Here is a 144,179-nt window from a genome sequence, read left to right as displayed (position 1 = left end):
CGATCGGGTCGCCCCTCAGTCTTCTCTGCTCCGCCGAAAACAACCCAAGTCAATCCAACCTCTCTTCATATCTCAAATGTTTCATCCCAGGCGATATCCTGGTGAATCTCCTCTGCACCCCCTCCAGTGCAATCACATCCTTCCTATAAAGTGGCGACCGGAACTTCACGCAGCACTCCAGCTGTGACCTCACCACGGTTCTATACAACTCCAGGATAAACCCTCTACCTTTGTATTATCAGCCTTCATTGATAAAGGCAAGTGTCCCTTATGCCTTCGTCACCCCCCGATGAACATGCCCCTCCGCCTTTAGAGATCTCTGGGCACAGACGCCAAGGTCCCTTTGTCCCTCAGTATTTCCTAGTGCCATGCCATTCACTGAATACTTCCTTGTCACATTACTCCTTCCAATGTTTATCACCTCACACTTTTCATGGTTAAATTCAATCTGCCACTTATTCTGCCTGGTTGGTTTCAGTTTTGGAGTTTCACATTAATGCAACACTCTGCTTCTGGGTACAGGTGCCAGTATCCATTCCCAAGCAGTGAACAATGAATGTCATACATTGAGGCTCAGCAGTGGCACCCAACATAAATGGGTAGCAGGATTTCCTGATTAAATGTGCGGTTAATCATGAAAATCGCTAAAAACTGGCGTAACCTTTCTGCTTTGGATGCTGTCGCCAATTTACGCTGGGATAGGGGGGTTATTCCGCTCTGTTTAGAGGGATGTGTGGCTCTGATTGTGAAAGTGTTAGATTGGCCGATTCGACCGTGCAGTCAACCTGTAAATAAATAGAAAACATTTTATTTGTGAAGAGATATATTTGTTTTCTTATCCAACCCATCTTATTCAAGGCTTCGAGCTGTAAATTGAGCCACAATACATGTTGGTAATTTTATACCATGTCTTTCAAGAGTATCAGCCTTGAAATTACTCTGGACTATATAAACTTGATTTAATTAGAAGTTGTTGTTTGGGTAAAATACGCTCCCTCTGTATGGTAGACATTCAAGTATTATTTTAATATTTACCAACATGCCTGACATTTTCTCTTCTGTTTTGCTTATGCTGTGAGCGATCACATTTAAATGTTCAAATGATCAAAATGAAAAGGCACATTCAGGAGTTTCTTTAAAAAAAAAATAGAACTTCGAGCTGCCTAGCTTTTGGAAAAGGTGTTTAATGAAGTAAATCAATTACGCTAATCCTTTATCTGCAAATTAATGATCGCCTGATGAATCATTGTGGCCAATCCTGGGCATCGCACTTTCCAAGCATTTCAATATTTTAGAAACTGGTAGAGCAGATTACCTGTAAAAGTATGGGGGATATCAAAATTCAGTTGCCCGGATTGATTAGAAATTGGACATGTTTAACGCTGGGAGAAAGCTGAATGGGGTGAACCAATAGGCATGTTCAAACGCAGCAGAGTTTTGATGGAGGAAGTGAGCACAACCTGTTCCCAGCATCAGATGGGTCATGAACTAAGTGACACACATTTAATGTAATTCGCAGAAGAACGAGAGGCGGGGTGAGCTTTGCATGGCTGTGGAAGCATATTTCAATAATGGATAACGCCTGCCAAGAATAATAGAATCAGGGATTAGTTACAGCACTGATAGCACCCATTCAGCCATCACTGCTGGTTTTACTCCCTCACGGTACACCACAGCTCAGCACAGCTTCTCGCTTTCAGTCCGCATGCAATAACCTTTTGAAAGCCATAATTTAACATGCCTCATTCAGTGTACTTCCGATTTTTTGTGTGTGTGTAAAGAAGACTTTTTTTTCCCCTTCTGTTTCTGTTGGCCCCTTTTACCATCGCTATTAATTGGTGTCCTCTGGATCTCGCCAACATCAGTCAGGAGCAGCGTTTTGTCCCCGTCTACGCTGTCCAGATTCCTGGTGGCTCTCTGCACTTCTATCAGCTCTCCTCTCAATCTGCACTTCTCGCTGGAGAACTCGTCCAGTTTCTCCAACCTGTCCACGAAACTGAAGGCGCTGTCCCTGCAGATATTTTTTTTTTCTCAACCCTGTGTAAAGCTTTCATATCCTTTCTGAAGTATTGTGACCATAATTCAGCACTCGAATCTAGCCTAGCAACAGTTAAACATTTTTGCACATCTGACCCTTCACTCTTTGATCTTGCACCTCCTTTAGGATTGAATTTTATGCTACCTTTTGTCGTTTTTCCTAAGAGAATATATATTGATAAATATATGCATGTAGATATATATATATGTGTGTGTGCATATGTAAATGTGTGTATATTTATATATATATATATGCATATATATATGTATAGATATATATGTGGATATATATGTATATCAACAATACGTGGTATTATTTATAATTGTATCATTTATAATTAATTATATTATGTAAACGTACACAAACGCACACAGACACACTTATGTATATAATATCACTTCACATTTGCAACAGATATTATGTTCCCAATGATCTTCCGCTCTGCCGTTCTATTCTATACGAAAATAAGATATATGAGCAGAGGTAGGATAGGGTTTTACGTCCCTCATGCCTGTTCCGCCGGTCGGTAAGATCATGGTAAATCTGATGTGGCCTTATTGTGACTTTCATTCCTGTCCCCAGAACGCTTAGCGGCGGCCTCAATCAAATCTCTGTCCAAAACAGCCTTGAATATATTCAATGGCCGAGCCTCCACCGCTTGGATGGGGATGAGAATTCAAAATCTTTCATCACCCGCAGAGAGAATAAACCACTGCTGATCTCCGTCTGAAATGCAAAACCCTTTCGGAAGTGCGCTCCCTAGGTTTGGATTCCCAAGCGACAGCTCCCACTTATTGAATGAATTGTTTATTCCTCCCGTAAAATAATTCCAAAGGAAATTCAAGGAACTTGTTAAAAACAAGACATGGACAAAATTGTGAATAACAGCCAACGCGTAATTTTCACCTCGACTCGGTTTAATTGCAGCAATTCTGGGACGTCGTGAGCACTCCTCCACACAAGGAGCCAAAATGCCATCACTTTGCTTCAAATATTGTTTGTTAACACACGCTGGGAAGAAAAAAAATGCTTGTGTTTAATTTCGCCACAATTAAGAACGTTTGACGTTATTTTCACGAAAGATTTGAAAGGCTGTGTTTCGATTTCTACACATAACCTAAATATGGACAAGGTAAGGAAAGTACTGGAGCTCAAAGAGTTGGACATTCCCCTACTTTCTTTAAACAAAGACGCATCTCACAGAAATAATGTGTTACAATGACGCGTGGCCGATGCACAATGCTACTTAATATTGTACCTCGATTTTTTAAAGACATTTTATCAATTGCCTTTCAGTGTTAAGAGGAATAAACACCATTTTTTAAAAAATCAAACCAATACTGTCAGCAACAATGGATATCATGTCCCCTTTAACACCATCCTTTAGTATTTCTTATAGTCTCAATGGAGAAACGAACTGAAGGGCAATAAAACAGGGATTTGAAAAGGAGTCACGTGGCCGCCTTATGAGAGAAGGTGTTATTCCAGATGTTTTGTCATCTGGCAACTTGCTTACACTCAGTTAAGGATTTGTTGTGCGGATTTCCAGACTGTTGAATGGCTCAACATTTATCCAGGGAGAAACCAGTGTTACTATTACAAGTGACGAGGATTGTTTTCTTTAATCAGGCTTTGCACTTGAATTTGTGTAGTAATCGTCTGTGCTATTTCATCATTACTTACCGTGCAACCATTCTGCTGGAGAGCTGATAAGCCGCCTTTGTTGCCCATAAAGCCATTGCCTCTACCGACCAGAATAGAGTTTTTGAAAGACAAGCTACAAAATCAAATGATATTTCTTCCTATATCTTTTCATCGGATAAGGGCGCTACTGGCAAGTGTCGATCCCCATACCTCAATTGCCTTTGAAAGCAGGTACCGGTCAGCCACATTGCTCTGGTGTTGACGTGACATGAGGCAGATTACTTTTCTCACCAAAGTGCTATGAGAAATTCATGGTTACCATTACTAACATGCCAATTCATGTTGATTTTGCATCACTTATGTTTAACGCATATAAACTGCTATGTGAACCCTTCCTGCCAGAGCATAAACTGCTACTCCAGTGTTATCACAATAAGCCCTCATTGACCCTTAGTGTTCAATTGCCATGAAAGTATAATAATTTTCGTAAGATTGTTTCTGGTTTACCGTAAAATAGGTTAGTGGGGTAAGTATAGTTGGGTCTGTCTGTGTGTGACATTTAGATCGATGAAGGGAAATTTGGATTTCAAAGGGATGCTTACAGCTAGCCAAATAAACAAGGCTAAGGGATGTGTTTATTTTTCCCAATGGTTAATGGCAAAATTGTGGGTTCGTAGTTAGTTGGATTTGGGGATTTGGTGTTAGTGGGATTTAGGGGTTCCATGGGATTTGTGGAAATTTAGGGTTCAGTGTTAGGGTTTTGAGCCCAAAGTGTTAGCGAGATTTCTGGCTTCACTGTTATTTGGATTTATGGTTTCAGTGTTACTGGGATTTAGTGCTTCAGCGCTAGGGGGAGTTGGGGCTTCACTGTCTGGGTTTTGATGCCAAAGTGTTAATTCAGATTTGTGGGTTCAGTGTTAGTGGGAGTTGGGGGTGGTGGCTTCCGTTTTAGAGCTTTAAGGCCTAAGTGTTAGTGGGATTCGTGGGTTCGGTAAAAGTGTGGTTTGAGGATTCAGTGTTAGTAGGATTTAGGTGTCCAGTGGAATTTGTGGGTGTTGGGGATTCAGTGTCAGGGTTTTGGGGCCTAAGTGTTAGTTCAGCTTGTGGGTTCACTGAAAGTGTGGTTTGGGGTTCATTGTTAGTGCAATTTGTATCCATGGAATTCAGGGGTTCAGTGGGATTTGTGGAGATTGGGGGTTTAATGTTAGGGTTCTGAGGCCGACATGTTAGAGGGATTGTATTCCTTGTTATTTGGATTTGTAAGTTCAGTGTTAGTGGGATTTAGGGGTTCAGTGCTAGTGGGAGTTGTGGGTTCAGTGTCTAGGCTTTGAGGCCTAAGTGTTAATTGAATTTGTGGGTTCAGTGAAAGTGTGGTTTGGGGGTTCATTTTTAATGGGATTTGTTGCTTCAGGGCTAGTGGGACTCAAAGATTCAGTGGGAATTGTGGGAATTGGGAGTTCAGTGTTACGGTTTTGAGGCCTATGTGTTCATGGGATTTGTGGGTTCAGTAAAAGTGTGGTTTGGGGGTTCATCCTTTGTGGGATTTGTGGGTCAGTGTTAGTAGGATTTGGGGTTTAGTGGGATTTGTGGCTGTTGGGGTTTCAGTGTTACGGTTTTGAGGCCTATATGTTAGAGAGACTTATGGGTTCAGTGAAAGTGTAGATTGGGGCCTAAGTGTTGGTGGGATTTATGAGGTCAGAAAAAGTGGAGGTTGTGTGTTCAGTGTAAGTGGGATTTATGAGTTCTGTTTTCGTGGGAGTTAGTGGTTCAGTGTTAATGTTTTGAAGCCTATGTGTTAGAGGGATTTCTGTGTTCACTGCTATTTGGATTTGTGGGTTCAGTGTTAATGGGAGTTGGGGCTTCAATTTTAGGGTTTTGAGGCCCAAGTGTTAGTGGGATTTGTGTGTTCAGTGAAAGTGTGGTTTGGGTGTTCATTGTTAGTGGGATTTGTGTGTTCAGTGAAAGTGTGGTTGGGTTTTCAATGTTAGTGGGATTTGTGGGTTCGGTGTTAGTGGGATTTAGGGGTTCAGTGGGATTTTTGGGAATTGGGGTTTCAGTGTTAGAGTTTTGAGGCCTAAATGTTAGAGGAATTTCTGAATTCACTGTTATTTGAAATTGGGTATTCTGTGTTAGTGGGAGTTAGAGATTCAGTGTCAGGGTTTTGAGGCCTATGTGTTAGTGGGATTTGTGGGTTCAGTGAAAGTGTGGTTTGGGAGTTCAGTGCTATTGGGATTTGTGGGTTCAGTGTTAGTGGGAGTTGGGAGTTCAATTATAGGGTTTTGAGGCCTATACATTATAGGGATGTGTGGGTTCAGTGAAAGCGTGGATTGGGGTTTCCTTGTTAGTGGGATTTGTGGGTTCAGTGTTAGTGGGATTTGTGGGTTCAATGAAAGTGTGGTTTGGGGGTTCAGTGTAATAGTGGTTTTGACTTTCCTCATCTGATGATCCCATCCAGGGAGCTTGCAACATCTGGACATTGAGTGGGTCTTTGATAGCCACAAACAGTCAAAGTAAAACATTGTGTATCTTAACAATCATGCCCATCTATTACATACTTAAATGTTTCTTGACAATATTGTCCCTGAAGGCCCATTTCCCAAACAAAGAGAGGTATGTCCATCCTTCCGGCAGTCACATTAATCTCTGGATGCATCCAAATGCTTGTTGATGAAAAACTGGTAGGGGGGATGTACATTCTACATCCCTCATATCACCAATCCATTCCATGTCACATTGTTAGACTCGAATGTTGTTAGCTGGACTGGCTGCTCTGGTGCTGTTAAATGTAAAGTACTCTTACAACCCTTTGTGTGATCAGACGTGGGGTTCCTGTTCCCAATTTTTTGCTTGATGGGCCCATGTAGTGGCTTGATCCATAATCCAGCTGTCGGCCTTTCTTCTCCATTCCCTAGTTCCTCCTTGGGGAAGTAGTAGGTACTGCCCAGGGTGAAGGCAGGAGTCTTTGATGACTTTGACTGTTGGTGCTCCCTATGCTAGTGCTGACACACCCGTAGCTAGGATCACGTCCCTGTGGAAAAATTAACATTGGCTCCCATTGTCCGAGAAACCTCTTGGTGATTCATCATATATCTTTACCCGTGTGGAAAGCCTCCATTTATTTCCCATTTTCATATCTACAAGTGCGAACGTATCACCTGTCATAATTACCTCATATGGTCCATGCAACTTGGGGCAAACCCAATTCACTCAGAGCTCAACCTGACTATCACCTTATTCCACATTTCGGGGGTCCATTGTTGATCTTTGGATTTGCCTGTTTCCATATCCTTAGTCACCTGTCAGTCCCTAACTTCCATTTTTAAAACATGTAATTGCTTACTTAATTCCCTGACATAGTCCTGAATTCTTCCTTTCAATGGCCCTACACCTCCTGCTCCTACTATAATGCCTTCCATTAATTGCATGGCCCTTCCTGTTATCAATTCGAAGAGGTGATCCTGGTCACCCTATTTGGTGTAGCCCTAAGGTGCATCAGAATACTGGGAAATATATTGGTCCCGCCGTTCCGTGTCTCCTGAATTGCTTAGGCTATAGATTTTTTTAAAGTTCAGTTCATCCGTTCCACCATCCCTGAACTCAGGAGGTAGTAAGGGACATGGAATTCATGTTAAATCTGCATAAGATTACACATTTCTTTAATGACTCCCTCTGTGGCACGAGTTGTCTGATGTGAATCCATCTGGGTAGGCACCCCCACTCCTTCCAGTTTAATATCTCCTGCTGCTGTCTCATGTTGGACCTCAATTCTTTAAGCTGTCTACTAACTCTGCAATGCAGTTTTTTATCCTATCTTTCATCTGCTCACTATCTTCACTTCCAGTTGCAGTTCTTTCTGCGAGACGCTTAACTCTGCCTGTCATCAAAGTGTTAATCCTGTGGTCTTACTCTTCGTAGCTCACAGGCACAGTTATAAATTCAATAATACATCTATTTAGCAGTTTCCCAGCTTTCCCTTTACCTTTATCTATCTTGTGGTACATTGTTTAGTACTATTACTCACTACTCTTCAATTGCTTCAACTACAAATACTGAAGAGTTTTACCTCTAAGGGTTTTTTTTTTCCCTGACTACGATCATCCTAAGATTCTCTTGAGAACAGTTTCTCTACTATCTTGCTCATTAAAAATGTTTCCTTATTCTTTGGGCCATATTAACTACGCCATGTCAACAGATATCTCTGTTTCTAGATCTTTGCTTTTCTTCCCCTGTGCAGTTCCAATGTCTCAGTTCATGGCCAGACTATCAAATTCAGTTCCCTTAAAACAGTTTGTACATTATGGTGTCCTCTTTCCCTGTCTCTTGCTTCTACCATTAATGCTTTCCTCATACCATTTTACACATGTAATAGCTCCCATCTTATCTTGTTCACATTGTCTAGAGAGACTTTAAAGTCCAATAAAGTATTCTCATAACAGTTTTAAAACATAAAACAAGCATCGACGTGTTTTGCTCCCTTATCTTGTTCTCAAACAACATCTTATTGTCTCAAAGGTAACCAATAATTTATGTCTGAGTTTTTTTTAGCATTAACCCAGATTTATTAACTTGGCCAAACATTGGATTTCTGCAAAACTTTGTTAATGTCTTACAAATACAAAAGCTTTCAGTATTTGAATTAGTGCCAAATGTTCTCAAAGGCCTTTTAAAATGAAAATTACCTTTTGGAAGCTTTATCAGGAACCAAAGCTCAAAATGTTAAACTTTGTAGGAACTATAATTTACAATATATCCAAATTAAAACAAACCAATTTTCATGTGTATTGATTTGTATCCAGCTTAGAATTCCAATATGTTTATGGACACATTCTTTATCTTTAGATAGCATCCTAGCTATTCGAATGTAACCTGTTAAATTACACTACACTTTACATTTCCAGATTGTTCCAAGTTCAAATTACAGTGCTTTTGGAATGCATATTTCCTTTAATATTTAATTCATCTCTTCAAAAGAAACCCCTTAGAATCATTTTGAATTTCAGAAATTATTTTTTTCCCCTGTAGAAGTTTAGAATACCAACTCGTATGTATCAATCCCAATCAGTTTGGAATCTGGTGATGAGGGTTACTCTCTACTAATCTGCAAGGGGGTGGAACAAGCGTTGGTTCATCTCAAACTAAGGCAAGCGCTGTTTTATTTTTACACTGCCTTCAAATTGTGATTTTTTTGCCAGAAAACTCAACTCAAACCTTATACGCAAAACGTTGGAATGTTTGAGTATACATTTCCTTTAATCTAATATGCAGCTTTCGACTCTAAAGTGCTCAACTACACACACAAAAGACAATTCAGGGGAGAAAGCACATTAAAGCTTACATACAAATGCTTCCTTGCACACAAACAAACACATAGATAAAGGTGTGTATTTATACCCCTATAATATTAAACCTAACTCTAAACGAAGCTTCAAGTAGCAGTGGAGGTGGAGGTGGGGGTGGGGGGTGGAGATAAAGGAAACTTGGAGGCTCCACCTATAGTGACAGTCAAACTCTCTGAAACTCACATTTTCTCTGCTGCTGCCTGTCACTGCTCACTAACCCCCTAGGGGTACCCCTTTCCTCCCTCTCTCTTCAGCACAAACAGCTCTTGAAACTTGGATCAATTCCTTTCTTTTAAGGTACGAAATTCAGCAGGGGACCTGTCCGCTCCCCTGCCGCTGCAGCCGGCGCAACTCGACCGAGATATTTCAGTATTAGTTTAGTTTGTTGCAGATACCGACTCAGAATGAGTAATGTAGCTTGGTTAGTCTGAGCTCTCCGCCACTCCTTGGAATGTAACGGTGGCTCGCTCTGCTGCCAACCTTGTTTCATTTTGCTGATCAGCTTTCTATGTAGCCGTGGCAATCCATCAATTTTCCGATCTTAAATCTGAGTTTTAAGTGCTAAGATGGAAGTATTCATGATCAATCTGTATGTTGAGGTAAACGATGCAATGATAAGGTGGGAATGGAATAATCGAACGTTTAAATTGAGAGAGAAAAAAAACGCCATTATCTTGAAGCAAGCAGATGTCTGGCACCACTTGGATCATAATCACCACAAAATGCCATCTGCAGAATGATTTAGTGCGGGTCTGCTGTGGCACTGGCCAGATAACATCATGAACCTCAGGAGGTACAACAGAACCGTTGTCAAAATGAATGTTGCAGGAGGGGAAGCGGTGAGAGAACAGTCAGCCAGGTGGTATACTTTACTGAGTCCTCAAGCTTTATTATTTCCTGAACCTGTGTCTGTATGGTTAACCCGTCCATTGCAAAGTCATCTGAAAATTTAAAGGCCAGTGTCCAGTTACTCACAATGTTCTGAAGTGTAGAACAGTGTCCCCAGCAATGCTCCCCTTGGCCTACGCGGCAGAATGTCCCCGTGTAAGCGAAGCAGAGGGGCGCATAGAAACATAGAAACTAGGAGCAGGAGTAGGCCATTCGGCCCTTCGAGCCTGCTCCGCCATTCATTAAGATCATGACTGATCATCCAACTCAATAGCCTGCTCCCGCTTCCTCCCCATACCCTTTGATCCCTTTCACCCCAAGAGTTATATCCAACTCCTCCTTGGAAGCATATAATGTTTTGGCCTCAAGTACTTTCTGTGGTAAAGAATTCCACAGGCTCACCACTCTCTGGGTGAAGATATTTCTCCTCATCTCAGTCCTAAATGGTCTACCCCATATCCTCAGACAGTGACCCCTGGTTCTGGATTCCCCCCACCATCGGGAACATCCTTCCTGCATCTACCCTGTCTAGTGCTGTCAGAATTTTATAGGTTTCTATCAGATCCCTCCTCATTCTTCTGAACTCCGGTGAATATAATCCTAATCGATTCAATCTCTCGTATGTAATCCCGCCCCCTTAATTGAATGGAGCATGCGCCGCTCTGCAATTAATATATTTTTTTTTCAATGTCACCGCAGTCAATCGACCCTCCATTGCCATGAACACGTGAAACAAAGAAAAATATGGTGCAGTGGTCTTATGGAATAATTATTAGTAGAAATAATTTAGGGGAAGAAAATTGAGGAAAGGCGTAGCAGAAATCAAACCAGTGAAGAATTGTCTATTGGATGTTTGTTTCATAGAGAATTAAATGAATCGATTTTGGAGTGAAGGGCTTGTAGAGGCTCTGCTTACTGGATGGAATTATTTCTACCTGACTCAGGAACAGAGAAATCATCTGTGTTACACATGCTCAAAATAAAATCAGGAAGCTTTTTAAGATAATCAGCAATACCAACAATGGAGGGGAGGGCACCAGATGTATTTCAGGCAATCGGTTAGTTTCCGGGATAGAAATACATTTTTTTGTCCAACATGCTGCTCGGAACAGGTTCCACGAGGATTTTCAGATTGGAATCGGATAAAGCTTAGGAATGGAAACACGGTCAGAATGACCCCCGAAGCAGCCAATGAGAGGGAATCAGTGACGAGCGGTGCGGGACAGCCATTGGGTGAGAAACACCTCGCTCTGTGCTGCGAGGAACGGAGATTTCTCAGGGACTATGTGGGAGTCGAATTCGTGAGCTGGAACTGAATTTCACCCAATTTGCTGCCCAACCATTGCGTGCTGCTTGCGCCAGAGGGTTTTGAGTCGATTGAGCGAAGCCCACGGTGATGTGTTGTGGATATTTTATAAAATTTCACACGTCTGATGAAAGTGCAGTGACAAGGGTTAGCTGTTGACAAACGCATAAGCTGTTTAATACTGTTGGGCTCCCTCAAATGCACGCTACCGACTGATATATGGAAAGTACAAGCAGTGGGACAAACGCAGCTGATTTACCGCTAAAGGTAAGTTGCATTTTTAAAACTATATTTTAGATCGTATTTTTGGAAGAGTGCATTCAGACTTCGAGCTATTGGACAACCTTAAAGCTGTTAAAATTGCAAACACATCGTGACACATTCGCCGCGTCTTGCTGCAATATGCCTCACCACTAATACAGTGGGTTGAAAATAGGAAGCTACGAGGACCATCTTGCAGCTTAAGCTATGCATTGGTTGGTAACAGTTGCAGGAGTTGTTGGCTGACTTCAGAAATACTGACAGGTCCCTCGTCTGGCTGGACTCTAGATCTCTCGCTTTTTCAGAGATAAGCATTGACATATTCAAACATTAGCTGTGGGACACAATCTCTCCACAACGTGACTGCAGTTACTCGTCAAAAAAAATGATCTCTTCGAAATACTATACCATGTTACATTTTTTTCAAGTACAGCTAACGTTATATGTGATGCAGGATTTGTCACGTAAACATCCCAGCCTAAGACCATGCCCGCATTAGGATGTGTTGTGCACCCGATTGTGAAATATGTTGGCATGTGATGACCTCGCTTGCTATTTGGTACAAATTGGTACACTTTCGATCTTTGTGTAGTTTTAGATTTTTTTTTACTGTTTATGAGAGTTATTTCTTTTAAATTAGATATATGTTACGATTCGTTAATGGAAATTCAGAAACATCTTTGCTGATAGTTTGGATTTTTCAACAAAAACAAAAATACCTGGAAAATCTCAGCAGGTCTGGCAGCATCTATGGAAGGGAGCACAGTTAACGTTTCGACACTTCTGTTGAAGAGTCATGCGGACTCTAAACGTTACCTGTGCTCCCTTCCATCGATGCTGCCAGACCTGCTGAGTTTTTCCAAGTATTTTTGATTTTGTTTTCGATTTCCAGCATCCACAGTTTTTTAATTTTACTATCGTTTGCATTCTTCCTTCCCCTTGCATTCTCACACGACATTGATTCAGTATGCTCCGACTGGTACCTAAAACGTCGCTAATCCTAAATGTAGGTGGGCAATGCCAGGGAGTGCAAGGGATCATACAGATTTGTTGGCGAGTTTCCGGCTCTGGCCAATAATTGCGTACGGTACCAATTATCCGATTAAAGTAAATAGCCCGTGTCTGTGTGAAGGGGTAGTCCCTATAACAGAGAATGTATTCAGTTTCAGCCTCCCCTTGTCCCTCCGTTCTTCCACATTGTTCATCTCCATCGGGAAAATAAAGCTTAAGGCTTTCTACAAGGCTTTCTCATCATATTGTGTCTCTTAACAATTGATCATGAAAAAAAAAGGATCATCATTCAAATTTAGGCCTTCAACGGACACTGCTCTTCCAGAGCCTCCATTCCCATTGGGAACAGTCCCTTAAGAACACTTGGTAACTTCATATCCTGCAGACTGCACCACTTGGCATAACAAGGGCACAAAATACGTGTTCGCTGCCAGAGTCAAATTAATAAATTCTACACCTTAAAGCGATGTTGGTTTTCAACAGACCGACAAGCATTTTAAAATGAAAAAAAAAATGTTTTGCAACACTTAAACCCATAATTAGGCACTTGGGATTTGTATTATGTTCGTCCTGTTTACGAAACAGAAATAGATGCATTATAGGGGCATCGCTGTGTTGAATCGGATCCAGATCACACAGAGTAGATACATTAAAACGAATAAGAAAATGTCCAAGGGACGGTCACATGGGTGGTTAATAAGAAAGATTAAAGGAAGTATCAAACTTAAAGAAAATAAGATATAATCGTGCAAAGCTAGGTGGACGGCCAGAAGATTGGTTAAGATAAATGGAGGAATAAAGAATGGGTAACTGATTAATAAGGAGGTTGAAGCTGGAGTATGAGAGAAATGTAGCCAGAACTATGTAAACAAATAATAGTAAGAACTGCTAAAAAGTATTTATTAAAAGGCAGCGAGGTAACAAAGTGAGCGTTAGTCCTCTAGAAATTGAGGCTGGCGAGTTGATTATGGAAAACAAGGGAATGGCAGAGGAACTCTGCAGGTATGAAGTTGCACCTGTCTTCACTATAGTGGATACAAGTAACACTCCAGAAACAGCTATAAATCAGGAAACGGAATGGAGGGTGTAACTCAGGAAAATTACAATCACTAGAGGAGTGGTACTTAGTGAATTGTTGGAGCTGCGGGCTGACAAGTGTCTGGGTCCTTTTGGGCTTTATCCTAGGGTCTTACAAGAAGTAGCTAGTGAGATAATAGATGCATTGTTTTTGATTTTCAAAAGCTCCCAGGATTCTAGAAAAGCAACGTTAGATTTGAAGATAGCAAATGTAGTGCCATTGTTCAAAAAGGGAGAGGGACTGAAAGGGGGTAACTACAGTCCAGTTAGCTTAATGTCTGTCATAGGGAAAATGTTAGAAGCTATTATTAAATAAGCTATGACAGAGCACTTGGACAGGTTCAAGATAATCAGGCAGAGCCAACATTGTTTTGTGAAAGGTAAATCATGTTTAACTGACTTATTCTTTGAGGAAGTAACATGTGCTGTGGATAAAGGGGGACTGGTAGATGTGCTGTACTTACATTTCCAGAATGCATTTGATAAAGTGCCACATCAAAGATTTTGCAGAAAATGAAAGCTCATGGTTTAGTGGGTAACATATAAGGATAGGTAGAAAATTGCTTGGCTTACAGGAAGAAGAAAGAATAAATGGGCCTATTTCAGGTAGGCATGATATAGCATGTTGTGCAACATGGAGATCAGTGCTGGGAACTTAACTGTTTGCAATTTATATAAATGGCTTGGATGAAGTGATGGGTAGGATGGTTGCCAAATATGTTGATGGCAGAAAGATAGGTGGGAAAGAAAGTTATGAAGGAGGCTTCAACCATATTGATAGGTTAAGTGAGGGAGCAAAGATCTGGCAAATGGAGTACAATTGTTGGAAAATGTGACATCGTCCATTTTGGTAGGTTGAATACAACTAAGCATATTATGAAAATGGTGAGAGTTTGCAGAGCTCTGGAGTGCAGAGGGATCTGGGTGCCTTGGTGCATTTATCACAAAAGGCTAATATACAGGTTAAAAAAAAGGTAATTAGGAGGTCTAATAGAATGTTAGCAGTTATTGTGAGAGGAATTCAATAAAAAGGTAGGGAGATGATGCTTCAGTTGCACAGAACACCATCAGTGGAATACTGTGTACAGTATTATTCACTTTATATAAGGAAAAATCTAAAGACATTGGAAGCGGTTCAGAGCAGCTTTACCAGGTTAATATTTCAGGTTGGCATGGAAAGGATGGATTGTCTTATGAAGACAGTCTGGACAGGCCAGGCTTGTATCGGCTAGAATCTGGACAAGTAAGAGGCGACTTCATGAAAAAGGAACAATCTAGACCTCAGGATCACTGTTTAAAATAGGTAGTCGTTCATTTAAAACAGAGATGAGGTGATATTTTTTTTCTCTCTCAGGGAGTCTTGATTCTTTGGAACCGTCTTCCTGAAAAAGGAGTTGGAAGCAGAGTCTTGAAATACTTTAAAGGCTGTTTTGGATAGGTGCTTGGCAAGCAAGAGGGTGATAGGTTATTTGGGGCAGGCAGGATGCAAGTTTGAGGTTAATATCCCACCAGCCATGATCTTATTCATGGAAGAATGGACAAGAACGGCCAAATGACCTGTTCCTGCTTCCTGTCTGTATGTTCAGAAGAATATTGTAAATTGCAAAAACAAAAAAGGAATCATATGATCAACCTTTGCAAACTAAATATTTGAGAATCAGCTGAAATTCTGCCATATTCTTGGCACCAAATGCCAGTAAATATGTCAAAGCCTTCCACAGGATGGCGTGGTTACCTGCGAATATCTTATCAAGAATGTGGCACTTCAGTTACCCGGAGACAAAAGTGCGCAAGTGGAGTGCCTTTAAGCTGGACTTCCATAAGAAGATAAGAACTAGGAGCAGGAATAGGCCATTCAGCCCCTCGATCCTGCCCCTCCATTCATCATGATCATGGTTGATCTCATTTCGGCCTCAACTCCAATTTCCCGCCCTCTTCCCATAACCTTTCAACCCGTTACGAATTAAAAATCTGTCTATCTCCTCGTTAAAATTATTCAGCGTCCCGACATCCACTGCACTCTGAGCTAGTGAATTCCACAGATTCATCATCCTTTAAGAAAAGTAATTCCTCCTCATCTCTGATTTTAATCTCCCACCCCTTAGCCTAACACTATGGCCTCTCATTCTAGAATGCCCCACAAGGGGAAACATCTGCTCCACATCTACTTTTTCTATCCCCTTTAGCATCTTATATACCTCAATTAAATCCCCCTCATCCTTCTAAATTCAAGCGAATTCAGGCTTAAACTGCTCAATCTCTCCTCATAAGTCAAGCCCTACATCTCTGCAATCAATGTAGAGCACCTCCTTGGAACTGCCTCCAGTGCAACTACATCCAACTCGAGTATGGGGACCAAAACGGTGCACAGTACTCCAGGTGCTGTCTCACCAATGCCTTGTGCAGTTGCAACTGCACTTCCCTGTTTTTATACTCTATTCCTTTTGCAATAAAGGCAAACATTCCATTCGCCTTCCTCATTACCTGCTGTACCTGCATACTAGCTTTCAGTGATTCAGGCACGAGGATACCCAGATCCCTCTGCACTGAAGCATCCTGAAGTTTCTCTCCATTTAAATAATAAGTCCCCTTTTTTGTTCTTCCAAACCTCACATGTTAAACTCCATCTGCCACTTTTTGGTCCATTCACCTAACCTGCCCATATCCATTTGAAAATGTCATATTTCTTCATTGCAGCTTACTGTCCCACATATTTTCGTATCATCTGTATGGTGCTGAACATAATTATTATTGTATTTAATGAAATATACAACAACAACTGTTCCCGTTTTAACATATCTGCAAAAAAGATGATAGCAAATGATCGATAATTTGTTTATATCACTTGAAAATTACGAAAAAGGATACGAGGTATTGTATTATTTAATCCTGTGCTATTGTCGCCAATCCCATATATGTAATTCCCACATGAACAAGTACATGATCTATTGAAGTAAATGTTAATCTCTCTGTTTAAGTTAGAAAATGTAGCTGTATTTCAAATTGACATGTGAATGTGGTCTTTACCTTTCAGTCAGTCAGTTTGTCCCTCTATCTTCCTACCTCGCCTTCTGGCAATCCATCTGCCTATCTCTCTTTCTGCCAGTCTGTCACTCTATCTATCTATCTATCTATCTATCTATCTATCTATCTATCCATCCTTCCATCTATCTCTCTATAACTCTATATCTCCCTCTACCGCGCCCACCCCCTCGCTCTCCAACTATCTCACTACCTAACCCTCTGTCTGTATGTCTATCTGTCTATCTATCTTTCTATCTATCTATCTATCTATCTGTCTGTCTGTCTATCTATCCACCTATCTATCTATCTATCTATCTATCTATCTATCTATCTATCTATCCTTCCATCTGTCTATCTATCTATCTATCTATCTATCTATATATATATATATATGTGTATCTATCTGTCTATCTGCCTGTCTGTCTATCTATCTATCTATATATATATGTATCTATCTGTATATCTGCCTGTCTATCTGTCTATCCATCTATATATCTATCTCTCTATCTCTTTATCTCTCTCTCCATCTATCTCTCTATCTCTCTATTTATCTCTCTATCTCTATATAACTCTCTACCTTCCCCTCTCTCTATCTATCTATCTATCTCTCAATCTAACCCTCTGTCTATCTGTCTATCTATCTAACAATCAGTCTATCTATCTATATATCTACTTATCTATCTATCTATCTATCTATCTATCTATCTATCTACCTATCCCTCTATCTATCTATCTTTATCTACCTACCTACCCACCAAACGCATTAGAAATTAAATGAGGTCTACAATCAAAGACAATATACTGATTCTTCACTAATTAAAATAGTAGAATTAAGGCCAGGGCAGTCATTACCCCTTCCCTCTCCCATTTCCCTGCCTGGGTCTCCCATTGGGACCTCTCGCTGTCCCCTCTCCTTGTCGCCGGCCTGTCCCCCTTCCTGAGCCAGGGACCCATTCTTCGCCCCATCTTCCTTTCTTGTGCAGGCGGACAGCATTGTGCTGCGCGAAAACCCAGAGGCATGCTGAGATTTTCCGCTGCCTGAGCTTGCCGGCCAACAGGGTAAGTCTGTATTCCCCCAAAAAATAAATTCATAAATAGAGAAAGGAAATATGGGGCCTGACATATAGGAAACACTATTCACCATATGTCTCTACTGGGCCCGCTCACTGAGAAGGTGCTTAACTCAGATTTGCTAATTGTACTTTGCTTCCTCTGATAAGCAACAATGCAAAGCAGTGGACTTGCATTTTCACACGTACAGAATCATTTCATAGTTTTGCCATTGTGAGAGTTGAGCTCTTCATCTTGGGATTACAAACCCAGTACCATAACCACTTGGCTATTTAGGCCAAGCTGTCATTTCATGGAAGATGGTCTTTAGCTATGAATTGAACAGTTGAGAGCATAGTTGATGAAAGGGGGAGTGATCTATCTGAATACTTATCCGGAATAGAGAATTGTGAAATGCGGCGTTACATATACACACGTGTCTCTGATGACCATATTAGTCTCAGTTTAGACAATTTTTCTGTCAACTAGGGGAATACATTTAAAATAAGTCAGTTATGCAACTGATAAAATATAACAAGGGAAACAAACTTTCTACGATTGTCCCAAAACATTTTATGTTTCAATTATTGAAAAGATAGGGAAGCACCTTAGGTTTGAAGGTGACAAAAGCTATTTGACTGTCGGAAATGCAAACGACGGGAATATCGATTATTTACATGCCTCATGCACATGAATATACTGGTGATATAAATAGAATTCATGTTCTGAGAAAATGTTCCTAAACTTGCCTGCCGGCAGTGAGAAAGGTTTCTTAGTGGCAGAGTGACTTATTTTAACACCGTACCCTCATTGGTAGTCAATGCTCCTGACATGTGCACTCTATTGTCTGTTCTTGAGGCTCCAAGTCGCAGTATCCATCGTCTGCAAATCACTCCTGAATGCAGATAAGAAAAGCATTTAATTCAGTACAAGCTGAAATCACTTCATTGGCTCACCCCTACTCTCTCACTTATTCCTGGCATCGGTGAGTAATGGTCTCTTGTACACAAAGGTCATTAATCCCCGGGTAGTTTACCGCTTTAACAAACTGCGTGAAATGTTCTTTTTTAAATGCCGAAGCGGCGCTTGGTGCGAGTTTCCTCTTAATCCGCACATTTGGCCTCCTTAGTGCAATTGTACATACCGTGATTAGAAGAGGACTGGTTACTGGAGAGGCGCTGACGGAAGCAAACTCAGAACATAACACGAGCCAAATCCATGTTCTATAAGATTTGACCCACTTTTAAATCTCCAGCTGTTGAAAAGAAACATGAAAGGATTAGTTAGCCAACATGAGCAACTCCAAGCCACGTAATTTCAAACAAATTTACCTACAACTGTCTTAGTTTAAGACAGTTTATTGCTGACAGACAGCATTTTATTGCTGAGTCGGTGCCTCTTGATCGCAGTATCGACAATGTACATATATACAACTGTCTTTCTGCCTAAGATATATATATATAATATATATGTATATAATATTTTACATATATGTCACTTTTATATATTCTATATATATATATTATATACATACATACACACTGTCTTTTTCAACGTATTGATAAGGCAGATAGAATTAAAATATTATTGTGTTCGGGACCATGTTGTGACCAAGGCTCTAATGAGGTCATAAGCTGAGAGGTCCTGCAGGAACTTTGGCTGAGTGATGGTGAGCAGGTTATTGCTGAGTCGGTGCCTCTTGATCGCAGTGTTGACAACACACTCCATCAATTCGCGGATTATGAAGAGTTGGCTGAGGGGGGAGGGAGGTGGGATGTTGGGGGGGGGCGGTGGTGGGCTGGTGGTGGGGGGGTGGTCGGGTTGGTGGTGGTGTGGGGGGTGGGGAGTGTGGTGGAGGGGTAATTGGCCGGGTTGGATTTGCCATGCTTTTTGTGGACAGAACGTATCTGGGCAATTTTCCATATTACCAGATAGATGCTAGGGGTTGTAGCTGAGCTGGAACCGCTTAGCGAAGGGCACAGCTAATTATGTAGCATCAGTCTTCCGTACTATTGCCAGAACATTGTCGTGACTCATCGCCAACACCTTATCCAGTGTCTTCAGCCATTTCTTGATATCAAGCGAAGTGAAAGGGGTGAGTTGAATACTGACATCTGTGATGACAGGGACCTCGGGGGAGGGCGAGTCCGAGTACATCCGACACTTCTGGTTGAAGATGGCTGGGAATACCATAAAACCATAAGAACATAAGACATAGGAGCAGAAGTTAGGCCATTCGGCCCATTGAGACTGCTCCGCCATTCAATCATGGCTGATATGTTTCTCAACCCATTTCTCCCACCTTCTCCCCGTAACCTTTGTTCCCCTTACCAATCAAGAACTTATCTATCTCGGTCTTAAATACACTCAATGACCTGGCCTCCACAGTCTTCTGTGGCAATGAATTCCATAGATTCACCACTCTCTGGCTAAAGAAGTTTCTCCTCATCTCTGTTCTAAAAGGTCTTCCCTTTACTCTGAGTCGGTGCCCTCTGGCCCTAGTCTCTCCTACTAATGGAAACATCTTCCCCACGTCCACTCTATCCAGGCATGTCAGCATTCTGTAAGTTTCAATCAGATCCCCCCTCATCCTTCTAAACTCCATCGAGTATAGACCTAGAGTCCTCAAAAGTTCCTCATATGTTAAGCCTTTCATTGCTGGGGTCGTTCTTGTGAACCTCCTCTGGACGTTCTCCAGTGCCAAGTCATCCTTCCTGAGATACGGAGCCCAAAATTGTTCACAATATTCTAAATGTAGTCTGACCAGAGCCTTACAAAGCCTCAGCAGCACATCCCTGCTTTTATATTCTAGTCCTCTCGAAATAAATGCCAACATTGCATTTGCCTTCCTAACTACCAGCTCAAGCTGCATGTTAACCGTAAGAGAATCCTGGACTAGGATTCCCAAGTTCCTTTGCACACCATATTTCTGAATTCTATCCCCATTTAGAAAATAGTTTGTGCCTCTATTCTTCCTACCAAAGTGCATGACCTCACACTTCCCCACATTGTATTCCTTCTGCCAATACTTTGCCCATTCTCCTAACCTGTCCAAATCCTTCTGCAGCCTCTCTGCTTCCTCAATACTACCTGTCCCTTCACCTATCATTGTATCATCTGCAAACTAAGCCAGAATGACCTCAGTTCCTTCATCTAGATCATTACTGTATAAAGTTAAAAGTTGTGGTCCCAAGACTAACTCCTGCGAAACTCCATTGATCACTGGCCGCAATCCTAAGAAGGATCCCCGCTCTCTGCCTCCTGCCAGACAGCCAATCTTCTATCCATGCTAGTACCTTGCCTCTAACACCATGCGCTCTTATCTTACTGAACAGCCTCCCGTGTGGCACCTTGTCAAATGCCTTCTGGAAGTCCAAGTAGATAAATCCATTGGCTCTCCTTTGTCTAACCTACTCGTTAGCTCCTCAAAGTATTCTAGCAGATTTGTCAGCCATGACCTCCCCTTGATGAAACCATGCTGACGTTGCCCATTTTTACCATGTACCTCCAAGTATTCTTGGCACCTCATTTTTTATGTTTATTTAGTGATACACCTTGCATTACCTCCTATTCCCTTCACTGAACCAAGGTCGATGGAAAGGCTTGATGTTAATGGCAGAGTGCTATACATGCCGAGATCACCTTTTTTTTTGCAGATTGTGGTTGAAAACAATTTTGTTGACGGGGATGGTCCTCAGTTCCTCGTGTATATTCGGTTTTGATTAGCTGTAATTGCTCAAAATCTATCACATCCAGCATGATGACACAGACAGACAGAACGATTGAGGGTTCCTCATTGCGAAGGTGGGACTTTGCCTCTCCTGGGTCTTTGAGGTATTCACCCCTACCAGTATTGTCATGGGCAGATGCATCTGTGACTGGCAGATTGGTGAGGAAGATCCCAAGCATGTTTTCCACTCTTGTTGTTTCTCTCAACACATGTTAACCATTTAGCAGTTATACCATTTCGGACTCAGCCTGCTGGTTCAGTAGTGGAGATGCACTGATATCACCCACCCTGTGTATATTCTGTGCACTTTCCACCCACAGTACTTCTTCCAATTGTTCTTCAACATGTACTGCTCGTTTGGCTGAGGGGATGCTGTGTCCCTAATCAGCAGGAGATTGCCCCGTTCATATTTGACCTGATGACCTGAAACTTCATAGGGTATTGAATGAATGTTGAGCAATCCTCCGGCATCGCCCTCACTACTCTGTACCATTGTGGTGCAACTTCTGGTTGGCTTGTCTTTCGGTGTGAGAGGACCATGGTGGTGCCTGGGATATTGCCTGTGACGTAGGACTAGGTCAGTGTGACTATGCCAGCCTGTTGCTTCACCAGGCTGTGCAACAGGACTCCCAATTTTGGCACAAGCCCCCAGATGCTTGTGCGGAGGGCTGTAAGGGCACCATGTGCCATTGTTGTTCCCAGTGCCTTGTCGATGCCGGTTGTCAGTCCGGTTTCATTCTTTTCAGACTTCGGAGCAGTTTGGTGCAACTGAGTGGCTTGCTGGACATTTCACACAGAATCACAGTGCAGAAGAGGTCTTTTGGCCAATCGGGTCTGCAGCGATACGTGAGAAACACCCGACTTACATACCTAATCCCATTGACCAGCACTTGGCCCGTAGCCTTGACTGTTATGACGTGCCAAGTGCTCATCCAGGTACTTTTTGAAGGATGTGAGGCAACCCGCCTCCACCAGCCTCTCAGGCAGCGCATTCCAGACCCTCACCACCCTCTGGGTAAAATTTTATTTCCTCACATCCCCCCTATACCTCCTACCCCTCACCATGAATTTATGCCCCCTTGTGATTTACAGAAGAGAAAAAACAACATAACCTTTCATCAATATGTTTACAGCAGAGAATGTTGACGACACAGATTCAGGTTCATTATTTGCATATTCAAAGTCACGCCAGTCAGAAGCAGCTAGAAATCTGACCAGAAGATAATAATGAGCCTTTGCAAGGCAATCAACTTTTAACTTTGGCACGAAGGAGTGTGAAAATGGAGCCAAAGTGCACGCAAATCCAATGGGTGCTTATTATGTCCTGCTTTCAGCCAAATGCACTGAGACTTGGCGATAGTGCGGGACACAGAGAGTAGTGGATTTAATAGTGTTGCAGCAGTGGAACAGCTTGTTGCTTCAAAGTGGTATCTGAAGAGTATCATAAAAAAAGTGAGTTGAATAATAAATGCAACCATTTCTTGTTGGTCTCTGAGCTGGATGCCTTACAGTGTCGTCCATATCTGGCTTCCATAGGGAACAGCTGCTCCCTATCTAGCCTGTCCATGCCCCTCATAATCTTGTACACCTCGATCAGGTCGCCCCTCAGCCTTCTCTGCTCCAACGAAAACAACCCAAGTCTATCCAACCTCTCTTCATAACTTAAATGTTTCATCCCAGGCAACATCCTGGTGAATCTCCTCTGCACCTCCTCCAGCGCAATCACATCCTTCCTACAATGTGGCGACCAGAACTGCACACAGTACTCCAGCTGTGGCCTCACCAAGGTTCTATACAACTCCAACCTGTCCTGTCTACATCAGGGGGCAGTTCAGAGTCAACCACATTGCTGTGCACCTGGCTTCATATGTAGGCCCTACCAGGTAAGGCTGGCACATTTCCTTCCTTGAACGTGCTGGCTGAAGCACGTGTTTATTATTTAAAAACACGACAATGGCTTCTTGATCACCACTAGACTAGAACTGGATGGCTGATTTATGCATCGATATCAAATTCCATCAGCTCGGATGACGAGGTCGTTAATGTGATCGCCACACCAACACTTGTCCCAATTCCTGACATTGTGAGGCACCCTGTAAATTTGGCCTGGGCTAGTCACGAGAGAAGGTGGGAAACTTTTCTCAAAGAGGCCAACTGGCCCTGTCAATGAGGCATTGCCGAGACGATTCGCCGAGGAGCCCTGCTGCTGTGTTGTGTGGTGCTATTGCTCTGTGAGAAACGCATTTTTCCCGCGGGAAACATAACGTGGCGGTCGAGAAGGCTTATTTCTATCTTGGTTGAATGGCAACGTCATCCAAGCATTTTCCTGTGTCTCCCATTCAGAAATGTAAGCCTTCATGCAAATTGCAATTCCAAATTTAGCTCGGCTCAGGTGCATGCCTGTGTCATTGCCCCCACGATGATTTAACGCGCAAGTTGCGTGCCAAATTTTACATCCCCGTCATTAGTACATTCTCGCTCTCAGGTTTCACGAATGGTAGATGACTCAACTTTCTGTGCACCCTGAAGGATGGATGACGCTTGCTGGGTCCAAAGTACCCTTAGGAGCCATATATAGACAATAATGTAAGGTATCCAGCTGAGAGACCAATAAGTTGCATTTATTATTCATCTCATTTTTTTTAAAATGATACTCTTCAGATACCACTTCGAGGCAATAATCTGTTCCCAGTGGCGCAACACTATTAAATCCATCACTTTCTGTGTCCTGCCATCTCCAAGTCTCAATGCATTCGGCTGAAAGCAGGACATAATAAGCTCCCCTTGGATTTGCGAGTCGCTGCTGCTCCATTTTCACACTCCTTTGTCCCAAATTTAAAAGTTGAACACCTTGCAAATGCTCATTATTATCTCCTGGTCAGATTTCTAGCTGCTTCTGACTGGCGTGAATTTACATATGCAAGTAATGAACTTGGGATAACTAAATGATCGTGTGTCATCAACATTCACTGCTGTAAACATATTGATGAAAGGTTATGTTTTTTGTTATTTCTCTTCTTTAAATTACATCCAGCAGCTTAAAATGTACTGTTTCTTTAAATTTGATTGCAAAACCTGTAACATCAGCATCTGAATTTATGATCATGTAGCATAGCAAACAATGTATAAAGTCACATGTTGACAAATTTATAGGAACTCTGCTTCTGACATGTCTTCTCTCTCTCTTAAAAATGGCAGGGAATCATCACTACTTATCTTTTGTTTTTAAATGTGGTTGCATTTCTTTTTATTTCTTAAATCTTCTGATATAATGGGCTAACCTTTCAACTTAATGTGGTTCTTAGGAATTCAGCGGTTTCCCTTGCAGACAGTTACAATTCCACTCCAGCTTTGAAGGTTCTCACGGTGCCGACCCTGGAAACTCCCCCACATTGCAGCTTCGACTTTGCTGATGCCTAATGCAGAGGAAACAGGCCGGGGATCACAAGCGGATATACAGGCTTGCTGACCTGTTATCACCTCTGATCGCAATACATACAATAGCACTTCCACAGATTTAATAACAGTCTGTCATGTCACTGCAGGGAGAATGCATGGAACGCAGGTAGGCTTTACCTCACTCTGTAGTTTTAAATAACTCCTCTCAGTTGGACCAGGTAGCTCAAGGTACACTCCTAATCGTTGGCTTGATAGCACCATGCAGATTGTTGGATAATAAAAACCAACCAAACCAAATAATATGATTCAATTCAAGTCTCCACCTCTTACTGGCATCGCTGCCTCCTCGTGAAAGGAGGGGGTTGTATTCATTTAGACCATTTGTTCACATAAAGACATCATAAATGTACTAGGAGTAGGTACTGGAGTAGGCCATTCGGCCCCTCAGCCTTCCATTCATTTAGCTCATGGCTTCTCTGCCCCAGGCCTCAACTCCTCTTTCGTAGCAACTCCCCATAACCTTCAACTCCCCGACATTTCAAAAACCTATCTTCCCCCCTCTTCAAATACTTTCGGTGATCTTGCCTCTACATCTCTCTGGGGCAGAGAATTCCAAACATTCACTACCCACTGAGAGAGGAAATTCCTTTGCATCTCAGGTTTAAGTGAGTGCCCCCCTATTGTGTAACCATCCCCTAGTTCGAGATCCCATCACTAATGGAAATATCTTCTCGACATCTACCTTGTCAAGCCCCCTCAGAATCTTGTACGTTTCAATAAGATCACCCCTCATTTTTCTAAACTCTAATTAATACAGGCCTAACCTGTTTCAGCGTTCTTAAAATAAAAGCCTGCAGACTGCCCCTCTTTCAAAGGATAATAAAAAGCATCTTGCAGGGTTCATGCAAATGTGTGCTCCAACTCTGAAAATGGCATTAGGTTGCAACAGGCCAGTTGACCTTTCGAAAGGAGAGAGACGATTTGCATTGCAACAGTACAATCTGCAATTTCCTGGGTTTAAGCTTACATCCTGCCAATTACAAAATAGAAATCCATGTACTGTAAGTGTGCCCACAGATTGAAAAGCCAGTTTGTGTATTTGTGTATATATATATATATATATATATATATAAACATAATCAAAGAGGAATTTTGGTCTTCAGGTTAATTCAGCCTGTGCCTCTTCACACCTCCACAGTGCTCCACGCAGCATGGCACAATTGATGCTATATTGCCCTGACTTCGAGGATGTTTATTCAAGTAATTCCACAAAATGCTGCTTCTGCTTCCCTCGATGCTTACTTTCCAAAATTTATCTTTAACTCTAAACGTTTACAGTACGCAAGGAGTTGGTTCACGCCTCCATCTCTCTCTCTCTCTCCCTCTTTCACAGAATCACAGTGCAGAAGAGGCCCTTCGGCCCATCGAGTCTGCATCAACACATGAGAAACACCTGACCTACCTACCTCATCTCATTTACCAGCACTTGACCAGAGGTCTTGAATGCTATGACGTGCCAAGTGCTCATTCAGGAAAGTTTTAAAGGATGTGAGGCAACCCGCCTCCACCACCCTCCCAGGCAGTGCATTCCAGACCGTCAACACCCTCTGGAGTAAAAAGTATTTCCTCACATTCCCCCCTAAACTTCCTGCCCCTCACCTTGAACTCAAGTCCTCTTGTGACTGTCTCTTCGACTAAAGGGAACAGCTGCTCCCTATCCACCCTGTCCATGCCCCTCATAATCTTGTACACCTCGATCAGGTCACCCCTCAGTCTTCTCTGCTCCAACGAAAACAACCCAAGTCTCCCCAAACTCTCTTCATAACTTTAATATTTCATCCCAGGCAACATCCTGGTGAATCTCCTCTACACCCCCTCCCTCTCACTCTCTTTTTTCTCTCTCTCTCTAATTCTCTCTCACTTTCTGTCTCACTGCTGATCATTTTCGGCTACACTAAATAATATCACAATATTGTGCTTTCTCTCTATGGCCATCAGCCTTCCCATATTCGCAATCTTTATACTCCTAAACATCTCAATACACACTGCCTGTGACTGTTGTTGGCGCTTAATTCAGCTTCTGTATCTCTACTTGTGATTTAGAGACAGGCAGTCACCATTTCCAGCATGTGCACAACTGGGCTAAGAAGCAGATTAGTGGTGCTGAAAAGTTGACTTTTAACCTTGCGTGAAGTGTGAATGTGTGAACCAGAGGTCGACATGGGGGAGCGTTTCTGATTGGCAGCCTGAATCGAATTCAGAGAATTACGAAGTCATTCACTTGGGATGCAAAATTTGAGTGGTGGAATATATACATAAAATTGAACAATGTTGAACTTAGAGCAGGCGCAGAGATATCTTTGGGTTCATCCACAAAATGGTGTAGGAAAGAACAGATGGGTCAGGGTGCATAGAATTAAGCCGAATTCAGACCGCGGTTCTTTTTTCCTTTAAATAGATCAATAAAGAGAGTTAGGCACGCAAATAGGTTACAGTAAACGTTTTGCTAATCACTGTTTGAGAATGAGCTGGATTATCTGTGATAATTGAAGCCCAATGTTTATGTAGTGACATCAAGTGTGAGGAGTAATTTATTGAAATATCACCAGGGATGAAGAACATCAATTAAGTTGAGATGCAAGGGAATCTGAAAATGCTCTACTTCCAGGAGATTAGGGCCAATTTGATTGTGTGCTGCATCTTTAAGTCTGGAAATATTGGAATAAATCAGCGGAAGCTGTTTGCAGGTTATGATGGATTGGTTAACAGAGGATGCCAAACAGCGCGAGATATGAATATAACTTTCCATAAGGAATTGCAAATAGATATGAAAATGAAATAACTCAAGGGGCATGAGGAAGAAAATGTGTTGGTGTCACTTTCAAAATACAGCCAAAAGCGAATGATATAGACTCCCTCCCTCCGGCACTGATCCCTTCCACCACTCTACAATTAATCACAAAAATAGATCCTTCTGATATCATGATATGATGTTTGAGAGGTTTGCTAAATAGAGATAGATAGATATATAGATAGATAGATTGATTGATGGGTAGATAGATAGATGGATAGATAGATAGATAGATGCGTAGATAGATAGATAGATAGAAAGATAGATAGATGGATAGACAGACAGACAGAAAGATAGATAGACCGAGAGACGGAGAGAGAGAGAAAGAAATGCGATAGTTTACTTCCTATTTAAACAGCCTGAATCTGAACAGTTGGTAATGACATCAAACCTCCCTTGAAAGGATGCAACTGCTGCGAATCGAATGGCACCAGCTTGGAGTAGAATTGTGGCTTATCACAACAATCAGGCAAAAGGTAACAGTGACTGAAGCAAGTTAGCTCTAAGTCCCTCATGTAGTGTTCCGGAGAGTCTTCCAAGTCCGGACACTTGCCAAATATGTTACTTCTGAGTGGGAAATATTCCATAACTTATGTCATCATTCATTCAAATAATGCCGGGGATTCATTTCCAGAGATCACAACTACAGAAAAGCCCTCACTTTATTCTGATTTTATTGACCTGACAATCAATTATATCTAGTTTCCACCCTCACCTTTTTTGGGCTGCGTGGTTTGCAAAATTCGTGGACGGATGAGTCAAGCGCCATCTGACAGAAAGGGATGGGTGCTTCAGGAGAGTGAAGATAGTTGGATAGATAAACATCGACATGGAGAGAGATTTAGCATTAATAGGGTACTAGCACCTCCGAGGTTAAAAAGCAAACAAGAGAGAGAGGCAGACAGAGAGAGAGAGGACAGTGCATGTGTGATCGGGGTAAGGGGTGGGTGGGGGATTGCTGGCGCTTAAACCCATTATTGTTCATTATCACCGAGGGACGCACAACACATCTTAGGTTCATTGCGTTGTGTGTTTACTTTATATTTTGGTAGAAGCTACTGCTAATAAATAAGATTTGTATGGGCTTCATACAAGAATGCTTCCAGGGATGACAAACTTCAGCTGTGAGGGTAGATTGGAGAGGTTGTGATTATTCTCCTTGGAGAGGAGAAGGCTGAGAGGAGGTTGGATAGAGATGTCCAGCACCATGAGGGGGCGCTGGACCGAGTAGATCGTGGGTAGCTGTTCCCGCCCGTAAAAGGATCAAGATGGGAGAGGGCACAGGTTAGGAGTGTTTTGCAAATGAAGTAAATGTCACATGAGGGAAAACACCTTCACGCAATGAGTGGTTGGGGGTCTGGTGGGGGCAGGTTCAATCGAACCGTTCAGAAGGGCATTAGATGCTTATATGAATAGAAACAATGGGCAGGGGTACGGGGAAAAGGCTGGGCAAAGGCCCTGGGTCAACATGTTTACTTGAAGAGCCGGTGCAGAAACGATGGGCCGAATGATCTCCTCCTGTTCCGTTAAAAAAAATTTCTGATTCTGTCTTGCTTATTACTGTGTAAATGTAGTTTCCCTTTCTGACTGCTGACACATTGCAAAATAAAAAGTTACTCAATAAATAAAATATAACGTATCTCAGGGAGCAAACGTATTGCAGCATCATTAACACAATCATTCTTTTCTTCATTTCACAATATATGGAAATGCGTACAAGGGGGGCGATGAATCAGCTGTCTGGATCTAAAAGGAATATGATCTGCGCTGGCATTTCTATCCGGACTTGCTTCCTCTTTCAAATAGTATTCAATTTTCTTTAAAATGGAATCAAGATTGCTGCAATGTGGTTAATTACTTTAGCGAGGTAAAGGGATATGCAACCTGATTTCCCATTATATCATATCCTCCATGCCTCATTCACATATGCTTATTCGTGAAAAAGAGCACATACAGATTCAGAGGCAATGCCTGTTAACTGTACCTTTCCATGATATCTTTGTATTCGTTGTCGCTCAGTGACAGCGAGGACAATTTTAAACCGTGATCCCATTGGTGGTGACGGCACTCATGACGGCTGACGTCTATTCTCAGTACTCAGGAGGCGCCGACTCAACAAATGCCAACAAATCACTCAGGCGAATACAACAAGTGACTAATTCCGGACAGAGTGTGTGAAACGGGCGCGAAGATGATTATTTTCTCGTTTCTTCCCGGGATTAGTGAGTATGGATTTCTGTTTAAAAATCTGAGAGAGGGAACGATGTTTATTTCCAAAGAGGCTGTTAACGCTCTGTTCGGTAAAAGCTCTGAACTGATCAATTGCAGACACCGGGTTTAGTCCCGTGTCGCCTTCAAAGTGCATATTCCACTATTTAGTTGAAGCCACATGCCCCATCATTACGCCTTTTTAGCAGGTTGTTGAAGAGATTGATAATGTCTTGGATATTGAGAAGCCTCAAAGGGTTAAATGCTGGGAATATTTAGCGTAAACGAATCTTATATTCCATCAAGAGAAATATTCAAGATACATGGGATTTTGATGATTCTGCGCGCTATTGTGAAGGCAAACACGCAACAGCTACTCTTTTGGGGAGCTTTGGATACAAGGGAGTAGCATAAAAATCGCAGTTAGACCAATCAAATTCGGAAATTTAGCCAGAGAGAGAGGGAGAGCAAGGAGAGAGGAAACCTGTCTCACAAATGACAATCGATGCTACATGAATCAATTATATTTATGTTAGTTCGATTGATTGAAGTAGGAAACGATAGGACCTTAGCGTCACGTCTGCCCTTGGGATCCGTTTCTCAGGAATCAGTAGGAGGAGATTAGAATTATCATAAACCATGAGATACAAGTCACATGTATGTAAACCCGCTCGTGTACTGAATAAAGAATACGAACATGATTCTTTGAGGATTGAATTGACCGGGTAGATAAAGAAGGGGGGGGGTGGGGGGGCGGAACAATCATTAGGTTGCATGGTATTTGGATTTCCAAAAAAACATTCGATAGGAGGTAGATCAAGGCATGTTAAGAGCTTCTGGTTTCGAGGGAAAGATATTAACACGGAGGAAGGATTAGGTAAATAAAATGCCAAACAGAGAGTATGGAAATGAGCCATTTGCAGGTTGGTCAGCTGCAACTATTTGGGCGCCATTGGGGCAAGTCTTGCGGTCTCAATCTTTGCAAATTGCGTGAACGACACGGAATGAATGGAATCTCCCCAGATTTCCCGATGACACAGAATATGGTGGAAATATGTTGCGGGAAGGACAAAAGAGAGTGTTGGCAAAGGAATATAGATAAAGATAGGGATATCACTTATAAAGTGGGAAAAACGCACTTTGGTACGAAGCATAAAGTAAGAGCACGATATTATTTAAACAGAAAGAGAAAAATAAGCGAATGCTGCGGCCGAGAAGAGTCTGACTGTCCCTGTGCATGAATCACAAAACAACCAGGCAGCTACTGCACTTTGTAAGGTTAAACTTTGGCTCTCCTTACACTGAGAATGAGGTATAAATTTTGGGAAGTCTGTTTATAATGTGCACGCAATCCATGCCAAAACACCTAGGGTACTGTGTTACAACTTGGGTGTCCATATTGAGGGAGGAATCTATTTGGAAACAGTTCTGGGAAGGTTCTCTAGGCTGATGCCTGGGCTTAAACGGTTATCCTGTCTTACAAGGTTGACAAAGTAGCGCCCATAACGATTGTATCTTACCAGGAGGAGAGTTGTTCTGATTGAAACATGTCAAAGATTAAGCGGGCTTCACAGGATGAGTGCTGAGAGGGTATATCCCGACATGAGGCAGTCTAGATTACCCCCAACTGTGCCAGCATATGTGGCCTCCTATTTGAAACACAGCTGACGGGGAATCGCTTCTGTCGAAGATCATTAGCCTTCGGGTTAATCTACTGCAGTGGCCTGGATCACTGAGGATATACAATGTTGATCTAGTCACGTCTAAGATCTAAAAGGGGATTAATTGTGATGGAGAAAGAATGAAACGTGGAGTCGAGGCCACAAACACGTGGGCCATGGGAATAATTGACTGAAGGAGACCAAATAGCGTTCTCCTGCTCCGATTTCTTATGTCCTATTCCTCTTATGCGCGTCTATGTAGCTAAGACAGTGTTTGGATTTGATTACAAATTAGCAAATATTTCACTGGAAGGTGGCACACGTTCGAGAGGAATAAAACAGCCAAGTTTTTTTTTATTTCCTTTTTTTTCTCAGCCTGAGAAATGAAACCTGTCTCTAAACTAGAAAATGCTGGAAAGAAAACTCAGCAAGTCTGACAGCATCTGCGGAGAGAAAGAGGGAGAAACCAAAGCTAACGCCTTGGGTCCTTATGACTCTTCCTCAGAGTACTTCACACCCACTCTAAAGAAGAGTCAGAAGGACTCGAAAGGTTAAATTTATTTTTTATTCTCTCTCTCCACAGATGATGTCAGACCTGCTGAGAATTCCAGCATTTTCTTTTTTTGTTTCAGATTTCCAGCTTCCTCAGTACTTTGCTTTTATCTTAATGAAACCTCTCTGTTGATTAATGCAACAGATTTGATAATCTTGCCTATTATTACTTCAGGAGATAAAATTGAATATTAATCAGATCTGGGTTGTTAGTATAATGAAATAAATTAAAAGCGCAGGTAGAGGTAAATTAGTTCAGCCCTTGGAAAATCGCAGAACAATGGGAGGAATTCATATGTTGAGTTTTCAACCATTCAGCAGGGAGCTCAGAAAGTGCATCACTAAAGGAAGCGTAGAAGGTGCTTATGACACACTACCCTCAGCTAGAGTGGGGCATTAATTGGCCAGGAATTTCAAGGCTGAAATCGGTTGGTAATCAGTGAACATATTGATGGATATGGGGCAAAGGTGGGAAAGTTGAATTTTCATGCAAATGAGGCACAGTGCGATTTAATCACACTTGCTCCTCGCCCTGATTTTCCGAACCTAATTCATGACGTGGCTAATCCAGGCTACAAGAATTGGTGATTTGTCTGCAGTTCTTTGAAATATTGCTGAAATTTTCCACTTTATGTTTTTTTTTGCAGTTATTGCGTATATGTTGGCCGAACAGGGAATATGCGGTGAGCTTTTATTATTTGCATTTGCAAAATTAATATCCACTTGACTAACCTGCATATAATTGTACGACTTGAAAGCTTGAGGGCACATATAACGCATTGTCTGAGAACTTACTGACATTCCGTACTTTACTTTAATTGCGAACGCTCCCGAAAGGTGTTCCTTATTTTCCGGCGGCATTCACTTGTTCCAATTTTTCACTGGCCTCTATTAACACTCCTTGTACTTGGCTTCTAGCCTTTACCACTGTTTGATACATAACTGCTTAGAAAGCAGCAGTTCGACGCTGACTTATGCTTTTGGGAAGCTACCCATTACCATAGTTAGGGCCTTAACAGCGATTAAAGGTTGCTCATTAAGTCAACTGATAAACATTTTTAAAAAGTTGCTTCTTTGTTCCAATAACCCCTGACAGGGTAACAATGTGGTTAGTTTTAATAATGAGAGTGTATTTTTATTCGCTCATGGGATACATTTATTATGTAATAAATAAGGGTATGCACCAAAGTACCCTAACCATGAGGGCTACGGACAAAGTGCGGGAAATTGGGATTGGACTGGGTGTCTCGAATTTCGGCAGGCACAGACAGGATGGGCCGAGTGGCCGTTTTCAGTGCAGTAAACATTCTGTAATCCGTGGTCCAATTTTAACAGCAAAGCTTGATTTCGGAGAGCGACGGGCTAAGGGTGGAAATATATTGAAGGATTAATCTGGATGTGAGCCTCAAATTAACTGACTGGGGTGCCCAGACGTTGGGTTTCTTTGGAGTGCGAGCATTTATTAAATATCCCTAGTCGCTTTAATTCAGAGAACATTTAAGAACCAGTCACCTTCCAGGTTTTTATGGTTGTGGGTCTGGAGTCACATGTAACTAGGTAAAGGTTGGCAGAAAGGATTCCAAGAGGTGGGTTTTTACGACAGTCGTGGTCATCATCAAACTTTTAATTATAGATTTTTATTGAATACAAATTCCACCGCCCGACATGCAGGACTTGAGCCCAGGCCCCAGAGAATTAAGCTGCAACCCTGGATAACCAGCCCAGCGACAATCTCGCTACGGCACCGCCTCCCATGTGGTTAAGATGGATAACAATAGCAACAGGAGCGTCGATTTTTCTTTTGAAAACTAAACAATTCCATCAACAAATTGTTCTATTTGTGTTTGATCTGTTCTTCAGCTGATTTACCGAAACCGACTTTGTCTGTGAATCCAGCCTTCAGAGTCTTCCCAAGAGGGGAAAGAATAATCTTGACTTGCGGCTGCCAGTGTCCCGTCACGAGAGTTCATTACTACAGAAACAAGCAGCCGAACCCTGTTTCCCACCCAGATGCTAAAAACGGATTGTGCCCGCCCTCTTACATTTTGGATGCGCAGCTGAGTGGCGAGGCGAATTACACTTGCTCATGTTTACATAACGATAACGTAAAATGGAAAACTTCCGAAAAGAGCGAACCCATTCAGATCTCCATCCGAGGTATGTAACCAACCACACAACCGGCAGTTAGATCACTGGGATTGAGGTTGATGGCCACGGCTATTGAGGTTTCGATTTACAATGTCTATCATAGGGGAAAATCTCTTCGCCTATAGTGTTTAAAGAGAAATGCAAACCCACGTGGTTTAAATTTACTTGAGATTTTCCAGCGCCCTATGAAATGCATACCCGCTAAACACGTTGACCTGAAATTGATTGTGCAAGTCAGGTCATGTTGAATCTATCGTTTTAATATAAAATGCACTAAGGTGGCTTATCTCGGTTTCTGAATGAGGAAATATTGTGCAGTCCCATGGGCATTGGGCACAAAGTTTAAACCGTTCTGCGGGGAGGCGTTAGCTTCCCCTCTCCCGCCCCCCCAAACACCCCACCCACCCCCGTTCCACCTCCAAACTGAAGAAAGTCCCCAAGCGTCTGGTCACTCCGGTCAGTTAACTGGAGGCTCGCGTCCAGATCAATCCTTCAATATATTTCCACCCTGAGTCGCCATTCTCCCAATTCAAGTTTTTGCAGTAACCGAAGGATCATGGATCACACCTCAATTTTTCTCTCTCTCTCTCTCCCTCTTTCACAGAGTCACAGAACCAGGAAGCGCAGAAAAGGCCCTTCGGCCTATCGAGGCTGCACCGACACGTGAGAAACACCTGACTTTCCTACCTAATCCCATTTACCAGCATTTGGCCCATAGCCGTGAATATTATGACATGCCTGGTGCTCGTCCAGTTACTTTTTAAAGGATGTGAGGCAACCCGCCTCCAACATATTCCCAGGCAGCACATTCCAGACCTTCACCACCCTCTGGGTAAAAAGACATTCCTCGCATCCCCCCTAAACCTCCTGCCCCTCATTTTGAAATTGTGTCCCCTAAAGACTGACCCTTCTAATAAGGGGAACAGCTGCTTCCTATCCATCCTGTCCACGCTCCTCATAATCATGTACACCTCTTTCAGGTCACCCCTCAGTCTTCTCTGCTCCAACGAAAAGAACCCAACTCTATCCAACCTCTCTTCATAACCTAAATGTTTCATCCCAGGCAACATCCTGGGGAATCTCCTCTGCACCCCCTCCAGCGCAATCACATCCTTCCTATAATGTGGCGACCAGAACTGCACCCAGTACTCCAGCTGTGGCCTCACAAAGGTTCTATGCAACTCCAACATGACCACCCTACCTTTGTAATCTATGCCTCGATTGATAAAGGCAAGTGTCCCATGTGTCTTTTTCCCCACCCCACTAACATGCCCCTCCATCTTCAGAGATCTATGGAGACGCATGCCAAGATCCCTTTGTTCCTCAGAACTTCCTAGTGTAATGCCGTTCATTGAATCCTTCCTTGTCAAATTACTCCTTCCAAAGGGTATCACCTCACACTTTTCATGGTTAAATACCATCGGCCACTTATCTGCCCATTTGATCATCCCATCTACATCTTCCTGTTGCCCAAGACACTCAACATCACTATTAACCAACAGGCTAACGATAAGTGGTTAAGATGCACCACAACTTGGTGAAAGGAGTAATGTTCAAGTAGTGCCTTGAAGGAGGGGAACGAGTTAGAGAGGGAATGGGGGTAAATACCGGAGCTTGAGGCATAGGTAACTAATTAAAGGTACAGTCAAGACAATTGGGGCAATTCTGCTCGGGAAAGCGCAAAAGACCAGATTGTGACCAGCGCCGATAACTTGGAGAATCATGGGGCTGGGGGTAATTGCAAGCAAGAATGAGAACTGAAAAGTCAATATGGTTCTCGATGATTAGCAATTTCATAATAGTGATTACAGCAAGGACAATTGATCTTACCGTGCATTGAGACCCAACTATATTCACGCACCATTAAATATTCCAATCATGTCAGAACAGCATGTTGCACTGGAAGTTTCTATATGTGACTCAATCAGTCAGTTGAGTTTCTCTGCCTCTGCTATCGGTTTACACAGCGAGTTCCTGACCCCAAGAACCCGCAGTTTTTCTTGAAATCGAAAGCGGGGTTTCTCCACATGGCTCGAATCCTACCGACTACGCCAACCTGTTGTCACTTTGACAACCTGACCACAGGGGCCTCAGATACAGGTCACGAACGTTTATTCCAGCAATTGCAAGGGAAGAACCATCTCAATACAGCTTGAGATCACACTCTGCTATATTACAAGTGTTCAACATATTTATACATTATTGGTCACGTACAAGAACAGTTTCCAGATTCCCATCTCGTCACTATATCGGTTTACATTAAACAGGCATCTCTGGTAACAGGTACATGCATCGCATGTCCCTATCGTCACCCAGGCAGAGACCTTCTCTCCTACCTAAACTAGGACCATCCGTCCTTTCCCTATCTGACTCCAGTGTGGCTCTTGAGGCCTTTCTGTTGGTAACAGGCCCTAAACCTGAGCAAAGTTCATCTGGTAATCTTTAAGTGTTAATATACTTGATAGCACTGGCTGCCTGGAGATTTAACGTAATTAATTCCTTTTCAATAAATTTTCCCTTACCATAAATTCTTACTTACTTTTTTCCCCTAACAAACTCTCTGCTCTAATATTCCTAACAACCCCGTTAAACCCAATTCCCCTAGTTACTGGCTGAAGTAAGTAGGTCCGTCCCATCCATTAGATCCAGGCTGCTCACAATTTTGTACATTTCAATATAATCTCCCCTAAGCCTCCTCTCTTGCAAGGAGAATGACTCCAGCCTATACAATCTTTCTTCATTGTTGCAATTGTCCAGGTCTGGAAATATTCTCGTTATATTTCCTCTGTACCATGTCTAATGGAATTGCATCTTTTCTGTAAAGAGGTTACCAGAAGTGCACACAATACTCAAGTCACAACTAATGAACGCTTCATAGCCCCAGTACCTTGAAGACATGCTCGCTGATATAAATTTATTTTTTTAAATATAATTTAGTTACAACCCAGTCGACATGTCCAAATTTATTTGTTGTCGTCAACTGGGACATTGTTTCTGATTATTCGTTTTACTTACCTTTCGTTTTGCATGGACTGCAGAGAGTAAGCAGTCAGCTTGATTCGCCACAAACTGTCATTTGACTCATTTCCATTATGCTCACTGGACTGGCAGAATTCCTTTTGTCCCCTTCCATTCCCTTTGCATATCATCCAACGGACTCTATATGCCCGCAAAACAGGACACATGCTCCTGATAGTTGGCCGCATCAATTCAATTCTGAGGACTGTCTTGGACTGAGGTTCACCAAGGAGCTTTGCCTATTAGTGGATGCATTTGAATCGCCTCCTCACAAACTTAAGCTCTCCTCCATTTTCTGCATGCCATGATGCCCCTTCAGGAATTCACCCCCAAATCAGCCCAGGCACAACAATCTTCGACTCCACAGTGCTCCTTGCAAACTGCTTGTTCTCCCAACACGTGAGAAATGGGCTGATGCTGTATCAAACTCATTCAGACTCCAGTGGAGATTTTAAAGCAGTGGGGATGAAGTTTTCCTTCCAATATTCTAAGTTCTATTCCGATGTGAAAAGTACATCTGGGATCTGGTTCTCGCCCGACGGGTCTCTGACCTTCCCTTCTCATGGTCTCTCCACAGATCGTTAACCTTTACGCCTTGGTAATGCTCGATAATGTTGGAGTTCATCAAGGGCGCTATTTTTGCTTAGTTCCATGTGGCTGCCTACACAACAGGTTCTGTGGTGCTCAGTTACAAAAGGCATTAAAATTGTTGTCCCGTCCTAGCAGTGAAATGAAATTTCATTAAATTTTCACAGAAATTAATTTACCCCAACTCCAACAGTACAATTCACCGTGACTCTACAGCATGCCATTTCGCTGTCCCAAACAATTTTGTGCCTTTTTTTTGTGTGCAAATGGTGTTGTCAAAAGCATCTAATTAAAACTGGGCTTCTATGAACAGTTAAAGAGGCATCTGCTATTGTCTATGCTTTCGCACTCTAAGGTAGACATTCTGATTGAGCCCCATTTTTGGTTCATTTCTAAATAACGTGGCTTCTTGCCTTCACTTGCTTTATCAGGAATGTCCAAGGATCAAGCCTGATAATTTGCATCACGGAATTAAGAGAAGACAAAGTGTTTTGTCTGGTGTATGGACTGTGTGTTATTAAAAAAAAACAGTAAAACCAGCCCAGAACATTTGCAGTCAATATTGTCTTCTCCTTCATTCAGGGTATGTGGGCTTCGCTGTCTCGGCACAGCCTTTATTACCCCGCCCTAGTTGCCCTTGAGAAGGTGCTGCTGAGCTGCCTTCTTCAGCCGTTGCAGTCCATGAGGTGTGGGTACACCCACAGAGCTATTAAGGAGGGAGTTCCAGGATTTTTTCAATCTGGTGTAGGTAAATCCACAGCGCTATTAAGGAGGGAGTTCCAGGATTTTGTCCATGTGTGTAGATACACCCGCAGTGCTGTTAGGGAGGGAGTTACTGGATTGTGTCCCTATGAATTAGGTACACCCACAGTGCTATTAGGGAGTGAGTTCCAGGACTGTTTCCCTGTGGTGTAGGTACACCCACAGTGCTGTTAGCGAGGGAGTTCCAGGATTTTGTCCCTGTGGTGTAGGTACACCCACAGTGCTGTTAGGGAGCGAGTTCTAGGCTTTTGTCTCTGTTGTGTAGGTACACCCATAGTGCTGTTAGGGAGGGAGTTCCAGAATTTTGTCCCTGTGGTGTAGGTACACCCACAGTGCTGTTAGGGAGGGAGTTACAGCATGTTGTCCATATGGTGTAGGTACACCCACAGTGCTGTTAGCGAGGGAGTTACAGGATTTTGCACCAGTGGTGTAGGTACACCCACAGTGCTGTTAGGGTGGGAGTTCCAGGATTTTGTCCCTGTGGTGTAGTTGCACCCACAGTCTGTTAGGGAGGGAGTTCCAGGATTCTGTCCCTGTGGTGTAGGTACACCCACAGTGCTGTTAGGGAGGGAGTTCCAGGATTTTGTCCCTGTGGTGTAGATACACCCACAGTGCTGTTAGGGTGGGAGTTCCAGGATTTTGTCCCTGTGGTGTAGTTGCACCCGCAGTCTGTTAGGGAGGGAGTTCCAGGATTCTGTCCCTGTGGTGTAGGTACACCCACAGTGCTGTTAGGGAGGGAGTTCCGGGATTTTGTCCCTGTGGTGTAGGTACACCCACAGTGCTGATAGGGAGGGAGTTACAGCATTTTGTCCATATGCTGTAGGTACACCCATAGTGCTGCTAGGGAGGGAGTTACAGGATTTTGTACCTGTGGTGCAGGTAGACCCACAGTGCTGTTAGGGAGGGAGTACCTGGATTTTGTTCCTGTGGTGTAGGTATACCCACAGTGCTGTTATGGACGGAGTTCCTGGATTTTGTCCGTGTGGTGTAGGTACACCCACAGTGCTGCTAGGTAGGGAGTTCCAGGTTTTTGTCTCTGTTGTGTATGTACATCCACGGTGATATTAGGGAGGGAGTTCCAGGATTTTTTCCCAGTGACAGTGAAGGAACCGCCGATATATTTCCCAGTCAGGATGGTGAGTGACTTGGAGGTGAACCTCCAGGTGACGGTTTTCACATCTATCTGCTGCCCTTGTCCTTCTAGATGGCTGTGGTCGGGGGTTTGGCCTTTATCATGTTGGCGGTAAGACCGCCAGGTCAGACAGCAAAGAGGAAAATCGTGGACGAAATTTTAAACACTGGGCGTCAGATCCCCTGTAACTGATTTGATTCCGTTGTTCGGAAAAAATGTCCAATGGATTCTGTTAGAGTGTATGGTTTTACATTGTCTAAGGGGCTTTAGCACACAATCAGCTTGGAAGACTTTCCAAAGCTATTGATGTATTTAATTACATTAACACGCACATGGTTGTGTATTTAATCTTACACATGTTCAACGTTTTATTGCTCTCCAGGGCCGGGGACCACTTTCCCTCTAATTGCAGTCCTGGGGTGTGCAGCCGAAATAATCCTGTCAATCTTTGTGGCAGTGACGGCGTGCTTGTTCGCCAGAAGAAGTAAGTGTTCGTCAAGAAAAAAAAAATAACTACCATTTTTCATGAAAAGAGGAGGAAAAGTTGGCGGAAACCTGCAAACAGCCCTAAACTCAACGGCAGCATTAAGATTGTCAGCAACTATGGATGAATACATGTTGAGAAATGAGGCCTTGTCCGAATTGAAAGGTCACTTTAATGCAGAGGATGTGATAAAGCAACTGGAACATCACCCTCATTACTGAAGGACATCAGTGACCCTCTCGATCACACGCCCCTTCCCTTTCGTCTCACCCCATCGAATCTCACCACTCCCTGTGTACTTACGGTTTGCTCTCACCTGCCCTCTCTGGCTTTGTCTTCAGAAACGGCCACCGCTTCAACTCCTGGCAAACCCGCGTAGCGGGTAATTTGCGACAGGGCTCATAAACCACACGTCCAGGCTTGTGGCACGGCCTCAGACTCCACCATGGCAGCTGCTGGAGTTTGATTAAACCTATTAATAATTTTAGAATTTTAAGTCAGTGTCAGTACTGCTATCCAGGAATCTACAATCGATTACAATTATATATATATATATTTTAAAATGGTCCAGTAATGCTCTTTAGGGAAGCAAATCGGCCATCGTTGCCTGGTCTCGTCTACATGTGGCTCCTGCACACAGCAATATTGCTAACGCTTGAATGTCCTCTGAAATCACTTAGACATTCGGTTCAAGAGCAATGAGGCATGAGCAACAAACTCATGCATTGCCAGGGAAAACGACATCCCATGGGAGGATGAGTTGAAAGGAGAAATGTGACAAGAAGCCTCAGTATATTTTGACCTCAATATTCAAATGGACATACAAACTTACATCTGACGTCTTCCCTTGGCCGAATATTTCATTGAGCTTCTCATTGGGAAGTGTAGTACTGACAGCAGCTTAATCAAATTCTCTGCAGGGATATTAAGCTGAACAAGCAGTACTCCGGCCTCTCGGCTCCAAACCAAACGTCAAAAATTTAGGCCAAGCTCGTAACATTTTTTCTTGCACCAGGATAGGATATCGATATCAGAGTTGAAAGGCCAACTCTCCACTACTGCCTTCTACCGCCCCCTGGAGCATGGCAACCCTTCATAGAATGAAACCACCCGATCTAGGGCTGTCACTGACCTGATCTCCTGGGCAGCTCTTCCCTCCATGCCTTTCAATCACATGGCCCAACCTCCCTGAATAGTCAGCTTCTACCTCCACCCCAAATCTAATAAGGCGACGTATCTGGTTTCATCCTATTGTTTCAAAGTACTCCTAACCAACTATGCTTAATTATTCCTATCTCGATTCTATTTATTTCTTATACATCACTCCCTACCTACATCCATGACTCTGCTGATGCCCTCCGTCTCTTCAACAGTTTCTGGCTCTGCTTCCGTTTCGCCATGGACGTCCAATCACTCTGCAGTTCAATTCGCCACCAGGGCGGCCTGTTAGCCCTCCCCATTCTTTCTCATTGTCTGGAGGACCAACAAATCGCCGTGACGTTAAACAACATTTGCTTCCACTCCACTTACCTCCTTCAAATTAAACATGTTGCTCTGGGCACTGAGTGGGACCAAGCAACAGCTTCACTTCGCTGTGTTGTAGAGGAGGCGATAGCATAGTTGCATTGTTAGTGGATCCGTAATCTTTGGTCCCCATATTCAAGAATGAATACACTGGCATTGGAGGCAGTTCAAAAGAGATTCAATGGGCTGATTCCTGGGATGGAAGTGTTGACTCATCGAGAACGGCAAAAGAAGTTAAGCCTTTATTCATTCGAGTCTAGAAGAATGAGGGGTGATCTTATTGAGACCTGCAAGATTTTGAGGGGGCTTGACAGGGTCAATGTTGAGAAGATGTTTCCACTCGTGGAAGAATCTCAAACTAGGAGACAAAGTTACAGCATAAGGGGCCACTCGATGAAAACTGAGCTGCATGTGGATTTCTTCTCTCAGAAGGTAGTGAATGTTTGGAATTCTCTACCCTAGAGAGTTGTGGAGTCTAAACCGTTGAAAGTATTTAATGATGATGTAGATAGATTTTTGAAATATTGGGGAGTTGAGGGCTATGAGGAGCTGGCACGAAAGAGGAGTTGAGGCCTGGGGCTAATAATCCATGATATTATTTAATGGCTCGGGAGGCTAGAGGGGCCGTCTGGCCTACTCCTGCTCCTTTTTTGTGTTCTGTCCTACACCCTAATACAAATCATCCCTTTTGTTCCTCTTCACGGCCTCTGTGATTTCACCTGCGGAGAGAGAAACAGAGATAACATTTCGAGTCGAATATGACACATCTTGCACACTGATCCTGCTGTTTCCCCTTCCTTACTGCAGATAGCTCTTTGTTCCATTCGCCAATATACAGATGTCAAACTGTTCCCCCTATTCATCCGGTAGTTTCACGTTGGTGTGCCACGTTCCATTTTCAACAATCTGAAGACTGAAACAATCCTAGTCACACAGCCACATATCACAGCTGTGCGTACTGCAGTATCCATTCCCCACCATTCGCCTTCATCACTGATGATGGCGCTTCAGCAAAAGTTTTCAGAGCTTAACTAGCTAACTGGATGCTTCCGAAAAGTAAAAGCCATCTACTAAATGCATCACTTCGAGAACGCTTTTGGTCCCCTCCTTCTGTAAAACAATTCAGGAGCACTTCCATCACCCAAAGAAAGGCGAGAACTCGAAGGCTTCTCTTTATTTCTCGCTGCTTTTTATAATTTTATTGTCAAAACTGAAAACACCATTAATAAAGGCGGGCCTGATGTGTTCAAGAGCGAAGGGGTAGTAGAGAGAGGGGAGGCGTGGGGAGGCTAGAAAGAGGCAATTAGATCGGGTGAGGTGTAAAGATCTGGATTATAAACACAGGCATAACATTATTTGTTTCTATGTTTATGTGTGTAACCCAAATCCTCTGGAGCACATGGGATATTTTATCGCCTTTGGGCACCGAATTTGTAAGTGGAAGCTATTGATACTGAGAGGCAAGTAGAGGAAACTGGGTTGGAGGCTATTATCAGTTAATTTCATGGTTTCGTACACCATAACATGTGTATTAGTCACAAATCCTCATTATATTAGGAGCAAATTCATAAAACCTTTCAATGTATTAAATCCATAGAATGTTGAGCATTTGAAAAACTTTATCGAGTGCCTTACATTTTTCCCACTTTTTGCTTTATTGCAGGAAAAACAAAAAGACTAAATATTGAGAGGTAATGACATTGCTTTAGTTCTCCAGTATTTATAGATGTGAGCAAAATGCACCCCACGATATAACTCAATTCAGTAAAAGTTAAATATTTTCTTAAACTTGTGCATTGGAAAATAAAAGATGATTTTGGGGAGAATACTTCTAACAAATCGGTAACTTTCTTTCATTTTAAAGGTGTACAGCGTCTGCAAGTGGAATGGCAAAACGGCAAGATGGTGATCTCGCGTGTAAGTACAGTAATCTTGACATTGACTGTATCTCTTGATCAAGGATCATTGCTCTTTCTGACACTCTCCATCACGGTCGTCTGAATGGCTTATGTAGCTATTTCCAATATTCTCCTTTCTATAATTAATTAGAATTTATTTGGTAGAACTAATATAGAATTAGAAACATTTCTAAAGATTGTTGATCACTTGGTTACAAGAAACCTGGGTCATTTGGGATCAAATTGTTCATGGGTCATCAAACACACTGGATCAATTTCAGAGTGTTATACTACCCACCCAGTATTCAGTTCTATTAAAGTCGTGGTTACAGGAAACCTGGATGATATGGGAATCGAATTATTCTTGGGCTGGCACATCAAACACACTGGATCTATTTAAAAGTGGAAAAGACTCAGCAGGTCTGACAGCATCTGTGGAGAGAAAGGGACGGTTAACGTTTGGAGTCTGTACGTCTCTTCTTCAGAGCTCTGGAAAGAGCCACATGCACTCGAAAAGTTCACTTTTTCTTTGCCTCCATGGATAGTGTCAGACCTGCTCAGTGTTTGTCCAGCATTTTCTATTCTTGTTTCAGATTACCAGCATCCGCAGAGCAGGAGTCTTTGGCTGCATGCAAGTCATGTGTTTGAAATGGAATTGAAATTCACGTCGTTCTTATAAAGAACAACACATCTGTAACACCGCTTAACGTCAATAGCCAAGGAACTTGCTAGACCATTTACCCTCCATGAAAGCATGGAACAATTGAATCAAAATGCACTTGTCTTTCCTTTTCAGATCTTAACCAGAGTGGTTCCTCCAACCTGGAGATGAACGTAAGCACATATTTTGAATATTGCTATTAATCTCAGCCAACTCATGGAAAAATGGACGCAAACATATGATATTCTGAGTGGGAGGTATGATATTCTGCGTGGGAGTTAGAGAGTGAGGTATAGGGGGAAAAAGGTGAACAGGGAACCCTGGAATTGCAGATCAAGGAAGAAAGAATGAACATTGAGAGAGAGGAAAAGGGTGGGAGAGCGAGCAAGAGCGGGAAAAAAGAGAAAAGTCTGAAATTTGGAAACACAAGGAAAGACAGGAGGCGCGAGAGTGACTTAGAGAGTGACATAGGGAGGGACAAATGAACAGGGGGCAAGCTGAGGAAGGGTGAGTGAAATTCAAAGGGAACATTCGATAGAAGAAATAAAACAATAAATCAGTGCATGATCGCACCATTGTTGAAGCGGACCGCCAAGGAGGAGGCTGTTCTGCCCATCGCCCAAGGGCTAGCAGCCTCACTTTCTCCTCCATGCTAGAACTGTGCCCAAATCACTGTAAAATCCTCATTCGAAATATTTTTTGAAACACTGCACGGGGTTGCCTTCAATCACCTTATCAGATAGTATGCTCCAGATTCTGACAACCCTCTGAATGAAAAACAAGGTAACAACAATCTATGCTCTTCTGCCCTCCAGTTTTATTTAATTCTCCAAATAATGTCCACTCCCTGCTGTTGTAGGATGGCCCAGTAGTTAGCGGGAATATCAGCTTCCCTCTATCGACTATGTTGAAACTGTCATCGCCATGGAAACATATCTCAGTTAAACTCATAGTTCGAAGCGATGACTCGTTTGTTTTAGTTTATTTTATCTCCAAAGAAGCCCCACGTCGACTTAATTTACCAGTGAACGGACTTAGGTTTTGCCCTATTTCTGAGGTCATTATCTCATTCATGAAGTCTGGTGTTTAGCTTTCAAAAATAAGTTTTTCATGGGTTGTGGGCTCCATTATCAAGGCCTCCCGAAATCACCCTTAAAATGAGCGGCTTGCTTGGCCATTTCAGAGGGCAGGTAAGGGCCAATCACTTTGCTTTTAGGTCTGGACTCACATGTGGGCCAGACCAGTTGAGGGCGGCAGATTTCCTTCCCTCGAGGACATGCGTGAACCAGATGGGCTGCTAGAACAAACAATGGTAGCTTCATGAGGCCATATTCCATTTCCAGATTTCTTAAGTGAACTTGGATGAGCCTGATCAGTTAATTCAGTCAGTGTTAATCAAGGCTTCTGAATTACCATTCCAAGCACTTGGTCACTAGGCCACCGCCTCCCCAGAATTGCCCACAGTGCTCTAACCAATGATATTATAAATCTGCAAAATGTCATCTTCGTTGTTATATTCCTCCCGTCTTGTCCTTATGACTCAATCCAAATTATATATTCTTTCAATTTATTAGACTGTTCTGTTTCATGGAAAGAACATATAGCTTTCAGGAATTTAAATTTAGCCAGCGCCTGTTGAGATCAGCTTGTTCCCTTTGATTTTATTATTTCCTGTGTGTTATTCATCGCAGGGATTCTATTCTGAAGTGCTAGAGGACGACAATGGGGAGATAAACTATGCATCGTTGAACCTGGAAGCCCTCAGTTGGAAAGATGCGGCCTCCACCTCTGATCCAGGCGCCAACTTCACAGCTGAAGTAGGGAAAAAAAAAAACTACATTTCTGTTCTGTGGGTGCTTGATTTGTGTGATGAACAAGTGGGCGTAAAGAGGCAGAAGGAAAACTAAAAGGGGGAAATGTCAAAAAGTTTGTAGCTGGGGGGAAAGGAAAATAGAGAGGGACCCTAGTAAATACAAAGAAAATAAAAATGATGCAGAGACAGAGAAAAAAGGCAGAGGACATGGGGACACAGAGAGAGAGAGAGACAGAGAGAGACGGAGAGACAGAGAGATAACATGGAGGTGGGGCATCGAGGGTGAGAGAGGGAGGGAGAGAGTCATTGAGAGAGACAGAGACAGAACATGGGGCTTGGGGAGCGAGAGAGAGAGCGTGGGAGAGGGAGAAAGTGAGGAAGAGAGACTGAGAGAGAACTTGGAGGTGGGGTGTCGAGGATGTGAGAGTAAGAGAGGGAGGGAATCAATGAGAGAGACAGAGACGAAACATGAGGCTTGGGGAGCGAGAGCGAGAGAGAGCATGGGAGAGGGAGAAAGTGAGAGAGAGAGACGGGGAGAGAACATCGGGGTGAAGTTGAATGAATTGTCAGAGGAAGGGAGGAGAGCATGGGGGTGATAAAAGGCGAATCGAGAGAAAGGTGATCTTACCCACTTGTGACATTGTGTTGCTTTCCTTGCAGAAGAAGCGTTCTGAATTAGCAAAGAGCGAGTATCAAGATGTCACCTACGCAACTGTGAGTGTTGACTCGGGTGCACCAAAATGAATGGACAATGCGTCGCATTATATTCTGTAAACTGTTCAGCATGCATGTTCCCAAAACACTTGGACTAAGTGCGAATGTGGCCACTTACGGGACCTGTATTAAGTCTTGTACTTAAAGATTTTTTGAGAGGTTATAAATTTGCACGTTTATCAGCTTGAAGCACTTTTTCATGTTGCAATATATTCTACGCTCATTGACTGTGTTTATAATAAACTTTGAATGAACTTTTTCTATATTTGGTAGCAATAATACAGATTGAAATGATTCAAAAAGTAATAATTTGAGTGTAGCTTTGATAAAAATATCCAAGTTGGAGCCATAAACATAATTTGTGCGTTGGAAATTGTCTATCTGATAGGCTCAGCAGAGTAGTTAGCAATTAAGTCCTGGCAATAAATGCTCATTTAGTAGTACAGGACTAGAGTATTGTTGCGATAATAGACCCACTGCCAAAGCTTTTCACCTTATGCTCACCAGGATAGCTGTCGAGAAATTACCAACAGGAAAGGGGGAGTGGCAATGTATACTCCAATTGTAACAGTAGTTACACATCTAACGCCAGGCCACCTCGTTTTGTACATGCAGCGGGTTATTCATCGCAGAGACTCTATTCTGAAGTGCTAGAGAACGACAATGAGGAGTTAAACTATGCATCGTTGAACCTGGAAGCCCTCAGTCGGAAAGAAGAGGCCTCCACCTCTGGTCCTGGCGCCAACTGCCCAGCTGAAGTAGCAAAAAAAAAACTACATTTCTGTTCTGTGGGTGCTTGATTTGTGTTATGTTTTTTTTTTCTCATAGCTGACAGAGTTGAATATAGAGTGCGTGTTAAATCATTTATTAAAAGGGGACGAAAACTGCTTTGTAGCTGTGAATGTTAAGGACTCTGCTTATTTAGCGATTCACTTCAATAAAATCCTGAGCTCAGCAAGCCACAAACATGTGTGTGCGCACCAGAATAGAAATGCAGCTGGACAACAAAATGTAATGTCATTCATTTTTAAACTCAAGAAAATCTGCATCTCGCCGATCATGTAAGTGCAGAGATACATGTCCCAGCAGGATTTTAAGACTTTCCATTTTGAATGTTGTTCCTTCAATGTATGTGGATACCACACCTTTGTTCTTTAAGCTTCCGTCTGCACTCAGCCGTGCCTAGTTAATAACTCGATGGAGACTTTACTAAAGAAGCAAGCGGCTCTCTAACGCTGAAGGCAGTAAGCAAAACCAAATGACAATGGTGCTTTAGCTTTCTGGTTAATAAATGCTTAAGCGAATGAGCCTATAGCATTGGAGTTTTCCTAATTCCGTGCGGTCTGTTCAGTTGAAAGGGATGTGCTGATTTCGTGCTGATGTTAATCGGCTTGCAGTCACGAAGCCTAGGACAACGTTTTGAGACCCGGGTTAAAATCTCACCAAAGAAGTTGGCGGGTTGTAATTAAGTTAATTAACAAAACAAAAATAAATAAAAAAAAACAGTTCACGAAAGATTGAATTGAAATCTAGTTTCAGCAAATGAGAACATCAACGCATCTCGTTTGCTTATGTATTTCTGTGAGTGAGATCCGCAGTCCGTATGCCATTCCAGACCACAGCAGAGTGGCTGCATTTTAACGGCATCAAGGGAGATTATGGATGTGCACAAATCTTGCTCTTTCTGTTGACGACCACGTCACAGAATCTCACAGTGCTGAAGAGGCCCTTCGGCCCATCGAGTGTGCACCGACACATCTTGACCCACCTCCCTAATCCCATTTAGCAGCACTTGTCCCATAGCCCTGAATGTTATGAACAAATAATAACGCTAAAGAAGGATCACATCTGTTGGTTAACCTGTTGCTTCATCTAAAAGAGAAAATACACATGTTGTTTGTCCTTTATACAACCCGTGTTGATTTACGTTGATGAACTCAGCGATTTCCCAGCCCTTGTTATTCACCACCCCCGGCCCCCACGCCTTGCATATCGTTTAAGACAAACTGCACAGCACTAATGAATAAACAGGTCGGCCTGTGGTTAGTAGGAATCCTTTACACTCTTTCTTGTGGAAAGCTAGTGCAATTTGAAGGTACCAGCTATTCGCGAAAGCAAACACCTCGCTCTTATCTAAGGGAGACTGCAAGATTAGAGCAAACCCTTCAGATGTCTTGAACTTCACCCCCCTTAGCGATCTGAGAATCTTTAATCACTGTTGCCTCCCAAACTTAGTTTCTTTTCTTTCTCCTGACGGCTTATTTTTAAAACTAAAATTATTAAACACCCTGTCATTTTCATGTTAAGCCATTGTTTAGTGTTTAGCAATAGGTGACGTTCTCACACGGATATTCATGGCTCAAACTCAACAACCTAGTGCACATTCTGTGCATTTGTTTACATATGTTATATCCTGCAATGGAATGCAGAATGAAGCCAACAATATGTCTTCAATCCCCATACCGGCTGCCGTACATTGTAGCGGATTAGCCCCGAGCTTATGTAGCTCGAACTTCCAGTTGCCAAAGTTGTCGCTCTAATGTAGAGGGATGCTCGGGCCAGTTAGCTGGGGGAGGCCACAGCTGGAGTACTGTATGCAGTTCTGGTCGCTACACTATGGGAAGGATGTGATTGCACTGGAGGGGGTGCAGAGGAGATTCACCAGCGTGTTGCCTGGGCTTGGAGTGTTTCAGCTATGAGGAGAGGCTGGATAGGCTGGGGTGGTTTTACTTCGAGCAGAGAAGGCTGAGGGGCGAGCTGATTGAGGTACACAAAATTATGAGGGGTGTAGATAGGGTAGATAGGAAGAAACATTCCCCCTTAGCCGAGGTGTTAATAACCATCGATTTAAGGTAAGGGGCAGGAGGTTTAGAGGAGATTTGAGGAACATTTCTTTCACCCAGAGGGTATCTGGAATCTGGAACTTACTGTCTGAGGGGGTGATAGAGGCAGGAACCCTCACAATATTTAAGAAGCATTTAGATGAGCACTTGAAACGTCATAGAATACAGGGCTGTGCGGCAAGTGCTGGGGAAATGTGGTGGAAAGAGAGAGGTGCTTGATGGCCATCACAGACACGATGTGCTGTCGCACTTTATAACTCTATGCGTATGTTCTTTTGGCGTTATGGCTAATACGATGATAATAGCTGTTCAATGGTCATTACTCGTTTATTTCACCACTGGTATTTCCGCTCGGCCGCTGGTTGTAATATCTCTATTAACCTTATACATCCCCTGTATTTAATTCCATACATCTAAACATCTGTCCGTTATGCTTCTTTGGAAATAGTCCATTCGAAACTTTTGAACTAATATTCAGGTGCTCCTCTCCTACGCCACACGTAAGGATATCTAATTGGAAGAGCAGTAGTTTTCTGGGGCACTTGAGATGATAGAGGATATCCCACTGAGCGAGCAACCGGGTACAAGTGATGTGGAAAGGGGGCAGTAGGAAAAGATTGGCTTCACAGCTAAGTAATTCGTGTGACATTAGTGAGAATTTCTCACGGGACCTAACGCAATATGTGGTTTGCAGGAGGCTAAAGCAAGGTGCCATTGCTCAGCACTCGATGCACTCAAATGCTCTTGGACTCTTGCAGACACCATAGTGATACCTATCCTGCAGTGGTCTTGCTTTTGAACTTCCAGAATACTGAACCAGTGATATTGAATGAACCGCCCTTTATTTACAAGTCCAGATAGTATGTCTCATTCCCAAGGCCAAGGCCAGTGTAGGAAGACCATAAGACCTTAAGACATAGGAGCAGCAATTAGGCCTTTCGGCCCATCGAGTCTGCTCCGCCATTCAATCATGGCTGATAAGTTTCTCAACCCCATTCTCCTGCCTTCTCCCCATAACCTTTGACCACCATACCAATCAAGAACCTATCTATCTTGGTTTAAATACACTCAATGACCTGGCCTCCACAGCTTTCTGTAGCAATGAATTCCATAGATTCACCAATCTCTGGTTAAAGAAGTTTCTCCTCATCTCTGTTCTAAAAGCTCTTCCCTTTACTTTGAGGCTGTGCCTTCGGGTCCTAGTCTCTCCTACTAATGGAAACATCTTCCCCACATCCACTCTATTCAGGCCTTTCAGTATTGTGTAAGTTTCAATCAGATCCCCCCTCATCCTTCTACACTCCATCGATTGTAGACCCAGAGTCCGCAAACTCAAAAGTGGGAAAGTTAGCTGACACATAGCAGCTGTGATATATAAATGTAGTTGGTTGACCCGGAATACATACAGTAGTTCGATTATTTTTGTTAGTTTGAGATAGGGAAGATAACAGACTCATAGTAACCCCATTCCCACGGGTTAGACTGCACATTGTAAGAGGGGTGACAGTCAGGGACTAACAAGCACAGATGTGGATATGGAGCAAGTTCCATCTGTTTGCAGATTCACAAAGGAGGAACGCAATGGGGAAGAACGCTATCGGAAGCACATGGTGGATCCAAAAATAAAATGCAGCTGAGTCAGCAGTGAATCACTTTGCCACGGGGTTCATCTGCCAAACAAGATGTGGGAACAGTGTGAGAATGTTTCTGTCCAGTTTCAACTCCTGCGCTTGACTGTTTAATGGAAACTGATGTGGATATTTATTACTGCAGATCACACAACTGGAACAGGATTAAAACAGCTAGTTCCTCTCAGAGTGCCATCACCCAGATACTGGTGTGGAAATGGTCAGTGAAATTTCAAAGGTTACGGGGAGAAGGCGGGAGAATGGGGTTGAGAAACTTATCAGCCATGAATGAATGGCGGAGCTGACTGGATGGGCCGAATGGCCTAATTTCTACTCCTATGTCTTATAGTCTCATGGTCTTATGAAAGACATGATTTTGAAATTGCCCGAACATCAGCAGCCTATAGCTCCCGGATGCCTGGGCATGTGAAGCCAAAAGAGCATCGCCATTCACAGTTAGCAGGGGTGGACCTCCCACAAAATAGTGGACACTATTGTGTCGGAACAAGTCCCAGTATCACTGAACCCGCAAATCCCACTAACACTGAACCCCCAAATCACACTAACACTGAATCCCCAAATCACACTAACACAGAACCCCCAAATCCCACTAACACTGAACCCCCAAATCCCACTAACACTGAACCCCTAAATCCCACTAACACAGAACCCCCCAAATCCCACTAACACTGAACCCACCAATCCCACTCTAACAGAACCCACAAATTGCAATAACACTTTGTCCCTAAACAGCACTCTCAATGAACCCCTCCAAAATCCCAATGACACATGGGCCTGAAAGCATGCTTTCAATGAACCCCCAAATCCCATTATCACTGAATCCTCGAATCCCACTAACACTTAGGCCCCAAGCAGCATGATCACTGAACACCCCCCTAAATTCCAACAACACCTAGGCCTGAAAGCACAATTTTGCTGAAATCCCTAATCCCACTAACACGGAAACCCTTGAATCCCTCTAATACTTATGTCTGAAAACCAACTATCACTGAACCCAAAAATCCCACTAACACTTAGGCCCGAAAACCACTGTCACTCAACCCACAAATCTCACTAACACTTCGGCCCGAAAACCACGATCATTGAACCCACAAATCCTACTAACACTTTGGTTCCAAATGCCACTAACATCACTGAACGAACAAATCCTACTAAAACCCAGCTCCCGAATCCCACTAACATCACTGAACCCACAAATCCCATTAACACTTGGCCCCAATTTCTACTATCGCTGCACCCAGAATTCCCACTAATACTTAGGCTCTAAATCGCACTCTCACTGAACACACAAATCCCACTGACACTTTGGCCCCAATCCCCAATACCACTGTCCCCACAAATCCCACGAACACTCAACACCCAAACTATCACTGAAACCACAAATCCCACTAAAACATAGCCCCCAAATCCCACTAACACGGACCCCACAAATTCCACTAACACTTGGCCCCAAATTATACTATCGCTGCACCCAGAATGCCCACTAACAATTAGGAGCTAAAGTGCAATAACACTGAACCCACAAATCCCATTAAAACCTGGCACCAAATTCCACTATAACAGAACCCAGAAATTCCACCAACACTTAGGCCCTATATCCCACTAACCCTGGACCCACAAATCCCTCTACACTTAGTCCCCAAACCACACTCTCACTGAAACCACAAATTCTACTAACACTTAGGCCTCAAACTACACTATAACTGAACCCTCCCAAATCCCAAAAACACGTAAGCCTGGAAGCACACTTTCACTAAACCCCTAATCTGACTATGGCTGAATGTCCTAATCCCTCTAATACTTAGGACTGAAAACCAACTACCACTGAATGCACAAATTCCGCTAACACTGGGTCTCCAATACGCACTCTCACTGAACGCACAAATCAAACGAACAATTTGTCTCCAAATCCGACAAACACTGAAGCCACAAATCCCCCTAACACTTAGGCCCCAAACTCCAATATCACTGAACACACAAATCCCACTAACACTTAGACCCCAAATTCCTCTGTCACTGAAACCACAAATCCCATGAACATTTAGGACCTAAATACCACTTGCACTGTGCCCACAAATCCCAATAACGCATTGGCCCCAAACCACACTCTCACTGATCTCACAAATTCTACTACATCTGATTCCCCCAAATCACAGTAATATTAAGGCCTGAGACCATACTATTACTGAACCCCCAAATCCCACTAACATGTAGATCTGACAGCACACTATCACTGAACTGCCAAATTCCACGAACACTTAGGTTCCAAATCCTACTACCACTGAAATCCCAAATCCCTCTCCTACTTAGGCCTGAAAACCAACTATCTCTGAGCCTACAAATCCCACTAACAATGAACCCACAAATGCCACTATCACTGAAATCTCAAATCCCAATGACACATAGGCCTGAAAGCACAGTATCACTGAACTCTCTAATCACACCAACAATGAACCCACAAATCAGACTGTCATTGAACCCAGAAATCCCACTAACATGTAGGCCTGAACACAGGCTTTCATTGAACTACCTAATCCCATGAGCACTGAACCCCCAATTTACAATATTAGTCAACCCACAAATCACTCTAACACTTATGTCCCAAACTGCACTATCACTGCACCCCGCAAAATCCCAACAACACATAGGCCTGAAAGCACACTTTCACTGAAACCCCTAATCCCACAATCACTGAACTCTAATACTTAGACCTGAAAACCAACTATCACTGAATCCAGAAATCCCAGTAGCATAGAACCCACAAATCCCACCAACACTTAGGCCCAAAATCCCACTAACACTGAACCCACAAATCCCACTAGCACTTTGGTTCAAAACAGCACTCTCACTAAACCCAAAATCCCACAATCACTTGGCCCCAAATTCCACTATCACTGAACCCACAAATCCCACTAACATGTCGATGCCAAATTCCACTATCACTGAGACCACAAAACCCAATTACTCTTAAGCCCCAAATACCACTAACTCTGAACTCACAAATCCCACAAACCTTTAGGCCCCAATTTCCACTGTCACTGAACCCACAAATCCCACTAACGCTTTGGTACAAAATCCAACTATCACTGTGCCCACAAATGCCATTGAAACCTAGACTCAAAACCGAACTCTCACTGAAACCACAAATGCATCTAATAATAAGGCCTGAAAGCCAACTATCATGGAACCCACAAGTCCCACTGACATTGAACCCACAAATCCCAATAACACTTAGGTCCCAAATCCCACTCTCACTGAACCACCCCTAATCACATTCACACATAGGCCTCAAAGCACACTATCGCCAAACACCAAAATCCCTCTAATACTTTGGCCTCAAAACCAACTTTCACTTGATCCACATATCCCACTAACACTGAACCCACAAATCCCACCAATACTTAGAACTGAGACCCAACAATCACTGAACCCCCAAATCCCTCTAACACTGTAACACCAAATCCCTCTAACTCTGAACCCACACATCCTGCTAACACTTTGTCCTGAAGCACAACTACTGCTGAACCCACAAATCCTATCATCACTGAACCCACAAATCCCATTGACACTTAGGCCCCAAATCCCACTATCACCAAATCCACGAATCCCACTATCACTGAAACCACAAATCCCATTAACAATTAGGCCCGTGCCGCACTATAAATGAACCCCACCCCCCCCCAAATCTCAATAGTATGTAGGCCTGGAGCCCCACTTTCACTGAAACCCTTAATCCCACTCACAATGAAACCCCAAGTGCCATTATAACAACCCACAAATCCCAATAACACTTAGGCCCCAAAGCCCTCTATCACTGAACCTACAAATCCCACTCAACCTGAACACCCAAGCCAATTTTTGCTGAACCCCCAAATCCCACTAAACACTGAAACCACAAGTCCCACCAACACTGTGTCCCCAAAGTGCAACATCATTGTAACCCCAAATTCCAATAACATGTAGGCCTGAAATCACACATTCACTGAAACCCCTAATCCCACTAATACTTAGGCCTGAAAATCAACTATCAATGGACCCACAAATCCCACGATCACTGAATCAACAAATCCCACTACCATTTAGGCCCCAAATCCCACTAACACTGAACCCACAAACCCCACTAACACTTGGGCTCCGAATTGCACTATCACTGAACCAACAAATCCCACTACCATTTAGGATCCAAATCCCATTAACACTGAACCCACAAATCCCAATAACACTTAGGCACCAAATTCCACTATCACTGAACACATAAATTCCATGAACACTCAATCACCAAACCAATAATTACTGAAACCACAAATCCCACTAACATTTAAGGCTCAAATCCCACTATCTCTGAACCCAAAAATCCCAACCACACTCGCACTGAACCCCGCCCCCCCTCCCCGAATCCCACCAGCATTTAGGCGCCAAATCCCACTATCACTGAACCATCCCTAATCATATTATCACATAGGCCTGAAAGCACACGAGCACTGAATTTGCTAATCCCACTAACACTGAACCCCAAATCCCAAAAACACTGAACCCAAAGATCCCAATAACACATAGACCTGAAAGCAGACTATCACTGATCTCCCTAATCCAATTAACACTGAACCCATGAATCCAACTGACACTTAGATGCCAAATCACACTATGACTGAACCCACAAATTCTACGAACACTGAACACCAAATCCCTCTAATACTTAGGCCTGAAAATCAATTATCTCTGAACCCACAAATCCCAATAACACTGAATCCACAAAGCCCCCAAAACCTAGGCCCCAATTCCCACTATCACTGAACCCACAAATCCCATTAATACGTAGGCCTGAAAGCACACTATGACTGAATTTACTAATCCCACTAACACTGATCCCACAAATCCCACTAACTCTTAGGCCCCAAACCGCACTCTCACTGAAACCCCCCCCCACCCCGCCTCCCCGAATCCTACCAGCATTTAGGCGCCAAATCCCACTATCACTGAACCATTCCTAATCATATTAGCACATAAACCTGAAAGCACATTATCACCAAACTCCATAATCCTTCTAATAATTAGGCCTGAAAACCAACTATCACTGGATCCACAAATCCCACTAACACTGAAGCCACAAATCCCACTAACACTGAAAGTACAAACACCACTAACACTGAACCCACAAACCCCACTACCACTTAGGTCCCAAATCTCACTATCATTGAACCACATAGCTCACTATCGCTGAATGCACAAACCCCATTAACACTTAGGCCCCAAACTGCACTTTCACTGAACCACCCCTAATCCAAATAACACTTAGGCCTGAAAAGCAACTAACACTGAATCAACAAATCCCACCATCACTGAATCCACAAATCCCACTAAAACTGAGCCCACTAATCCCACTAACACTGAACTCACAATACCACCAGCACTGAGTCCCTAACCTGCAAAATCACTGTAACCCCAAATCCCAATAACATGTAGGCCTGAAAGCACATTTTAAATGAAAATCCTAACCCCACCATCACTGAACTCCTCAAACCCCTCTGATGCTTTGGCCTGAAAACCAACTATCACTGAACGCACAAATCCCACTAACACTGAACCTCTCTAAAGGAATAAGAGAGAGAAGGGGGATTAGAAATAGAGGAGGAAATTAAACATGGGGGATTAGACAGAGAGAGATTGGAGGGGATTAGAGGGGAGGGCAGAAATTAGCCAGAGCATGGAATTAGCCAGGGGGAGGGGTTTAGAAAGAGAGGCTGTAATTAGAAAGAGAGCGGTTATTAGACAGAGAGGGGGAATTAGACAGAGGGGGAATTAGACAGAAAAGTAAAGTTAGAGAGGGGAAAAATAGGCAGAGGTGGAATTAGAGAGGAGAATATTCAGAAGTGGAGGGGGAAATTAGGCACGGGGTTGTGGTTAGACAGAGAGAGAGGGGGGGATAAGGAAAAGTGAGTGAATTAGACAAGGATGAGGGAGGCTGTTAGACATATGGGGAGAGATTGAGGTGGGGAAATTAGACAGAAGTGAGGGGGAGTTAATCAGAGAGGGAGTGAGACAGAGAATGGGAGTTAGAGAGAGGGGGGATTTAGAGAGGGGGAAGTTAGAGAGAGAGTGGGGGAATTAGGGAGAGAGGAGGGGAGTTAGAGAGAGAGGGGCAGTTAGAGAGAGAGTGGGGGAGTTAAAGAGAGAGGGGAGTTAGAGACAGAGGGGGGAGCTAGAGAGAGAAAGGGGGAGTTAGGGAGGGAGAGAGAGGGAGGAGTTAGAGAGAGAGAGGGGGCTTTGGGAGAGAGAGGGTGTTAGGTAGAGAGGGGGAGTTAGGGAGAGAGAGAATGGGGAGTTAGAGAGAGGGGGTGTTAGAGGGAGAGAGAGAGAGTTGGTAGTTAGGAGGAGAGAGAGGGGGAGTTATGGAGAGAGGGGGGAAGTTAGGGAGATACACGGGGGAGTCTGGGAAAGAGGGAGAGGAAGTGGGGGTTAGGGTGCGAGAGGGGTAGTGGAATTAAGGAGAGAGGGGGGATTTAGAGAGAAAGAGTGGGAGTTAAGGAGAGAAAGGGTGAGTGAGAGAAGTGATTAGAGAGGGTGGATTTAGAGATAGAGAGGGTAGTTAGAGATAGGGGGATTACACAGAGTGAGAGGGGGTAATTAGAGAGGGGAGTAGTACAGGCAAAGGGAGCAGAAATGGTGACAAAGGGAATTTTTGCTGGGGTATGTTAGGCATGGATAGGTTGCAAAATTTATGGGGCCAAAAACTGGGGGAGGACATAATTTTATGCAAAATATTGGGGGGGGGAAATTGCGAGGGTGGTGGGGGGGGGGTAATTGGGTGGGGCAGGCAAAAATTGCACGGGGTTTCAATATTAGCGGGGTTGTCAAAAGCTGCAGAGGGGCAAAATTTGCAGCTGGCGTACAGCTGAGAGCTGGGAAAAATTGCGGATGGGGTCAGAAATCGCAGGCAAATTTGCAGGGGGCAAAATTTGGGGGGGGCATATTTGCAAGGGGCCAATATTGTGGGGAGGGTCCAAAATTTGCTGAAGGGGGAGAATTGCGGAGGGGGGGCAAAAATGGGGTGGTGGTGGAGGGCAAAGAGTGCAGTTGGGCAAAAGTGTGAGAGAGGTAATAGTGCAGGGGGTGTAAATAGTGCACGGGGTGCAAATACTGCAGGGGGGTAAAAATAGCGTGGGGGGGGGGGTGCAAATAGTGCAGTGAGGGCAAAAAGTGCAGGGATGGCAAAAATTTACTACCACGACCAGGCACAGGCAAGAGGTGCTTAATTTTCATTCTGTTTGTGCATTGAGTTACGTTGGAGTGTGAGGTTGCAATGCTTTTCTCATCAGACATGAATCTTAAAGAACTCACTCTTTAGGGTGTTTGACTGTACTGAGCTGTACTGTGTACTGTGCACATGCAATTCAAGTTTTTCTTCCACCCAAAGACCTTGACTCAAGAGCTTCCATAAAACCAACAAACAAACAAAAGATAAATGTAATAAAACACTGGTGAGGCCACAACTGGAGTATTGTTTGCAGTTCTGGTCACCACATTACAGGAAGGATGTAATATCTCTGGAGAGAGTGCAGAGGAGGTTTCGAAGATTCTTGTCAGGGTTAGAAAAGTGTAGCTACGAGGAGAGATTGAATAGGTTGGTGTTATTTTCCTTAGAACAAGGAAGGCTGAGAGGTGACTTGATTGAGGTGTACAAAACTATGAGGGGAATTTGCTGCCCAAGTTGATGGTAGAGGCTGAAATTCTAAACTCTTTTAAAAAGTACCTGGATCTTCACCTTAAGTGCTGTAAGCTGCAGGGCTATGGGCCGGGTGCAGGAAGGTAGGATTTGAATGGGCACCTGGGTGTCCTCAGGCTGGCATGGACAAGATGGGTGGAATGGCCTCCTTCTGTGCTGTAACTTTTCTATGGTTCTATGGTAATTGACAAACCTGTTCCCTTTTGTCCCAGTTCCCATTTTTAAAAAATATATAATGGGTGCACTTGATGTGGCACAGAGTTGCTGAATCTCCAAAGCCTCAAATTGGACTTGCACAGGTTTGTCATGAGCTGATGTAGAGCATTTAGGCTCAGTCTCCCTAGCTTAAGAATAGGAATGCAGGACCATAAAACTAACATAAAATGTAGGAGCAGAAGTAGGACATTCAGCCCAAAGAGTCTCCTCCGCCATTCAATAAGATGATGGCTGATCTGATAATCCTCAACTGCACTTCTCTGCCATTCCTTCATGATCCTTGATTCTCTCACTGATTAAAAATCTACCTATCTCAGCCTGGAATTCACTTACCGACCCAGCCTCCAAAGCCCCAGGAATTTTTTAAAAATCCACAGAGTCGCTGCCCTCTGAGAAAATAAATTCCTCTGAACCTTTGTCTTAAGTGGGTACCCCCCTCACTCTGAGATTGTGCCTCCCTGGATCTTAGCTCCCCGTAAGGGGAAACAATCTCTCAGCATCTACCCTGTAAAGCAACTTCGGTTTCAATAAGGCCGCCTCTCATTCATCTAACGCCCAATGAGAACAAGCCCAAACTACTCAACCTCCCCTCATCAGAAAACCCCTCGATATGTTGAATCAACCTAGTGAACCTTCTCTGGGCTGCCTTCAATTCCAAAATATCATTCCTTAGATAGAGGGACCAAAACTGTTCATAGTATTCTTGGGGGAGTCTAACTCATGCCTTGTATCATTTTAGCAAGATTTCCTTTTTTATATACTCCATTCCCTTTGACATAAAGGTGAACATTCCTTTTGCCTTCCTATTAACTGCAGAACTTGTAATGCATATCTTTGTGATTCATGCATGAGGATTTCCAGATCCTAATGCCTGGAAAACCTCAGCAGGTCCGGCAGCATCGGTAGAAAGAGCACAGTTGATGTTTTGAGTCCTCATGATTGAGTCCTTCAATCTGTTGAAGGGTCATGAGGACTCGAAATGTCAACTGTGCTCTTCTCCACCAATGCTGCCAGACCTGCTGAGTTTTTCCAGGTATTTCTGTTTTAGTTTTTCTGTTGGATTTCCAACATCCGCAGTTCTTTGCTTTTATTTTTGATCTCTAAATCCTTCTGTGCTACAGCTTTCTGCAGTCTTTCTCCATTTGGATAATATTCAGTTGCTCTATTCTCCCTGTAAAAATGCATCACCTCAAATTTCTCCGCATTATGTTTCATCTGCTAATTTCTTGCCCACTCCCCTTAGTCTATACCATCTGTAGACTCTTTCTGTTACCCTCACCACTTGCCTTCCACTATTCTGGTTTCATCCACACAGTTGGCCATAGAACATCCACTCCCCTTAATATTTATTTAAATATATTGTTGCAAAGATCACTGTGGAACTCCATTTGTTACAGGTTGCTATCCTGAAAATGCCCTCTGATACCAATTCTTTGTCTTCTCTTAGTTAGCAGATGCTCTATCCATGATAATACATGACCCCCAACACCATGGGCTCTTACTTTATTAATTAGTCTTGTGCACGGTACCTTATTGAATGCCTTTCTGGCATACAAATATTTTTCATTGACTGGCTCACCTTTATCAGCCTTGCTCCTTACCTCCTCAAAGAATTCTAATACATTTGTCAGGCATGATTTCCCCTCCATGAAGCCATGCTGACTCTGCTTCTTTACATTATGCATTGTTAAATGCTCTGCTATTACATCCGTTATACTATAATTTAACATTTTCCCAATGACGGATGTTAAATTATCTGGTGTACCATATTTTCTTTGTTTCCCTACATTTTTGAATAAGCGTGTTACATTGGTAGTTTTCCAATCCTCTGGGGCCGTTTTTCAATTTAAGAACTTTTGGAAGATAACTACCTGTGCATCCACTATCTCTGTCCCAACTTCTTTTAATATCCTAAGATGCAGACCATTAGCTCCAAGAGGCTCATCGACTTTAATCCCATTAGTTTCCCTGGTACATTTTCTCTAGTGGTAATTATTGTATGGCCCCATCTCTGCCCCCTTGTCCCTTTATTATTTAGCATTTTGGAAATGGTATCAGTGTCATATACCGAGAAGACAGATGGAAAGTATTTATTCAACTCCTTTGCCGTTTCTTGGCTCCCCGTTATTATTTGCCCAGTCTCATTCTCCAAAGAGCCTATGTTCATGTTGGACACTCTCTTCTTTTTCATTAAATAAATTTTTAAAAAATTCTTAAAGTCTGTCTTTATATTACTTTCTAGTTAATCACTAACCTTTAACATGTCGTATTTTTTTCTCTTTCTTTCAGTATTATCCTACCCTTAAACTCCTTGATAACCATGGTTGTTTTATCCCGTTCTTAGAACCCTTCTTCCTAACTGGGCTATATCTTTGTTGTGAGTCATGAATTATTTTCTTAAACATCTGCCATTTTATACTGCCACCTTTACTTTTAAACTCCTTTCCCAGTCCAATCCAGCCAGCTCTGCCCTCATTCCAAAGTAATTACCTTTAATAAGTTTAGCAAAGCTGTTTCGGGCCCACGTTTCTCACTCTCAAACTGAATGCAAAGTTCTACCATGTTATGGTTAATGTTCCCAATGGGATCTTTTACTGTGAGATTTTTTTTTTAAAGCTGCCTTGTTACACATTTTCAGATGCAAAATAGCCTCATCCCTGCTTGGAGCCACAACATACTGTTCTAACAAACTGTCCCGAATAGTCTCTATGAACTCTTGCTCATGGCTCCCACTGCCAATTTGATTTTCCCAACCTGCATGAAGGTTCGATTGACCCACGACTAATGTACAGCCTTGTTTACATGCTCTCATTAGCTCCTGATTTATTACCTTTCAAGCAGTATAGCTATTGTTAGGATGCCTATAGACTACAGCCACCACTTGCTATTTCTTATCTCTACCTATATGGATTCTGCAGCTTCTGGTCCACACTCATTTCTTAAAATGTACTTAAGACCTCCATTCCTAATACTGAGTCAGTGCCTTGCTGCCAAGCCCTCTGGTATGGATATAAGACAAGCGAGACATTAAGCTCAGTTTGTGACATGCTCCACAATCACATATCATGTGGATAATTGATCTCTGAACTGAAGAATGTTGCAGTGGGGCTGCCTGAGTAGAGGGAACTCCTGTGAGGAATCAACTACTGGACGAGGATAAAATGAAGAAAAAAAACGATATGAGAAAATATTTCAAACACTATTTGTGAAATTATGTAAAAGGCATTAGTGCATGTGCTACAAAATGACAAAATATGGGTTTGAATCCATGAATGACCAACCAGTTATATTCTGCATCTCCGCTGTGTCACAAGCAAGGAAAATTATGTTTGACTAATTCATTGGATCTCTCTGAGGTAGTAACCGGCAAGATTGATGTAGGGCAAAATGTGATGTACTGTATTTGGATTTTGTGAAGACATTTCACAAGTTGCACTGCAAAGGACACTATACAATTAAGAACACAGGATGTAGGGAGCAACATATTACCATAGATAAATGATTGGTTAGCTAACATAAAACAAGGAAGTGAGCATAAATCTACCATTTTCTGTTAGGCAAGATGTTTGTTTCGTTAAGTGACCAGAACGGAACATTCGACTTAGACTGGGGGCATCTAAAAGTGATGGACATAGTCATAAACAATGCTATCAAGCGGTCCTTGCTCAGCAGCACCCTGCACACTGACGCACAGTTTGCAGCCTCTGTCGGATACTCTCAGAATCACATACACACACAGACCCATACACACACCTTTACCAATGCACCCTCTGCTGGATAGTCTCAGAATCAAACACACACACACACACACACACACACACACACACACCTTTACCAATGCACCCTCTGCTGGATAGTCTCAAAATCACACACACACACACACAAACCCATACACACACCTTTACCAATGCACCCTCTGCTGGATAGTCTCAGAATCACACACACACACACGCACACACACCTCTACCAATGTACACTCTGCTGGACACACTCAGTATCACACACAAACAGACCATATACACACACAGGCACACACACTCCACATACACAACCTTTACAAATGCACCCTCTGCTGGATAGTCTCAGATTCACACACACATACACACACATACAACCTTTACCAATGCACCCTCTGCTGGATAGCCTCAGAATCACACATACACACACACACACCTTTACCAATGTACTCTCTGTTGGATACTCTCAGAATATCTCCCTCTCACAGACACACACAAACACACACACCTTTACTAATGCAGGCTCTGCTGGATACTCTCAGAATCACACACACACGCGCACACACACACACACACACACACACACACACACACACACACACACACACACACACACATACTGCATTAAAGCAAATATTTAATCTACAAGGGAGTATTTGGTTATATTGCAGGCAGGAAATTGGAATTAAGGGTGCAGCCAGATCAGCGTAAAATTACTGAATGGTAGGACAGATCAGCATGGGAAATGGCCTTCTCTACCTTAATTTCTGTAACTTATTGCTCCATGGCTCAATAAATAATATATCTCCATAATCACACTCATTAATTCTGCTTAAGTATTGTCATTATCTTACAAACGGAGATACTCCTCTTGCTTTGGCATGGAAATACTTTGCTAAGCTGCTATATTTCATGCTGCACAATATGTTCACTGCTGTTACCTAATAGGTACCTAAGACATTTATATTTTTCCCATCGGAAATCTCTACATCCACAAGCTAATGGAGCTTGCCTTTATACATTGTGACTCTGAATTCATATGCTTTCAGCTGTGACAATGTCACGCCATTTTGATACTTTTTATTCACATTTCCATAGTTCCCCAGCCTGTACTGAATATAAACTCTCAGACTTTGCTAGAGACCAAATGCAGTCTTCAGGACATGGCACATTTCAGGCTTCAGAATCATTGGTGAAATGTATGCCAGGAGTCTCCATTTTCAATAATGCATTGTGCACATAGCTAACATGTGTGTGTGTGTGTGTGTGTGTGTCAGTCTGTGTGCCTCAGTGTGTGTATGTGTCTGCCTGTGTGTGTGTGCGCGTGTTTGTCTGTTTGTGTCTGTGTGTATGTGTGTGCATGTATGTGTGTTTGTTTATGTGTGTGTGTTTATCTCATTGTGTGTGTGTGTGTGTGTGTGTGTGTATGTTTGTTTGTGTCTCTGTGTTTGTGTGTGTGCATGTTTGTTTATATGTGTGTGTGCGTGTGTGTGTCTGTATGTGTGTTTGTGTCTTTGTGAATGTTTGTGTGTGTGCATGTATGTGTATTTGTGTGTGTGCGTTTGTTTATATGTGTGTGTTTGTGTGTGTGCATGTGTTTGTTCATATGTGTGTGTGTGTCTGTATGTGTGTTTGTGTCTGTGTGCATGTGCATGTATGGGTGTTTGTGTGTGTGCGTGTATGTGTGTTTGTGTGTGTTTGTTTATGTGTGTGTGTGTCCCTGTCTGCCTGTGTATGTGTCCTGCAGGTTGGCCTTCTTAGTTACCATTAAATTGCTATAATGGTACAAATTGCAGATCCAGGAGGACATTGCCACTGATTTGACAGGCAGGGTAAGAAAGTGGCGTTGTGATGCTGGGGGCTTACAATGTTCTCAGTAGCTTGCTTTCAGTTTTCATGGAAAGAGTGCAATCCATTCATAGAACATTGTGCCAAGACATCAAAGCAGAATGAAAGTATGCAGCAAAATACTTGCAGAGGCATATTAAATATGAAATAGTAACCAAGCATTCAACTTTCTAAGTAGAATGATGTGACGTGTTGTTTATGGAGTTCCAATGTCGATGAGTTCAATCCCAAATTGCACCTTTCATGAATCACGTAACTCAACTTGATCACTCGATAAGCACCAGCGGATTGTGTGATATCATTAGCTACAGGCTGATTTCTTCATACAGGTTGTCTGCTGTGCTTGAGGACACTCCAGAATCTTCCACGAATCGGGGATGAGATTTTTCTGTGGTGGTAAAACACACATATCGATCAGGCACAACAAAAGCTGTTTTTGCAATGTCAAGGTGATGGTAATAATAACAAAATAAGAAACATGAAGTTGCTTGGACATGTTATGCGTGCAACCGTTTTGAAGTGCTTAACCCTCACTGGCAGAATTAACAGAGGCCGAGCAAGGGGCTGACTATTGAAGAAGCAGCCAGACAATATTAAGCACTTAGCTAGGCAGAACTCTACAGCGCGACCATCCACTGATCATATGTTCAGAAACTTTGGTCACCTACAGCAGTCCGCATGACACATAGACAAACACAATTATGGTGTTGAAGTTACACATATAGGCAGCAGGCAGAAACGCACACAATGTAACGCCAAATTATGCTTCATCACTCTACTGGAAATAGGCAGTTGAACGTTTAATATTTCATAGGGCCTATTTATAATGAAAACCATTTATGTCAGTCTATCATTGCAGGAGACGATTTAACTCATGTTTTTTTTAAAAGGTCATGTAACTCCGGTTGGGGATAAGATGATCAGAGAAGGGGAACATTGATGGATCAGGGAAAGATGGTCTTTTGCACTGATAATCAGAACGTGGATGTTGAGATGAAATGGCCCAGTTCATTTCCCTCAACTGGTGAGGTGGTAGTGGTGAGGTGGTTTGACTAGTAATCTGGAGCCGAGGCTAATGCTCAGGGGGCAGTTACTAAATCTGGAATGTAAAATAATTATTCCCTGTCCTGGAGACCATGAAACTATATCCGATTGGACGAAGAACCCCATCTGGTTCACTGGTGTCTGTTAGAAAAAAAAACTCAGCTGGTCTCACAGCATCTGTGGAGAAGAGGAGCAGAGTTAAAGTTTCAGATCTGTCTGACCACAGGGCTGAAGAGAAGTCTACATGTGATGGGATTGATACTGTTAAAGAGTTCGGGGTGGGGGGTGTGGGGGCGGGGGTGGTGTTGGGCTGGTGGTGGGGAGCAGGTGAAGGTAGATAGAAGGTCAGTGATAGGTGGGGGCTAAGCAGGGATTGACAAGGATGTCATGGACATGAGACAAATGGTGTCTCCTTACCTGGTCTGGACAACATGTGAATCCAGACCCGTAACAATGTGGCTGAATCTTAACTGCCCTTTGAAATGGCCTCGCCAGCCATTCAGCTCAGGGGCAATTAGGGATGGGCAACAATTGACTGCGATGCCCACATACCATAAAGTAACAAAGAAGATAAACAATTGGGCTGGAGACAGATACCGTTGCTTCAGTGAAAGGAGGGGGTGGGGTGCATAGTTCCGATACAGTCGGAGTTACACATGCCTGGTGGTGCATTGGTAGATAATATATCTTTGAGATATGAGGACGAAATTCCATTAAAGCTCAAATAAAAGCAAAATAGGGCGGATGCTGGAAATCTGAAATAAAAACCAAAAAGGCTGGAAAAACTCAACTGGACTGACAGCATCTGTGGAGAGAGGAACAGAGTTAATGTTTCGAGTCTGCATGAATCTTCTTCAGAGCTAAAGAGCAAACTTCATCCTTTTTAAGATATATTTTTATTCACCTTTTTCATTTATTCATGGTTGTATCACTTTAAAAAAAATCATGATACCTTTCACCATCCTTTTTCCCAAACCAGGGCACCCTACACCCAACCCCCATCCCCAAAACACCTCACAGCCCCACCTCCTCAACCCTTTACAAAAGGAGCCATCTGCCGCTCGTTCTATGTTGATCTTTGGCAGAGTGTTGACCCTTGTTCAGTTATTTATACACTCTCGTTCCTTAACATTTATGCCACTATCAGCACCTCCTTTAGTCTTTAACACTACCCTTAACACTCCCTTTGTCTCGTGTCCATGACATATTTCTCAATCCCTCCTTAGCCCCCACCTATCACTGACCTTCTATCTACCTTCACCTGCTACCCCCTCCCACCACACTCGTAAACAGTATCAATCCCATCACATGTCGACTTCTCTTCAGCCCTGCAGTCAGACGGATCCGAAACGTTAACTCTGCTCCTCTTCTCCACAGAGGCTGTGAGACCAGCTGACTTTTCTTTCCTTTCCAGCAGTGTCGGTTTTGATTCCTATCAAACTCCTCCATTTTCTGAATCACAGTACAGAGCCAAGCGATGGGATTCCTGTTAATCGTTGAGACATTATGCAGATTGGCTGGAGGCTAGCGGGCAATTTAAGAGTCTTGCTGCCGTGTAATCCATAATTCTCCCATCGCTCACCGGCGCTAATTTCTTCAGTGCTTCAACCTACAATCATTAGCCTGAGGGAACGTCTGTGAAACATTCACACTAGTGATGGTAAAACGTGCACTGAGTGCATTCGGTAACCCACACATGTGTCACAATCATTGTAATTTTAACCATCCACATAGGGCCTAATCTGTGACATGTCCTGCTTCAAAACCAAACTATACTCACTGTTATGAAAAAGCTGGGGAAAAAATAAATCACTGAATTCTAAACTTAATATCATTTAAATCAATTTGCACGCGTATTACCCAATGTGCTCCTTTTGCTCCTGTGATTTGTGTTCAGTTGCGTGATCAGTAAAATTACAATCAAGACCAGCAACACAACAGAAAGGCAGAGGCGTATTGGTCCTTCCACCAAATGGTGACCTGCAATAGTGATAATACAAAATAAGCGTTGGTAAAACTGTCACGCCGGCATTAAAGTAAACGAATTCCTACGATTGCATGTTCCAACTTGAGACTCGAAGGTGGTAAAAAAAAAATTACTGAAGGGACCTAGAGCCTGAAATGCACCCCCAGCAAAGGTTAAAAAGGGAAATGGCTGAATTAATCTATCCCAGGCTGTATAACCAGGAGGGTAAACAGGGCCGTCACCTCGAGGGGCGAAGTTTGTGGCAAGTGTTTTGGGGCTGGGGCGGAGTTGGGAGAAGACTCAATGGAGTTTACATGAAATTACCCATGTGTCAGCAAGCAGGCTTCAGGAATGGGAATGATAAGGGCTAGACCTTCTCCTAACATACATACGCTTCCCCCACCCCCACCCCACAACATCCGATATGATATTGTCCATCCCATTTACCTGACAGTTTTACAAATGTGCACGTCTATGTGACTGCTCCAAAATTTTAACTAGAAACAAATAACTCATAGTAGAACATGATCAAATCGATCATAATGATTACCGATCGTGCAAATGTGCCATAAACTCTGCCAGAAACTTTTGCAGGGACATGTAGCATTAGGTCAAGTGACTGATTTGAACATTACACTGTGCATTTTATTTCTATTACATACCCTGTGCAATGTGTAGAAAGATCAGAGTGTGCAAACATGATCCTGACATTCTACTGGTACAAAACAAATAAACCTGTGATTGTGACTGCAGAAAGGTTATACACGTTAATTCATATTATTTATTCTCGGAAGATAATTGTGGGGGGGAGGAGGGGTAACAAGACTGACTGTTGGTACAGGGAGCCAGATATTCATGACCTGACCAGTCAAACGATGGTCAATCAAAAAGGCCCCATATGAACTAAAATCTTAGACTATTGCTGTCGGTTCAGTGACTGGGCGAGAACAGGAGAATTAGAGATAGACTCATGGACCTCCACAGTGCAGAAGGAGGCCATTGGCCCATCGTGTCAACAAAGATCTGACTGCACCGATCCCATTTCCCAGCGCTTAGCCCATAGTCCTGGAGGTTTTGCCAAGCAAGCGAATATCTAAACACTCCTTAAGTGTTGCAAGAGTTTCTGACTCAACCACCCTTTCAGGCAGTGAGCTCCAGACTCAAATTTCTCCTCAACTCCCCTCTTTGCCTTCTACCTCTTACCTTAAATCTTATGCCCCCTGGTTAACGACCCCTCTATAATTAAGTAAAGGTAAAATTTGCTGCGTTAAGCACGAAGTTAAGGGGTCTCTAATTGTGCAAATAAACAGTGTGGCACATTTCGTGACCCAAAATGATTGGCAGCCAGTGATGTCCTTCAGAAGATCAGCCAAAGATATTTCTCTCTGTTAGATAAACAGAAGGTAGATACTGACCAGATATGTTGTTTTAGTGATGCTAATTGAATGGTAAATGTTGGCCAGATCACATATATTTACACCGTGACCCACCTCACAAACCACCTCCGCTCGGCAGCTCCCCTCGCCGCAAACCCTCCCACCCTCTCCTCTCACCCTTTTCTCAATTTAAATATTTCCCCAGGCCCTCTTACCTCTGCTTCAGCGCACAGGCGCGATTTTCCTCTAATGTCTCATCCAAAATTCGGCACGAAAAGACAACATGCAGCAATCCTTCTCTGCCTGCACCAAAAGGTTAACCAACATTCTGCGCTCAGACACCGAACCCACGCTTCATTTTCCCACAAGGAGGCGCTGGTTAGGATAAAGCTGAAGCATTGTGTGCAGTTCTGGAATCGGCATGATAGGAAGGATGTGATTGCACTAGAGAGAGTGCAGAGGAGATTTACCAGGATGTTGCATGAGCTGGAGAGTTTTAGTTATGAGGAGAGATTGGATAGACTGGGGTTATTTTCACTGGAGCAGAGAAAATTAAGGGGAGGAAATGACTGAGGTGTATAAAATTATGAGGGGCATAGATAGGGTTGGCAGGAAGGAACTTTTCACCTTGGTGGAGGGATCAATAACCAGGGGGTATAGATTTAAGGTAAGGTGCAGGAAATTTAGAGGGGATGTGAGAGCGATTTTTTTCACCCAGAGTGTGGTGGGAATCTGGAAATCACTGTCTGAAAGGATGGTAGAGGCAGAAACCCTCAGAACATTGAAGAAGTATTTGGATGTGCACTTGCGATGCTATGGGCATACAAGGCTATCGGCCTAGTGCTGGAAAATGTGATTAGAATAGTTAGGTACTTGTTCGACCGGCGCTGACTCGATGGGCCGAAGGGCCTTTTTCCGTGTTGCACACTCTGTGAGTCTAGGACGCAAACGAGATTGATACGGCCGAACCCTGGTCCATGTGAAGCCTTCCATGTCTCGGCAGCTTTCAAAAGGTGATTCAATAATTTGAAATGAACGTGGTTACCCTACGTGGGCAGGTTCAATGAAAGCAAAGGACATAGACATCACGCCCAGCAAATTCGGAAACGGTCTAAAGTGCCCATTAACACAACTGTGCCCTTGTGTGAAAGATTTCCTCAAACCATTGCCTTGCGCCCACACAATAATGGGTGCACCCGTCTCTAATCGCATCACAACGTTCACAATAATGGGTTCACTCGTCTCTGATCGCATCACAACGTTAACAATAATGGGTTCACCCGTCTCTAATCGCATCACAACGTTCACAATAATGGGTTCACCCATCTCTAATCGCATCACAACGTTCTCAAAAATGGGTTCACCTGTCTCTAATCGCATCGCAACGTTCACAATAATGGTTTCACCCATCTCTAATCGCATCACAACGTTCACAATAATGGGTGCACCCGTCTCTAATCGCATCCCAACATTCACAATAATGGGTTCACCCGTCTCTAATCGCATCACAACGTTGCAGAGATGGGACTGAGCTGTAGCCTGTGAACATAGGGCTTATCAGTAGGGGCGACCCCTTCGGCCCATCGAGACTGCCCCACCATTCAATCGGATAACAGCTGGTCTGGTTGTGTTCTCAACACCACTTTCTGTCTGCACTCCCCTCTCCCACTCCATAACCCTTGACGCACTTGCCTGTCAAACATCTGGCTAACTCTGCCTGGAGTACATTCATTGACCAATCCCCCGCTGCTCTCTGGGCAGGAGAATCACCCATGCCAACGATAAATGTGGGAGAGCAAAATAATCCTGATCTCCTTGATAAAATGCAACTCTCTTACTTTGAAATTGAGTCTCCTATTTCTAGCCCGACACCCAGCAGGAAACATCCCCCCTGCATCTAAGCCATGAAGTCCCCTCAGGTTCATCCACGTTTCAATAAGACCAGCTCTCCTTCCTCTAAACACTAATGTGAACAGGCCGTGCCAGTTAAACATTTCTCCACCAGATAATCCCTTCACCTCAGGGGTGAGTCGAGTGAGAAGTGAGACATATTCAGATAAGGAACATGGGGCGGCAATTTAATCCAAGCCATACTCGTTCGAGTGATGTAAATTTGGGGTTCTAAATGACAAATGTTCGAAAGTATCAGGGGATGATGGTGGCGGACTGGTAATGTCACTGGACGGGTAATACAGAGGCACCTAGCTCATTCTCTGGGGTACGTGGGTTCAAATCCAATACGGGGCCGCGCATGTAGTTTAAAATCTGGTAAGGAAATTGAAAGCTAGTCTCAATGCTGATGACCATGGGAGCTCTCGTCTCATTCACACATCATCGCCTGGCAGTGACTATGCTTGAAGCTTATTGTTTTAGTCTAAATAGCCCAACTGCAATCCTCTCAGTTCAAGGCCAATTGGATTTAAATCTAAATTTCCATTCACCTGTCTAAAACTTAGCACTTTACTGGAATAACATCTCAATTGGTGCATGTCTAAGTAGCAGGCTTCTGGAGGATTTCCATAATACATGAGCCTGCAAAGTGAGAGCCGAGGTGAGCTGTGATACTGTCCGGGAAAGGATTGAAGGCGCCGGACTGTACCTGTGCACACAATGGTTGCTGCCTCTCCTGTGTCGCAGTTGTGCTCTCCCCACTGATTCATCTGACACTCGACTATGTTCAGCTCAGTCCCTGTGCACTCGACATCGCCCAGCCAAAGGGGTCCAGACCCTGCTCCAGAATGGGCAACGCGAGTGGCTGATTTGGCGGATCCGCAGTCCATTTGCCTGCAAGCAACTTGTGCATCCAGCATGTCCCAATGGTCAGCACAGACTGCTCCCCAGGTGTTGTTATAATAAACTTCCACTCTGCCCGAACAAGGGCCCATTCCATCGATCAGTCGCATTTTAATCGGCCCTAAGGGTGGGAACAGTGCAGATGGTAAAGAGAGCCTTCAAGCGAAATGTGTATTATCTAGAAACAATACAACTTCAGCAGCATTCCTGCTCCTTGCGCTTTCATGCGTTTTTTTTTTAAAACAATCTTAACATTCATGTTTTTTCTTGCAGAAATACATTTCAGTGCATGCAATGAGGTTTCCATCTCAATCGTTCTATTGGCGAGCACAGAATGGGGACCCAAGGTCTGGAGTGCACAGGGACTTGGGAGTCCTAGTCCAGGATTCTCTTAAGGTTAACTTGCAGATTGAGTCGGTAGTTAGGAAGGCAAATGCAGTGTTGGCATTTATTTTGAGAGGACTAGAATATAAAAGCAGGGATGTACTGCTGAGTCTTTATAAGGCTCTGGTCAGACCACATTTAGAACATTGTGAGCAATTTTGGGCCCCGTATCTCAGGAAGGATGTGCTGGCCCTGGAGAGGGTCCAGAGGAGGTTCACGAGAATGATCCCAGGAATGAAAGGCTTAACATATGAGGAAAGTTTGAGGACTCTGGGTCTATACTCGATGGAGTTTAGAAGGATGAGGGGGGATCTGATTGAAACTCACAGAATACTGAAAGGCCTGGATAGAGTGGACGTGGGGAAGATGTTTCCATTAGTAGGAGAGACTAGGACCCGAGGGCACAGCCTCAGAGTAAAGGGAAGACCTTTTAGAACAGATATGATGAGAAACTTCTATAGCCAGAGAGTGGTGAATCTATGGAATTCATTGCCACAGAAGGCTGTGGAGGCCAGGTCATGAGTGTATTTAAGACCGAGATAGATAGGTTCTCGATTGGTAAGGGGGATCGAAGGTTACGGGATGAAGGAGGGAGAATGGGGTTGAGAAACTTATCAGCCGTGATTGAATGGCGGAGCAGACTCGATGGGCCGAATGGCCTAATTTCTGCTCCTATGTCTTATGGTCTTCTGCTCTTGTCTGTGATGGGAAGATTGCCATCAAGACGCGAGTCCTCATTAAGCATGGTGATTGGCTTTCTTCTCCTGTTATTGAAGGCAACAAGGGGAGTTATCATTTATCTTCATTTATTCTTACACTGCAGTCGCTATTCCGCCACTCCAACTTCAAGTCTACAAATAAAAGCTAGTCGGCAAGAATGGCAAAGCAATACTAACTCACCACACCCGCCCGCATACCTCCCAGCTCACCCGCGCCACAGACACAGACACACACAAGTTTCCGACTATCCCTCAATAGCAGGAGAAAAAAATACATCTTCACCTGAACATATAACAGACGCCGCCTCGCCAGCGCCGCAATTATGTTCCCCCAACGAATTTGCTTGACACTGGAATAAGTTCCTCTCTCTCCCCTTGCATTTAACATCATCCAGCCAGAAAGGACTCGTTGCCGGTCCGAAATGGGCGCTTTGCGGCGCTGATTTGGCGGATCCGCATCCCATTTGCCGGCAAGCAACATTCGCATCCAGCAAGTCCCAATAATCGTCGCAAACTGATCCCCACGTGTGGTTATAGTACAGCTCCAGTCTCCCGGAACAAGCCCCCACCCCATCCATCAGTCTCAATGGGATCGGCTCTGAAAGGGAAGACAGCAGACGGTGAACCCTTGCGCTCCAGTGAGTTTTCTTTAACATGAAAAAACCGGAAATCGCCAGCATTTCCGCCGTTGTTCCTCCTGCTGAGTTCGGCAGTTGTTTAATGTTCCCACCGAAGTACCTTTCAGTCGAGGGAGTAGATTTTCATCTCAAGTCCTCGACTGGAAAGCGGATAAAGCGGCGCTAAATAACTGTCTGCGGCGGGAAATTCAACATGCTGGCAACAGCCCACAATAAGCTTAAACCAAAAATGTAATCAACATAAACAAAAGGGCATTTACAGCTATTTTATCCATTTGTTACCTACTTGAGATGTGATTGGAATTTTAGAAAGGCTCTGAGCTGATAGAGAGAGCGACAGTGGTGCGCCCTCCTGCTTAAGTCTAACAAACCTATTTCAACTTATTGAGCAAGTATTAAATAGGGGATAACAGATCATCCCCGCATGTGAATCCGGTCCTGTTTTGCTTCGCCAATCATTAAAGCCATATTCCCGATTTAGGATTTACCCTCATTTGAATATCCATTCAATCCAGTTGTTATTTCACTAGACAATTGAAATTCGGGCGGGAGTTTGAACATCCGGCGAAAGCAACGATAGTCTTTCACTATCCTTCAGTTGCTAAACAAATAAAAACAGTATAGTTACCTGCACATATAACCGAGGCAGCCTCGCCGGAACTGCAGTTGTGTTCGCCCAACGAATTGGCTCGACAGGGAAATAAGTTACTCTCGGTCCCTTTGCACTCAACATCATCCAACCAGAAGGAACCATTTGCTGCTCCAAAATGGGCGCTTCCAGGAGCTGATTTGGCGGGTCCACAACCCACTTGCCTACAAACAACACTCGCATCCAGCATGTCCCAATTATGATCACAGACTGCTCCCCAAGCGTTGTTGTGGTACACCTCCACTCTCCCCGAACAAGAGTCATTCCCAGCGACCAATCGCACTTGAATTGAGTCTAAAACAGGGAAGAGAACAGAACAGCAGTTGTCCTCCACGGAAATATTCCTTCACAAGGAACGCCCCGAGCCGCCAGCATTTCTGCCATTTTGCGCCCCTGTCTCCTTCCGAGTGCTGCACCTGCCCTTGTTCCCGCCGAGAGAAAGACATTTTAGTCGAGCGAATCATCTTCCATCTCAAACACTCACATCGCAATCCCACTATCACTGAACCCACAAATCCCAGGAACACTGAACCCACAAATCCCAGTAACACTTAGGCCCCAAACTGCACTTTCGCTGAGGCCCCAAACCCCACTAACACCAAACTGGCAACTTCCACGTTGACTGAACAACCAAATTCCACTTACACATGGGTCTCGCACCACCTAGCACTGAAACCCAAGACCCACTAACACTGAAACCACGAATCCCAGTAACAAAGATCCTCCAAATCCAACTAACACTCAGGACTGGAACCGTACTATCACAGAAGCCCCAAATCCCATTAACACAGAACCCCCAAATCCCATTAACATTGGACCCACAAATCACACTTACACTGAAACCCCAACCCCATTATCACTGAACACACAACTCCCACTTACACTGAACCCCAGATCCCATGATCACTGAACACCCAATTCCCACTATCACTGAACCCAAAAATCCCACTAACTCTAAGGCCTCAAACCCCAAACATGGAATTCCCAAATCCCTCTAACAGTGAACCCACAAATCTCACCAACACTGAAACCCAGATCCCACAAACATAGAACCCCCAAATCCCACGTTGACTGAAGCCCCAAATCGGACTAACACTGAACCCCGAAATCCAACTAACACATAGACCCGATCTTGCACTATCACTGAACCGACATATCCCACTAACACCACTCCCAATCCCTGCTAACACAGAACTGCTGAATCCCATGCTGACTGAAGCCCCAAATCCCACTAACACATGGGTCTGAAACCACCCAACACCAAATCCCCAAGTCCCTTTAACACTGCACCCACAAATATTGCTAACCAAGAACCTCTAACTCCCACTAACCCTTAGGCCTGAACGTGCACTATCACAGAAGCCACAAACACCACTAACACTGAACACATAAATCCCACTAATACTGAACCCAGAAATCCCATTATCACTGAACATGCAAACTCCACTAACACTGAACCCACAAATCCAACTACCACATAGGCATGAAATTGCACTATCACAGAACCCACAAATCTCACTAACACTGAACCCCCTAATACCACTAACACCTAGGCCTCAAATCGCACTATCACAGATGCCACAAATCCCACTATCACTGAACACCCAAATCCCAATAACACATAGGCCTGAAAGATATCACTGAAACCCTAAATCCCACTAAAAATTGGGTCCCAAACCAGACTTTCACGGAACCCACAAACACCAGTTACACTGAACCCACAAATCCTCCTGATATTGCTCCCCAAAATCCCGCTAATACTTAGGCCCCAAACCCCCAAACCCCACTATTATTTAGGCCTGAATCCCAACTCTCACTGAACCCCCAAATGCCACTTACACTGAACCCATAAATCCCACTATCATGGAAGCCCGTAACATTAAGATTTAGGCCGGAAACCTTACTGTTGCTGAATCCCGAAGTACTACTATCACTGAACCCCAAAATCCCCCTAAAACTTAGGTCCCAAACCACAGTTTCACTGAACCCACACGTCCCACTTACACTGAATCCCCAAATCCCATAGCACTGAACCCCAAAAGTCCACTATCACTGAACCAACAAATCCCACTTATACTGAGGTCTGACACTAAACTGTCACTGAACCCCCAAACCCCACTTACACTGCACCCACAAATACCACTATCACTTAGGCCTCAAACCTCTAACATGGGACCCCCAAATCACATCAACACAGGACCCCAAACCCCACTAACACTGAGCCCCAGGTCCCACTAACAGAGAACCCAGAAATCCCACTAACACTTAGAGCCTCAAACCCGTAACGTGGAACTCCCAAATTCCACAAACACAGAACCCACATGTCCCACTAATACTGAACCCACAAATCCCACTAACACTTGAGATGTAATTGGAGATTTAAAAAGGCTCTGAACTGATAGAGAGACTGACAGTGGTGCACCCTCCTGCTTCAGTATAATAACTTATTTAACTTATTGTACAAGTATTATATAGGGGATGACGTGTCAGCCCTGCATGTGCACCCCATCTGTTTTGCTTCGCCAACCATTAAAACCATCCTCCTGATTTAAGATTTACCCTCATTTATATCCATTCAATCCAGTTGTTATTTCACTAGACAACTGAAAGTCGGGCAGGAGTTTGAACGTCCAGCGAAATCAAAGATAGTCTTTCACTATCCTTCAGTTGCTAAACAAATAAAAACAGTATATTTACCTAAACATATAACCGAGGCTGCCTCGCCGGAACTGCAGTTGTGTTCCCCCAACGACTTGGCTCGACAAGGAAATAAGTTACTCTCGGTCCCTTTGCACTCAACATCATCCAACCAGAAGGAACCAGTTGCTGCTCCAAAATGGGCGCTTCCAGGAGCTGATTTGGCAGGTCCACAATCCATTTGCCGACAAACAACACTAGCATCCAGCATGTCCCAATTATGATCACAGACTGCTCCCCAAGCGTTGTTGTAGTACACCTCTACCCTCCCCGAACAAGAGTCATTCCCAGAGACCAATTGCATTCCGATCGAATCTAAAGGAAGGAAGAGAACAGAAGGTAAGCAATTGTCCTCCACGGAAATATTCCTATACAAGGAACGTCCTTTACCCGCCAGGTGTGACCAGGTCTTCTCCCAAGTACTACGCCTGCTTTGTTCCCACCGAAAGACATTTCAGTCCAGCGAATCATCTTGCATCTCAAACACCCACCTGGCAATCCCATTATCACTGAACCCACCAATCCCAGTAACACTGAACCCACAATTCCCAGTAACACTGAACCCTCAAATCATCCTGATATTGAACCCCGAAATCCTGCTAATACTTAGGCCCCAAACCGCGCTGTCACTGAGGCCCCAAACCCCACTAACACCAAACCCCCACGTTGATGGAACAAACAAACCCACTAACACATGGGTCTCACAGCGCCCAACACTGGAACCCACAAATCCCACTAACACTGAACACACAATTCCCAGTAACAAAGAACCTCCAAATCCAACTAACACTTAGGCCCGGAATCGCACCATCACAGAACACACAAATCCCATTATCACAGAACCCCCACAACCCATTAACATTGAACCAACAAATCACACTTAAACTGAAACCCCAAACCCCATTATCACTGAGCGCACAACTCCCACTTACACTGAACCCCAGATCCCACGATCACTGAACCCCCAATTCCCACTATCACTGAACCCACAAATCCCACTAACTCTAAGGCCTTAACCCACAAACATGGAACCACCAAGTCCCACTAACAGTGAACCCACAAATCTCACTAACACTGTAACCCAGATCCCACAAACACTGAACCCCGAAATCCAACTAACACATAGGCCTGAACTTGCATATCACTGAACCCACATATCCCACTAACACTGTACCCCCAATCCCCGCTAACACAGAAACACTGAATCCCACGCTGACTGAAGCACCTAATCCCATTAACACATGGGTCTGAAACCACCTAACACTGAATCCCCAAGTCCCATTAACACATGGGTCTGAAACCACCTAACACTGAATCCCCAAGTCCCATTAACACATGGGTCTGAAACCACCTAACACTGAATCCCCAAGTCCCATTAACACTGAACCCACAAATCCTGCTGACCAAGAACCTCCAACTCCCACTAATCCTTAGGCCTGTATGTGCACTATCACAGAACGCACAAACACCTTTAACACTGAACCCACAAATCCCACTAACACTGAACCCACAAATCCCACTAATGCTGAACCCACAAATCCCAATAACACTGAACATGCAAACTCCACTAACACTGAACATGCAAACTCCACTAACACTGAACCCACAAATCCAACTATCACGTAGGCATGAAATTGCACTGTCACAGAACCCCAAAATCCCGCTAATACTTAGGCTCCAAACCGCGCTATCACTGAGTCCCCAAATGTTTTGGCCTGAATCCCAATTGACACTGAACACCCAAATGCCACGAACAATGAACCCCCAATCCCATTATCACAGAACCCCACTGTTGCAGAACACTGAAATCCTACTAACACTGAACCCCAAATGCCCCTAATACCTAGGTCCAAAACCATACTTTCACTGAACCCACATGTCCCATTTACACTGAATCCCCAAATCCCACTAGCACTGAACCCAAAAAGTCATCTAGCACTGAACCCTCAAATCCCACTGACACATGAAACTGCCTATCACTGAACACCCAGATCCCACTATCACTGAACCCCCAAATCCCACTTATACTTAAATGTGATACTAAACTGTCACTGAACTCCCAAACAGCCCTTACACTGAACCCACAAATACCACCAACACTTAGGCCTCAAACCTCTAACACGGGTCCCCCAGATCCCATTAACAGAAGACCACAAAACCTGCTAACACTGAGCCCCAGGTCCCACTAACAGAGAACCCAGAAATCCCACTAACACTTAGAGCCTCAAACCCCTAACATGGAACCCCCAAATTCCACAAACACAGAACCCCCACGTTCCACTTTCACTGAAACCACAAATCCCACCAACACTTAGGCATCAAACCCCTAACATGGAACTCCCAAATTCCACAAACACAGAACTCACACGTCCCACTAATACTGAACCCACAAATCCCACTAACACTTGAGATGCTGTTGGAATTTTAGAAAGGCTCTGAACTGATAGAGAGAGCGACAGTGGTGTGCCCTCCTGCTTCAGTATAACAATTTATTTCAACTTATTGTGCAAGTATTAAATAGGGGATAACATGTCAGCCCTGCATCTGCACCCCGTCTGTTTTGCTTCACCAACAATTAATACTATCCACCTGATGTAAGATTTACCCTCATTTATATCCATTCAATCCAGTTATTATTTCACTACACAACTGAAATTCGGGAGGCAGTTTGAACTTCTGGCGAAATCAGTGATAGTCTTTCACTATCCTTCAGTTGCTAAACAAATAACAACAGTATATTTACCTGAACATATAACCGAGGCAGCCTCGCTGGAACCGCAGTTGTGTTTCCCCAACGAATTGGCTCGACAAGGAAATAAGTTACTCTCGGTCCCTTTGCACTCAACATCATCCAACCAGAAGGAACCAGTTGCTGCTCCAAAATGGGCGCTTCCAGGAGCTGATTTGGCGGGTCCACAACCAACTTGCCTACAAACAACATTCGCATCCAGCATATCCCAATTATCATCACAGACTGCTCCCCAAATGTTGTTATAATACACCTCCACTCTCCCTGAACAAGAGTCACTCCCGGCGATCAATCGCACTTGGATGGAGTCTAAAGGAGGGAGAGAACAGAAGGTAAGCAGTTGTCCTCTACTGAAATATTCCTTTACTAGGAACGTCCTTAACCCGCCAGCGTGTCTGCCACTGTGCGCCCATGTCTCCTTCCGAGTGCTACACCTGCTCTTGTTCCCGCCGAAAAACAATTTAGGCGAGCGAATCATCTTCCATCTCAAACACTCACCTGGTAATCCCACTATCACTGAACCCACATATCCCAATAACTCTGAACCCACAAATTCCAGTAACACTGAACCTCCAAATCCCAGTAACACTGAACCCAAGATTCCCAGTAACTCTGAACCCACAAATCCCAGTAACACTTTGGTTCCAAACCGCACTTTCACTAAGGCCCCAAACCCGACTAACACCAAACTCCCAACTTCCACATGGACTGAACAACCAAATCCCACTAACACATGGGGGTCTCACACCGCCTAGCACTGAAATCCCAAGTCCCACTAACACTGAACCCACAAATCACACTAACAAAGAACCTCCAAATGCAACTAACACTCAGGCCTGGAATTGCTATATCACAGAACACACAAATCCCATTAACATTGAACCCAAAATGACACTTATATGGAAACCCCAAACCCCATTATCAATGAACACACAATTCCCGTGATCACTGATCCCCCAATTCCCACTATCGGTGAACCCACAAATCCCACTAACATTAAGGCCTCAAACCCCAAAAATGGAACACCCAAATCCCACTAACAGTGAAACCACAGATCTCACCAACACCGAAGACCAGAAATCACAAGCACAGAGCCCACAAATCCCATGTGGACTGAAGCCCCAAATCCCACTAACATTGAACCCCGAAATCCATCTAACACCTAGGCGTGAACTCGCATTATCACTGAACCCACATATCCCACTAACAATTTACCCCCAATCCCCACTAACAAAGAACTGTCGAATCCCATGCTGACTGAAGCCCCAAATCCCACTAACACATGGGTCTGAAACCACCTAATACTGAATCACCAAGTCCCATTAACACTGAACCCACAAATCCTGCTAACAAAGAACCTCCATCTTCCACTAACACCTAGGCCTGAATTTGCACTATCACAAAACTCACAAACACCACTAACACTGAACCCTCATATCCCGTTAACACTGAACCCACAAATCCCATTATCTCTGAACATGCAAACTCGACTAACGCTGAACCCACAAATCCAACTGCTATGTAGGCATGAAATTGCACTATCAAAGAACCCGCAAATCTCACTAACGCTGAACCCCCAAATCCAACTAACACCTAGGCCTCAAATCGCACTATCACAGTTGCCACAAACTCCACTATCACTGAACCACCAAATCCCAATAACACATAGGCCTGAAAATATATCACTGAAACCCTAAATCCCACTAACCATTGGGTCCCAAACCACACTTTCACTGAACCTACAAACCCCAGTTACACTGTACTCACAAATCCTCCTGATATTGAACCCCAAAATCCCACTAATACTTAGGCTCCAAACCGCACTAACAATGAACCCGCAAATATTTAGGCCTGAATCCCAACTGTCACTGAACCCCCAAATCCCACCAACAATGAACCCCCCAATCCCACTATCACAGAACACTCAAATCCCACTAATACTTAGGCTGGAAATGCCACTGTTGCTGAACCCTGAAATACTACTAACACTGGACCCCAAAATCCCCCTTAAACTTAGGTCCCAAACTATACTTTCACTGCGCCCACATGTCCCACTTACACTAAATCCTCAAATCCCACTAGCACTGAACCCCCAAAAGTCCTCTATCACTGAACCGTCAAATCCCACTAACACATGGCTCTGAAACCATGTACCACTGAACACCCAGATCTCACTATCAATGATCCCCCAAATCCCACTTATACTGAGGTCTGAAGCTCAACTGTCACTGAACCCCCAAACCGCACTTTCACTGAACCCACAAATACCACCAACACTTAGGCCGCAAACCTCTAACACAGGTCCCCCAAATCCCATTAACACAGGACCGCAAAACCCAATAACACTGAGCCCCAGGTCCCACTAACAGACAACCCAGAAATCCCCCTAACACTTAGAGCCTCAAACCCCTAACATGGAACTCCCAAATTCCACAAACACAGAACCCACACGTCCCAATAATACTGAACCCACAAATCCCACTAACACTTGAGATGCTGTTGGAATTTTAGAAAGGCTCTGAAGTGATAGAGAGAGCGACAGTGGTGTGCCCTCCTGCTTCAGTATAACAATTTATTTCCACTTATTGTGCAAATATTATATAGGTGATAACATGTCAGCCCTGCATGTGCACCCCGTCTGTTTTGCTTCGCCAACCATTAAAATATCCTCCCGATTTAAGATTTACCCTCATTTATATCCATTCAATCCAGTTGTTATTTCACGGCACAACTGAAATTCGGGCGGGAGTTTGAACTTCCGGCGAAATCAACGATAGTCTTTCACTATCCTTCAGTTGCTAAACAAATAACAACAGTATATTTACCTGAACATATAACCGAGGCTGCCTCGCTGGAACGGCAGTTGTGTTCCCCCAATGACTTGGCTCGACAAAGAAATAAGTTAATCTCGGTCCCTTTGCACTCAACATCATCCAACCAGAAGGAACCATTTGCTGCTCCAAAATGGGCGCTTCCAGGAGCTGATTTGGCGGGTCCACAATCCACTTGCCTACAAACAACACTCGCATCCAGCATGTCCCAATGATTATCACAGACTGCTCCCCAAGCGTTGTTGTGGTACACCTCCACTCTCCCCGAACAAGAGTCATTCCCAGCGACCAATCGCACTTGGGTTGAATCTAAAGGAGGGAGAGAACAGAAGGTAAGCAGTTGTCCTCCACCGAAATATTCCTTCACAAGGAACGCCCCTGACCCGCCAGCGTTTCTGCAACTGTGCGCCCATGTCTCCTTCCGATTGCTATGCCTGCTCTTGTTCCCACCGAAAGACAATTTAGTCGAGCGAATCATCTTCCATCTCAAACACTCACTTGGCAATCCCACCATCACTGAACCCACAAATCCCATTAACACTGAACCCACAAATCATCCTGCTATTGAATCCCGAAATCCTGCTAATACTTAGGCCCCAAACCGCGCTATCATTGAACCCCCAAATCCCACTATTATTTAGGCCTGAACCCCAACTGTCTCGGAACCCCCAAATCCCACTATCACGGAACACTCAAATCTCACTAATATTTAGGCCTGGATCCCAACTGTCACGGAACCCCCAAATCCCACTATCATGGAACCCCCAAATCCCACTAATATTTAGGCCTGAGCCCCAACTGTCACAGAACCCCCAAATCCCACTATCACCGAACCCCAAAATCCCACTAATATTTAGGCTGGAAACTCCACTGTTGCTGAACCACGAAATACTACTAACACTGAACCCCAAAATCCCGGTAAAGCGTAGGTCACAAACCACACTTTCACTGATCCCGCAGGTCCCACTTACACTGAATCCCCAAATCCCACTAGCACTGAACCCCAACATTTCTTTATCACTGAACCCTCAAATCCAACTAACGCATGGATCCGAAACTGCCTACCACTGAACACCCAGATCCCAATATCACTGGAACCCCAAATCCCACTTATACTTAGGCCTGACATGAAACTGTCACTGAACCCCCAGATACCACTCACACTTCGGCCTCAAACCTCTGACACGGAACCCCCAAATCCCATTATCACAGGACCCAATATACCACTAACACTGAGCCCCAGGTCCCACTAACAGAGAACCCAGAAACCCCACTAATACTTAGAGCCGCAAAACCCTAACATGGAACACAACTTATTGTGCAAGTATTAAATAGGGAATAACAGGTCAGCCCCGCATGTGCACCCAGTCTGATACACTTTATTTCTCCCCGAACAAGAGTCATTCCCATCCATCAATGGCATTTGGATCGAACCTAAGGAGGGAGAGGGAGACAGGTTGTGAGCGGTTTTCATCGCGTGAAACATTCTTTCCAATGAAGGGAGGTAAAGCCTTGATCATTTTTCGTCTCCTCTTCATCTGACCCCTAAAACAGCTGTGGCCCCTGACCCAATACATTTCAGTTCAGGGGGTCAGTTTCCATCCCAACCACTGAAACATCGATCATGAGGCTACCGCCCACACTAATGGGCAGGAAATCACTTGATGTGATTAAGAGATGCTTCCCGTCGCCACTGCTATTCAGCTTGGGATTTGCACGGCTCCAGACACAATTCCACCGACACCTCCAGTCCTCCCGCTACTGTTGCTGACTGTTTTTAGTTGTTGTCTCTAGTACAAAGGTGGAGTCATGTCTTTTCCAAGAGCTCCTGTGCACTCTGTTGCTACCGCCTGTGTGTCCAACGGAATCGCATGCCAAGCAAAAATCAGTGATTGGAAAGCTTCCTTGAGCTTTGATCACTCCCAAATTAAGTCACCCGCTGTTTAATTTTATTTTAAACCAGAGTTAAGCATAGATGCCTTAATCAGATGGATAACATAAAGGAAGTAACACTGAAAGTAAAAAAGGGACAATTGTCCTGCATTACATCGCTTGGTCAAAATCACAGAATCACAGAAACTCACAGTGCAGAAGAGGCTCTTCAGCCCATCGAGTCTGTACCGACATGTGAGAAACACCTGGCCTATGTCCCTAATCACATGCACCAGCACTTGGCCCATAGCCTTGAATGTTATGACGTTGGTACTTTTTAAAGGATGTGGGGCTAAACCGCCTCCACCACCCTCACGGGCAGCGTAGTCCAGACCCTCACCACCCTCTGGGTAAAAAGGTTTTTCTTCGCACCTTTCCTCCCCCTTCCTGACACTCACCTTGCACTTGTGTCCCCCTCGTGACTGACACTTCAACTCAGCTGCTCCCTACCCACCCTGTCCACGCCCCTCATAATCTCATACAGCTCGATCAGGTCGCCCCTCAGTCTTCTCCGCTCCAACGCAAACAGCCCAAGTCCATCCAACCTCTCCTCGTAACTTAAACGTTTCATCCCAGGCAAACATCCTGGTGAATCTCCTCCGCACCCCCTCCAGCGCCATCACATCCTTCCTACAATGTGGCGAGCAGAACTGCACACAGTGAACAAAGAACAAAGAAAAGTACAGCACAGGAACAGGCCCCTCGGCCCTCCAAGCCTGCGCCGATCATATCGCCCGTCAGCTGAAAGATTTTGCACTTCCGGTGTCCGTACCCCTCTATTGACATCCTATTCACTTATTTGTCGAGCTCCAGGTGTGGCCTCACCAAGGTTCTATACAACTCCAACATGACCTCCATACTTTTGTAATCTATGCCTCGATTGATAAAAACAAGTATCCCATTTGCCTTTTGCAACACCCCACTAACATGCCCCTCCACCTTCAGAGAAAATGAGGGGCGGTGGGGGGGGGGTGGGGGGTGAGGGGTGGTGGTTGGAGAGGTGGGGGGGGCCATATTAATTGACGATTTTGGTTTCCTGTCCAAATTATGGATTTTTTAAATATATTTTTCGTTATCCCTGCTGGATGCATACTTCAATTGGTTTCCTTATTTTCCCGTCCTAATTTAGACGTCTATAGTGGGGAACTATTTCACTGCTTGTTATGCAAGTTAATAAGAACTTAGAAACACAAGATGTTTCATAGGAACGAAGAAAATGATTCATACCATGGGGGTTCATATGGCTGAGGGAGAGAAAAGTATTTCTATCCTAATACCGCTTTATAAATAGTTGTCTATACCCTTCATAAGACCATAAAGACATGAGAGCAGAAATTAAGCCATACAGCCCATCGAGTCTGCTCCACCATTCAATCATAGCTGATATGTTTCTCCACCCCATTCTCCCGCCTTCTCCCCGTAACCTTTGATCCCCTTACCAATCAAGAACATATCTATCTCGGTCTTAAATACACTCAATGACCTGGCCTCCACAGCCTTCTGTGGCAATGAATTCCATAGATTCACCACTCTCTGGCTAAAGAAGTTTCTCCTCATCTCTGTTCTAAAAGGTCTTCCCTTTACTCTGAGGCTGTGCCCCCGGGTCCTAGTCTCTACTACTAATGGAAACATCTTCCCCACATCCACTCTATCCAGGCCTTTCAGCATCCTGTAAGTTTCAATCAGATCCCCCCCTCATCCTTCTAAACTCCATTGAGTGTAGAACCAGAGTCCTCAAACGTTCCTCATATGTTAAGCCTTTCATTCCTGGGATCATTCTTGTGAACCTCCTCTGGACCCTCTCCAGGGCCAGCACATCCTTCCTGAGATACGGGGCCCAAAATTGCTCACAATATTCTAAATGTGGTCTGACCAGAGCCTTATAAAGCCTTAGCTGCACATCCCTGCTTCTATATTCTAGTCCTCTGGAAATAAATTCCAACATTGCATTTGCCTTCCTAACTACTGACTCAACCTGCAAGTTAACCTTAAGCGAATCCTGGACTAGTACTCCAAAGTCCCTTCGCACTCCAGATTTCTGAATTTTCTCCCCATTTAGAAAATAGTCTATGCCTCTATTCTTCCTACCAAAGTGCATGATCTCACACTTGCCCACGTTGTATTCCATCTGCCACTTCTTTGCCCATTCTCCTAAACTGCCCAAATCCTTCTGCAGCCTCTCCACCTCCTCAATACTACCTGCGCCTCCACCTATCTTTGTATCATCTGCAAACTCAGCCAGGATGCCCCCAGTTCCTTCTAAATCCTAATTTTACACAGCTCAATTCAACCTCCGCTTAGCATCTTCGGTTGCAACGTTAGTGAGGAATACTAGCTTCAAGGTTTGGACAAATATTGTGACAATCCGATATTCTACAGCCACGTTCCCCGCTTCTGCGGCTGCACCGCTCACCAGAATATCCCAGTAACTCCAGGCAGGCTTTACACGCCCTGCAATTTCGGAGCCACTACCTTTCCTACCCCGCAGTTCTTTGTCCTATATTAGCGGCCGTAAATTCAAAGCCTTGATTCCTCTTCCTTCCAATTGAACCCATGACCTTGTCCCTCCCTATCAAGATAATCTTATCCAGTTGAACAACACTAACAAATTCTTTGTGCTCCTTCTACTCCAGTCTCCTGCGTAACTCTCATCTCCTGACCACTGTGCAACTCACCTTTATGCACCGTCACTCCAAATTGTGGAATTCCTTCCCTAAATCTCTCTGTCTCTCTGCCACAATATCCTCCTTCACCTTCTTAGAATCTGTTTCTTGCCGGGCGATTTCAGTCATCAAGCCTAAAATCTAATAAGGTGAACTATTGTGCAATGCCATTTTGATAACGCTCCTGTGACATGCTCCCGTTAGAGACGCGAGAGCAATGTAGGTTGTTTTTTGTCGCAGTTTGATGGGTTAACTGGAGCATCGTTTCAGCACATAGGTTGTCGTGCTTTTGTGCGTTTATCTTTTTTGTTGTTGATTATCTAACACCGGCGGAATATGATTCGCCATCACCCTCTGTACAAAAATTGCGTTTTCCCACATCCGTCCAATATAAGAACTGGGCCAAGGTCATTCATTGTATTTGCGCCATCATCGAAATTAAAGTGGCCCCAATGTAGTAATGCTATTTAAAATACATAGGCACTTACACACAAAGCAGACAAAAATGGTAAATCAACACCAGTGTCCATTCCAAGAGTTGAAAACATAATGGCTTGACATACCTGCAGACACCAGATTGCACAGAATCACCAGACGAACTATAAGACAAAAGAAAGACGATTAGGTCATATAAATATTTAAGCCGTGCTGTAGAGCAGCAAAAACTGGTAATGATAATAATATTTTACTCATTATTGTGATTATTATAATAGCAATAATAATAACAAATTATTACCAATATGTTGTTTTTATGGTAATAATTCTTCAATAGACGTGGGCAGCACTGGATAATGGTAGTTATTTCTTTATTGTTCAGCTCCTTATTAAATTGCTGTTAATAATAATTAAACAAAATAAAAAGCAACGTGTAACACTACGGCGTAGTCGCCGGACTAGTGATTTAGAAGCCAAGGGGTGAGCCTCTCGGGACCTGCGTTCGAATCCAGCCATGGTGGAATACGAACTTAAAGTCAGTCGAATTAAAAATGTTATTAATGAAAAGCCTATGTGGCTCACCGATGCCTTTCGGGAAAAGAAATCTGCCTTCCTTGCCTGGATTGGCCGACTTGCGACTCCAAACCCACAGCAATGCGGTTGGCTCTTCAATGACCTCTGAGCAGAGCTCTGCATTGCTGGCCTAGCCAGTGGTGCCCACGTCCAATGAAGAATTATTACCATAAAAACAACATATTGGTAATAATTTGTTATTATTATTGCTATTATAATAATCACAATAATGATTAAAATAATATTATTATCATTATGATTATAACTCATGGTACTCAATGCACCCTGGAAAGGGCACCCATGATGCAACTGAAGATCAGCTGTACATTCAGCCACCTTTGGAGCCACGTGACGTGAAGATATGTGACGTGAAGACACGTTAAGTGACATGACGATACGTGACTTGACGTGACGATACGTGACGTGAAGTGACAAGATGGAGATATTGTGACGAAAATAGAGAATCTGCCTCAGGCAACAGCATCAGTGGTAATGAATTGTTTGCTTTCATGCAAAATGAGAATACCTGAGCGAGATCCACGGTAACGATTTACAGTATGGATAACTGAACGGTTTCAAAAATGAATACATCCGTAAATAAATATATAATGGAACTTATGAAAGGTGTACCAGCCAGCAATAAGATGGAATTCATTGTGGCACGACGGTGCCACAGATAAAATATTTCCTCGCTGTCTCGTTCGGTTTCTGCATCCAGTTTCATTCACTTTGGCATTTCAAGGTGTTCCTGAAGAGAATACAATAAAATATGCACCGATCAGAAAATGCAAAATTAAACTAAAGCCCCAAATGCAAGGGACTGATTCTAATTTAAGGAGGTGTTCTGAAATGGGGAATCCCCAACGGTGAAGCACAATGAAATGAAGGGATTGGGTTATCAAGGAGGTCACATAATCGGGCACAGATTCCATACAATCTATTGTGCACTATCTCCCAAATTGCCGGCCATCTATGTTCAATTAAACCCCAGTTAAAGCCCCATCTGACAGCCAGTTACTTGAAAATAATTAAGCTGAATACTGAGGTAAACATATTAGGGTAATACTCAAGTAGGATATTCAGGACACTTGCAATTTGAAACAAGGGCAAAGTTATGGGAAAGACTTCACATCTCAGGCAGCACCTTTGGAGAAAAAATATCGTTGAAGTTCCAGGTCGAGATGACTGTTCATGCCATCAAATGGATTATGATAATTTGGATAATCGATGATACAATAATTTGGCAATCAAGTATAACCATTTGACAATAGTCAATTATTCGGAACAGTCCAGTTTAGGAACATTGTTTCCAACAGATGGATAGATCACAGTTGGAAGGAATTCTCCTTAAGATTAAGCACGGGCGATAAACAGGCAATAGTGCAGAAGCGTCCCATTTCAGCTCACGCCCAATGGGTCAGGGGAATTCAATGCGATTCAATGTTCGGTGGGAGAATAGTTGGCACCGTCCATTTTATGGCCATGTCCATCTCAGAATTCATTTGCTAGAATATCCGTGTCCTTCAGAAATGAAAATCGGTCTCAGCACCACGGATGTAAGTGTTAAAAAAACGAATTCGAGTTCTCAAGGAGTGCTTATGGAACTGGCGAAGAAACCACCTAGAGAACATCCAATGGGGTAACCTCCAGGTTACTCCAAGTGCGGGGCGTCAATAACTATGGAATTACCAGATAGCACCGATGAATATGAGTCGGATAGGTGTTGCAAGGAACAATATTTTAAACTCCAGGGACTTTGGCACCAGTCCTGGTTGTGGTAGAACCTGTACAAGCTGGACGGCTTTCAACTGGAAAAAAAAACATGCATCAATGTCCTTGAGTAGCAATTTGCTGGTTCAAGAAAAACGTAAAAGTGTAGAATATTGATTAAGCATGAACAACAGAAAGACAAAGCGACGTCAGCTGGCATAGGCAGATTCAAAGAAGCTAGACTGAGGATTGAAGGGATTAGCCTCACATTGCAATGTATAGATATGTTTGTTTACTTAGCGTTAATGATAACAGAAGACGTTGGATGCAATTCCAAATTCAGGAGAAGGATGGGAATAGCCAGATGTAATTCCATGAAGATGTGGCATGTGCTAACTGATATCAATTACGTTGTAAAGGTTGGTCCATGTCAATTGCTTGTTAAGGTTAAATAGGGGATAGCCGGGACACTGGGTAGAGTTGGTGGAGACCTGTGGCTTAGGCTTTTAGTATTTTAAAATTAAACAAGGAGAACTAGATGGGAATGGATGCATTTTAGTCGGTGTTTCAGAGTAATCAGAATATTTATATTCCTACTATAAAGAAAAAGTCTAAACAGAGGGCCCACCATCCATCATTAATTAAAGAAGTTAGGGAATACACCCATCTTAAGGGGGTTGGGGGGGAAGTATATAACTGTGAAAAGGTAAGGGGCCGGTTGGATGATTGGTCTGAATATAAAGAACAACAGCGAATGACTAAAGGATTAATCGGGGAAAGAAATTAGACTATGAGAGGAAGATAGCTAGAAATGTAAAGTATGGATAACAGCAGCTTCTACAGGTATTTAAACAGGAAAAATATATGGAAAAAGTGGGTGTTGGTCCTCTAGAGAGTGAGAATTGGGCGGTAATCGTACATAATAAGGAAATAGTGGATTGGAAAAACAAATACTTCATTTCTGCCTACACTAAAGAGGATCCAGAACACATTCCAGTAATAGCTGTAAATTGGGAGGTGGAAGGGAGAGGGGAGCTTGCTGAAATTACAATCACTAGGGTGTGTGCTGACCAAACTGATGGAGCTGCGGACTGACAATTCACCGGGGCCTAATGGATTTCACCCTAGAGTCTTGAAAGAGGTAACTAATGAGGTAGCAGATGCTTTGATGCTAATTCTCCAAATTTCCCTAGATTCTGAAAAGGTTCATTCAGCTGGAAAATAGCAAATATAGCCCATCAATTCAGGAAGTGGAGGGGGGCGGGGAGCAGAAAACAGGTTACCATAGGCCTGTTAGCTTGATGTCTGACATGGGAAAAGTATTAGAGTGGACCCTTAAGGGAGTTACAGATGAGAACTTAGAAAATCACAAATTATATAACATGGTTTGTTGAAAGGGCAATCATGTTGAACTAATTTATTAGAGTTGTTTGAAGGATTAATATGTGCCGGAGATAAAGGGGAGCCTGCAGACGTTCTGTGCTGGGATATCCAGGAGGCATTTATCGAAGATAATTGAGGAAACCAAAAGCTCATATTGTAAGTGGTAACATATTAGACTGGATAGAAGATTGGCTGGCTGACAGTGAACAGAGTATGCATAAAAGGGCCTGTCCCAGATTGGGAGGATGTGACATGTGGAATCCCACAGGGGGCAGTGCTGGGGCCTTAACATTTTGCAATTTACATCAATGGTTTTGACGAAGGGAGTGAAGGCATGGTAGCTACATTTGCAGAGGAAACAAAGATAGGTAGGAAAGTATGTTGTGAAGAAGACATAAGGAGCTTGCAGACGGATTAAGGTAAGTTGACTGAGTGGGCAAAAGTCTGTCAGATGGAGTATAATGTGGGACATTGCAAAGTTGTTCAATTTGGCAGGAAAAATAAAAATAGAACAGTGCATTACTTAAATGAGAATGACTGTAGAATTCTGAAATGCAGAGTGACCCAGGTGTTCTTGTACAGGAGTGACAAACAATTCGTATGCAGCTACAGCATGTGATCAAGAAGGCTATTGGACTGTTATCCTTTATTAAGGGCTTGTTTCCCCTGGAGTTTAGGAGAGTGAATGGTATAAGGTACTGAATTGTCCTCTAATACCTTCCCATTGCAGATATCATGTGACATGACCTGGATCAAGGATAACCTCGTGTAGGTGAGTCCAGAAGTAGAGGGTACTGTTTTACATAGAAACATAGAAACTAGGAGCAGGAGTAGGCCATTCAGCCCTTCGAGCCTGCTCCGCCATTCATTATGATCATGGCTGAACATCCACCTCAATAGTCTGCTCCTGCTTTCTCCCCATACCCTTTGATCCCTTTCACCCCAAGAGCTATATCTAACTCCTTCTTGAAAACGTACAATGTTTTAGTCTCAACTACTTTCTGTGGTAATGAATTCCACAGGCTCACCACTCTCTGGGTGAAGACATTTCTCCTCATCTCAGTCCTAAATGGTCTACCCCGTATCCTCAGACTGTGACCCCTGGTTCTGGTCTCCCCCACCATTGGGAACATCCTTCCTGCATCTACCCTGTCTATTCCTGTTAGAATTTTATAGGTATCCAAGAGATCCCCACTCATTCTTCTGAGCTCCAGCGAATATAATCCTAATTGAATCAATCTCCCCTCATATGTCAGTCCTACCATCCCAGGAATCAGTCTGGTAAACCTTCGCTGCACTCCCTCTATAGCAAATACATCAATCCTCAGATAAGGAGACCAAAACTGGACACAATATTCCAGATGTGGTCTCACCAAGGCCCTGTACAATTGCAGCAAGACATCCCTGTTCCTTTACTCGAACTATTAAGGCCAACATACTATTTGCCTTAACAAAAACAGAATTACCTGGAAAAACTCAGCAGGTCTGGCAGCATCGGCGGAGAAGAAAAGAGTTGACGTTTCGAATCCTCATGACCCTTCAATAGAACTGAAGTTCTGTTGAAGGGTCATGAGGACTTGAAACATCAACTCTTTTCTTCTCCGCCAATGCTGCCAGACCTGCTGAGTTTTTCCAGGTAATTCTGTTTTTGTTTTGGATTTACAGCATCCGCAGTTTGTTTGTTTTTATACTATTTGCCTTCTTTACTACCTGCTGCACCTGTATGCTTACCTTCAGCGACTGGTGTACAAGGACACCCCGGTCTCGGTGCACATTCCCATCTCTGAATTTATAGCTGATCAGATAATAATCTGCGTTCCTGTTTTTGCTGCCAAAATGGATAAGCTCCCATTTATCCACATTAAACTGCATCTGCCATGCATTTGCCCACTTTAGAGCTCGCCCTTTTAGGACAGGGGTCAGGACATGTTGTTTTCCTCTCTCCCTATCAGAGGTCGGTGGGACTTTTGGAACTCTCTGCCTCAGAATCAATGGAACCGGGACCACTGAATAATTTTAAGGCAGGGGTCGATAGATTTTTTAGGCAGAGGAATCAAAGCTTTTCGGGGGTAGATAGGAATGTGGAAATCGAAACACAAACAGATCGCTATGATGTTATTGGATGGCGGAGCAGCGTCTAGGGGCCGAATGGCCTACACCTGCTCTTAATTCCGATCTTCGTATGTAAGTTCTCATGCTCCTAGCTTGGCTATACCAAGTGGCTTGAATTCTGTTAGAATCAATATCAACAAAAATGGAACTTACAACTACTACAAACTAATAAATAAAGAAAATCCCATAAGATTCTATATTCTACCCGTTGGTCTGTTTGCCCCAGAAACCTGGGCAATAAATACTGCTGTGCGAAATAAATGAGCGGCCTTTTGGAATATGGATGTTATTACTTTTGCTTCAAAATTCAACTGAAGGACTTAAGGCCAGTGTATAATTACTTTAAGATGCAGTAAAGTAATCTTTAAACATAAAATGTGACATCCAGAAAAAAAAAATCTATATTTCTGGCATTTGATCAGAGCAGAAAAGCGACAGAGATTTATCGACAGAGGCAAGACTGAGGCAGCAGAAGGAGGAGTCAACCGAGGCGTAGTAGGTTGGTTGACTGAACTAAGCGGTCGCAGCCGAGCTCCACTGGATACTTGAAGATGACACAAGGCGGGTAAATGCAACATAACATGACAGGAGGGATCCCGATAGGATTATTTACAAGTAGGAAAAGGTAGAGAGGGAAGCAAAGTGAATAGAAAAAAGAGACAGGCGTGTTACGTAGAAGGCCAATTTTCCTGGTCATGCTTCATATGTTAACATTTGACGCGAATTTTGGTTAACATAATCCATCGTGTTAACTTTGAAAATTTACGATTGGTCAACCATGAATTGGAAGCTCGGCGAGAGAATCCCAATCCAGGTATTTTTCGATTTTTTTTCATGTTACTCCTGAAAATCCTGTCTCCATTTTGGCCTTGAATATGCCAATTGACTCCCTGACCAGTGGAACGATATTAACTTTTGTCTCCCACGCATTACATAAAGGCAAGTAACATTTAACTAGTGCTTGAGTTATCTCAAGAGGTAAAGGAGGGGGTTTATGAGTGAAATGCATTTTATGCATCTACTTGGACTTTTTTTTAAAACAAAGTAATACTTCCATGGAGTGTGAGCGTGACTAGCGTCCCCACTTACCCCTTGGACCACCAAACTAGGCCATTTCAGCGTGAGGTTAAGGGTCAATCACATTGCTGAGAGCCTGGAATCACAAGTGTGTCAGATTTTGTGAGTGTTTACGGCAACCTAATGGCTCACCAGTCCCGCCAAAAATAATCGATTACTAATTTAACTCAAATTCCATTAGCTACCCTGTCGGGGTATGAACCCTTATCCATAGTTGGGGTTTCGGGAGTGCTAATTTAGGGGCAGCTAACACTACCCTGCTATCCTTCCTTGTATAGCTGTGCTTGCTGAAGCGCTTCATCATACTTTAGTCAGAAATGCAGACGTCTCAGAACTTAAAATTTAAAAATGGGCACTGTGGCAATATTGATTTTAATTGAGGGGCAGCCAATTGAGAGAAGGGGTGAACATTGGTGGAGGACATACAGCGATGTTCGCCAGGAGCTGGTACCAGGATCGCCACATTAACCAGTTAGACTGATTTGTATAGGATGTAACTCTAAAATGGACAAATTGTTCATCTGGATGCACCGTTAACTGTGAGGAAGATGATAAACTTACGACTGTACGAATTAGGAGCCGGAGTAGGCTATTCGGCCGCTCGGCCCTGCTACGCTATTCAATGAGAGTCTGGCTGATCCGATTGCGGCTTCAGCTCCACATTTCCAGCGACCCTCGGGTAACCTTTGGCTCCCTTGTTTGTCAAGAACCTTTGTATTTCAGCCGTAAAAGTATACAAGGGCCCGAACACTACGACTAAGTGAGGAAGAAAGTTCTAACGTTCAACCGACACGCCGAGGGAAGACAAATCTCCTCATTATCCTCTTAAATCGGAGACCCTTAGTTTTTGACCTGTGTCCCTTTGCTCTTGCTTCTCGCACAATGTCAGACGCCATTTCAGCCTCGACCCTCTCAGCTGAGCCCCAGGGCCAGACCTTTTCAACACCAGCCCCAGTCAATCATCCAATCTCCAATGGATATCGGCACAGCCTGGACGGCGCTACCTAACTCTAATGCACTCGCCCCCACCCCCACCAACCTCCCACTTCCCCTCCCGTCTCCTTCCTCCCCCACCAACCGCACCCGCCCTCCCCCCAGCTCCCCGGATATCAGTCTAGTGAACTTTTCCTGAAATGCAACTCGCGCATATATACCATTTTAAAACAAAATAAGCAGGCCAAAACCGTGAGCAATTCCCCAGATGTAACCTCAACAATGCGCTATAACAGTGTAGCAAAATACCCCTACTTTCATATCCCTAATTCAAGTTGAGAAGGAGGCCGGCTATTGGAGCGGCATATAGCCGGCAGATGGAATTTAACGTAGCCAAGGATGCACTATCACACCTTTGAATGAATAACGAGAGGGGGAGGTGGAAACTATAAAGTAAATGATATAGTTCTAGAGGCGTGCTGGAACAATAATAATGGTGGTTCTCGTGCACAGATTTCGGCAGGGTGGACTGACTAAAGTAGCTGAAAAGGCATTCACTATCCTGGACTCAATCATGCGGGCGGAGAGTGAAATAGCAAGGGCATTTAAATTAAACTTCATAAAAGACTGATTAGTCTTCAATCGGAGCATTGGGTCTAAGTATGGACAGCGCACCTCCGGCAATCTGTGAAAGCTTTGAAAAAGTGCGCCAAAATTTATTTTAGAAAAAGGGATCGAAACGCAGCACGAGGGTTCCAGAGATGTGAGACTTCAGTTCCTTGGAATATTCGGATCTGGGATCCCTTGGCTGAGTCTCTCAGACGGAGGCAGGTTCAATCATGGCTCTCCAAGTGAACTAGGCTGCGGGGAAAGGGCTGAGGAGTTGGGGGGAGAGATGTGTTGCACTTTAATATTGCTGGCGAGCACACACACTACGAGCCGAATGCTGCCCTGTAAAGATCCTATGGTACCATGATCAGTTTCCTTTATTCTTCCATGGGGATATAGTCCACTTGTTGTCCATCCCTCATTGTCTTTTCAGAAAGCTGTTAAGATTCAAACACATCGCTCCGGGCCCGGAGTCACATATAGACTTGACCAGGTATGAACGGCAGATTTCATTCCCTATAGGGCATTGGTGAACCAGATGGGTTTTAAAATAATAACCAAGGATAGTTGCTTGGTCGTCATTACTGACAAGCCTGCAATGTCACATTTATTAACTCAGTTCAAATTCCCACCGCTGCTGTTGCAAAATGTAAACCCACTTTCCCCCAATCATTACTGCTGGCGCCTGGATGAGTCGCCAAGAGACATCCCCCCAATCCACTGTCTTCCCTCCAATTGCCTTGGGTGAATATGCACTACAATCCCACCAAGCTCAATGTATTGCTAAGCTGTGTCGCCAAGAACTGTTGAAAGTGCTTCAGGTACTAATCAGGGTCTGACTATAGCTGAAGCATGATTCCTGATTTCTATATAAAAAAGCCAGTGAATATTAATGTTTATCTTAATTTCTGCACATATTGGTTACCTTTTAATGATCCATGAATGAAGGTTCTTCTCTATGATCAGAAGAGAAACATGGCGCTAACATTTTGCTTATCTTCATAATTGTTAACGAAACGAATATTAATCAATAAATGTCGAAATGTACCTAAGGCAAATGCATTAAGACTGTTGTTACTTACAACCTGTTCAAAAGGTTCAGGTCAATAGCCGCTGTGAGGAGACTCACTTCTCACGGACAACAAAGAAGGAACCTGAAGCTAAACAGATCCAGAGAGAGGCATGTTTTTTGCTCGCGGCGCAGCAGCGATGAAACCTCAGGAAAATATGTTATTATTATTTCATTCTCTCACAAGAGGTCATGAAACTCTGACTAGATTTCGCAACCGGCAGAGAGCGCCAGAGCTACTTTCCTGTAATGACATCGGATTTTCAGTAACTGAAATATTTTGAGCTGATGTATCCATCCCTCTCATTTCAGGCCACTTCTCTTCACACTCTGAGGTAATGCCTTAACATGCAATGGATTATTCATTCCGGTCAGGAACTTTATTCATTTGCAATAGGGTTGACGCTTCTGGGCTGCACAGTGACTTAATTTAACGAAAGGGGCAGAAGGGAAGGGGTGTGGGCCAGAGAGGGACATGATTATACATTCTAATTGTATATATCCCTGAACAGTGTGTTGAAACATCACAATGCATCTGCTTTCGGTCATTTCCAAAATGCAGCACATTTTAAATTATGTTATGAGGCTCTGCGCCGCTGCTTGGAATCATGCAGAGCACAAAGGAGAATAGTTGTGTTTGTTGGAGGCCAATCACCTCAGGCCCAGGACATCACTGCAGGAGTTCCTCACAGTGGTGTTCAAGGCTGAACCACCTTCAGCTGCTTCGTCAATGACTTTCCTTCCATCATCGGTATAGAAGTAGGAATGGTCGCTGAATATCGCACCATATTCAGCACAATAAGCGAATGAACAGATGCTGTAGCAGTACATGACCAAATGCAGCAAGACCTGGACAATATCCAGCTTTGAGCTGACAAGTGGAAAGTAACCTTCACGCCACACCCATTCACATTCAATGCCATTACCATCACTGAATCCCCCACTATCAACATCCTGGGGGTTACCACTGACTGGAAACTGAACTGGACCAGCCATATAAATACTGTGGCTACAAGAGCAGATCAGAGGCTGGGAAACCTGCAGCGACAGACAGCGGGAAACACCACCACATGGAAGTAGCCCTCCAAGTCACTCACCATCCTGAGTTGGAATTATATCGGCCATTCATTCAGTGTCGCTGGGTCAAAATCCTGGAACTCCTTCCCTAACAGCACTGTGGGTGTACCTACGCCAAAGGGACAAAATCTAGGAAATTCCTCCCTAACAGCACTGTGGGTGTACCTATACCACAATGGACAAAATCCTGGAACTCCCTCCCTAACAGCACTGTGGGTATACCTAAACCACAGGGACAAAGTCCTGGAACTCTCTCCCTAACAGCACTGTGGGTGTACCTACACCACAGGACAAAATCTTGGAACACGCTCCCTAAAAACACTGTGGGGGTACCTACACTATATGGACAAAATCCTGGAACTCCCACCCTAACAGCACTATGGGTGTACCCACACCACATGAACAAAATCATGGAAGTCCCTCCATAACAGCACTGTGGGTGTACCTACACCACATAGTTAAAAGCCTGGAACTCCCTCCCTAACAGCACTGTGGATGTACCTACACCACAGGGACAAAACACTGGAACACCCTCGCTAACATGACTGTGGGTGTACCTACACCACAGGGATAATATCCTGGTATACCTTCCCTCACAGCGCCATGGATGTACCTACACCACAGGGACAAATTCCTGGAACTCCCTCCCTAACAGCACTGTGGGTGTACCTACACCACAGCGACAAAATCCCGGAACTCCCTCCCTAACAGCACTGTGGGTGTACCTACACCACAAGGACAAAATCCTGGAACTCCCTCCCTAACAGCACTGTGGGTGTACCTACACCACACGGATAAAATCCTGGAACACCTCCCTAACAGCACTGTGGGTGTACCTACACCACAGGGACAAAATCCTGGAACTCCCTCCCTAACAGCACTGTGGGTGTACCTACACCACAGGGACAAAATCCCGGAACTCCCTCCCTAACAGCACTGTGGGTGTACCTACACCACAAGGACAAAATCCTGGAACTCCCTCCCTAACAGCACTGTGGGTGTACCTACACCACACGGATAAAATCCTGGAACACCTCCCTAACAGCACTGTGGGTGTACCTACACCACAGGGACAAAATCCTGGAACTCCCTCCCTAACAGCCCTGTGGGTGTACCTACACCACAGGGACAAAATCCTGGAATTCCCTCCCTAACAGCACTGTGGGTGTCGCTACACCACATGGACTGCAGCGGTTCAAAAAGGCAGCTCACAATCACCTTCTCAAGGGGCAATTAGGCACGGGCAATAAGTGCTGGGCCCAGCCAGCGAAACCCATATCCCTTGAATGAATACAAGAAAAAGGAGGCTCAGGAGATGTTTTTAATCTTATTTCGTTCAGAGGCGATACAAAGTCGCACGAAAAGGTGGAAATACAGGTAGTAATGGGAATTCATTTTAACTGTTTGATCCTACGGGAGGGTTTAAACCTAAATTTCAGTCGTCACCTAAAATAATACATCAGGGATCGCAATTTTGCCTTGGATTTCGAGGCCAGGTTGGAAACAGCAAACTTTGGAGGGGGCCCTACAAATTCTCTATCCTGTGACACGTTTGACCATTGCGATAGTAACTGGGGGAAAGGGCGTGATTGAAACTGAAGTTCCTTATTTCTGTCCTTGTTCTGCCGGCACTAATACAATTAACTGCAGTTCTGGTGACAGCAGTGACATGTTCTACATGACCTTGTCATTGTACATAAATAGCCTCTCCATATTTCGACAGAGGAACTCGGTGAAATTTGCATTTACTGTTAAAAGACGCTCTCCCATCCCCCCACCCAACACCCCCATGTTATTTTGTTTTTTCTCTCTTTTCTCTTTTCCTCAATTTTTGAAGGAGAGCGATAACGCGATATGGTGTAGGCGTCTATCCCAATTAACGTTGGGAAAGTTGAAATCACCGAATATAATTACCCTGTTGTTATTATTTTTACACACCTCCGCAAATTGTGAACATATGTGCTCCTCAATTTCCCGCAACTGATACAGAAATAGATTATTTTCCAAACTGACTAACACTGGCGCCTTTCATTTATACATGCACAGCTCAAACTTCGTCTTAAACTCGTCTCTTGCTTAGATGTTGTCTTAAATTTAAATTTCCCATGTGTTGTGGCTCATTTCCAAATTTCAGGTCCAAATGTTCTCTCTGTTTCTTGGGCGTTCTTATTTCAGGCATCGCTGCTTAGGCCAGCATTGACTGCCTATGCCTAAATGCCCTTAACTCAGAGGGGCATTTAAGAGTCAATCACATAGCTGTGGGTCTGGAGCCACATGTAGGTGAGACCAGGTAACATTTGCTTCCCTCAGACGGCAGCAGTGAATCAGATAGATTTTGTTTTTCCTAGTAACAATCAGCAAAGGTTTCGTGCTCATCACCAGTAGTTTAATTCCAGGTTTTTATTGATGTGTTGGGATTGGAACCCGGTTCCACAGAACATTCTGCTTGGGCCTTACAAGTATTGGCCCGGTGAGAATACCACGTCGTCGCTCCCCTCCCGTAATGTTATGTACCCTGAGTGCGTCATTTTAGTTTTTTTTTAATGAAAGCCACGTGCAACTTATAATCTAACAACATAGAGGGCTAGCTCTGGTCTCCCACATACGAACGTACCAATAGAAGCAGACGTAGGACATTCGGCCCCTCGAGCCGGCTTTTCCACTCAATAAGGTTATTGGCAGATCTGATTGTGGCTTCAGCTCCACCTTCCTGTTGCCCCTTATAACCTTTGACCCACTTGTTAGTCAAGATATCTATCTTTGCCATTCCAAAAAAATGTTCACGTTCCCTCCCTCCACCTTTCTCCGGGAAGAGAGTATCAAAGATTCACGGCACTCTGAGAGTAAGGAAATATCTTCCCCTCTCGGTCTTACAGGGTCGGGGACCGATGTTTCAACTGTGCCCCTGCTTCTAATCTCGCCCATAAGTCGAAACGTCCCTTTAGCATCCAGCCTGTCAAGTCCCCGGAGGACCTTATGCATTTCACTGAGAGCACTGCTCACTCTTCTGAAGTCCAATGGATACAGCCCCCGCCTCTGTACAACATTTCCCCATGAAATAACCCCCAAACCCGCCCCCTCCCTTACCTTCCAACCCCACCATCACAAGCATCAGTCTGCTCTCCCGTGATTCAATCAAAAAGCACTGAAAGACTGTGACCTCACGCTTTCCTCCTCTTGGATCCTTATTTAACTGATAGAGAGCCCGCCCCCCCAAAACCTTTTATTTCTGTTTCGGTTTGCCATGCCGTGGTAGCGAGATTGGCACTGAAATGAAAATAAATCTCCATTTCTTTATCATCACTGATTAAGCAACCTGTAATTAAATTCTTAGCCCCGCATAGGGATCACGTTATAGGGAAGGAGTTTCTCAGCCAATTTGTGAACCGAGTCAAGAAGAGAGAAAATAATAATAATAACGCGAAATTGCAATTTCCCTATGTCAACTAACAGAAAGTAGAAAGCTAAATGATTATAGGAAGTTAGGTTTGTCGGTGCATCAAATCCCTTTCTGACGCATGAGGGAAGAAACGCTGAAGGAAGACGGAGAACATCTCGGCCAAGGGAACTCACACCGCCACATTATGCGCGCCTGTAGTGATCGGCAACACCGCATATGAGTGAACAGTCGGAAATCGGGGATTTATTGAAAAATGCTTACCAACCGACCGGATGTTTTAAGGGACACAGCCAACAGAAGTTTAGCCGCAGACACTACATGCATTTAGATAAAATGTAAGAAGGGATATATCAGCCGATCTAGCGTACCGTTTATAACCATGGAAAGGGTGCGAAGGAAGAGATCTCTCAGCCAATATGTGAACTGAGTCAAGGAGAGAGAGAAAGAAAGAATAATGATTTCAATTTGCCTAAGTCAACCAGCAAAAAGCTGAAAGCTAAATGATTATCGGAAGTTGAGTTTATAGTGCATCAAATCCCTTTCTGGTGCGAGGTGAAAAAAAAACACGCCCAAGAAATAGACAGAACATTTGGATCTAGAAATTGGAAATGAGCCACAAGAGATGGGAAATTTAAAGTTAAGGCAACATCTAAGCAAGAGAGGGGTTGAAGACAAAGTTTGAGCAGTGCATGCATAAACGAAAGACGCCACTGTTAGACAGTTTGAAAACTAAACTATTTCTGTATCAGTTGGGATTCAGAAGATTGAGAAATCCCGCCAATAAAATGCGTAAGATCCTGGGGAGACTCGACAGGCTGGATGTTGGGACTTATGGGCGAGATGAGAGCCAGGGGCACAGTATAAACATCAGGAAGACCGAGAGGCGAAGGCTTTTTCCTTTCTTTAAGAGCGTCGTGAATCTTTGTAACTCTCTTCCCGAGGAACGTTGCGGGGAGGGAACGTGAACATTTTAAAGGTAGAGTTAGACATTATCTTGACTGTTAAGAGAGCAAAACGAATCAGGCAAACACCTGAAACTGACACAAACATGAAGATGCAGCAGGAAACAAGAATAGCAATGAAACATAGAGGCCAAGGGACCTTAAGAGCATAAGACATAAGAGCAGAAATTAGGCCAATCAGCCCATCGAGTCTGCTCCACCATTCAATCATGGCTGATAAGTTTCTCAACCCCATTCTCCCGCCTTCTCCCCGTAACCTTTGATCCCCTTACCAATCGAGAACCTATCTATCTCGGTCTTAAATACACTCAATGACCTGGCCTCCACAGTCTTCTGTGGCAATGAATTCCATAGATTCACCACTCTCTGGCTAAAGAAGTTTCTCCTCATCTCTGTTCTAAAAGGTCTTCCCTTTACTCTGAGGCTGTGCCCTCGGGGTCTAGTCTCTCCTACTAATGGAAACATCTTCCCCACGTCCACTCTATCCTCAGGTGCTGAAAGAACGTATGGGCAAAAGTCACGCAAAGGAACAAAAATAAATAAATAAAGTCAGCCAGCGTTGACCCGCCAAATCTGAATGAAAAGGAGGACATTTGACACAAGAGGAAGGGGCAGAGCACCGAGCACATAAGCAAGGAAGCAAAGTATGAAAAGTGGGGGGATAGGAAAGGCAGCTAAATCAATTAGCGAGACTCAAAAAACAGCAACATTAAGTTGTTGAGGCATCGGGAATGAATAGTAAATTATCCTACAGCGACATAAAATAACCAAAGAAAAATCAGCAAATGATCAAAATAGCTCGGGGATACTTTCTACAAACTAGCAGTTAACTACAGTAGAATGACAGAGAAATAATCAAATAGTGCCATTGCTTTGCTAATAACCAGGTGATTGTAATGGTGGACCTATCATCTGAAGCTATTAGGCAAGTTATGCGTTTGAAGATTTTGTTTTTTTGGCGGGGACAAGCGAGGCATTATCCACATTGACAAGAAGAATGGAGAAACAGATTAATCCAAAAATAAAAATTAAAAATTAAAAATTAAATTAAAAACAATGATGACATTCAGTGAGAATTTGCGCGCTCTTTTAGACCAACCGCAGACACTTACCACACAGGAATGGAAAGAGGTTGGGAAGCAAATCATATCAGTTTATTTTCCATCCAATGGGCTTGAATTATAAGAGTAAGGGAGCTTTGCTACACTTACTTGGAGCTTAGTGAGTCTGAATTCCATGCACAATGTGTAGCCTCTGGAACCCTCTAAGAAAATGAAAGGGAACGCAACAATTGGATTGATTCCTGGGGTGACAATGTTGTCCTTTGAAGGGAGAGTGAAGTGATTAGGCAAATATTTTCTTGACTTTGGAAGAACGGAAAGCCCAGTTATTGAAAATTGTATAATTGTTTGCGGGCGAGTTATAATAGAATCGTGATGGTTGTTTCCCCACTGCCAGGTGTGCCTAGAACTAGGACTTCATAAGCACAAGTATGGAATCGACAAATCAGCATTAGGAGGAGCGGGAGTGCTTCAGTAGGATGCTGGTGAACTTTTGGAATTACCCACCACGGAGAAATGTGGATAGACAGGCATTTATCATATCCAAAGTGCGTCAATACACTTTTGAACTCCAAGCAAACCACAGAGATATGACAGGGAAGCACACTTGATCTAACGGTTCAGTCGGTATCTCGCTGAGAGTAGGCACTTGGGGCCGTATAGCCTACCCCTGATCCCGTCCGTTAAGGTTAGGTGCTCTTGTGAATAATTTCTGATCTAATCGCATTTGGATGGGATGTAATACTTGGTATGAAATGGCTTGCATTGACAAACTAGTTTAACAACAGACGAAGTCAATGGATTGGAATCCTTGCTCTAAACTATAACAGATGAACGCCCAGAAACTGAAACATTAAAATACAAGGCCAGACTATACCGATCTAACTGAATGTTCATAAGATGCTAATATGGGCTAATAAAGCGGGCCTTATGAATGTGCAATTCCACAAGACCTTTACTAAATCAACGAATCCCAAGTTCATACTCTACTGTCAGCACATATTGGGTTCGCTCAAAAAGAAGTGGCAGAGAGAACATAAAGCTAGTGGAACAGGAAGAAAACTGAAAATAACTGTTATAAGTAGTTATTCAAACTGGCAAAACTAAATTGTAAAATGTTGTTCAGAAGGGTCAACTTGGGAAGAGCTGAGGGCCCTCAGTGAGGTTAGTCAACAGTAGATTGAATAGGGAATCCAGGATCATCTTCTTCGCTCAATGATGGGTAGAAAGTGTCACTCATGACTACAAGGATTGGTCCCCACGGATAGCAAAGGTGCATGTCAGGCATGCAAGATGCGAACTATGAGAGAGAAGCCATTAGCAATGTAATTGGGGTTAGATGAAAAATGCCACACATAGAGCATCAATGCAGGCAATGGCATATTGGTCCTAGTGACCTTTGATATAATACACACTTTATACTAAATGCAATTGGAAGGTGGGTTGGGGATGTGAACATCGTGTGCTGTACTTTCATTTAGCATGATGTCAGGCATGGTGCCTTATAGAATTAGAGAATCTTACAGAGCGCATCTGGTTTTCATGTCATCCTGCTCGTTCAAAATAGAACCACTTCCACTTACCTACATTCATCAGGTAAATGGGTTCCCTCCTGCATGGAACAATGTTAGAAGGCCTGTTTTGCACTCTCCACAGCAGCATGGCAGTCCGCTGAAGTGTGGGGCTCAGAGCTCCACACAAGACTACAGCTGGGATATAGCCAGTGGCTTATATTGGTGTATAAAGGCAAATAACTCTTCCTCTAAGGGATAATTTAACCATATAAGATAAGACACAAGGCATCATTTGTATCCTATAAGAACTTAAGACATAGGAACAACAGTCGGTGCACTATCCAACTCCGCGTTCTGGACTTATCCCCATAATCACTTGATTGCCCGAGTGTCTAAAAAATCTACCTATCTCAGCAGCCAGTATAGTTATAGACATACTAGTCACAGCCTTAAGATTAACTGTCCCATTCCAGAAGAAATAACGTATTCGTTTATAATTGAAACCTAGTCTCAATTGAGTTGCCATCAATCTATCATCGATTGTCGAGAAAGGAACATTTTGTTCATTAATGTTCTTTTGGAACAGGAATCTGCCGCCCTTACTGATCTGACATGCATGTCACTCCAGGCCATCAACAATGTAATGGATTCTTAACCACCCCCTACTAAGGGGTAGCAAGCCAACCACTCATAGCAAGACACCACGGGAGAGCCAAAAGAAAACTGGCCGGCCATCATGTCCACATAGGAAAGGACAGGGGCAAATCCAGCCTTCAAATGTCTCCTTACTAACCCCTGGGGGATTGTGCCAGCATTGGGAAACTGTCCCACAGATTAACAGCCTGACATAATTCACCTCACAGATGCCACCATCGCCATCATCATCCTTGCATATGTCCCGTCGGATTGGCAGGGCACACCCAGCACACGTGTGGGCAGAGTGCTGTACAGTCGGGGTACAGTCTTCCTGGGAGAGCTGAACATTGATTGACAAGAGAGCCAATGAAGCCTGATAGTATCAGGTCAAACATGGACTTGGAAAGTAGAGTTGATTACCACCTCCCACCCTCCCTCAGCCGATTCTATTACCACTTCCGCCTTCAAATCGACTTTGAGAAAGTACTAAGGGTGGAACTGGTAATAAAATGCACTCCAGGCGGCGGACTTAAATGTTCATTCCCCACGGTGGTTCTGTAGCCCTATTACTGACCCGAATTGGACAACGGCTGAATCACAATGGGCCTGCGACAGGTGGCGAGGAATATGACTGGGGAAGCCACACTTGACTTTGCCATTCTATGTGCATCACAGATACATCCCTCCATGACAGTACATGTAGGAGTGAAAAGCACGCAGCACTTGTGAAGATAAAGCCACGTCTTCAGACTGAGCAAGCCTGCCATTGTGCTGCTCGGCACTATCACTATTTTAGAACAAATCTAGCTGCTAATAGTTGGATATCCATGAGGTCCCTTGGCTCACCAGCCGCATATTTGTAGCTAACCCCAATCTATCAATTATCCAGGGTATACTGCAACCTTTCCTTGTTTTAATTCATTGGATGTAGCCGTTGATGCTCAATTGTCCTAATTCAGAGGCCATTGCTGTGGGTTTGGAGCCACATGTAGATCAAACCAGGTAAGGGACTCCAGATTTCCTTCCCTAAAGGGTATTGGGGGTACTAATGGGTTTGTACAATAATCGACAGTGGATTCATGGTCATCATTAGACATTTAACGCCAGATTTTTACCCTGAAAAGTGTGAGGTGTTACACTTTTGAAGGAGTAATTTGACAAATAAGTATTCGATGAACGGCATGACACTAGGAAATTCTGAGGAACAAAGGGACCTTGGTGTGTATGTCAATAGATCGCTGAAGATGGAGGGACATGTTAGTGGGGTGGTGAAAAAGGCATATGGGACACTTGCCTTTATCCATCGAGGCATAGATTACAAAAGTAGGGAAGTCATGTTGGAGTTGTATAGAACCTTGGTGAGGCCAAATCTGGAGTACTGTGTCCAGTTCTGGTCACCACATTATAGGAAGGATGTGATTGCACTGGAGGGGGTGCAGAGGAGATTCACCAGGATGTTGCCTGGGGTGAAACATGTAAGTTATGAAGAGAGGTTGGAGAGACTTGGGTTGTTTTCCCTCGAGCAGAGAAGGCTGAGGGGTAACCTGATCGAGGTGTACAAGATTATGAGGGGCATGGACAGGGTGGATGGGGAGCAGCTGCTCCCCTTAGTTGAAGGGTCAGTCACGGTGGGACATAAGCTCAAGGTGAGGGGCAGGAGGTTTAGGGGTGATGTGAGGGAAAACCTTTTTACCCAGAGGGTGGTGAGGGTGTGGAATGCACTGCCTGGGGGGTGGGGGGTGGAGGCGAGTTAGCCTCACATCCTTTAAAAAGTACCTGGATGAGCACTTGGCACCTCATAACATTCAAGGCTATGGGGCCAAGTGCTGGTCAATTGGATTAGGTAGGTAGGTCAGGTGTTTCTCACGTGTCGGTGCAGACTCGATGGGCCGAAAGGCCTCTTCTGCGCTCTGTGATTCTGTGAGTTAAAATTCCTCCATCTTCCTTGGTGGGATTGGAGCCGGGGACTCCCAGGGCATTACCCTGTGTCGCTGGATTCCTAGTCCATCCACAACACCACTCCACCATCGCCTCCCTCAGTATCTTCAAGTGATGGGGGACAACCATGTTTCAAGTAAGGGTGCAGGATTGCATGCTAGGAGCGGCAAGGAGGCGTGTCTAAAAATAAGGGGACAGCCTGGGGAAACTGCAACGAAGGACAATTTGCATGTTTATCCGATGGACCGAATCGGATCAAAGCTCTGAAGCTCTGCCACATGCAGTTGTGGATGGTGGTGGTGGTGGGAAAACCTGGAACAGGAGGAGTAGGCTTCAGAAAGAGCCCTGTCCTCACTGATCATGGTGATTCAGTGATCAGTGCACATTCATGACATCAAAACAGATATGGCATGGTGCAGTGGGAGTATTGGTGCTTCCCAATTTGTAACCCTGTATCTATGCTTGCAGAGGGATCTGGACCAACTGGAAAAATGGGCCAGAAAATGGCAGATGGAATTTAAGGCAGAAAAGTATGAGGTGTTGCATTTTGGAAGGACAAACCAAGGTAGGACGTACACAGTAAATGGTAGGACACTGAGGAGTGTGGAGGAACAAAGGGATCTGGGAGTTCAGAGACATAATTCCCTGAAAGTGGCGTCACAGGTAGACAGGATTGTAAAGAAATCTTTTCCATACCGGCCTTCATAAATCAAAGCATTCAGTATAGGAGTTGGGATGTTATGGCGAGGTTGTACAAAACATCGGTGAGGCCAACTTTGGAGTATTGTGTGCAGTTCCGGTCGCCTGACTACAGGAAGGATATCAGTAAGATTGAAAGAATGCAGAAAAGATTTACTAGGATGTTGCTGGGTCTTAAGGAGTTGAGTTACAGGGAAAGATTAAACAGGTTAGGACTTTATTCCTTGGAGCGTAGAAGAATGAGGGGAGATTTGATAGAAGGTTACAAAATTATGAGGGGTATAGACAGAATAAATGCGAGTAGGCTCTTTCCATTTAGATTAGGAGAGATAAACACGAGAGGACATGGCTTTAGGGTGAAAGGGGAAAGGTTTAGGGGGAACATTATGGGGAAGTTCTTCACTCAGAGAGTGGTGAGAGTGTGGAACAAGCGTCCATCTGATGTGGTAAATGCGGGCTCACTCTTAAGTTTTAAAAATAAATTGGATTGATACATGGATGGGAGAAGTCTGGGGGGCTATGGACTGGATGCAGGTCAGTGGGATTAGCGGAATAATATTTTGGCACAGGCTAGAAGGGCCGAATGGCCTGTTTTCTGTGCTGTAGTGTTCTATGGCTCTATGTTTGCCATGAATTGACCGTGAGAATAACGGGCGAGGCAGAAATTGTCTCTTAATTACAGTAGTCCAAAAATGGAATGTTGACCTGTAATGCTAACTGTGATTTCTGCATCTCCCACCAATGGACATGATCTCTAGGTTGTTCCTGAAGTACAATAAACAACCCCAGTTAGCATTTTTACACCCCTTGCTAACTATGTTAAAGAGACTGCAAAAAAAATAAGTTTAAGGAGGCAGCATGCTCAAAATGGAATGGAAAAGGCTTGAGTCGTTTACTGCGAGTTTCAACAACTCAGGAAGTGGCAAGTATGTTCAATGTGCTCATCAGGAATGTCATGGCAAACACTATTCCTGAGTGGGAAAATTTGAATTGGTTGGGGGGTGGGGGTTGTGGGGGGTGGGGGGGTGGTTGGTGGGGGGGAATGTTTTCACTTTAGGAGAACAGGCGGATGTCGGCACTTGAATCAACAAATCGGTTTAGTCGCAAGGGTCAGAGAATGTCCGATGTGAAATGATTGAGTACATATGCCTGCAATCTCACTAGCCAGATATCTTGACCAAGATCAGGAAATAAAGGAGACCATTTACCCGCCTGCACACCGCAGATAGGGAAGAGACATCAGGCCAGTTTGTCAGGCAATATATAGCTGAAAACCGTGACTTCCTTCATTTTGTGACTGGACATTTAACCCTTTCCTTGATAATTCCGCTGTCATTGTTACCAATTAAATCCATTCTTTTCCCCCAGGACGTTGTGATTTACACAGCCGTGGCTCTTGGAGGAACTTATAGGGTCACTGTTCCCTTTGGTCTAATTATATAATTGTATACATGTCGTTCTCTTTCAAAATGAACATTCTCTGAATAACCCTTCAGAAATAGACTTTTAAGCACATTATACAATGGAAGGATGTCATGTTGAGCCCTAGCGAATCATTGGTTTGATTTCAGCTCGAGGAATGTTTCCAAAATTAATCGCTACATTTTAGGAAGGACAACAAGCCTTTTTCATAGGGTGCAGAAGGAGTTCACCAGATTGTGTCCCAGTGTGACAGACTTCTATGAAAATAAGAAACTTGTTCGAGAGTAGAAAATGCGAATGCTAAGTTTCATAAAACTTTGCAGAGTTATGTCTGGATTTAACAGAATGTATGAGGACATGCTTCCTTGAGAGTTTCCTGGAAGGGGCCGCTCTGAGGCCAGCCAAGTCAGTTCGGATCTTGCGTTTTAAATGTGATAGGCTCAATTATTAATCTAATGTTAAATTACACTCTGGGGGGGGGGGAAAGAAACATCATAATATAATCGAATTCCCAATCAAGATGAGAGCGTCACATCGTAGATGAGAACAAAAGTTTAAAAACTGGAATAATGTCAATAACAACAATATAACTGGAGATCTGGCAACGAGTGAATAAAATACTGAATAATGGACCGAATAGTAGACCGAATAATGGACCGAGCAACAGACCGAATAATGGACCGAGTAATAGACCGAATAATGGACCGAACAACAGACCGAATAATGGACCGAGTAATGGACCGAATAATGGACCGAGTAATAGACCGAGTAATGGAACGAGCGATAGACACAATAATAGATCGAATAATGGACCGAATAATAGGCCGAGTAATAAGCTGAGCAATAGGCCGAATAATAAGCTGAGCAATAGGCCGAATAATAGACCGAATAATGGACCGAACAACAAACCGAATAATGGACCGAGCAACAGATCGAATAATGGACCGAGTAATAGACCGAATAATAGACCGAGTAATGGACCGAGTAATAGACCGAATAATAGACCGAGTAATGGACCGAGTAATAGACCGAATAATGGAACGAGCAATAGACACAATAATAGATCGAATAATGGACCGAATAATAGGCCGAGTAATAAGCTGAGCAATAGACCGAGTAATAGGCCGAATAATAAGCTGAGCAATAGATCGAGCAATAGGCCGAATAATAGACCGAGTAATAGACCGAATAATGGACTGAGTAATAACCCAAGTAATAGACCGAGCAATAGGCCGAGTAATAGACGGAATAATGCACAGAGCAATAAACCGATCAATAGACCGAATAATGGACCGAGCAATAGACCGAGCAATAGACCGAATAACATAACGTGAAATAAGCCGAATAATAGGCCGAGAAATACACCGAATAATAGGCCGGGTAATAGACCGAATAATAGGCCGAGTAATAAGTCGAGCAATAGACCGAATTGCTTGACACTAAAATATAAATAAGGGAAAATTTAAGCAAAATATTGAAACATTCAAATAAACATATTCCAATAAAATAACAGAATGTCATCCACACACCCACACACACCCTCCCACCCACTCCTACCACACACACACCCCTACCACACACCCACACACCCCCACCCACCCCCACAGACAAACTCGCACACCCCCAAAGACACATCCACACACCTCCACACACAGACACATCCACACACCCCCACACACAGACACATCCACACCCCCACACACCCCCACACACCCAAACACACTGACCCATCCACACACCCTCACACCCGCCCCCCCACCCCCACACACACACACAGACATCCACAACCCCAACCCCCCCTCCACACACACCCACACACACCCACCCACACACACATCCACACCCCCAACCCCCCCTCCACACACATCCACACCCACCACCCCGCCGCCACACACACACATCCACATCCCCCCACACACACATCCACAGCCCCCACAAACACACATCCACACCCCCCCCCCCACACACACACACATACACAACCCCCCCACACACACATACAAACGCCCATCGCACCCCCCCCCCCACACACACACACATTCACACACACACCCACACACCCAATCCCCCCACACACACGTCCACACACCCAGCAACCACCCCCCCCCCATACACACACACACACATATCCACACGCCCACTCCACCCCCAAACACACACATATCCACACGCTCACTCCACCCCCACACACACACATCCACCCACACACCCACACACACAATCCCCCCCCCACCCACACACACACATCCACACAACTAGCCACCCCACACCACACACACATACACACACCCCACCATCCCCCCCACACACACACACACATATCCACACGCCCACTCCACCCCCAAACACACACATATCCACACGCTCACTCCACCCCCACACACACACATCCACCCACACACCCACACACACAATCCCCCCCCACACACACACATCCACACAACTAGCCACCCCACACCACACACACATACACACACCCCACCATCCCCCCCACATCCACACACACTCCCCATACACACACACATACACACCCACCCCCAACAGCCCCCACCCCCCCACACACACACAGGCACATCCACACACCCCACCCCACACACATATAGACACGTCCACACACCCACCTACCCACCCACACACTCACACACCATCTCAGCGTAAAAGGTAAACCCGTGAATTCATTTTGGATGTTTGGGGTAGCATTAGGTTAAAAACAGGAGAATAAATTTGCAAAGAATAACGGTAAGCCCGAGGATTTGAGAGAGTTTGAGAAGCCAGCAAGAACGGCCCAAAGCTCCTGAACGTGTGCAGAAAAAAAAAACATAATCAACGAGAGTACAGTTGCCAAGAATATTTGAAAAAAAAATAGATTTAAAGAATTGCTAAAGTGATATGAAGTACAAAATAGGGATGCGTGAGTCATTTGCAATTTGCCATCTGCAGATAGTGCTGTCTGGCAAAGAGCAGGACTGGAACCACAGGTATGTGCATTCTCATTCCACGTCAGAGACGGAGCGCCCAATGCTTGCTCGCCATTAGAAGCTTTATCCAATTGAGAGGCATCAGCACAAAACAGGTACGTTGCTAAAAACATAATCAGCTGAGCCGAGTGGGTGACGAAATGGCAGGCTGTGTACAATGTGGGAAAGTGTGAGCTTGTCCATTCTGGTCGTGTTAATAGGAAAAATGTAATTATTTTAATATGCGTGAGACCCGTCAACGTTGATCTTCAAAAGGGGCCCGGGTGCACTCGTAATCATGCGGACAAAACGAACAAAGGAGCAGGAGCAGGCCATTCGGCCCCTCGAGCCTGCTCCGCCATTTCATAAGAGCGTGGATGAACTGAGCGTAACCTGCAATCTGCGTCCCACCCAACCCCTGATGAGCTATCACCCCCTTGTTTACCAAGAATCTATCCGCCTCTGCCTGAAAAATATTCAAAGACTCTGCTTCCAACTCCTGTGCAGCAAGAGAGTTCCAAATACTCACCCTGAGAGAATAAATTTCACCTCATCCCTGTTGTAAATGGGTGACCCCCTTATTTTTAAACAGTGACCCCCTCGTTCTAGATTCTCCCACAAGTGCAAACATTCTCTCCACAGACCCCCTGTCCAAGACCCCTCAGCATCTTATTTGCTTCAATCTTAGTCCAGCAGATACAAGCCTAGTCCGTCCAGCCTTTCCTCATAAAACAACCTGCACCATTCCTGGCATTAGTCATGTAAACCTTCTCTGAGCTGCTTGCAACGCATTTACATCCTTCCTTAAATAAGGAGACCAGCACCGTACACAATACTCCAAATTTGGTCTCACTAGTGCTCTGCACAACTGAGGCACTACCTCACTACTTTTTGTATCGAGTTCCCCTCGCAATAAATGATAACGTTTTGTTAGCTAAAAACAAAACTCGGAGGCACCTCGAAAAATACGACAAAAGCCAGTGGCATTTTCAGGTCCAATGGAGACGAATTAAAATGCAATAACCAGGGAGTGTGCCATCAATGTCACCAGTGATGCCGAGACCACAACTGGGAGGCTGTACCTTGCTTTGCTCCACATTAATTGGAGTCAATACTTCTGCTTGGTGCTGGTACATTCGATAGCTTATAGGTGCGTTTGAGCATTCACAATTCAGTATTTTAAAAAAATCAATTGTTGTGAGAGGTCGGGAGCAACTAATGTGCTAAGGTCTCAAAGGCGTTTGAGTTAGTGTAGGTAATGTAACTATTTTTACTCAAACGCCATGTAAGGATTTCCATAAGAAAATCAATATTGTTACTCAAATGCATTACGTTTTTTTCTCTTTCCATCCACAGGAGCGAACAATTAAAAATGGAACAGCACTGAATTTGACCCAGCAGATTGTGAGAGAACGTCCACAGTACAGTCAGTGAGAAGTGCTCATAGTAGCCACTCAGTTAAAGGCTGCGGGATGCGGATGGAACTAAAACATTCAGCGAGGAAATGGTGAAGTTCAGACCCTAAAATGGAAACGGTCTTTAAGTAGCTATTCAATATTCGTCCTGAACTACAAAAGGAATAGACAGAACGGTTTAGGTTTTGATTTGCTTTCGCAGAACATTTATTTAAAAGATTGCATCCCCTCTCTCTCTCTCTCTCTCTCTTTCTCTGTCTCCCCACCTCCACCACACCTCTCTCTGAGCACACACACCCACAGGCACATAGTGAGTGTGTGTGTTTGTGTAATAGAGAGGGAGAAGCAAAGAGGGAGGATTGAGAGAGAGAGAGAGAGAGAGAGAGAGATAGAGAGAGAGGGGGGTTGTTGGGGGAAGGGGGAAGGTGGGGGAAGAGGGGTGGGGGCAGAACAAAGGAAAATAGAGAGAGAGACATGTTCAAAACATGTTCCTTCTCTATTTAACTAGCCGCAACGTCAACTCTGCAGTTTCTATCTAAAGACATCTTCCGACAATTGTTGCTGCTATTGTTGGAACGCAAGGTAACAGCTTTGAGCTGAATTGTTATTCACAGGAATCAAGGGAAAATAGCACAGGATGAATCAATCTTTCCAGTATTGCCAAGTACAGGCTTCGAGTGAATCAGCCCAATAATTCCATTTAAAAAGGGAAACATTCTTTAATTGGCTGCTTAATATCTAGGCTGCAAAACAAATGGAATAGACAGACAGAGAGAGATAGCGAGAGAGAGAGGGAGAAAGAAAGAGAGGGAGAGGGACTGAGAACGAGAAAGAGAGAGGGGGGGAGAGAGAGGGGAAGAGAGAGAGAGAAAGAGAGAAGGGGAAAAAGAGGGAGAGAGAAAGAGAGAGATAGGGAGAGAGAGAGGGAGAGAGGCTGAGAACGAGAAAGAGAGAGGGGAAGGGAGAAAGAGCGGAAGGGAGAGAAAGGGGAAGGGAAAGAGAGGGGAAGGGAGAGAAAGAGAGTGAGGGAGGGAGATAGAGGGATAGAGAGAGATGGAGAAATGGAGAGAGAGAAAAAAGAGAGGGAGAGAAAGAGACAGAGAGAAGAAAGAAGAGGGAGGGTGGGAGACAGAGATAAGAAAGAGAGAGAGAGAAAGAAAGGGGGAGTGAGAAAGCGAAATAGAAAGAGAGTGGGATAAAGAGAGAAAGAGGGAGAGAAAAAGAGAGAGGGAGAGAGAAAGAGAGAGAGCGGGAGAGAGAGAGAGAGGGAGGAAAGGAGAGTGGGAGGGACGGAGGGAGCAAGAAAGAGAGAGAGAGGGAGAGACAGAGAGAGAGAAAGAGAGAGGGAGGGAGAGGGAGAGACAGAGAGAAAGAGAGAGGGAGGGAGAGAGAAAGGGAAAGAGGGGGAGATAAAAGAGGGAGAGAGAGAGAAAATGAGGGAGAGAAAAAGGGAGGGAGAGAGAGAAAGAGAAGTGCTCAAAATACTTTACTTCCCTCAGTGTGAAATGTGCAGGTTTTTTTTTTGTTTCTCTTTTTTGACAAAGATACTTCTTCTGAGAATTAATGCTATCGTGGTTAAGGTGCAAGGGAGCAGCTTTGAACAGAACTGTCCGAAACCACACGAAAAAAAACAAGAGAAACAGATGCAATGATTGAACCAAGCTTGTTCTCAGTACTTGCACAGGCTTCTAGTGAACCAGTCCAATAAAGGCTTTTGCAACATAATTTCCTTGTTTACGGGTCAGATTCTGTAATTTATTTCATTGCGGTTTTCCAATATTTTTTTTGACATTTGTATGGCCCAAACCAGTGACAATTTGTCCCCCTCTTTCCAACTCCAATGATACTAGGGATGCCTCATTTGGTCAAATGCGACCTTGATGTCTCTCCGCCTCTTGAGTTGAGCCCTTTTTGTTTGTACTCGGGTGGCAAAGGGATCAGAAGCTAAGTGGGTCCTGGGGGCTTCCAAATGGAGCACTGGTGAGCAGGTTCTTTCAGAGCAAGTGCTGCTTGAAAACATCACTGATGACATCTTCCACCAACTTGCTGATGGTGGAGAGCAGGCCGACTGACCGGTTTGTATGTGTGCTGCTTTTTGGGGTTAGGGTAAACGTGGGGGATTTTCCACATTGCCAGGTCGATGCCAGGGCTGTAGCTGTCCTGGGGCAGGTTGGCTAAGAGCTCAATTATTTCTGGAGGCACAAGTCTTCAGCATTATTTCTGGAATGTTGTCAGGGTCTGTAGCCTTTGCAGAACCCAGTGCCTTCAGCTAATCCTTCAATATCAAGTCAAGTGAATCAATTTGGCTGAAGATTGGCTTCGGCGATGCTGGACACCTCAGGAAGGGGTATGCATGGATCATCCATTATCAACTTCTGAATGAATGTTGTTGCAAATGCTTCAGCCTTGCCCTTTGAGGGTGGGGGTATTTGTGGAGAACCCTCCTCCAGTTAGTTGTTTAATTACCCTAAGCAATTTCAGGACGCAGCAGCCTTCAACAACATGATAGGGGACAGACAACAGTAAACGGCTATCATGTGGGCAGCCTGAGTGCGAGAGTGTGGTGTGTGAGTGGATGTACATATCTATCTATATATGAACCAAAACCTAACATTATGAACTGCATCCAAACTTACAGCTATTACGGAGGGAAAGGAACAATTATTGGATGGCATTATGGACGGCCCATAAAGCAGCATTAATTCTGTAAGAAACATAGGAGCATAGATAATGGGAGCAGGAGTAGGTCATTCGGCCCGTCGAATCTGCTCTGCTTTTCAGTGCTATCATGGCTGATCCTTTATTCAATGCCATGCTCCCGCTCTCTCCCTCTGCCTCTTAACTGCCTCGGAGTCTAGAAATCTGTTTCCTTCTTAAATATATTCAGTGACCTGCCCTCCACGGCCTCTGTGGTGGAGAATTTCACAGGTTCGCCACCCTCAGAGTGAAGACGTTTCTCCTCATCTCCATCTTACATGGTCTACCTCGTATCTGGAGATTGTGACCCCTTGTTCTAGACCCCCCTCCTCCATCCAGAGGAAAGATCATCCCTGTATCCAGTCTCTCCAGCCCTGTTCAACTGTCGTTACAATGAGAAATGTGAGGCTGGGGAAACTGGCGCTATATCCCCTAGACTTTCCAAGAATGAGAGGTGATCCCATTGAAACCTGAAATGTTCTGAAGGGTCCAGATAGGCTGGCCACTGAGATTTTATTCCTGTTGGTTGGGGCAAAGTCTCGGGATGAGGGGCTGAGCATTTAGGACTGAGATAAGGAGACATTACTTCACACAAAGGCTTATGGATCTTTGGATCCATTCCGAGAGCTATTGAGGGGGAGGAGATGTTACTCACAAGAGGTCATGGTATTACCGTTAGGCTAGTAGTCCGGCAACCCAGGAAAATGCTCTGGGGACCACGGCAGGTGGAATTTGAATTCAATAAAAAAAATCTGGAATTAAAAGTCTAAAACTCCTTCCGGTTGACTAATGTCCTTTAGTCTCCTTACCTTGCCGGGCCTATATGTGGCTCTTAAATGACTTCTAAACTAGGACAACTAGGGATGGGTCACAAATGCTGACCTAGCCAGCGACGCCCACATCCCAGAATCAAAAGAAAAATTTAAGGCCGGCATAGCCTTAAATAGCGGATTATTTAGTTTCTCATGTCAATGCATCAATAATCACACTGCATGGCGATGACCTTGCTCAAGGCAATGGTTAGTTCAACAGGCGACGGGAATGGATTAGCCCATCTCAACAGAACAAAAAAAGTTACAGCCGGAACACTTTGTGTGGAAGCTACTTGCAAGTCAGTAGCACTGAGGAGTTGTCTTGAAAATAAACCAGAGGCCAGCCTGGGTTAATTCTTGCACTGCAGCCCCACAATGTGAGTAACATCTCATGGAATTAAGAGATATGAGCAGTTGGGTGGAAAATGGAGTTCAAGATCAGCCATGATTGTGTCAAATGGCAAGCCAATGAGCTGGTGGATGCCACTTCTTTGCTTTATGTGTTTTCTTTATGAAATAGCCGTTCCTCGCAAACGGATAGAATTATACGACACAGGAATCGACTCTTCTGCCTGCGCTGCTACACTGAAGGAACTAAACAATCTCTTGGAGATATTTTTTTTCTCCCAGTTTCTCTACTGAATAGCTTCAGCCTGATTTGGAGGTAATGTCACCACATGAAAGACTCTGCCAAACAGTGGAGGGTTAGAAACCAAACGTTTGGTTTCCTATATTATCAATTCCTTTCAACTTTCTAAAACAATCTCGATAAAAAAAAACACTCCTGGGTCGTTAGCATTCCATGTATGATACATTATCCCCTGATAATGGAACCAATGGATGCACTTCAGATTCAGCTGATATTGCATGGCCTTTCTCCAAGAGCAATCCGTACTTACGCTCGATCTTTCTGTTTCAGTAGAAGTTTATAAATAGCATGAAGTGATTTAGCAATCTAATCCTATGAATCCTAATCATAAGAAATTACCTTAGATTAGAAATATCACAATCTGTCAGGTGGCCATTAGCTTATTCAGAAATAAAACGTAGATATGTAAATTTACCTAGACACAATTATCGCTAAATGCACAGGAACTCATGGGAGCTAGATATTAATTCGGTGGATAAACACACTTGTATTTAGTTACTTTTTTTTGCAAGTTGTGCAGATTCAGAAACACAGCTTTGCACTTTTTTTACAGCTGTACAATTAACGTGGTCAGATCATGATGAACAATATTTGTGGCTTCTTTTATGGACAAGGATTGCAATATTCAGCTGTGATCCCGTAAAGCTCCGCTCATGGTTTACAGTTTTTCAATATGTAAGTAAAACTATACTTATAATAATCATACTTGGAACTATACTTATTCTGGTAATACTTGGAGCTAACCACCCATGCACTTATCCAATGAATTAAAAGTGACTCGTGGAGTAAGGTTCTTTGTCTATAAGAGATCGATACTCACCAATGCCAAAAAAAGAGCTGACAGATTCAGCATCAGCCAATAGGACGAATTCTCTGTGTTCTTAATTAGTTGATTTTTTAATTATTCGTTGAGACTTCTTTGTAGACAGTAGATACGACAGGGTTATAGCTGCAGGAACATAGAATACAGGACCAATATCAGGAGCACTGTCATTATTAATGACGGCACGATTCTTTTAAATTAGTCACCAAGGAACAAAGAGCATTTCTTATTCCTTGCCAGATAAAGTGAAGGATATTCTCGCTGAACATATATATTATATTCCACGAGTATATATCCGTGCATGAGTCTGACTACATATCAGTTTGATGTGCTAACAACTGCCCAGCCAACTTCATCATGGTATGTCTGGGATTAAATTATTTCCCTTTATTTTAGGAAACAAATATCGGGGGGTGGGGGGGTGTGGGGAAGGATTAGCTATTAGTAAATTAAGATTATTTATTCCATTATGGAGGAAGCAGATTTTTCCTTCGCTTGAATATTTAATTCACTGCTCACTTTTGTCAGTCAGTTAAAAGTTGGAGAGGAACATTTGGTTAACAATGGTTATTTTGGTAATTCTATACAGACAAATAAATATATACAACCCGACATTTTACAATTCTTTATCTCAGACATGGCGGCTTACTTCTCCAATTTTTCAGTCCTACACTAAATAATGCATTTTCTACCAAAAATACATCTCCCTTCAACTCAGGCTGTGGGCGTGAAATGTGCGAGGCAACAGCTTTGAACGGAGCTGCTGTTTTACACAGGAAACCAGTTAACATTAAGAATGACTGAATCAAGCTTGCTCTAAGTGAACAGCCCATGATCAACATGTATTTTCCATATGGCAGATTCCATCATTTATGTCACCACTTGCCCCAACCAAACCTTGCGACCTTTAACATAAATCTGTACTGGTAGCGGGAACCTCGATGTATCCTGTTTTCTAAATGGGAATCCCGTGCATGGCTGGTAATTGTGAGCCTTAGTTAAGTGATCGTGTCTTTGGATATATGTGGATAGATAGGCAAGTAGGTAGGTAGATCGACAGACATACAGAGAGCCAGGCAGGCTGACAGGCAGACAGAGTGATAGGCAGACTGCCAGGCAGACAGAGAGCCAGGCAGACAGAGTGCCAGGCAGGCTGATAGGCAGACAGAGAGCCAGGCAGGCTGACAGGCAGACAGAGAGACTGGCAGGCTGACAGGCAGACAGAGAGCCAGGCAGGCTGACAGGCAGACAGAGAGCCAGGCAGGCTGACAGGCAGACAGAAAGGCAGGTAGGCTGTCAGGCAGACAGAGAGCCAGGCAGGCTGAGAGGCAGACAGAGAGCCAGGCAGGCTGACAAGCAGACAGAGAGCCAGGCAGGCTGACAGGCAGACAGAGAGACAGGCAGCCAGACAAGCAGACAGAGCCAGGCAGGCTGAGAGGCAGACAAAGAGCCAGGCAGGCTGACAGGCAGACAGAGTGCCAGGCAGGCTTACAGGCAGACAGAGAGACAGGCAGGCAGACAGGCAGACAGAGTGTCAGGCAGGCTGACAGGCAGACAGAGAGCCAGGCAGGCTGACAGGCAGACAGAGAGCCAGGCAAGCTGACAGGAAGACAGAGAGCCAGGCAGGCTGACAGGCAGACAGAGAGACTGGCAGGCTGACAGGCAGACAGAGAGCCAGGCAGGCTGACAGGCAGACAGAGAGCCAGGCAGGCTGACAGGCAGACAGAGAGCCAGGCAAGCTGACAGGAAGACAGAGAGCCAGGCAGGCTGACAGGCAGACAGAGAGACTGGCAGGCTGACAGGCAGACAGAGAGCCAGGCAGGCTGACAGGCAGACAGAGAGCCAGGCAAGCTGACAGGAAGACAGAGAGCCAGGCAGGCTGACAGGCAGACAGAGAGACTGGCAGGCTGACAGGCAGACAGAGAGCCAGGCAGGCTGACAGGCAGACAGAGAGCCAGGCAGGCTGACAGGCAGACAGAAAGGCAGGCAGGCTGTCAGGCAGACAGAGAGCCAGGCAGGCTGAGAGGCAGACAGAGAGCCAGGCAGGCTGACAAGCAGACAGAGAGCCAGGCAGGCTGACAGGCAGACAGAGAGACAGGCAGCCAGACAAGCAGTCAGAGCCAGGCAGGCTGAGAGGCAGACAAAGAGCCAGGCAGGCTGACAGGCAGACAGAGTGCCAGGCAGGCTTACAGGCAGACAGAGAGACAGGCAGGCAGACAGGCAGACAGAGAGCCAGGCAGGCTGACAGGCAGACAGAGTGTCAGGCAGGCTGACAGGCAGACAGAGAGCCAGGCAGGCTGACAGGCAGGCAGAGAGCCAGGCAGGCTGACAGGCAGGCAGAGAGCCAGGCAGGCTGACAGGCAGGCAGAGAGCCAGGCAGGCTGACAGGCAGACAGAGAGCCAGGCAGGCTGACAGGCAGGCAGAGAGCCAGGCAGGCTGACAGGCAGACAGAGAGCCAGGCAGGCTGACAGGCAGACAGAGAGACAGGCAGGCTGACAGGCAGGCAGAGAGACAGGCAGGCTGACAGGCAGACAGAAAGACAGGCAGGCTGACAGGCAGACAGAGAGCCAGGCAGGCAATCTGATAGACAGACAGATAGACAGGGAGGCAGGCTGACGGACAGACAGATAGACAGGTAGCCAGATATAGAGGCAAATTATGTTCTCTGGTTACGGACCCATCAAGGAGTGGAAAATTTTAAGTGATTAAATATATATATCATATATATTTTAATTCCAATCATAATTATACTCAGAACTATAAGACAAGTGTAAACTATATCTACCCCAAAAAATAATATTGCCACAATCACTTGTACCTACACGCAACTAAAGCCCCTTATTCCTGGTAACATATTCGCAAATCGCCCCGCACCATGTGAAAGAACTTGACTCCCTCAGTAAAATTATTGTACCTGGTTTGGAACAAGATGTCAACTGCTCCTCAGCCCATGATTGGCAAAGATAAGTCATAGAAAATCATAACAAAACAAAACAAAACAAAACCGGAGAAGAAAATACTGCGGGGTGTGGGGGCTCGGAGTGGGGGGGGGGGGCGCGGGGGGATCGAACTCAACAGTTTATGTTACCAGCTGTGAAGAGAAGCTATGTTAAAGTTCCAGATCACAAACCTTTACCCTGTTTCTCTCGACAGATGCTGCCTCGTGACTTTTTCTTTTCTCGCAGTTTTATTGTTTGTTTCAGGTGACTTCAGATTTCCGGATTCCACAGCGGACTGATTTCTGTCGGTGATCCTTGCTCCTGTTATTTTATACTGCTCCTGTTTTTTAGCTTTGATTTCAATCGGCTGTATTCCGCACCCCGCCCCACCCCCACCCCCACCCCCAGCCCTGCCGCAAGGCTTGCACAATGCGGGTGTTGAACCCCAAAAGTGCCGTGAGGTCCCTTGGAAATTGTATCATTGGATGTCGACTGCTCCCCGTCAGCCTTGCTCCAAAAGTCCATCACTTCGTGAGTCTCTGCCTGAAATTGAAGCTGATGTAGCACCTGCCCATTCGAAATAATGTCGTCCCTGTCTACCCAACACGAGAACGTTCCCATTATGGACCTGTGGGGTAGGGTGAGGGGGCCGGGGTGGTAGGAAGGGCGATATTGTGGAGGGGTTGGGGTTGGGGGGTGGTAGCGGGAGCTGGTGGTTTTAGGCAGCACTGTACTTCTATTGAAAATCTCCTCTTTAGCCCAATTTCCTGTTTGCTTCTCCCCAGCCGATTTGCAGCCGGCTGTCAATTTCCACACGAGGAATGTCTGGAAGAGCTAAGGACACAAGAAGAGAGACAGGCACCAGGAATATTGCAGAGGCCATGTTTGAGAGAAGGTGCACGTATCCTGGAAGAGACCAGGATATATATTTTTTTTATTCATAAAATATCTGGAAGAACATTACCCAACATTTCTCAGTCGCCGTCACAAAAAGTGCAATCGGATTCAACTCTTACACATGGATCACCAGGTGCTTCAGTACAATCAATGAATATTACAGTCATGGTCATTACAGACAATCAGACAATGGTACTGGAGTTCACAATTACAGAATCACACAGTGCAGAAGACCCCCTTCGGCCCATCGAGTCTGCACCGACACCTTAGAAACACCTGACCTACCTAACTAACCCAATTTACCAGCACTTGGCCCATAGCCTTGAATGTTATGAGGTGCCAAGTGCTCATCCAGGTACTTTTTTAAAGGATGTGAGGCAACCCGCCTCCACCACCCTCCCAGGCAGCGCATTCCAGACCCTCACCACCCTCTGGGTAACAAAAGTTGTTCCTCACATCCCCCCTAAACCTCCTGCCCCTCACCTTGAACGTATGCCGCCTTGTGACTGACCCTTCAACTAAGGGGAACAGCTGCTCCCTATCCACCCTGTCCATGCCCCTCATAGGAGTTAACAACATACATCATGTTGCACTCTGTGGGTCTTCAATACAATTATACTACAATTAGTATTCAGTTCATACATTCATTGTGAGCAGGGTCTTGCAGTATCCTGGATGTGTGCAGGGTAACAAAATGGTGAGAGAGAAAGGTAGAGAGAGAGAGTGAGTGACACGCATTTCACGGTTTGAAATATATGACTCCCACTGAATGTATGCAGCTATTACCAAACAAATCACCATTGCACTGAGGCACCTCGGGGTGCGACATGGTCTATGTCGATAGCTTAAATCCCATTGCACTGCCTGACTTTGGGCACTGACCACGTTGAAATGTTTGTAATGTTCATTCAGATATTTAACGAATAAAGTATATTGTTCCAAAAGATGAAATGGTCCAAATTTGGACATGCTTGTCCAGTCACGTCTCTACGTTGCCAATCTTCCAATCCCTTCTAACAGGAACGTGTTTTTTTTTTGTTTGAACTGCGTAGAACACTGATCAGAAGAGTTGCTTGTTCCTTTTCTTAAAAATCTGCTTGACCGATTTTTGACAGACGTGAACGAAAGTTAACGTACGAAGGTTAAAAAAAAAACCCGTCCACGTACCTTATAAACATCTCATTTCTTACCGTGTAGAGAAGCAGACGAAGGATACGGTCAACAAGGCTGAAGCGAGCGGCCTCTTGCAAATGTCCCTCAACCGTGCGAAAGTGAAGCCACAGTGTTCGCGCTACAAGTGCCCAATTCTGTCCCTTCCGGCTTTCACGCTATTGCACCCAGGCTTGGTGGTTTTGCTGTGAGAGGGAGCGGGTGATTTGCAGGGCCATGAATAGCTTCTTGGTGCCGCAGTTGTTAATAGACTGATGGGGTGGAGACCGAACTTGAAATACACCATCGAAACATTGAGAATGACAATTTAGGGGAACAAAATAGGAGCTATCCATAAAACCTACCCCTATTAGCAATTCAGCGGGGTTCTTGACTTTGCAAGGACTTTTCCTGTATGACTCAAAGGGTTGCAGTGAAAGTAGCAAAGGGTCAATGCAGCAAATACAATCTACCATTCGTGAGAGTTAATACAGAGAATGCTGCCCTAGCAACAGGGATGGGAAATTCTACGCAAGAGATCCGGTGGTCCTGTGGAGCAGGACTAATGTCCCTACCTCAATCCGCAATCCCTGGGTTCGCAACCCGGCTTCAGGACATGATGGCCACTGGAGGCTGCGTTGATAACTTGGACAAATGGTTTACTTATCCTCCTGTGAGTCTTCCAATGCGTTTCACGGTAGGCCGTAAGAGCGGGAGCCCCACTGCTGGAAGCAATGACCACGGACTGCATCCACCTTGTCAAGAGCAATCATGGAAACACCCAACAGAAGCCCATGTCCACAAACTGCCTTTTAAAGCATGGGAGCTGAAGGAGCTTATAAGATCTGTGACCAAACAGTTTTTGGCCCTGTCGACCATGTTCACCTTGAACCGAACATGACTGAGGCACACTAACTGCATTAAAGCTCGCAATTTAATAGCAGAGATGGGGTAGGTGACACATTGAATAGGAGCTCACAAGTTAGCAATAGGTCTGCTCGAACGCCACCTTGTGTTTGAAGTTGAAATTGAACGTTCCTCACGTGATTACACCTCACTCCACACAGAGACAAATAGGCCTATCGCACCTTTAATAGAAGGACCATTGGATATTAAGCAATTAGTCCTTCTCAACTGATGTTTCACCATAGTATCTAAGGGTATATCCATATTTTAAAAATGAATTCAACCTGAATGTGCTTCCATCACCAGCTGATGCAGCGGTACTCGGCCTTGTGAGAACACATCTGATTTGCTGTGTCCAGTTCTGGTCTCCTTATTTGAAGTAAAAGGAAACCTATAATTACGTTAGCAGCAGTTCAGTGAACCCTCTCTCGACTGGTTTTAGGGATGAGGGAGGTTACTTTATGAAGCGGGAGGCGATGGCATAGTGATATTGTCGCTGGTCTGATATTCCAGAGACCCAGGGCTATGCTCTGGGGACCCGAGTTCAGCAGACGGTGGAATTTCAAATCAGTAAAAATCTGGATTTAAAAGTCTAAAGATGACCATTGTCGATTGTTGTAAAAACCCATCTGGTTCCCTAAGGTCCTTTAAGGAAGGAAATCTGCCGTTCTTACCTAGTCCGGCCTACATGTGACTCCAGACCCACAGCAATGTGGTTGACTCTTAACTGCCCTCTGAACTAGGGGGGCAATTAGGGATGGGCAATAAACGCTGGACGAGCCAGCGATGTCCACATCCTATGAACGAATGAAAAAAATGAATGGTTCAGCAGCAAGGGTGGTTGAGTCCGAACCCCTCGGAACATTTAAGAAGTATTTACATAATCACTTGTGTTGCCATAGCCTCCAGGGCTATGGATCAAGCGCTGGAAAATGTGATTGGTGCAGTCAGATCTTTGTTGACCGACGCCAACGTGATGGGCTGAATGGCCTCCTTTTGCACAGTAAATACCTATGCGGGTCAGCCTACACTCATTTGAATTTGGCAGGAGGAGAAGGTATCTTATTGAAACATATACGGCCCTGGCGATATTTGTTAACATTGATATTGGGAGGATATCTGAACTCATGGGAAAGAGTAGAACCAGGTTACACAACTTAAGAATGCGTTCTAACATTTAAGGCAAAGATTGGGAGCTTTTTTCCTCACTTTCTCAAATGACTGTTAGTATGTTGAATACCCTTCGCCAGAAAGCAATGGATGTTGTGTCATTGACTTCATTCAAGGCAGAGTTAGACAGATCTTTCATAGGCAAGGGTCAAAAGGTAAAATTCGAGCTGAGACCACAACCAGATCAGCCATGATTTATTCAAAGACAGAGCAGGCTCAAAGGGCAGAATAGTCTATCCCTGCTCCTAAGTCCTATGTCCCTTTGTCCCATGTTGCTATGTGGCGCATGCCATCCCTGTTCAGAGAGAGAGAAAAAAATGTTGGTATAATAGGAAGCCAGTGTTATCTCTTCTCTAGTTCATTTTGTGTCTATTTTGTGCATTTCAGGGTTTATTTTTTGCAAGTGAAACAGCAGATAAATGATACTGAATCCATTAAAAATAGGACCATATTATTTGAGTTGTCCCATCCAATCCCCTCTGAAATTCATCACTGCTCAGGGGCTTACCATAAATATCATCTGGCATGTTCCCCTTTGCCACAACTCACTGGAGATAGTGCTTTGCAGCATGAATCCCCACTGCTCCCTGTACAGTTACAAATGTGAAAGGTTTGAATAGACCCCCAAATTGCCCCAATTCTGCATAACTATTTAGTTTAGGTTCAAAGAATACGAGCACCATGTTTGCAAACTTAACAAATAAATAACCCTTTATTAAACAAATTGCCTGTGTCCAATGGCAACAGGAAGAAATATGAACAGCTAAGGTCTAAATATCACATAAACTCTAACCCCCCTTAACCCCCTATACACAAACACACACACAAGACAAACAAAACACGGATTTTAAAGGTGAGATAAAACAATTCAATAGCTCCAACAAGGAGTTCAGGATTAGATGAGTTGACTTTGATTCTTTTATTCCAAATTTCTTGCAGGTTGTTATGACACAAGTTGGTCTCCCAGCACTTGCAGTCTGTGGTTCTCTGATTAAAACTTGCTGTTAATGTCTCCACTGGTGATTTTTTTCCCCCTTTTCCTCCTGACTGGGGTTTCTCAAAGAAAGCAGAATACAGCGGTGCGAGGAATAGCTAGGTGGCTACTATGGCAGGATTATTGGAGTTTTACAGAAGACAGGAGAGAGAGATTTCAGGACTTAATTTTTATCCCTTTAAGGCTAGGAGCTGATCTACTGCACCAGCCATGCTCAAAACCTGACCACTTGGTCAGGAGTGAATCAGAAACCGTCGCCGGGGAATTCCCTCTTAAACCAGGTCTCCTTTCCAGCACCATTCTATCCAGCCTGGCCCACACTGTAACAGGAGAAAGCAGTATTGTGTGATTTCTTCTGCTCTAGTGAACATCTTTTTTTAAAATGCAGCCATGGTAGTATTTAAAGCAGCAGTCCAAACTTAAATCCACAGTCCAAGAGTAAAAGAAAACAAAGATATGTTCATTACACATTCAATATGAATTTCCCTTTCAATGTTTCCCACATTTCCATTTCTGTATGAGCTGCAGCCTTTGACATTGGGGGCAGAATTTCCCTGCCGATTCAGCACCGCCAGGAGGGGTGTACCAACACCACACAGACAAAATACTGGAACTCCCTCCCTTACAGCACTGTGGGTGTACCTACACCAGAGGGACAGAATCCTGGAACTCACAGCCTAACAGCACTGTGGGGGTACCTACACCACAGGGACAAAATCCTGGAACTCCCACCCCAACCGCACTGTTGGTGTACATACGCCAAAGGGACAAATTCCTGGAACTCACTCTCTAACAGCACCGTGGTTGCGCACAAACCATGGGGACAAAATCACGGAAATCCCTACCTAACAGCGCTATGGGTGTACCTCCACCAGAGGGACAGAATCCTGGAACTCCCTCCCTAACAGCATTGTGGATGTACCTACATTACACAGGCAAAATCCTGGAACTAACGCCCTAACAGCACTGTGGGCGTACCTACACAACACAGACATAATCCTGCAAAAACCTTCCTTAACAGGACTGTGGGTGTACCTACATCACATGGATATTATCATGGAACTCCCTCTCTAACAGCACAGATGGTGTACCTACACCACAGGGACAAAATCCTGTTACTCCCTCTCTTACAGCACTTTGGGTGTAACTACACCACATGGACATTATCCTGAAACTCCCTCCCTAACAGCACTGTGGGTGTACCTACACCACAGCGACAAAATCCTGAAACTCCCTCCCTAACAGCGCTGTGGGTGTACCTACACCACACGGACAAAATCCTGGCACTCCCTCCCTCACAGCACTGTGGGTGCACGTACACCACAGGGACAAAATCCTGGAACTCCCTCCCTAACAGCGCTGTGGGTGTACATACACCACATGGACAAAATCCTGGAACTCCCTCCCTATCAGCACTGTGGGTGTACCTACACCACAGGGACAAAATCCTGGAACTCCCTCCCTAACAGCACTGTGGGTGTACCTACAGCACAGGGACAAATGCCTGGAAAAACCTCCCTAACAGCACTGTGGGTGTACCCAAGCTACAGGGATAAAAACCCATAAGTCACTACGTAACAACTCTATGGGTGCACCCACATAATAGGGGCAAAATTCTGGAGATCTCTTCCTAACTGCACTGTGGCTGTACCTACACCACAGGGACAAAATCCTGTAACAATCTCCCTAAAGCACTGTGGGTGTACCTACTCCAAAGGGACAAATAACCAGAAGTCCTTCCCGAACAAAGCTGTGGGTGTACTCACAGCACAGGGACAAAATCCGGGGGTTCCTCGCTAACAGCACTGTGGGTGTACCCACAGCACAGGGACAAAATCACGGAATTCCATTCCGAACAGCGACATGGGTGTACCCACACCAAAGGGAAAAAATCCAGGAACTCTCTCCTTAATAGCATTGGGGCTGTAGCTACGCCATATGGACAAAATCCTGGAACTCCCTCCCTAACAGCACTGTGGGTGTACCTACACCACAGGGACAAAATCCTGGAACCCCCTCCCTAACAGCACTGTGGGTGTACCTACACCACAGGGACAAAACCCTGGAACTCCCACGCTAACAGCACTGTGGATGTACCTACACCACACGGACAAAATCACATAACACACAAACTTACGGCACTATGGATGTACCCACACCATAGGGAAAATATCCTGGGGATACGGCGCTAACAGCGCTGTGAGTTCACCCACACCACAGGGACAAAATCCTGGAACTCCCTCCCTAACAGCACTGCCGGTCTACTTACACCACATGCACAAAGTCGTGGAACTCACTTCCTAACAGCACTGTAGGTCTACCTAAACAAAACAGACAAAATCCTGGAACTCCCTCCCAAACAGCACTGTGGGTGTACCCACACAACAGGGACAAAGTCCTGGAGATCATCCCTAACAGCATTGTGGGTGTACATACCCAAAGCGACAAAATCACGGAATTCCATCCCGAACAGCGACATGGGTGTACCCACACCAAAGGGACAAAAACCTGAAACTCTCTCCTTAACAGCATTGTGGCTGCAGCTACACCACATGGACAAAATCCTGGAACTCCCTCCCTAACAGCACTGTGGGTGTACCTACAACACAGGGACAAAATCCTGGCACGCCCTCCCTAACAGCACTGTGGGTGTACCTACAACACAGGGACAAAATCCTGGAGCAACCTCCCTAACAGCACTGTTGGTGTACCTACACCACAGGGACAACATCCGGGGACACCATCCCTAACAGCACGGTGTATGTACCTACACCACAGGGACAATTCCTGGAACTCTCTCCTTAGCAGTGCTGTGGGTGTTCCTATTCCACATGGACAAATTCCTCGAACTCTCTCCTTAACAGCACTGTGGGTGTTCCTATTCCACATGGAATAATTCCTGGAACTCCCTCCCTAACAGAACTGTGGTTGTACCTGCACGACGTGGACTAAATCCTTGTAACTCGCTGCCTAACAGCGCTATGGTAGTAACAGCACCACCTGTACAAAATCTTCGAACTCACACCCTAACAGCGTGGTGGGTGTGCCAACACCACAGGGACAAAATCCTGGAACTCCCTCCCTAACAGCACTGTGGGTGTACCTACACCACAGGGACAAAAGCCTGGAACTACCTCCCTAACTGCACTATGGGTGTAACTGCACCACAGGGACAAAATGCCGGAACTACCTCCCTTACAGCACTACGGGTGTACCTACACCACAGGGACACAATCCTGGAACTCCCTCCCTAACAGCACCGTGGGTGTACCTACACCACAGGGACAATTGCCTGGAACTCCCAACCTAACAGCACTGTGGGTGTACCTCCAACACACGGACAAAATCCTGCTACTCGCTGCCTAACAGCGCTGTGGGTGTACCTACACCACAGGGACAATATCCTGGAACTGCCTCGCTAACAGCACTGTGGCTGTATCTACAACACAGGGACAAAATCCTGGAACTCCCACCCTAACCGCACTGTTGGTGTACATACGCCAAAGGGACAAATTCCTGGAACTCACTCTCTAACAGCACTGTGGTTGCGCACAAACCATGGGGACAAAATCACGGAAATCCCTACCTAACAGCGCGATGGGTGTACCACCACCAGAGGGACAGAATCCTGGAACTCCCTCCCTAACAGCATTGTGGATGTACCTACATTACACAGGCAAAATCCTGGAACTAACACCCTAACAGCACTGTGGGCGTATCTACACAACACAGACATAATCCTGCAACAACCTTCCTTAACAGGATTGTGGGTGTACCTACACTAGACGGACAAAATCCTGGAACTCCCTCTTTTACAGCACTGTGTGGACCTACACCACACGGACATTATCCTGGAACTCCCTCCCAAACAGCACTGTTGGTGTACCTACACCACAGGGACAAAATCCTGTTACTTCCTCTCTTACAGCACTTTGGGTGTACCTACACCACATGGACATTATCCTGAAACTCCCTCCCTAACAGCACAGTGGGTGTACCTACACCACAGCGACAAAGTCCTGAAACTCCCTCCCTAACAGCACTGTGGGTGCACGTACACCACAGGGACAAAATCCTGGAACTCCCTCCCTAACAGCGCTGTGCGTGTACCTACACCACAGGGACAAAATCCTGGAACTCCCTCCCTAACAGCACAGTGGGTGTACCTACACCACAGGGACAAATGCCTGGAAAAACCTCCCTAACAGCACTGTGGGTGTACCCAAACTACATGGATAAAAACCCAAAAGTCCCTACCTAACAACCCTTTGGGTGCAGCCACATAATAGGGGCAAAATTCTGGAGCTCTCTTCCTAACTGCACTGTGGCTGTACCTACACCACAAGGACAAAATCCTGTAACAATCTCCCTAAAGCACTGTGGGTGTACCCACTCCAAAGGGACAAATAACCAGAAGTCCTTCCCGAACAAAGCTGTGGGTGTACTCACACCACAGGGACAAAATCCTGCAACTCCCTCCCTAACAGCACTGTGGGTGTACCCACAGCACAGGGACAAAATCACGGAATTCCATTCCGAACAGCGACATGGGTGTACCCACACCAAAGGGGAAAAATCCTGGAACTCTCTCCTTAATAGCATTTTGGCTGTAGCTACACCATATGGAGAAAATCCAGGAACCCCCACCCTAACAGCACTGTGAGTGTACCTACACCACAGGGACAAAACCCTGGAACTCCCACGCTAACAGCACTGTGGATGTACCTACACCACACGGACAAAATCACATAACACACAAACTTACGGCACTATGGATGTACCCACACCATAGGGAAAATATCCTGGGGATACGCGCTAACAGCACTGTGAGTTCACCCACACCACAGGGACAAAATCCTGGAACTCCCTCCGTAACAGCACTGGCGGTCTACTTACATCACATGCACAAATTCATGGAAATCACTTCCTAACAGCACTGTAGGTCTACCTAAACAAAACAGACAAAATCCTGGAACTCCCTCCCTAACAGCACTGTGGGTGTACCCACACAACAGGGACAAAATCCTGGAGATCATTACAAACAGCATTGTGGGTGTACATACCCAAAGCGACAACATCACGGAATTCCATCCCGAACAGCGACATGGGTGTACCCACACCAAAGGGACAAAAACCTGAAACTCTCTCCTTAACAGCATTGTGGCTGTAGCTACACCACATGGACAAAATCCTGGAACTCCCTCTCTAACAGCACTGTGGGTGTAACTACAACACAGGGACAAAATCCTGGAACTCCCTCCCTAACAGCACTGTGGGGGTACCTACACCACACGGACAAAATCCTGGAACTCCCTCCCTAACAGCACTGTGGGTGTACCTACACCACAGGGACAAAATCCTGGAACTCACTCCCTAACAGCACTGTGGGTTCACCTACACCACACGGACAAAATCCTGGCACGCCCTCCCTAACAGCACTGAGGGTGTACCTACAACACAGGGACAAAATCCTGGAGCAACCTCCCTAAAAGCACTGTGGGTGTACCTACACCAGAGGGACAACACCGGGGACACCCTCTCTAACAGCACTTTGCGTGTACCTACACCACCGGACAAATTCCTGGAACTCTCTCCTTAGCAGCACTGTGGGTGTTGCTATTCCACATGGACAAATTGCTCGAACTCTCTCCTTAACAGCACTGTGGGTGTTCCTATTTACATGGAATAATTCCTGGAACTCCCTCCCTAACAGCACTGTGGTTGTATCTGCATGACGTGGACTAAATCCTTGTAACTCGCTGCCTAACAGCGCTATGGTAGTAACAACACCACCTGTACAAAATCTTCGAACTCACTCCCTAACAGCGTGGCGGGTGTGCCAACACCACAGGGACAAAATCCTGGAACTCCCTCCCTAACAGCACTGTGCGTGTACCTACACCACAGGGACAAAAGCCTGGAACTATCTCCCTAACAGCACTATGGGTGTACCTGCACCACAGGGACAAAATCCTGGAACTCCCTCCCTAACAGCACTATGGGTGTACCTACAACACAGGGACACAATCCTGGAACTCCCTCCCTAACAGCACTGTGGGTGGACCTTCAACACAGGGACAATTGCCTGGAACTCCCGCCCTAACAGCACTGTGGATGTACCTACACCACAGAAACAAAATCCTGGAACTCCCAACCTAACAGCACTGTGGGTGTACCTCCAACACAGGGACAAAATCCTGCAACTCACTCCCTAACAGCACTGTGGGTGTACTTATACCAGAGGGACAATATCCTGGAACTCCCTCGCTAACAGCAATGTGGCTGTATCTACAACACAGGGTCAAAATCCTGGAACTCCCTCCCTAACAGTACTGTGGGTGTACCTACACCACAGTGACAAAATACTGGAACTCCCTCCCTAACAGCACTGAGGGTGTACCTACACCACACGGACAAAATCCTGGAACTCCCTCCCTCACAGCACTGTGGGTGTACCTACACCAGAGGGACAGAATCCTGGAACTCACTCCCTAACAGCACTGTGGGTGTACCCAAACTACAGGGATAAAATCCAGTAAGTCCCTACCTAACAACTCTATGGGTGCACCCACATAATAGGGGCAAAATTCTGTAGCTCTCTTCCTAACTGCACTGTGGCTGTACCTAAACCACAGGGACAAAATCCTGTAACAATCTCCCTAAAGCACTGTGGGAGTATCTACTCCAAAGGGACAAATAACCAGAAGTCCTTCCCGAACAAAGCTTTGGGTGTACCCACAGCACAGGTACAAAATCCTGGAACTCCCTCCCTAACAGCACTGTGGTTGTACCTACACCACACGGACAAAACCTGGAACTCCCTCCCTAACAGCGCTGTGGGTGTACCTACACCACACGGACAGAATCCTGGAACCCCCTCCCTAACAGCGCTGTGGGGGTACCTACACCACACGGACAAATTCCGGGATCTCCCTCCCTAACAGCACTGTGGGTCTACCTACACCACAGGGACAAAATCTTCGAACTCTCTCCCTAACAGCACTGTGGGTGTACCTACAACACAGGGACAAAATCCTGGAACACCCTCCCTAACAGCACTCTGGGTGTACCTACAACACAGGGACAAAATCCTGGAACTCCCTCCCTAACAGCACTGTGTGTGTACCTACACCACATGGACAAAATCCTGGAACTCCCACCCTAACTGCACTGTGGGTGTACATACACACAGGGTTAAGCTACTGGCACTCACTCCCTAACAACAGTGTGTCCACTTGTACCATATGGACAAAATCCTGGAACTCCCTCCCTAACAGCACTGCGGGTGCACCTACACCACAGGGACAAAATCCTGGAACTCCCTCCCTAACAGCGCTGTGGGTGTACCTTCACCACAGGGACAAAATCCTGGAATTCCCTCCCTAATAGCACTGTGGGTGCACCTACACCACAGGGACACAATCCTGGAACTCCCTCCCTAACATCACTGTGGGTGTACCTACACCAGAGGGACAAAATCCTGGAACTCCCACCCTAAAAGCGCTGTGGGTGCACCTACACCACAGGGACAAAATCCTGGAACTCCCACCCTAAAAGCGCTGTGGGTGCACCTACACCACAGGGACAAAATCCTGGAACTCCCTCCCGAATAGCACTCTGGGTGTACCTACACCACACAGATAAAATCCAGGAACTCCCTCCCTAACAGCGCTGTGGGTACACCAACACCACAGGGACAAAATCCTAGAACTCCCTCCCTAACAGCACTGTGGGTCTACCTACACCACATGGAAAAAATCCAGGAACGCCCTCCCTAACAGCGCTTTGGGTGTACCTACACCACAGGGACAAAATCCAGGAATTCCCTCCCTAACAGCGCTGTGGGTGTACCTACACGACAGGGACAAAATCCTGGAACTCCCTCCTGAATAGCACTGTGGGTGTACCTCTGCCACATGGAGAAAATCCTGGATATCCCTTCCTAAAAGCACTGTGGGTGTACCTATACCACAGTGACAGAATACTGGAACACCCTCCCTATCAGCTCCCTGGGTGCACCCACGCCACAGGGACAAAGTCCTGGAGCTACCTGCCTAACAGCACTGTGGGTGTACCTACACCACAGGGATAAAATCCTGGAACACACTCCCGAACAACACTCTGGGTTTACCAGCACAACATGGACTAAATCCTTGTAACTCCCTGCCTAACAGCACTGTGGGTGTACATACACCCAGGTTGAAACTACTGGCACTCACTCCCTAACAACACTGTGTGTCTACTTATACCACACGGACAAAATCTTTGAACTGCCTCCCTAATCGCACTGTGGGTGTACCAAAACCACATTGACAACATCTTGCAGCAGCTCCCTATCTGCACTGTGAGCATACCTATAACAGAGTGTCAAAATCCTGGAACTCCCTCCCTAACAGCATTGTTGGTGTACGTACACCACACGGACAAAATCCTGGAACTCCCTCTCTAACAGCACTGTAGGTGTACCTACAACACAGGGCCAAAATCTTAGATCTCCCTCCCTAATAGCACTCTTGGTGTCCCTACACCACAGAGACAAAATCCTGGAATTACCTCCCTAAAAGCACTGTGGGTGAACCTACACCACACCGACAAAATCCTGGAACTCCCTCTCTAACAGCATTGTGGGTGTACCTACACCACAGGGACAAAATCCTGGAAAACACTCCCTAACAATACTCTGGGTGTACCTGCACAACATGGACTAAATCCTTGTAACTCCCTGCCTAACAGCACTGTGGGTGTACATACATCCAGGTTGAAACTACTGGCACTCACTCCTTAACAACACTGTGTGTCTACTTATACCACACGGACAAAATCCTTCAACTCCCTCCCTAATTGGACTGTGTGTGTACCAAAACCACATTGACAACATCTTGCAGCAGCTTCCTATCTGCACTGTGAGCATACCTATAACACAGTGTCAAAATCCTAGAAGTCCCTCCTTAACAGCACTGTGGGTGTACCTACAGCACAGGGACAAAAGCCTGGAACTCACTCTCTAACAGCACTGTGGGTGTACCTACACCACACGGACAAAATCCTTGAACTCCATTCCTAACAGCACTGTTGGTGTACCTGCACCACAGGGCCAAATTCTTAGATCTCACTCCCTAACAGCACTGTGGGTGTACCTAAACCACAGGGACAAAATCCTGGAACTCCCTCCCTAACAGCACTCTTGGTGTCCCTACACCACAGAGACAAAATCCTGGAACTCCCTCCCTAAAAGCGCTGTGGGTGCACCTACACCACAGGGACAAAATCCAGGAACTCCCTCCTTAACAGCGCTGTGGGTGTACCTACACCACAGAGACAAAATGCTGGAACTCCCGCCCGAATAGCACTCTGGGTGTACCTACACCACACAGATAAAATCCAGGAACTCCCTCCCTAACAGCGCTGTGGGTACACCAACACCACAGGGACAAAATCCTAGAACTCCCTCCCTAACAGCACTGTGGGTCTACCTACACCACATGGAAAAAATCCAGGAACGCCCTCCCTAACAGCACTTTGGGTGTACCTACACCACAGGGACAAAATCCAGGAATTCCCTCCCTAACAGCGCTGTGGGTATACCTACACGACAGGGACAAAATCCTGGAACTCCCTCCTGAATAGCACTGTGGGTGTACCTCTGCCACATGGAGAAAATCCTGGATATCCCTTCCTAAAAGCACTGTGGGTGTACCTATACCACAGTGACAGAATACTGGAACCCCCTCCCTATCAGCTCCCTGGGTGCACCCACGCCACAGGGACAAAGTCCTGGAGCTACCTGCCTAACAGCACTGTGGGTGTACATACACCCAGGTTGAAACTACTGGCACTCACTCCCTAACAACACTGTGTGTCTACTTATACCACACGGACAAAATCTTTGAACTGCCTCCCTAATCGCACTGTGGGTGTACCAAAACCACATTGACAACATCTTGCAGCAGCTCCCTATCTGCACTGTGAGCATACCTATAACAGAGTGTCAAAATCCCGGAACTCCCTCCCTAACAGCACTGTGGGTGTACCTGCACCACTTGGACAAAATCCTGGAACTCCCTTCCTAAAAGCACTGTTGGTGTACGTACACCACAGGGACAAAATCCTGGAACTCCCTCCCTAACAGCACTGTGGGTGTACCTACACCACAGGGACAAAATCCTGGAATTCTCTCCCTAACAGCAGTGTGGGTGTCCCTACACCACAGGGACAAAATCCTGGAACTTCCTCCCTAACAGCACTGTGGATGTACCTACACCACACGGACAAAATCCTGGAACTCCTTCTCTAACAGCACTGTAGGTGTACCTACAACACAGGGCCAAAATCTTAGATCTCCCTCCCTAACAGCACTCTTGGTGTCCCTACACCACAGAGACAAAATCCTGGAACTACCTCCCTAAAAGCACTGTGGGTGAACCTACACCACACCAACAAAATCCTGGAACTCCCACTCTAACAGCACTGTGGGTGTACCTACACCACAGGGACAAAATCCTGGAAAACACTCCCTAACAGTAATCTGGGTGTACCTGCACAACATGGACTAAATCCTTGTAACTCCCTGCCTAACAGCACTGTGGGTGTACATACACCCAGGTTGAAACTACTGGCACTCACTCCCTAACAACACTGTGTGTCTACTTATACCACACGGACAAAATCCTTCAACTCCCTCCCTAATTGCACTGTGTGTGTACCAAAACCACATTGACAACATCTTGCAGCAGCTTCCTATCTGCACTGTGAGCATACCTATAACACAGTGTCAAAATCCTGGAAGTCCCTCCTTAACAGCACTGTGGGTGTACCTACAGCACAGGGACAAAAGCATGGAACTCACTCTCTAACAGCACTGTGGGTGTACCTACACCACACGGACAAAATCCTGGAATCCATTCCTAACAGCACTGTTGGTGTACCTGCACCACAGGGCCAAATTCTTAGATCTCCCTCCCTAACAGCACTGTGGGTGTACCTACACCACAGAGACAAAATCCTGGAACTCCCTCCCTAACAGCACTGTGGGTGTACCTACACCACAGGGACAAAATCCTGGAACTTCCTCCATAACAGCACTGTGGGTGTACCTACACCACATGGACAAAATCCTGGAACTCCCTCCCTAACAGACCTGTGGGTGTACCTACACCACAGGGCCAAATCCTGGAACTCCCTCTCTAACAGCACTGTGGGTGGACTTACACCACAGGGACAAATTCCAGGAACACCCTCCCTAACAGCACTGTGGGTGTACCTACACCACAGGGACATTATCCTGGAACTCACTCCCTATCAGCACTATGGGTGTACCTACACCTCACGGACAAAACCTGGAACTCCCTCGCTAACAGCACTGTGGGTGTACCTACAACACACGGAAAGAATCCTGGAACTCCCTCCCTAACAGCGCTGTGGGTGTACCTACACCACATGGACAAAACCCTGGAACTCCCTCTCTAACAGCACTGTGGGTGTAACTACACTACAGGGACAAAATCCTGGAACTCCCTCCCTAACAGCACTGTGGTTGTACCTACAACACAGGGACAAAATCCTGGAACTCCCTCCCTAACAGCGCTGTGGGTGTAACTACATCACAGGGACAAAATCCTGGAACTCCCTCTCTAACAGCACTGTGGGTGTACCTACACCACAGGGACAAAATCCTAGAACTTCCTCCCTAACAGCACTATGGGTGTACCTACACCACAGGGACAAAATCCTGGAACTCCCTCCCTAACAGCACTGTAGGTGTTTCTATTCCACTTGGACAAATTCCTGGAACTACCTCCCAAACAGCACTGTGGTTGTACCTGCATGACATGGACTAAATCCTTGTAACTTCCTGCCTAACAGTGCTATTGTTGTAACGACACCACCTGTACAAAATCTTCGAACTCACTCCCTAACAGCGTGGTGGGTCTGCCAACACCGCAGGGACAATATCCTGGAACTCCCTCCCTAACATCGCTGTGGGTGTACCTACACCACAGGGACAAAATCCTAGAACTTCCTCCCTAATAGCACTGTGGGTGTACCTACAACACAGGGACAAAATCCTGGAACTCCCTCCCTAACAGCACAGTGGGTTTATCTACAACACAGGGACAAAGTCCTGGAACTCCCTCCCTAACAGTACTGTGGGTGTACATACAACACAGGGACAAAGTCCTGGAACTCCCTCCCTAACAGCACTGTGGGTGTACCTACACCACAGGGACAAAATCCTGGAACTCCCTCCCTAACAGCACTGTGGGTGTACCTACAACACATGGAAAAAATCCTGGAATTCCCTCCCTAACAGCACGGTGGGTGTACCTACAACACCGGGACAAAATCCTGCAACTCCCACCCTAACAGCAAAGAGTTTACATCCACCAAACGGACAATATCGTTGAAGTCCCTCCCTAAAAGCAATGTAGGTATTCCTACACCAAATGCCCCTAATCCTGGAACTCCCTAACTAACAACCCTGACGGTGTACCTACTCCACATGGACAAAATACTGGAACTCCCGCCCTAACAGCACTGTGGATGTACCTACACCACAGAAACAAAATCCTGGAACTCCCAACCTAACAGCACTGTGGGTGTACCTCCAACACAGGGACAAAATCCTGCAACTCACTCCCTAACAGCACTGTGGGTGTACTTATACCAGAGGGACAATATCCTGGAACTCCCTCGCTAACAGCAATGTGGCTGTATCTACAACACAGGGTCAAAATCCTGGAACTCCCTCCCTAACAGTACTGTGGGTGTACCTACACCACAGTGACAAAATACTGGAACTCCCTCCCTAACAGCACTGAGGGTGTACCTACACCACACGGACAAAATCCTGGAACTCCCTCCCTCACAGCACTGTGGGTGTACCTACACCAGAGGGACAGAATCCTGGAACTCACTCCCTAACAGCACTGTGGGTGTACCCAAACTACAGGGATAAAATCCAGTAAGTCCCTACCTAACAACTCTATGGGTGCACCCACATAATAGGGGCAAAATTCTGTAGCTCTCTTCCTAACTGCACTGTGGCTGTACCTAAACCACAGGGACAAAATCCTGTAACAATCTCCCTAAAGCACTGTGGGAGTATCTACTCCAAAGGGACAAATAACCAGAAGTCCTTCCCGAACAAAGCTTTGGGTGTACCCACAGCACAGGTACAAAATCCTGGAACTCCCTCCCTAACAGCACTGTGGTTGTACCTACACCACACGGACAAAACCTGGAACTCCCTCCCTAACAGCGCTGTGGGTGTACCTACACCACACGGACAGAATCCTGGAACCCCCTCCCTAACAGCGCTGTGGGGGTACCTACACCACACGGACAAATTCCGGGATCTCCCTCCCTAACAGCACTGTGGGTCTACCTACACCACAGGGACAAAATCTTCGAACTCTCTCCCTAACAGCACTGTGGGTGTACCTACAACACAGGGACAAAATCCTGGAACACCCTCCCTAACAGCACTCTGGGTGTACCTACAACACAGGGACAAAATCCTGGAACTCCCTCCCTAACAGCACTGTGTGTGTACCTACACCACATGGACAAAATCCTGGAACTCCCACCCTAACTGCACTGTGGGTGTACATACACACAGGGTTAAGCTACTGGCACTCACTCCCTAACAACAGTGTGTCCACTTGTACCATATGGACAAAATCCTGGAACTCCCTCCCTAACAGCACTGCGGGTGCACCTACACCACAGGGACAAAATCCTGGAACTCCCTCCCTAACAGCGCTGTAGGTGTACCTTCACCACAGGGACAAAATCCTGGAATTCCCTCACTAATAGCACTGTGGGTGCACCTACACCACAGGGACACAATCCTGGAAATCCCTCCCGAATAGCACTGTGGGTGTACCTACACCAGAGGGACAAAATCCTGGAACTCCCACCCTAAAAGCGCTGTGGGTGCACCTACACCACAGGGACAAAATCCTGGAACTCCCACCCTAAAAGCGCTGTGGGTGCACCTACACCACAGGGACAAAATCCTGGAACTCCCTCCCGAATAGCACTCTGGGTGTACCTACACCACACAGATAAAATCCAGGAACTCCCTCCCTAACAGCGCTGTGGGTACACCAACACCACAGGGACAAAATCCTGGAACTCCCTCCCTAACAGCACTGTGGGTCTACCTACACCACATGGAAAAAATCCAGGAACGCCCTCCCTAACAGCGCTTTGGGTGTACCTACACCACAGGGACAAAATCCAGGAATTCCCTCCCTAACAGCGCTGTGGGTGTACCTACACGACAGGGACAAAATCCTGGAACTCCCTCCTGAATAGCACTGTGGGTGTACCTCTGCCACATGGAGAAAATCCTGGATATCCCTTCCTAAAAGCACTGTGGGTGTACCTATACCACAGTGACAGAATACTGGAACACCCTCCCTATCAGCTCCCTGGGTGCACCCACGCCACAGGGACAAAGTCCTGGAGCTACCTGCCTAACAGCACTGTGGGTGTACCTACACCACAGGGATAAAATCCTGGAACACACTCCCGAACAACACTCTGGGTGTACCAGCACAACATGGACTAAATCCTTGTAACTCCCTGCCTAACAGCACTGTGGGTGTACATACACCCAGGTTGAAACTACTGGCACTCACTCCCTAACAACACTGTGTGTCTACTTATACCACACGGACAAAATCTTTGAACTGCCTCCCTAATCGCACTGTGGGTGTACCAAAACCACATTGACAACATCTTGCAGCAGCTCCCTATCTGCACTGTGAGCATACCTATAACAGAGTGTCAAAATCCTGGAACTCCCTCCCTAACAGCATTGTTGGTGTACGTACACCACACGGACAAAATCCTGGAACTCCCTCTCTAACAGCACTGTAGGTGTACCTACAACACAGGGCCAAAATCTTAGATCTCCCTCCCTAATAGCACTCTTGGTGTCCCTACACCACAGAGACAAAATCCTGGAACTACCTCCCTAAAAGCACTGTGGGTGAACCTACACCACACCGACAAAATCCTGGAACTCCCACTCTAACAGCACTGTGGGTGTACCTACACCACAGGGACAAAATCCTGGAAAACACTCCCTAACAGTACTCTGGGTGTACCTGCACAACATGGACTAAATCCTTGTAACTCCCTGCCTAACAGCACTGTGGGTGTACATACATCCAGGTTGAAACTACTGGCACTCACTCCCTAACAACACTGTGTGTCTACTTATACCACACGGACAAAATCCTTCAACTCCCTCCCTAATTGCACTGTGTGTGTACCAAAACCACATTGACAACATCTTGCAGCAGCTTCCTATCTGCACTGTGAGCATACCTATAACACAGTGTCAAAATCCTAGAAGTCCCTCCTTAACAGCACTGTGGGTGTACCTACAGCACAGGGACAAAAGCCTGGAACTCACTCTCTAACAGCACTGTGGGTGTACCTACACCACACGGACAAAATCCTGGAACTCCATTCCTAACAGCACTGTTGGTGTACCTGCACCACAGGGCCAAATTCTTAGATCTCCCTCCCTAACAGCACTGTGGGTGTACCTACACCACAGGGACAAAATCCTGGAACTCCCTCCCTAACAGCACTCTTGGTGTCCCTACACCACAGAGACAAAATCCTGGAACTCCCTCCCTAAAAGCGCTGTGGGTGCACCTACACCACAGGGACAAAATCCAGGAACTCCCTCCTTAACAGCGCTGTGGGTGTACCTACACCACAGGGACAAAATCCTGGAACTCCCTCCCGAATAGCACTCTGGGTGTACCTACACCACACAGATAAAATCCAGGAACTCCCTCCCTAACAGCGCTGTGGGTACACCAACACCACAGGGACAAAATCCTGGAACTCCCTCCCTAACAGCACTGTGGGTCTACCTACACCACATGGAAAAAATCCAGGAACGCCCTCCCTAACAGCGCTTTGGGTGTACCTACACCACAGGGACAAAATCCAGGAATTCCCTCCCTAACAGCGCTGTGGGTGTACCTACACGACAGGGACAAAATCCTGGAACTCCCTCCTGAATAGCACTGTGGGTGTACCTCTGCCACATGGAGAAAATCCTGGATATCCCTTCCTAAAAGCACTGTGGGTGTACCTATACCACAGTGACAGAATACTGGAACACCCTCCCTATCAGCTCCCTGGGTGCACCCACGCCACAGGGACAAAGTCCTGGAGCTACCTGCCTAACAGCACTGTGGGTGTACCTACACCACAGGGACAAAATCCTGGAACACACTACCGAACAACACTCTGGGTGTACCTGCACAACATGGACTAAATCCTTGTAACTCCCTGCCTAACAGCACTGTGGGTGTACATACACCCAGGTTGAAACTACTGGCACTCACTCCCTAACAACACTGTGCGTCTACTTATACCACACGGACAAAATCTTTGAACTGCCTCCCTAATCGCACTGTGGGTGTACCAAAACCACATTGACAACATCTTGCAGCAGCTCCCTATCTGCACTGTGAGCATACCTATAACAGAGTGTCAAAATCCTGGAACTCCCTCCCTAACAGCACTGTGGGTGTACCTACACCACAGGGACAAAATCCTGGAATTCTCTCCCTAACAGCAGTGTGGGTGTCCCTACACCACAGGGACAAAATCCCGGAACTTCCTCCCTAACAGCACTGTGGATGTACCTACACCACACGGACAAAATCCTGGAACTCCTTCTCTAACAGCACTGTAGGTGTACCTACAACACAGGGCCAAAATCTTAGATCTCCCTCCCTAACAGCACTCGTGGTGTCCCTACACCACAGAGACAAAATCCTGGAACTCCCTCCCTAAAAGCACTGTTGGTGTACCTACACCACAGTGACAGAATACTGGAACTCCCTCCCTAACAGCACTGTGGGTGTACCTACACCACACGGACA

General features: G+C 44.8%; 1 protein-coding gene across 4 annotated transcripts; it reads right to left on the bottom strand.

Annotated features, from left to right (window-relative positions):
* Window positions 1–51,097: 51,097 nt before the first annotated feature.
* Window positions 51,098–124,819, bottom strand: LOC121274848 (deleted in malignant brain tumors 1 protein-like). 4 transcript variants are annotated; one of them, XR_005942306.1, is made up of 13 exons: window positions 124,229–124,692; window positions 119,199–119,327; window positions 88,877–88,994; window positions 87,802–87,837; window positions 82,638–82,952; window positions 79,807–80,121; window positions 77,064–77,378; window positions 74,346–74,660; window positions 73,363–73,677; window positions 71,783–72,097; window positions 67,702–67,821; window positions 65,036–65,185; window positions 51,098–51,294 (listed from the first exon to the last, which is right to left on the bottom strand). XR_005942306.1 is itself a non-coding variant. In XM_041182220.1 (12 exons), exons 3-12 carry the CDS (start codon window positions 88,968–88,970, stop codon window positions 65,103–65,105), a joined length of 2,223 nt encoding a protein of 740 aa, XP_041038154.1. In that variant the 5' UTR covers window positions 88,971–88,994; window positions 119,199–119,327; window positions 124,763–124,819; the 3' UTR covers window positions 64,664–65,102. The 4 variants fall into 4 exon arrangements, 3 of the variants coding, with proteins under 3 accessions (XP_041038154.1, XP_041038153.1, XP_041038152.1); XM_041182220.1 differs by lacking the exons at window positions 51,098–51,294; window positions 124,229–124,692 and adding an exon at window positions 124,763–124,819 and having other exon boundaries at window positions 64,664–65,185; XM_041182219.1 differs by lacking the exon at window positions 51,098–51,294 and having other exon boundaries at window positions 64,664–65,185; window positions 124,206–124,692.
* Window positions 124,820–144,179: the final 19,360 nt, after the last annotated feature.

Source organism: Carcharodon carcharias (genome assembly GCF_017639515.1).
Source record: "Carcharodon carcharias isolate sCarCar2 chromosome 39 unlocalized genomic scaffold, sCarCar2.pri SUPER_39_unloc_1, whole genome shotgun sequence".
NCBI classification, from domain to species: Eukaryota; Metazoa; Chordata; class Chondrichthyes; order Lamniformes; family Lamnidae; genus Carcharodon; species Carcharodon carcharias.
The sequence above is the reverse complement of the archived record's forward strand: the minus strand, read 5'-3'. Positions and strand labels throughout refer to the sequence as shown.

What these genes read in the sequence shown, in the direction of transcription:
- LOC121274848 (XM_041182220.1), bottom strand. Translation starts at nt 88,970, where the DNA reads ATGAAACTGGATGCAGAAACCGAACGAGACAGCGAGGAAATATTTTAT. An exon ending in TTCCATCTTATTGCTGGCTG is followed by an intron (nt 87,838 to 88,876) that starts GTACACCTTTCA and finishes TTTGTCTTATAG; the next exon opens with TTCGTCTGGTGATTCTGTGC. An exon ending in AGCAACCATTGTGTGCACAG is followed by an intron (nt 67,822 to 71,782) that starts GTACAGTCCGGC and finishes TCACTATTGCAG; the next exon opens with GTCACCATTTGGTGGAAGGA.